The sequence below is a fragment of the Manacus candei genome, unplaced genomic scaffold (assembly GCF_025592945.1).
Source record: "Manacus candei isolate 608988 ecotype Guabito, Panama unplaced genomic scaffold, ASM2559294v1 h1tg000070l, whole genome shotgun sequence".
Taxonomy (NCBI): Eukaryota; Metazoa; Chordata; class Aves; order Passeriformes; family Pipridae; genus Manacus; species Manacus candei.
Window position 1 is genome coordinate 1,034,210 of NW_026138118.1, and position 140,346 is coordinate 1,174,555.

Below are 140,346 nucleotides of genomic sequence, written 5' to 3' on the forward strand. Positions count from 1 at the left end.
GCTTGCTGGGGAGAGTGTGGGTGGTGGGTGCGTGGCCTGGATGGCACTGGATGCCTGGAGCAAATCCTGAATCGCGGATTGTGGATCATGGAGTGGCTTGGCTTGAACTGAACGACCTTAAAGCTCATTCAGTTCCATCCCCTGCCATGAACAGGGACACCTTCCACTATCCCAGGTTGCTCCAAGCCCTGTCAAACCTGACCTTGAACACTTCCAGGGATGGGGCATCCACAGCTTCTCTGGGCAATGAGTTTTAAAGGATTTTAGTTTGAATTTTCAGAAGCCTTAAAAGAGTTTCCTTTTAAATTTCTAGACCTTTTAAAGGATGTTAGTTTAAATTTTTAGAAGCCTTAAAAGAGTTTCCTTTTAAATTTCTAGACCTTTTAAAGGATGTTAGTTTAAATTTTTAGAAGCCCTAAAAGAGTTTCCTTTTAAATTTTTAGAAGTCTTAAAGGGTTTTAGTTAAAATTTTTAGAAGACTTGAAGGAGTTTCCTTTTAAATTTTTAGGAGTTTTAAAGGGTTTTCGTTTGAATTTTTAGAGGTCTTGAAGGAGTTTCCTTTTCAATTTTTAGAACTTTTAAAGGATTGTAGTAGAAGTTTTAAAGGATTTTAGAAGAATTCCTTGGGTGAATCCCAGGACTGATTCCCAGGCCTGGCTGGCCCCTGACTGTTGGTTCTCTCCGCAGGTCTCCATCCCCGCCCCCTCGCAGGCGCTCTCCCTCTCCCCGGAGATACTCCCCCCCTATCCAGAGGCGATACTCTCCATCACCACCTCCCAAGAGAAGAACAGCCTCCCCTCCTCCCCCTCCCAAAAGAAGGGCCTCCCCTTCCCCGCAGTCCAAGCGCAGAGTCTCCCACTCGCCGCCGCCCAAACAGAGGAGCTCCCCGACGGCCAAGCGGCGTTCCCCTTCCGTGTCCTCCAAGCACAGGAAGGGATCTCCTCCCAGCAGGTCCAACCGGGAAACACGGTCCCCACCTCAAAACAAAAGGCATTCACCCTCGCCACGGCCTCGAGCTTCCCACCCCTCTGCCAGCCCGCCGCCGCCGCGGAGGGGAGCGTCGGCGTCGCCCCAGAGGAGACAGTCCCCATCTCCCAGCTCCAGACCCATCCGCAGGGTGTCCAGAACGCCTGAACCCAAGAAGACAAAGTAAAACAATCCATCTTTGCTGCTTTGGGTTTCACGAGGGGTTTTTGTTTTGTTGTGACGCAGTGGGAGTAGCCAGAGGGTCACGGGATCTCATATTGGTTTGGCCTGGAGGGGACCTTAAAAGATCATTCAGCATGCATGGTCCACTAGCCCAGGTTGCTCTAAGCCCTGTCCAACCTGGCCTTGGACACTTCCAGGGATGGGGCAGCCACAGCCTCCCTGGGCAACCTGTGCCAGGGCCCCACTCCCCTCTGAGTAAAGAATTTCTTCCCAGTATCCAATCTAAGCCTGCCCTCCGTCAGTTTAAAACCATTCCCCCTGTCCTGTCACTGCTTGCCTGCATAAAAAGTCCCTCTCCCTTTTTCTTATAAGCCCCCTTGAGGCACTGGAATGCTGCCATGGGTTCTCTCTGAGCCTTCTCTTCTAATTGCTGGCTTTAAAGAACAATGACCTTTATCTTTAAACCTAGCTGTGGAAGGGAACCAACACTTCTCATTAGCTCATAAATAATTTTGCAGGTGGTCATCTGAGAGAAACTACTAAAATTCAAAATCTTTTTGTCCTTAGTGTGGTGCTGTTCTTATGAGCACATAGTCAAAAACACGGTGTTGGCTTATTGTTTTGGGAAGATGTAGCTGAGTGGAAAGCCTTGCACTCTTCATTGGGTGATCCAATAGCATTGCTGTTCTCTTGACTTTTAATGAATTAGTGATATTAGGAAGGGAGCAGTCACTCCTGAGCAGCAGCAGGATTGTTTAACAGGCTCTCAGGCTGCATTATCCTCCTGCATCACAGACCCACAGTGCTATTGGATTGTTTGACCTTTTGTAATGTGCCAGCAAAGCAATTAATAATCTTCTAAGTGGCAGCTTGACCAAGTTACAAGCACACATATAATTTGGCTCTTTGGTTAGTTTTTACCTGTGTCTGTCTCTGACTGTGACTGTTCTGTTTTTCAGGGCTTCCACCCCCAGCCCCCGGCGCGTGTCCTCGTCTCGCTCGGCCTCGGGGTCCCCCGAGCCAGCACCCAAAAAGCACCAAGGACCTGCATCTCCTGCTCGCTCTCGTTCTCCCTCTGCCAACTGGTCACCTGCAAAAAAGGCCAAAAGCCCAACTCAGAGCCCCTCACCTGCCAGGGTATTTGTTTGCTCATAAAGCCATGCTGGGTCATAGGGCAAGTTGTGTTCCTGAAGGCTGAGCTGCTGAGCAGCTCTGAGGTTCTTCACACGGGGGGGGAAGAAAAATCCTTGGGGTGTTTTTCATAGTTAAAACCATAAATTTTTCAGATTTAACATCTCAGAGTGTGAATACAAGTGCTATTTATATAAAAATTCTGGAAGAAAAGTCCCATTTTATGAGTCTACATGAGTTTTGTGATGTCAAGTGGTGTGGGCTTATTTGTGCTTAGTAATCTTGCATGCAGACTTTAGGCTGTTCCTAGCAGGAAGAGAACAGATTGTTTGGCATCCTCACCTGAGGTGTTTCCCAGGGACACTTCCACTCTTTGCCAGAGAATTTGGAAGCCTTAGGGATGAGTTGTAATACGTTGCATTGTTCGTTACAGAATTCAGATCAAGAAGGGGGCGGCAAGAAGAAGAAGAAAAAGAAGGATAAGAAGCATAAAAAGGATAAAAAGCACAAGAAGCACAAAAAACACAAGAAGGAGAAGGCGGCCGCGGCCGCAGCAGCTGCTGCTGTGGCTGCAGCAGACACCACCTCCACACAGGAAGACCAGGAAGCAGAGACAGAACCCAAAAAGGTAGGAATTTGGTACCTGAGCTGCACTTTGTAAGGGTCCAGTGTAAGAAGGCAGGTGGGGGTGGACGGGCACTGCACTCCTGGGACTGACAGCCGGGATTCCAGGAGGAGCCTTGGTGTGGCACGGGTTCCCCTTCGGGATCTGTGCTGTTGGGAGGGCTCGGCCTGGCTCGGTTTGGGTGTTTGAATCAGGGCTTTGTCTTTGTTTGAAGGAGACAGAAAGTGAACCTGAAGACAACCTGGATGACCTAGAGAAGCACCTGCGAGAGAAGGCCCTGAGGTCCATGAGGAAGGCGCAAGTATCCCCACCATCCTAGGCCCGGCCCTTTGATATAATGTACATTTTATTTGGTTTGTACTCAGAATTCAATTTCAAATTGCTAAATGTGTTTGAGCTTTAGAATATAACATTTGTTGTAATAATTGCTAGGTTGAGGTTCACCATGTACAAAAGGGCATGGATTTACATTACAAAAGGTGTCCACAGTGTACTAGTGACATTCTTTCATTGACAGCATAATTTCATTTAGAGTGAGACTTCTTAGAAGCAGTAGGAATTTTGTTTTGAAGGTTTGAAACATGACCGTCAATTCCCTTGTTTCTTTGAACTCCAACAAAGCCTTGAGCATAATTTGTGAGGGTCTCATTTGACTTCTTTTGTATCCACTTACATGATGCTACTAACCTTTGTGGTTTGTAAGCTTGCCCAGGAGTAAAACCACTGCAGAATTCCAAGGAAGTACATCTATATTTTAATGCTTTCTACTGTTGCCTGTATAGTCTCCATTAAAGCCAATCAAGAATAGCAATTTAGAATGGTACATAAATGAAAGCATGTTGTTTACCAGGACACTGTGGGTTTATATTGATGTTAACATGTTGATTTGGAACACTGGAATTTCATTTGTATTTTTATGTTCTTTTTTTAAAGGGCAGTTTCCATGATCAGCAGTCCCAGAAAAACAAACAAAAAAAAATAATTCCTTCAGTTCCATAAATTTTATTTGTGAGCTGTCGTTGCCCCAATTCATAAATCTTGTCTCGTTACGGTTCTTCGGAATGGTCAGAGCAACTTTCAGAGATGTGGTCTTTGAAAGTTTGAGGAACCTGAACTTTGGATATTGTCATGTTTTCACTGTTCTTTGTTTTTGTTTTTTTAACTAAAGCTATATAAAGCTTGTGGATTAAACAAAATAAATTTCTAAATTTAAACAGATGTTGGCTATTTTTATATGGGCATTTACATTTGCTAATCGGCTTTCTTTTGTACGAGGTTCATGAATACTCAGAGATGAAAAAGTATTTGATCCAGTATGCTGGCTCTGGAAAAATTGGGGCTTTTAACTGTCCTGAGGGAGCAGGAAGAGCCCTTTAATTAGTGATGCTCCTGTTGTGTTCTTGCAAAGCAAGAGTCAAACAGCCTTATCTGGTCAGCTCTGATAGGATGGAGAAGCTTAAAGCAAACCAAACGTGTGCTGTGGAAATGGCTTGTCAGAGCAAGTAAAATGTTTCAAGGTCCTGCAAAAAATGAACAGCAGGTTTAATTAACTTAGTGAAGGAGTTGTAGTTGTGTGAGGAATCTGAGGAATCCTGGGGGCTCACTGCCTTTCCATAATCATGGAATCACAGCGTGGTTTGGGTTGGAAGGGACCTTAAAAGTTACCCAGTTCCAACCCCCATATCATCATACTGGAAACTTGCTGGATTACTGCTGTTGAATTCTTTTAAAAACTCAAGCTGTGCTTCTGAAATCAAATCAGCTCTGAAGTCTGGGGTTCCTCTGGAAGGAGGAATGGAACATATTTTGAATTTTTTTTGTCCTGCATCTGAAGTAGATGTGATGTGTACAATGAAGTGTAGATATTTGATGAGTCTTTTTACTTGCCATCGTGTAGGGTTTTGGACTAAAGCAGGGCTGCTGTAGATCTTGGGTGGAAGGGGAATATTTGAAAGTGGCTCCTGCACTTCCTTATGTGCTGCATCTTTGTTTCCTAGCATAAGTATCATTGTATGCTCAAGTGCTTGTAAACCTACTTCAGCAGCTTGAATGTTGAGTATCATCTGTTATTAAAATGTGTATAATAAATTCCAAGAAGCTTCTGGACAAAGACATTTTTAAAAGTACATTTGAGTGGATTTGGTGCTTATGAAGCCACAGACCTGGATATGGGATGTGCTCCTTCAGCTGGATTTTCCCTGGGATGTTCCTGGGCAGCACAAATGACTGGGAGGCTGCAGAGCCCTGGGCTGTGCAGCTCCCAAGGGTTAATGCCTCCTCCTTTATCATCCCAATCTTGCTTCCACATGGGTTTGGTGACCTCCCAGTGCCTTTTAATCTTAGCACTAATAGAAGTTCTTTAAATATGTTCAGTACCTGAGTCACTGCTTATCTTCCCTCACACCTATTTCCATCTCCTGCCTCCAGGACTCTGATTAAGGGCCTCACTGCTGGTTTTGGATGTTCCCCCACCTCTCTCCTTTGGAGCTTCTATTGTTGGTGCTCCCTCCTCTTATTTCATCTATCCATAAAGAATGGTTTAGGTTTAAAAAGAGCAATTAAATGTGCTCTTTAAGAGGAGTGTAACTTCTAAGTTGTGTTTAGCTGAATATTTTAATTCCTTCCTACTTAACCCATTCAAGTACTAACGTTGTATTTAAATACCAGTCAAGGGATAAACCAGCCTTCTCTGTCCTCTCCTGAGCTCTCACTGTTCTTGCTGCTCTTAGGGCTGTTGCTTAGATGTTTTTTAGCACAGAATCTCTTCTGGGCTGGTTTCCATTTGTGTCTGTACAGCAAAGCTTTGTCCTGGGAAGCTGTTGACTGACATCACTGAATTCACTCCTGATCCCCTGATTGAGATCCCATCATCCAAACCCAAACTTGTCTGATCCCTTCACTGCTCCAGCTTCTTGGTTAACCTCTTCTCTCTGTTTTTCATCCTTTTATTTGTAGCTGCTGTAGTTCAGAAAGTGACTGTGCAGGTGCCTGGTGCGACGGGGTGGAAGCTGCGTGGATCTCACTTGCTCTTTTTGTGGTGGATCTGCTAGTGCTGAACGTTGGGGTTTTGACCCAGGCCATCTTCCTGAAGTGACAGGTACAGGGTTTAGAGAAGGGACTTGCTGCAGTAATTATATCTAACTGCACAAAATGGCCCCACTCAAGTTTAGTTGGCTTAAATAATTTAATTGAAAATGAGTCTGCTGGAGTGAGGCTGGAGTGAGTCATGGACAGGCCAGTCTCTGTAGCTCACACAAAAGAAAGATGTATTTGTTGTGTCAACAGGTGGGACAATGGCAGGTGTATGTGTGTGTGTGTGTGTGTGCAAGGGTTCAAAGTTTATAGAAACTCAGTGCTGGATTATTAAATTTTTCCACTTGTGTGACTTTGGCAGTTTGCCTGGGAGTCACCATTGGGTTTACATTGAAACTAAGCAGTGAATTGCCTCAGGGGACAGAACTGTTCTGCTGCTGCTCTGGACAGGGCCTTGTGCTCCCTGCTGTGATCCCAGAGATAAATGAGGCAGAGTTCTGTGCTCAGAGCCATCACTAAACCTGGCTCATCAGAGCTCCCTCGTGCTCAGCTCTGCTGTGTCTGGCACAAATGAGGCTCCCGAGCTGAGTCTGGCCAGGGAGGGCTGGAGGGAGGGCCCTGGGCTGGGAGGAGCAGCTCAAACATCCCCGTGCAGTTTTGCACTCTGACTTCATTCCTCAAGCACCAAACCTCCGAATAGGTGAGTTTTGGTATGAAAAGCAGCTCTTGGAGGAGCAACTTTCAGCAGGGCATGGAACTGTATTTTGATTGAGTTTCATTTCAGCTGCTGTGTGTGGTAACTTATGATTTAGCACAGGATCATCCCATAAACCCTGGAACTGTCTGCCTAAAGTCTATTGTTGGTGTCACCAATGAATCCAGCAGTCACTACCCTGACAGTTCCAGTGGAATTCTGTTTCTCTGGATCAGGCCTTACTCATTCCAATGAATTACCTGGGTATTTCTTCGAGGACAATAAAAAGATTATTAAAGCTGAGCACAATGGAACAGAACATTGTGTATGTCCAGACTTTAATCAACAGTTTGACTTTTGAACGGGTGTTGTGTGGATCCTGCCTGTCTGCCAGGGAGGGAAGATCCTCTGGAATTCTTCCTTAGCTGGGAGTGTCGGATTTTGCAATGGGACCCGGCCAACTCCCGGGGCAGGTGAGTCAGTTTGACACCCCAGGCTGGGTGAAGCTGGATTAGAGGGCAGGTGACTCACAGGGATGGCAGCCACGCTGTGCCATCCGTGCCCTTTGTGCTGCAGCATTTGGCCACAGGTTTGGCTAATCCCAAAAATCAGCACTGCAGGATGCTGGCTCCCAAACCAGTGCTGGAAGCACAGCTCCCTCAGGTCAGGGTTGCCAGAGGGGGGGAGATGACTGAGCCTTCAGTGCAAGGTGTTTTCATCATCAAATAACTACCTGTAGAGTTCCTATTGTGGCAGATTCTGTAAGAACAGTGGGTTTGCTCATTTGGGATCAATCCCTTGGGAATTGTGTAGTGAACACCTGCCAGAGCCAGTGGTGCAGGACTTGACCTTCAGGCCACGAGCCAGGACTGGGGGAGGCCACCCAGCCCAGGACAGGGGGTCAGGAATCATTTTTAACTCCCCCATCTTTCCCCAGCCAGGCCGGGCTGTGTGTGGTGGGATGAGCCGAGCACAGGAGGGATGTGGGGTCCGGAGCCTCCATCCCCCCCCAAAGGCAGGATGAGGCCACCCCACGGGTCCCCAGCACTCACAGCATCAGTGTGGCCTTGGGATGGAGCTGGAGCTGCGTGTCCTGAGCAACGACCACGGCTGGAGAAGGGGCAGGAGATGGGAGCAGGGGCTGCTCCGACAGCGATACCGGCGCCTGACACAGCCCCCCGGAGCCAGCTCTGCTGCTGCACTAAGGTAATAAAGTCCAGGGAGCAGCAGGTGCTCATGGAGAAATGGAGAAGGACGTTGTCCACCAGATACTGGAGAGCTCAGGTTGCTCTTTCCAGCTGTGGGAGAGGAGGGGGGCTGGTCCCTGCGTGTGAGCCGCGGCCGCTGCTCGGGGCAGGGTGGGTGAGCTCTGAGTGCTCGGCGTGGGAAGCTCGGGATCCTTCTGTTTCACTTAAAGAAAACACGGAAAACGGCTGTCTTGGGAAAGCAGCTCTGGGGGGAAGGGAATTGCTGGTTCCTCCACACAAAGGCTTTGTGTTCGGTGCAGGGGCAGAGCTGCAGCTTGTGTAAATTGTTGTGGCTGTGCTGAAAGGAGCGGAGCTCTGCTGCCGACTCAGCTCGGGGATGGCCCCTGGAGAGAAGGGTCAGCCCGTGGGGCCGGGCTCTCCAAGCACGTGCATCACTTATCTGCTCAGCCAGAGCTTCCTTTTGGGATTTCTCCCCACCCTTGACCTGTGCAGATGCTGTGCCCTGCTCCAGGTTGTCCCCAAGCTCACAAACCTCGGCTGCCTCTGCGGTGCCCCTGCCCTGACCCAGCACGTGTGGTGGGAGAAGGGAATGTCCATGATGGGACAACCTGGGCCTGGGCTCCGGGTGCTGCCTGGGAAGCTCATGGAAGGGTATTTGCCCAGGAAGGAGATGGTTGTAATCCCTCACTCGGGTTTATGAAGAATTGCCTACAAACTTCACATGAAACCAAAGCCAGCGGAACGTTGGTGAGAAATGCCGATCCCTTTTATGAATAACCCCCACATGCTTCCCCTTTCCAGGAGGGAGGAAGCTCCCATTAAAAATTGATAGTCTCCCTGTCAGCTGGATTTTAATTCAGCAAGTGGATTTGACTACTGATGTGAAAAAACTACCTTTGTCACCGTGCTGATATTTTTTTAATGAGACAGAAATGGTTTGGCACCTTTCCAGCTTATTAAAATCTCTGTGAGTCCACAGGCACTGGCACAAGGGGATGAGAAGGGAAAATTACATTGAGTGCATGATTGGCAAAACAAAATCAAGCACTTTTTTATTTATTTATTTTTAATCTGTTACAAGCCTGTGAATGAATCCTTCTATTATTTATGGGGGAGGATAAAGGGAGCCGTCCCTGTGGCTGCAGGAGGAGGCAGACTCTGCTTTCAGTTCAACTCTTCTTTCCAGATGAGGAAAGTGAACACCTCACTGTTACCCAGGGCAGAGAGAAGTGAAGGTAGTTGTGTGAAAATGGAGTAATTCACATGTTTTGTGGGAGAACAGGGCATTACCAGGAGGGGAGGATCTCCACGGGGACAGGGCTCGTGTCTGTGGGTTCCCTGGGTTACCGCAGGGTAAATCCCTCTGCTGAAAAAAAGCCCTCCACCCTCCCCAGGGGCTGAGACTGTTTCAGCCCTGCACCCCAGCAGTTAAGTCACCCCAGGGTCTCCATCCTGCACTGGATCAGCTGAAGGAGCTGCTCTCCAGTGACAAGGCTTTGCTACATCCTCACCCGAAGGGCAGCATGTGCAGAGCACCTCGTCCCAAGGTCGGCCGCGTTGCCAGTGGGGATTTGGCCCTTCTCCAGCTGCTGCTTCCTTCCTCCCTGCCCTCAGCCCAGCACAGCAGCGTGGAGACACTGCAGCAAACGTTAATCTAATTTCCTGCTCGGTGTCCTTTCTGGGTGATCTTTGCTGGGGGAGGAGGGGGATGAGCTGGGTCTGCTGACACTGCTGTGTAAAGCCGGGCAGCTCGTGGGACCAGCCCCCTCCTGCCTCAGTGTCCCCAGCATTCCCCGGTGATGTCATGAAGATTCCTGTTGATAAAATGCTTGGTGAAACTCATGTGATTCACATTGTGTTCTTTTGGCAGTTTAGGAGGAGAGTTTTGCTGCAGAGAGGCTGAGGAGCAGGAACCTGCCAGTACCACTGGGCTGTGCCAGGGATACCCCAGGGCTCTGGGATGAGTTTCCTCCTGTAAAGCTTTTCCTAATGTTCCTCGAGGCACCCAATGCTGGGTCCCCCATGGGCAGATCCCAAAACTGGATGAAGTTCTGACTTGGGGAGGGAAACAGAGGAGAGAAATGAATCTTTGCAGCTGGAGGGGTAAGAGCAAGTGGCAGAAGAAATGCCCTACTGGCCAGGCCATTCACCCCCAAAAAAGTGTGGGACAGGCCATGCCCAGGTCCTTTGCAGCTCCCTTTGCCCCACTCGGCCTGGCTTTGGCACCAGCCCTGCTGGGACCTTCCCCAGGTCCCTGAATGCCACTGTTGTGAGCCCTGCAGGTGCCCAGCTCTGACAGGGAAGGGGCCCCAGCTCCCTGGATTTTTGGGTAAGCCAAAATGATGCTGCAGGTTTAAATTCCCATGATCAGGCAACAATGCCCAGTCCTGCATCCTCTGAGCCCCACACTCCCACCTGCCCTGAAGGTGAACATCTGCTCTCCAGGTTATAAAAGCTCTACTTCCCCCTGTTGTCACCCCTGGATGGAGCCAAACCTCACACAGGTTTGCTGTGCCAGAAACAGGGACTTGTCCTGCTGGGCTGAAGTTGTGCAGGTTGAATCTCCCCCTGGCTCGTGCCCATGGATGCAGAGCCTGGTGGATTCCGAGGTGCCAGGTGGGTGAGCAGCACGATGCCAAGGCAGATGGTGGGCACAGGGCTGCAGGGACCTTCCTGAACAAAGCAGGGGGGGTTGCCAGGATGCTCTGGGAGCCCCTGGGATGAGTCCCCTGAAACCAGCCCGATGTTCCTGAGCAGATCCCCCCATCCTCCTGGGAGAAGGGGATTTCTACCTTCTGCTGAGAGGATTTGGGTTTATCCTCTGGAACTGCACATCCTGCTATTAATGAGCAGCCAGGGTATCATTTGAATTTAAATGACATCACAGATGCAGCTCTTGCTAATTGCTCATTTGCTTATCCAGGGTAAGTGGTAAATCAGTAAAGGAAACCTGAATCACAGAAAGCTCTTGTGCAGCTCATTAGGATGGGTCTAGGAAAGTGTGTTAACCCCTTCCATGGCAATGCCTCCTTACTCCATTCATGGCTCCATTGCCATCCTGTTGCCCATCTTGCTGCAGGGATTAGCTGGGGAAATGATGCAGGTCACCTAGGAATTCTGGGATTCGTGGCTGGGACAGAAGTGAAGGATTTAAAAGGGGAAAATCTCGGCAGTGTTGGTGCTCAGAGAGTTGCTGTGCAGAGCCTGGGTGGGTTTGCACAGCCCTTGTCCTGGGCTGGGCTGTGGGGCAGAGGGATGGCTCCAGTCCTCTGTTATCTATTTGGTGTTGTGCCTAAACTTTTGGCTCTAAATGGCTCTTATCACCTGGTAGGAGCCTGGAGAGTGTCTCAGAGTGATCATTGCACAGAAACGCCACTGGGGTAAAGAGGTGATAATTAAAATTGCAAAATCAAATACCCAGTGATCTGAAATACCAGAATTTCAGCCTGAGCAGGTAGAGCTTGTGCTGCAGATAACCGGGAAGGTGGGAAGATTTGGGAAATCTTTGGTCCTGCCCTGCAGGATTGTTGTTCTCCCCATCTGCAGGGCACAAGTGGCTTCACTGAGGGCTGCAGCTGCTTTTTTAATGGGTGACTCAGGAGGTTTGGGCTCAGTTCTCCGTCCTGCTGTGGCCACACCAGGGCTTTGGGACGTCATTCCCTTGTCACTGCCGTGCTGCCTCAGGCTGTGAGGTTTGGAGAAGGTGGAGGAGTTTCTGTGCCCATGTTTGGAGGGCTGGAGCGCTGGACGTGCTGCTGCAATGCAAACAATTTTATCGAAGAGATTACTTCTAAATCCTGGTGGAACTGAGAAATCTTGGCTTCTTGTCCTGATCATGTTTCCTTTTCTTTCTCGGGTCCTTTGAAAAAAAAAAAAAAAAAAAAATCTGGCTCCTTCCCCTGTGACTCAGATAGGAGGAGATAAACCCCTCATTCATCATGGCCCTTACGCCACCAGTCCGGAGCAGGTTGGCTCAGGGAGGGGTGTTCACTTTGTTCCCTGTGATGAACATAATTCATCTTAGACGTGGACTTTGCCCAGAGAACCACCTGGAAAGCTCCAGGGAGCTGGGATGGCTCCTTGGTGGTGCACAGCTTGGGCACGAGGCCCCTCGGTGGAGGTGTGGGGCTGAGCTGGGGGAGCAGCAGCCTGGGAGGGACTCGTGTTTCTGCAGGAGTGATTCCACATTCCCACTCCAGGATCACACCTGGTGCTCCCTGAGCCCTCCTCCATGGGCTTTGCCTGGGATTTAAAGCCTCCCTTGCAGGGCTCCAATAATCCCACTGTCCTGAGGCGATAAAAAGACAGTTAAAAAGCCCCATCAGTGTCTTGCTGCCTGCCAGGCCTCGAGGGGCAAAGGCACCCAGGGAGGTAATTTGGGGCCTTCAGTGGTTCTCAGAGCTGCCTAATCTGCAGAGGGATTTAGTGGGTGCTTGTCTGATGTGGGAGGCTCAGTGCTGGGAGCAGCCAGAGCCCGGGGAAAAGACGGGAAAGGCTGGAACAGCATCACACCACAAAGGGCTCCTGTGCCCAGGGCAGGAGGGTGTTCACCTGGTGTTCAGCCTCACACTCAGGTCTGAGGCTCAGAGCAGGGGGAGGAGGAGGGCAGGGAGGTTTTCCTTACCTGGGGCAGGACACAAGTGACAGGGACCCATCTTCACCTGAGCTGTTGGCTTTGTTCTCTCCCTCCTCTTGCTGGTGTGAGGCAGCATCACACGCCCTCATCAGCTGCCCGTGTTTGGGAGCCCCTCAGGAGCAGAAAGCAGCCCCCTCCTCTCCTCAAAGGCTTCTGCCACGCTTGAAGCTTTGCTGTGGAGCCAAGAACGTGAGCAGTGAGAAGAAAACGTGGTTGGTATTTCTGAAGGTGAGAGTCTTGCCATAAATTGGGATGGATTATCAGGTACCTACACTGATAGAATCTGAGAATCATGGAACAGTTTGGGATGGAAGGGACCTTAAAGCCCATCTCGTTCTGCCCCCCTGCCATGGGCAGGGGCACCTTCCACCTGACCAGGTCACTCAGAGCCCCATCCTTGGACACTTCCAGGGATGGGGCAACCACAGTTTCTCTGGGCAACCTGTGCCAGGGCCTCCCCACCCTCACAGGGAAGAATTTTTTCTTAATATCCATGGGTTTGGACCGAGCCAGTCTGGGGATAAAGAGATTTGGGTGTTGGATTTGGGGTTTTGTGTTGGTTTTTTTTGTCTCTGATGTTGCCCTGCACCCCGCAGAGCTGATACACCGTCTTGGTGTCATTCCTGTCATTGGAGTGATCCCCTGCAGATCCATTTATGGGGGATGAAAGCTGGGAAGGAGCTGCTGCTTCCCCTGCCTGTGCACACACAAAGGAACCCCAGGACACAGAGGCTGAGCTGCCTTTGCACCCTGGGGTCGGACAGAACCTGCAAACCATCAAACCCCCCCATCAAACAGCGTCTCCTCCACTGAAGCTTCGTGACAGAAGCCAGTCCATGGTGTTGAAACCCAGCTGGGATCTAATGGACTGAGTTCATTAGGGCTCCCAGCAACTTCCAGGCTTTTCAGATGGTGGAAATTCAGCAGGAAACCTCGCTGGTGGCATCTGATTTCTGCACTTCAGGGTGGCGTGGCTGATTTAACCACTTAATGAACCAGAGCCAGGCAAGCCTGGCATTGTCATTTTGGGAGAAGCAGATTGTGTAGGGTTTTTTTTCTAAGCAAAACCACCTTATCAGTCCAGGTGTTTGAATCACCTGGAGACAAACCTTAAAAGAAAACAGCCAATACCTTAATTTATTTACTTTCAGGCAACTTCTATACATAAAGGTAGGGAAATGGAGATTTTAATCAGGCACGGGAAACTTTTTTTTTCTTTTTTTTTTTCCCCCCAAATAACTTTTCAAACCAGAACTGCACTGGATTTTGGGTTTTTCTTGAAGGAACTTCTTGTTCATGTGCATCTGCACAGTGATGCAGGGACACCTTCCACCTGACCAGGTCGCTCAGAGCCCCATCCTTGGACACTTCCAGGGATGGGGCAGCCACAGTTTCTCTGGGCAACCTGTGGCAGGGCCTCCCCACCCTCGCAGGGGAGAATGTTTTCCTATTTTGGGGATGTGTCCCAGGGAGGTTTCCCAGCACCCAGACTCAGCTCCCAGCTCCCTTCACAGCAGCTGAGGCTCCAACTCTGCCTCTTGGTTCTTTCCAGGTCGCTTTTTACAAAAGGGAGAAGCCAAACCCTTTGTTTGCTGGTGCTCACAGCGGAGAACAGGCCGGTGTCTGGGTTTGGAAAGTAGGGCAGTGAGAATCCCCGGCGAGGCGAGCAGAGCCTGGCAACAGCCTCCTGCTGAAAGGGCAGAGTGGGGCATTCAGTCCCTCCTGTTGTCTGGGTGGCCCTGAGAGCCAAGTTCCCTTTGCCCTTCCTTGGATGCCACCTCCAAACACAGGGAGGTGACGGGCAGTGAAACTTGCCCGGGGTTCCAGCTGCACTGAAGGGAGCGAGGGGAAAGCTCTGCCTGTGCCAGCGTTCCCACCAACCTGCCCCCACGGTGCCTCCGTGGAGAGGACCCAAGGCAGCAGACCCAAACCTACAGACAATGCCTGCTTTGTCCACCTCCCTTCTCCTCGGGCGCCGTGAGATGCTGAGTCCAAACATTTAACCACAAAATGCATTAATTACCATCCAGCTCCCCGGGGTAAGGCCCTGTCCTAGTTAGGACAGCTGAGATCAGTTCATCATGGTGGGTGTAACCCAAAACTGTATTCTATAGCCTTCCATGTCATTTCCCAGAAACTAGACTATTGTTGTCAATAGACTATTCGCACCCTCTGCCCATAGAGCATGGTGGGTGTAACCCAAAACTGTATTCTATAGCATTCCATGTCATTTCCCAGAAACTAGACTATTGTTGTCAATAGACTATTCGCACCCTCTACCCATAGAGCCTGACTCCTCAGGCTATAAACTAGGTGTTAAGAGGCCTGTGAGATAGAAGGATGTTTCTGTCCTCACACCCTTTGTGAACTCCCCGCCCTGAGGGGAGTACCAAGCATTCCTGCCTGAACTGGAGGATATATAATCTTGGAGTTTTGGAACATTTTTTCAACCCACTCGTGGGATCCAGAGGACGGCTGCATCTCATCGCTCTCAACCAGACTTAGACCACCACTGGACTGCGATCACCAGTTCTGGCCAGACTGCAGCAGCTCTCCCACCAGCAGGTTCTTCCCCTCTCCCTTTACTTTGGACTCAAACAGGGCCCAAGGAACACCACTTTGTTCAGGCCCCAGGGTACTGGGTTATACATTTGGGTTTTTGTGGGTTGAGACCAATTGTTTGTTTGTATTATTGTACTTACTGTATTATTTTAATAAATTGTTATTCTGACTTATAATCTCTCCTTTGAGTTGGGTTCATTCCCCCTGCTGGTTAACTTTTAAACCAGCACAGGCCCATATGCCAGTAACCAGGGAAGGGGAAAAAAAAAGGCATGGAAAGTACATTGATTGTTAAATGACTCCGACTGCAATTACTGCCACTAAAAGTTCTTGATGAACATTTCCTAGAAACATTCAGTTCTCCAGCCCCTGTGCTTGGAGCGGCGTTAACTTGGACCGTGCAAAAGAGGAGCAACCCAGAAACTGTGGGATGAAGGGAACTTCCCACATAACAGCATGGGATGTGTCCTCTGCTCCTGTAATTGTGCCTCAACCCACAGCAGAGAGCTGTTTTCCACGGGGTTTTTTCACCCGTGGCAGATGTCAGGTCCGATGGAACACGGTGTGTCCTCAGCTGCTCACTCCAGCTCCTGAGCCCGCAGCTAATGCTGGAGTTTGGCACCCGCCCCGGATGGAAATGAGCTACCCAGGGACAGCTGCTTGGGAATTACAGCAAACTGCAAACAGTCTGACACCAGCAGAAGTTTGATTTCCCCCACGCTGCCTGTAAATCTGGTGGGCTCACACCTCCCCAGCAGCTCCAAACCCAAACTCTGCTCAGAGCAGGGTAAGAAAACAGGAAGGAGCAATGACAGAGTGGCCAAGGTGGCAGGGGACGGATGGAGCCGAAATCCTGCTCAATGCCTGGATGGGGGAAGGAAATGGGAGCTCGGGGAGTTGCTCTGCTAAGGGGGCACCCCCTCAGCAGAGCCTCTGGGACACTGGGACATTGGGACACTGGGACACTGGGACACTGGGACACGCCGTCCCCGGGCCTGTGGTCGCTGCCCTTCCGCTGGAAGTCTCCAGGGAAGGACTTTGCAGCATCCCAGCCCAGGATCCCGAATTAGCATTGGAATGAGAGTGCTGGTATTTTTAAACCGGGGTGTGTCATTCCTGCCTTTCTCTTAATAGGTGTCCGTGGGCAGGTTCTTCTCAGAGCCTCATCCAGCCCTGCTTTAAGGAGCTCTGATGAACCCCAGAGTCAGGACAGGCTCTCACTTCCAGCTGGCACGGGATGGTCTGTGCCTTTCCAAACTTCCTCAGCACCTTTCTTCTCAAAGCTCTTCCATTATGCTTAAAAGCCAGGATGTTCATACTGTGTTCCCACTGACCTGTGTGCTGAGCTCCTCCAGTGCCTGAAAAATTCCCTCTAGAAATGAAATCCCATTTTTGAGCCCCCGGGGTCAATGTGGCAGCGAATTCCACCCCTGGAACAGCGAGGGCCAGGGCAGGAGAAGGCCTGCTTTGATATCTTTAACATCTGATGCCTCCACTTTCAAAAGCACTTGGAAAGTCTGAGATGGAAAATCGCTGCAGAAAGGCCAAAAGTGCTGGAGAAGTGAAACAATAATAACGTTGTTTTGCTGCTCTGCCAAATGGAAATGAACCTCCTCAATGCAGCATGAAATAATATCGAAGGAGTGACCCACTGAGCACAGGTAGGGGGCCAGAATTGCTTTGTTCTGACTCCCTGGCTTGGTGCAAATTTAGCTTTGAGTAAGTCACTCAACTTTCCTGACTCATTCCTCACCACTGTTAAGGTGGGTGATACTCATTCCCCTGTGGGTTGTTAGGACTGGTGGTTTGTTATGTAAAGCTTGGACAAATTAAGTCTAAGTATTATCAAAAGAAAAAAAAATAAACCTTCCAGAATAGTATAAGCAGTGATTACTGATCTGGGAAAGAATCGAGAGCTTTCAGTATTCAGAACTGTTCTGGGCATCATTAGGGGGTTCCTTTGAATGGGGACTGTGAGGGGTTTGATAGGTGGCAGCTAGAAACCAGGCAAATGTCATCTAAAAGTGAAATAATTGAAAAGATATTAAACAAGAGCCAAGGCTGGTGCAGCTGGGTATAAACGAAATAAGCTATTAGCTGCTCTGCAAGAGAACAGCATGGGAGCTCCTTTGTTAGAGGAGAAATGCAGCGGTGGTGAGGGAAAAACAGCCCTGGCAGCTCCTTTGTAGGGCTGGTGAAACATAAAAAGGCCCCGAGCGCCTCACAGACCTCAAATTTGTTGCTCTACACCCACCTTTATGGGGGCCGTGGGAGAGCTGTTCCTTTGTGCTGAACCGCTGCCTTTTCAGGGGAGGTGGGTCTGTTCTTCGGGGAGGCTTTGAAAGGGTTTAAACTTTTACAAAAGCCTGTGATTTTAAAACTTTTGGTGGAGGAGGAGGGCGAAGCAGAGAGGAAGGCTGTGGTGAGGAGTACCTGGCTCAGTGTTCCTTATCCTGGAAAAAGGACTCAGCTCCTGCCCTTCCCACCAGACAGAGGGTACAGCTTTCCCTGCCACGTGCTGCAGTGGCCTCGCAATAAAAGCCCCTCATTAAACCAGTTCCTGAGGCTACTGGGGGCATTTGGCCCAGCTGGTGCAAATTTCTTAGCCTGCCACGCAGCAACGTGAATGGAAAGCCCAAGATTGATGGATGAATGGATTGAATGTTTCTGTGACAATCCCATTTAAGGGAAATTTTTTTCCCTCCCTTCCATCCCACCCACGTTCCAAGGAAGGTGGGGGTGCCCTTTGCGGTACAGGCTGCAATTAATTAATGGGCAATTATGGAGGGAGGTTCCTGGCACGGTCCTGCCGTGCTCCCACATCGCTTTGGTTACAGTGACACGCCGATTTCCAGCTTAGGCTGTCCCACCCCGTGAATCAGCGAGATTCCTTGGACTCTGGAAAACAAACAGAAACGAATATTCCACTGGCTCCTGGGGAGCCGAGGCTGTACAGGAGCTGCAGGAACGGGAATGAAAAGGACTTTGTCACATCGGTGGCCCAGTCCTATCAGCTCCGGAGAGGGGCCGACAGCAGTTTTTCCTGCTCCAGATGAATTCAAGGGCATTCAAAGCTGATATTTGCGTAAAGACATCCGGTTATGCAGAACCGAGGGCAGAAAAACGCCCTGGAGAGGAGGAGGTTTTATTACCAGCGAATCCTCCGTTGGTAACCATTCCATCCGGAGCCATTCCTGGCTGCAGGGATGGATTTGGGTACAAATTACAGGGATGGTTCATCCCAGCGCTGCGTCTCCAAGTCACCGCGGGCCACCTCGGGGGATCCCACAGCCCCGTCCTGCCCTGGGAACGGCTCTGCCCAGACGTTCAGGTGCAGCTGAGCTCAGACTATTAAAAACAGAGTCTGGGCTCCCGGAAAAAAAAAAAAAAAAATAAAAAGGAAGGACTGGGAGCGAGGGTGGAGGTGCCGGGGAATAAAAGCCGCTCTGTTCCCGCGGCCCGGGCTCCGCGAGGCGCGAAGCCACATGGGGAAAATGTGATCCCAGGCCGTGCTATTTTGGTGAAAAGACTGGGGGAAAAGAAAAAAAAAAGCTCGGTTTCGTTTCATCCCGATGTTTTGCCCAGTTCTCCCGCACAGATTTTCTGTCCGGCTCCTCAGCCCCTGACCTTAATAGTGAGGGAAAAACCAGGCTGGAAACTCGGCTGCCTCTTGGAATGGATTTTCCCCGCAGCCAGGAAAGCAGCTGTTTGTGCCGCTCTGGCGTGGCGGGTCCATGAGTGGGGGAGTCTCTACATTTTACAGTTTTCCCTGAGGGGGAGGCGGGCTGAGGCGACGGTGGGGGGAAACACACACCCCGACCACCTCCCCGCCAGGGCCGCTCCCAGACGTGAGGTCATCGGGCACCGCCGGGGGCGTCCCGAGCCGACAGGGAGGTGTCCCCGCCGCTATGAGGGGGAACAGTGGGGACCCCACGTCCCAAAGGGGAACCCCCGGCCCTGAGGGCACTCTACGCCCGCCATGGCCGGCGACGCCCCCTCAGCGATGCCCCCTCGGTGGGGCCACGCCCCTTTCGTACAACCACGCCCCTTCACGAGGAGGTCACGCCCCTTTCAGGGAGGTCACGCCCCTTCAGCCCAGCCGGCCCAACTGCGCTCCCTTAGGGAGGCCCCGCCCCCTCGAGGAGGCCCCGCCCACCCTCGCGCGGCCCCGGCGGGCTCCGGGCGCGGGGCGGGGCCGCCCTCAGTCGCGCGCAGGGCGGGCGAGGGGAGCGGAGCGGTGTCGCTGTCCCGGCTGTGGCAGCAGCGGCGGCGGGCGAGGCTAAGGCGGGGCGGCGGCTGCAGGAGCGGCAGCGGCAGCGGCGGAGGAGATGGCGCTCTCCGTGCCGGTCAACGGGCTGAAGGAGAGCGACAAGGAGCCCGTCATCGAGCTCTTCGTCAAGGTACGGCCAAGGGAAGGGAAGGAGCGGAGCGGAGGATGGGAGGGGGGGGGGTCCCGTGCGGGCGCCGGGCGCGCGCGCGCTCCGACCGTTGGGCTCCGCCGCCCCCCCCTCCCCTCACCCCGCCGCTCTCCCGCCCGGGGCGCTCCGAGTCCCCTCACGGCTCTCTCGGGACCCTCCGCCCGGCACCCCTCTCTGGGCACCCCCTGAGGTGCGGGGCGGCCGCGCACAAAAGCGGGGAGCGAGCGAGGGGGAGAGAGAGAGAGGGAGGGAAGGAGGGAGGGCGTGTGCCCGGCGCCGGGAGCGGGGTGCGGGAGCCGCGGCTGAGTCAGTGCGCGCAGATGGAGCGGGCGATAGCGCGGACCCGGCGGAGGGGGGGGGGGGGGGGAAATAAAGTCACTCCGGGGAAAAAAAGTGTTGTGCGTTTTGCCGGAAGATTCTCTGCCCGGCCCGTGCGTGGCCGGACCGCGGGCAGCGGCGGAGGGCGAGCGACAACCTCAGCTCGCCACAAAAGCATCGCCCCCCGCGGGGTCGTCGCCCGGCTTTGTGTGCCCGGGACGCGGCGGAAAGGTGGCAAAAAACACCGAGTTACCGCTCGCTCCCCGCCTAAGAAAGTCTACTTTTTGTGTCGGAAACCGACCGCCAGTTTTTTTATCCGAACCAGAAGAATGAGCATGTGTTGTACTGCCCTTATCTGGCGGAGATACCATATGGTATCTCCACATGTTTTGCATTCATTTGTTGCTGTATGATGCAATATTTTGCATCCTCCGGGGCTCTGGTGATGCAGCATCTTACTTTTGACTTCATATCAAAAGTGCTCAGTGTAATTGGTGGTAATCTTCTCTTTTCTGTGCTTAAACGCCCTTTAATGAAAAGGCTCTGTGGAAAAGTATTTAAATTCTTCGGGTGAAGTTTCTTTCTGTTGCAGTGAGAAAATCGGAGATCTCTCCATCTGAGATCTTGGGAATTGCTTTGTATGAAAGCCACGATGACAAACATGGAAATTTCCAGCAGATTAGGTAGAGCTTTGAAAATAAATTATTCAATATAGGTTTTATTTATACTCTAAAAGCGTCGACTTTTTCCCCCTTTCATAGTTTTGAATCGTGTCAAGAGGCAGTAATGGGACCAAGGGAAAGCAGTGGAGGATTCTAGACCTGATTTTAGTCAGAATATTTAGGCTCTTAGTGTAGAGGTTAGAACTTACAACTCCATCAATTAAGTTACAGCTTACTTTGCATTATTTATAGCAGTGCTACTTTAATATAACATGCCAACTTATCTGTCCTAAAGTTTACTGGCTGATTTTTTTCTTATTTTTAAACAACTTAGAGCAGTGATTGATGGCAGAAGGATTTGGGGGCAGGGGAAATAACCTTTGTGGGTGTGTTTAAAGAGAATATTTCATGCATGAGGAGTGGCATGGAAGAAGTTGTAAAAATAGTTGTGAGAAAGACGTGTTCATTCTGATTTAATCTGGACCAATAAAGGTTGAGACTGTATGAAAGGGGATAATCAGTGACATTTTTCTGTCCCTCTCACTTCTTTATTGGCATGGGTTTAAGAAGGCTAAATTTGGGATTGTCAGTGAGTTGTTTCTCCCTCAAGGAAACCTTTTCCCGGTGACTGCTGCACACTGTCTGCCTTTAGGATGAAGTTCAGGTTAAAAAAAGAAGTTATTCTTGTCTGCCCTCATGATGTTCAGGTAAAGGTTATTTCCCTGTAAAATCCTTCAGAGGAAGAACAACCCCCCCCCCTGCCCCAGCAGACAGACCAAAATAGTTGTTTCACCTGGGTGTTGTTGCCTGTCCCACACCTTATTGAAGCTGTTAAGCATTATCAGGGTAGTGTTTTTGTAAAGCCTATAAGAGTCTTGTTTTCTGACTCATTTAGATGGTCACCTCAGCAAATGCAAGCAGAATATGGTTATTGAATGGAATGTCTATAGAGGGGAGCACTAGATTTTGATTTAGTCATTTTTTCCCCTGGTGTCTGCTGCAGTTTTTCACCTGGTTGTGGCTGCAATGTAGAAAAAAAAAAAAAACCAAATCTGAATTTACCGAGTGTTTCTCGACGTGGCCGATCACTTCTCAGGCAGTGTCTGGGCTCTTGGTTGGGCAGCAAAGCTCTTCAGGCAGGGGTAGTGGAAAGGCTCCTTGACCAAAATCCAGCTCTCTGCCAAACGCCCGCGGCCCAAGGGCGGGAACTGTATGACCTGAGCACAAAGGATTGTAGCAGCCCAGACTGAGATGAAACAAAGGTACGGATTAAAGCTTGAGAAACAAACCTGTGAAGCAGGAGAGAAAGGGTTTGGCTCCGAGCCCAAGACGTTGGGTTTGAACCTCATTAAATTGTGATCAGTAACAAAATAGGCCGGGCACAGCATGGGGAGGAGCACACACATGGCTGGGTTCAGTTATGAAGAACTACGTGGGGCTGTTTGTCACCAGCAAAGCGATTTTTTTTTCCTCCAAAGACACTGTATCAATCTGCTGTTATTTGTATTTTCGTTGCCTGTGATGGTAACTACCCTCAGAATTAGGGTGCTTAGGTAGGAAAATATGTTACAGCGCTGAAAGGGAGGTGATTGATCTGTTCCTTGGCCTCACAATGAGTAGTTTCAGCAGTTTTTCATTACAGAGCCAGTGGGCTGCCTGTGGTCTCTTTTAGACCAGCTGTAAATATTTTTCAAGTCTTTTCTCCTGAGAGCTGATTAGGAGAAACCAGTGATGTATCTGATTTCATTTAGTTTCCTTGTATGTCTCCATGTTTTATTCATGAGGGAGGCCCACTTCCATTGTCTAACAGGAATATTTTTCTCTGCCCTAGTGGCATTTGGGAGTAGTGAAGGCTGCATTGTGGTGAGTGTGCTCACAGAAACTTGAGCGCTGTGATCTGAGCACAGCTTGTGTAGGTCACTTGGAATAATAGCTGCAGCTTAGTTGATCATGTGTGGAATTTTATTGTAAATAAAAAGCGTGGTGGACTGACCTGGTCAAATAGAACAGGGAAGTCACAGGACAGAGTTACAAAACTCCTTGTGCAGCTCCTTCATGGGAGTGTGCAGAGGACACGGGGATGGAGCTGCTGAAAGCCCAGCCCTGGTGTTCTGGAGGGCAGTCAGGGACTGCACCCTCCTGTAACAGCGAGGTGAAGGCACGCAGGGTCAGCGAGTTCAGTGTCAAAGGCAAAAAACAAGACTCAACAAACAAGGATTTCACAGTCTACTGGCACGAGATGGGTCAGACTAGATGTAGGTAGCTGTTGAGGAAGATGCTCTCCTCTCCCCTGGGTGATGTGTGTATACTTGCAAATTAATTAGACCTCGGATTTCTGGCAGCTTTCAAAGATCATTGCGAAACTGGGCACCTGCTTTGAAAATCAGATAGTGTCTACTATTTGTTTACCTGTGAACTGTACTGTCAGGAGAAAAAACCCTGCTATTTCACATTTCAGAAATACCCCACTCTGAAACACTCCCGGTGACTGTAAGAGAAGCTTGTCTACATTTTTGTATATCTGAATTAAACAGAGATTTGGCAGGTGAACTGTTTGTCTTCCGGGCCCTGGGTCTGTTTTGTTCAGCTCAGGAAGGGGATGTGTGGATCCTGCATCTCCAGCAGCAGCTGGATGGGAGCTCAGGGCTGGGCTTTGCCTGGATTCAGGTCTGCCTTTGTCTCACTCTGCTCATTCCCTTACGTAAGCTCTGATGTGTCAGTCTGGAGCCCTATAGCTGCTGTATGGTGGTTTATAACAAACCACCCCATGGTCCTGTTTGTCAGCAGGTTTCTTTCCCTTTTTTCACCTTCAGTGTAGCTGTACAGTTTAAAGGCACGTTGATACAAGGAAATAACAGGACTGGAGACATGCAACATTGCTTCTCAGAGATAGCCTTGGCAGGGCTGTTGCTTGATAATCTTATTAGATAAGTCTCCTCCTTATGTAGCAGATCATCCTTTGGAGGGTTTGATGTAATAACCTCAGCACCTGAGAACCTCCTCAGCCTGCCTTTGATAAGTGTCTGGTATAGACAGCAAAGTGTCTCTTGTGAGCAAACACTGGGGTGTTGGAAAGGAGCCCTTTATAAACTGAGGAGTAACCATCTTGTATCCTGTGCTCAGTGGCCAGCAAACTGTATTCCTTTAAACTCTGCTTGGGGAAGTTCTCACAGCCACAAACATCCTTGGCTTTCTGATTGGAATCTGATTGCTCAGACAGAAACTGGTGCACTTGGTACAGCATTGTTAAAAGTACAGAGTTGGTATCAAGTGTAAATGTTAATTATTTTGCAAAACATTAAAGCCTGCTAGCAATCATTTCCAAAGGGATTACACAGATGAGTTAGCTTTCCTTCAGTCAGGAATTGCTTCTGAGCACACTGCAGCAGTAATGGTTGTATTCCCTGGGATCCATCCTCCCCTTTCCAATGATTAACATCTACACAGCTCTGATTGTCAAGAGAACTTGTGTTTTACTTTGCAGTTGAAATAAGTCTTAAACACTTAGTGCACTTTTCCTCCTTTTCCCCTCAAAGGAGTCTGAAAGCTGTCTGAGTTGCCAAATTCCAGCTCCTGGCCCTTGGCAGGCTGTGGATCATCCTGGGCTGTGCAGTCATGGGCAGTGGTGCTTGTGAGTCACTCACTCCGTGCTTCAGACAAGTGCTCTATGCCACAGATGCATTCCTCGAACACAGATACTGCTGTAAAAGACAAATCTGTCCTCAGTTTTCCCAGCTGGGATTTCTCAGGGTGTGTATGGAAGGCTCGAAGGGGAAGGAACAGCCTGTGTGTCAGAGCACTTGGTGTGGGACAAACTTCAGGGCCTGGGTGCTGTGGGGATTCTGAGCCCTGTCCTGATGCTTTTGTGTGTCAGTCACTGACTGGGGGTGTGAGCAGGGAGGACTCCACAAAGCAGGGGAGACCTCACTGAACACCAGCATTCTTGGGAGAATGTAGGAAGAGAAGGAGAATCCTCCTCAAGAGAACCTTGTCTGTAGGTAGAGATAGATGAGAAGTAACAGAGGGATATGAGGAACACTTACATAAACTGGGTTTCACTGGTAGGAAGTGGGTGGGAGGTCTGGGACAGTATTAGCATCCTAAGAAGTTAGTAATCATCACCCTCCCAGCCTGAAGTGACTCAGTGTCCCTGTCTACTCCTTCCCTGGTTAGCCTGCCCTCAGCTTGTGGATGGAAAGGCAGTTCCTGATGTGAGCACTAAGACTGTCTTCAGTTGGAACAGAGTGAGCAGAGAAGTGATTGGTTCTGCAGCTGCACTTGGGGATTTTTGAAGGCTGAGTTGTCCCTTACAGAAATCTGTGTTTGGAAGAATCTAATTTGGGAATTCCTTGAACTTCTAGCTAAACAGTAAGCTATGTACTCTGGGAAGTGACTTTTGAACTCTGAGGGTTGATTTTTAAAGGTGTTCATTAGCTGAAAGGGACAAGAAAAGCCCTGGACTGTTATTTTCTCACCAGTGTGTGTTCAGATTCTCTTTAAATGAGGCATTTATTGTGATGTGACAAACACAAGGCCTGCACACTTTTATAGCAGTGCCTACACCAATTCCAAGTTCTGGCTGGGCTGGACATGCCACTTAAAAATCCACAAGAACTGCTTTTAAGACTGGATAACTGTACTTGTCAGTAATTGGATTTGTTGCCTTTTCTTGGGAGTTGTTCTCTTTTCCCCTGTAACTGAGCAGTGGAATTCTCTAAAGCCTTAACTGGACAGCGTGGGAGAAAACAAGGTGGTTTTTGTTTGCCAGTGCAGACACTGAGTTTGTCTAAGACAACGAAATTTAATTAAGGTGGTGGTTGGTTGCAAATTGACGGTCCATGGAAAAATAATTTACATCTGTATTTGTCATCCATCTAATTTGATTTTTATCTTCAAAGTTCTTTGTAAATAACCCATAACAAACAGCTTATTGTCCTAATCAGGTCTGGGTTTTTATCCTCCATATTCTTCACTGTGGAATAATACAGTTTCACTCTTAAAAGAGGTGCTAGGTGTTCATTTGTGGTATTAAGTGTTTGTGCATATTTTAATAGTTAGAATGCCCAAACCCAGAATGATTGTCTTCATGGGAGTTTAAACAGAGGTTTATTTAGAATACTTTTCCCCTAGAAAAAGATAACACTTAATTTTTTTAAACTTGTTTTGAGTAGTTGGAGTTTTTTAATTCCAGTCAAACACATTTGTGGCACAATCTGATTTTTAGGGCTCTGAATGCTGTGTTTGTTTATGCTGCAGTGAAAAACAAGCTAAACTCTATTAATTACAAATGCCTTTGTGTGTGAGTTCTCTGAGGGTTCAAACTTATTCCTTGTATTGTTGGCCAGACAAAGGGCAAGGAACTTACAGGAGGAAAGGAAATGACTTCGTTCTGAACACTGAATGTCCATATTAGGTATAAACTAAATATAGGAGTGTAATCCAGGAGTGAAGTCATATCTGTGTATTTTCATGGGAAGAGCTAATGGGATCAGTCAGAGCTACTGGAGCAGCTTCAGGCTCTTTTGGCTCTGTTGAAACATTACTATTTTGGCTGGAGTTTGCTGCCCTGTACTTTGGGGAGCTGCTTTGCTGAAATAAAGGAAATAGTTTTTTACGTGGTTTTATCTAAAAATAAAATCAAAGCAAAGCATCAGTCCGTTTCTGTAGCCTTTCAGAGGGATGTATTAGCCACCCTGGTGAGCCAGGCTGTCCTGGAGCTTCAGGAGATAAGGCAGAATGTCCCAGAGGAGGGAGTTGTGCTCTGGAACAGCAGAGCTGGGATCCCATCTCCCAGGGGATGTGGAATTGGGGCAGGGAGGTGCCTTTCACTCACTGAGTTTCACGTTGCTTGTGCTGTAGAGAGATCAAGCCTTCCTCAAACCCTTCGTCCTGCAGCTGCTCTAAAGTAAAAATTCCAGCCCCAGTTTTGGTCTTTGAGAACGTTTTTCCTTCCAGAGCTCCAGAACGTGCTGTTAGCAGGGAACAGGCTCAAAACTGCACTGATTTTCGAGGCACTTTGGGGACTTTGGGCAAGTTCTTTGTTCCTTGGTGCACTCCTCTGTGGATGCTGCTGTTTGCAGTGGGATTTGGAGGCAGTTGTGGTTTCTGTATTCCTGATTTTTACCAGCACCTCGAAGCTCCCAGGTGGTGGCTTTTGGGCTGACATTTGGACTTGAAGCTCCTCTGGGCTCTCCTGCTCCTCTCTGCTCACCTTTGCTCTGTAAATTAGGTTATAAAGTACCACAAACACAGCTCTTTGTTTTTCTGACCTGCAGAAGTGACGCAGATTCAAAGGTTTATTTGAAAAATTCTTAAATGCCAAAGATGCAAATTTTAATTGTCTTCTGAGCCCCAGTGACAGTGTTTGCAGTTCTTTGCTATAATTTTGGTGCTTTGTTATTTGGTGGGGGGTAGATTTTGAAGTAGGTCTCTTGGGCTGTAGCCAAAGCACACACTGTGCTTCATTAACAAATTTAAGAAGTCTGGGGAGAGAGAGAGAGAGAGAGAGAGAGAGAGAGAGAGAGAGAGAGAACCATGGTCATATAAAATGCCCATTCCAGGGTTATATGCTGGATACCCAAAAACAAGTTTCAGGCATTATAAAAGAAACCCTTGGTGCTGTATAGTTAATTGTCTGTCTCCAGTTCCCTGCTAGAATATGGCAAGAATGTGTCAAGCTGTTACACAGCAAATTTTCGTCAGTGTAGCCCTGCTGATCATTTAGAGATTTGTTACAACGTGATCTCTCTGTTAAAGGGGCAGCAGAGTTGCCAGGCTTCTGCCACTGGGGAATAATTTAATTTTCCTGGGCCAGGTCAGGAAGTGTCCTGTGTGTGTCTGTCCTCAATAATCCCAGGGTTTTGTATTCATATCATTAAGCTCATTTCTCCACTGAAGAAAATGGGGGTTAGTATTTAATGCAGGTTTTGGTTCTGACTCTTTCTTCATCTGATTCTCCCAAAGGATGAACACAGGATAATTTCTGTTCTCCAAAGGACTAGAAGTGCTTAATTAATTAATTTCTGCTGAGTTGTGAACTTACTTTAATACATCATGGAGATCCCAGAGCTTTTCCCAAAAGCTTTTCAGTGAGAATTGGGTAGCAATGAACGAGAGTTGTAGGGAAGTGAGACAAGTCTGCTAATTATTTTGTCAGGAGCAGCATCACAGGGCTAAAAATATCATCATCCCAAAATGGGCAGTTGCTGTTCCAGTCAAATGTCTGACACAGTGGGGGCTTATCAGAAAGGTAATAACTTAAGAGGCTGCTTGAGTGGGCTGATGAACATTCCTTTCCCTGGTGTAATTGCCAGATCTCAAGTAAATGCAGGGACTTCAGTTAATTTTTTTTTAAGCTTGTTGAGTTTTAAGGAATTTCAGCTGATGTGGAACTTGGTGCACAAAGGTGATGGAGCTCCTGAGGGGACAGGGGTAACTCAGGTTGGTTTTCCCCAGGGTGGTGTTGATGTCAATCTGCTCATGGGAAATATAGACTAATTATCCTGGGCATTTTGTGTTTCAGGGAATTTCAGGTATAAGCACTGATCTTCTGCTTTTTTTCTCTATTTTTCCTGTTTTGTTTAAAGCCCTGGCTCTTTGAGGTAGCAGGGATGGCCTAAGCTGTTCAATATTGTAACTCTTTAAATTTGTGTGTGTGTGTGGAGGTTGTGATTTGAGAATTTAAGTCTAACTTGATACAGTATTCCCTTTTAAAAGTCAAATAAAGGGGTTACACTGCTCAGTGGAGTTCATGTGAAGATAAGACTGAGAGATACAGGTGCTGGAAGCTTAATTTGGAGCTCTCTGAGGGCAGCTGTGCAGTTTGGAAGGGAATGTTCCCTCTCTTCCTGAAAGACATTTTCATGGTTTTAGATGGCACATAACGAGGGATTTGCTCATTTTGTCACTTTTTTTTAATGAGAAAAGTTGCCTTTTTTCAGAAAGATATTGGGGAAACACATTGGAGTTCAGTTACAGTGGCAGTAAGAGAACAAGATCACACAGAAAAGACACAGGAGTGGTGCCAGGGGCTCACCCACTGACAACACACCAGGAGCAAAGGTGGTTTTGAAGTCACTGATATGAGGGGCCAAACTGCTGCCCTCTGAGGGGAGGGGAAAGGTGTTGGATGTTTTATTTAAAATCTTCTTAAGGTTGTGAAAGAATTACAGGAGTTAGCTTGCTTGTCAGAGACCTTAATAGTGTGAATAATCTTCTTAATGGGTGCTTAAATCTTATTTTGCTCTCAGACTGAATCTTTAGTGACTTTTTAACTTACTTTAGCAGTAAATGTGTAGAATAGGTCCCAAAGTGCTTAAGAAAAGCTGTGCTGTGGTATCAGCTGGAACATTGAGGGAAAAGCAGCCTGAAGCTGTCTGGAGACTTGCCTTTGCTCCTGTCTCTTTTGAAGAGGCTGACATGGAGCTTTCAATGTGCCACGGGTTTTTCTCTATTAAGAAAAATTTTTAGAGGAGAGTCAGTTCCTAAACATGACAAATGTCAGCTGTTAATGAGCACTGGGAACTGATGGAGTGTGTTAGATATTGAACAGCTCTGCCAGATGGGAATTCTAGTGGAAAGATGAGGTCAAGAAAAACAAACTCCAGGGGAAATACTTAAAATCTTCGTTATTCTGAGCTCTTCGTGTGTGGACTTTTTTCCCTTTCCCTTCACAAGGTGGTCCACACTCTTCAGCTGGGACCCACCCCACAGCTCTGGGACACCATCCTGTTGGGCAAGGGCTGTGTGGTGGGTGGTTTCCAGGCCTTTTTCATTCACCTTTCATGTGCATGTGCTGATAGCAGCTCCCACTGGCTAATTATTAAAGCAAGAGGATGTTTTCACCACGTTTATGGGATGTTTATTGCTGGAACACTCCTTGGTGTGTCTGGTGGCAGAAGGACAAACATGCTGGCGGGAGTTGTCCAAAGTTGCTCTTGGGTTTGTGCTGGCAGGGCTGCCCTGTTGAGGTGTTTGGATAGCACAGAGCCTGAGATTGTGTTTACTTCCATTAATTTATGCTTATGATACCTTTAAATTGTCTATATTAATGTGGTTTTTCAGTGCTCTGGTTTACACTTACCAGGACAATTGAGTTAGAAAGGAAAACCCCACAGCTCAGGTTTCTGCACAGAATCTTTGCAGGTTGAGGTTGGAATCAGTGTTCCTTGCTCTCCATCAGTGCTGTGAAGTCAATGAAAATGAGTGTTTTAAGTTCCTGTCTGTGCTGCTGCTACTGCCTGTGGGTTTCCAGTACCAGCAATGAAATGTTTGATCTGTGTTACACATGCCACAAAAGTCCTTCTGATACTCTGACTCTTTTGCAGGATGTGGTTTTGGGGTTCTGACCTTTCCTGGTTCTGTTTATTGGGCCAGGAAACTTCTTTGAGCTGTCAGCAGTGTCAGGCCTGTTTGCTGCACTGTGCCACTCCTGGGTGTGTGTTGAACTGTCCCTTCCATGCTTGATGTGCCTGGTGGCACAAGGAACCTCTCAGAGGGAAAGGCTTTCCCATGGGAGCTGTGGCACCAGCTGTGCCCTGTCCTGGAGGGCAGAGGGTGAGCTGAGAGGGAAGGTGAGTGACAGGCAGAAGTGTGGGCTTGTCATTCCTCAGGACAAAGCTGGTTGGACCAGATTTAGTGGCATCACCATTCAGGGCCTGAGTCTCCCTTGCTCCCTGACCTGTTCCTGCTGTGAAAACACAAAGCAGCTCCTTCCTCAAACCACAGACCTGAGAGGGTGAGCAGGGATTGAACACCATGTGCTGCAGACCCTCCTGTGCTCCTGCTCTCTCCCCTCACTGCCTTGTCACCTGGTTTATTCTTTGACTGATGCTTCATCAGTGTTTGGGACACTGGGACCCTCTGAGATGGTTTGGTTTGCAGGGGGAATGTTTGCCCAGAACATCCCAGAGCTCCTCCATCCCCAGCTGGAACAGCAGCTCCCTGGGGAGGTGTTTGGTTGCTGTGCCATCAAACACTGGCACATCCTTCTGTGGGTGTCACTCTTTACATCTTATCTGAAAACCCCTCAATGAGCAGCACACAATCCTGTTTATTCAGCTTGGCAGAGCCTGCAAGGATTTGGACAGACAGTACCAGCCCCTTTTCAGTATTTCATGTGTGGAACATCAAACCACTCCTTTCTGTATTCTCTAGTCCTTTATCTCAGGAGTTTTGAATTGCTGCAGGTTTTGCACTTGAATCACTTTGTTACCTTAAACCATTTCCTCTCAAAACAGTAATCCTTATAGGATTATTATTAATTACTCAGTTTTTGAATGAGCTTACTGCTCATTAAACATGCAAGGCTGATTGTTATCTGCTGGTTTGAGGCCATGGGTTTGCATCACTCTGGTTTGCTCATGCAGTTTTCTCAGCAGGTTTTTTTTTATTATTGTTAAAACTGAGGCATATTTCAAAATTTTTGAGTTCTAAATATGAATATCCCCTCTCATTTAGTTGTCTGTTCCCCAATCTGTTTATTAGTGGAACATTATTCTTCCAGACTTTGCAGAGGGCAGATTTCTTAGCTGGGGGAGTGGGGACTTCCTTGGTGGGGTAATCAAATGGCTCCAGTAGTTGTCTCTGGTGAAAAGCATTCTATGAGATACATCTAAAATGAGGAGTCAGGTTCATTTTTATGCAGCTGCAAAGACAAACATTTCACAATATAAAGGGATTTTTTTTTCCTTCACTTAGCTTGTTTAGCCACTTAAACGGATGTATTTTTACTTGTACTCTCTGGGGGTTTGTTTTTTGGGTTTTTTTTTTTTGGAAAAACAATCTCTTTTGAATGAAATCACTGCTCCAGGGGAAGAGAAAGGGAGGAGGTGACTTCCTGGGCTGGATCAGCTCAGCTCAGACTTCCAGACAGTGGGATAAGTAGATTTTTTTCTGTTTTTTTTCCCTTTCCCAGTCTCTGGCACTCTTCCCTGGGCTGAGCTGCCTGGCATTGGGAGTTGCCAGTAGTTTTACTGTGGCTGTGATAAACCAGGGGGACTTCTCAGTGAGCAGACTGGTTTGTTTTACTGCCTTGTAACTCTCTCCTTCTTATTGGAACTTACTTTCTTATTTAAGTTTCCTTTAAAAGCAGCTTTGTTTGTTTATCATGTGACACTGGGGGGTGAGTGCCCTGCTGTGGTTTTGCTCAGCTCCTTCTGTGCCACATCTTACAATTAACGAGGTCGGGTTTGCACCCTTTTTGGAAGTTTTTTAGTTACAGGCAGCTTGTCGAGGGTAACACACGAGGTAAAAGGCCCTGTTTGCTTCCTGTGGGATGTGTGGCACTTTCTTCTGCCTGATCCTAATCCCTGCTGGTGAAAACCTGGCAGAGAAACACAGATACACGATGAAGTTCTTGAGTGTATATCCTTCAGTGGGCAATGGCAGAACTGAAAAATTAGCCTAATTGTGGGCAGGTTGGCATGATTTAGTGATTGAGATTTTTAGACTGGTTTTGGAAGGAATTTGAAATAAAAACTCAAAGCTTCTCAGTATAGAATGAACATAACCTTGTTGAATTAACAATACTCTAGGCTGACATTAGTGTAAAGAAGTCAGTGTTTAATATTTACTGTGATGGTGATGAGGATTAGACACTGAAGATATCCTGGACTATTATGGCCTGGATTAAAAGACAAGGCCATGACAACTTTCTGCCTTCTAGTAGTGGGCTCAAGCACAACTGTTACGTGATTAACCCCCTGCACCACAGGTTGTGTGGAATTCCAGGATATTCCTGCAATACTGAAAGGTTTAGAGTTCACTGCCAGCACAGCTCTGTTCCAGTGGAGAAAATGAGAGTCTTGCAGGAACATCCCCCAGGCTGGTGAGCCTGTGAGAAGGTCCTGAGGGATCCCGAGGGTCCGAGTGCTGTCCCAGCACGGAGCTGCTCGGGCTGAGGGGCTGCAGCAAACAGGGACAGAAAACGGGCCTCTGCAAACAGTTACAGAGCAGAATTCCTCAGCTCAAGAGCACTGGAGCCAAAAGTTTCTTGGCATTCTGAGTGCATTCCTTTTCCAGTGTGTGCTCAGAATAACTTGGGACTTTTTGGAGCAGAAGTGGGACAAACGTTTGACTGGAGACAGAGGCTGTGCTCAGTTCTGCTGCTCAGCTGCAGCTCTGAAAGTGCAGCAGCTTTTGGTCGTGGCACTGGATGATATTGGGCTATAATCCTTTATTTCTGAGTCAAATCATCCAAAAAGCCTGTCCTGCCTAAACAAAAGCAGATGCTCTTTGTTGTTTGTTAATTTTGAATGTTAAACTTGCATTGGGAGAGAAGGAAAGTTTCGGGACAAGTTGGCTCTGCACCATAAATGCATTTGACCTTTTTTGGTCCTCACTGGCCACTTTGACTTTGGCTGAGGAGGATGGACCTGAATGAAAGCCACAGCTCAGTGCTGTGCCTGAATTTTTAAACACTTTTCCGTTCAGTTCAGTGATTTTAAAGCAGCTTTGCTTTGGGTTCCAGTGGGCCAAGTGAGGTAAAACTCAATGGGATGGGGGCACAGAGCATGTGCTGTTACTGGGGTGTAACCTCAGGGACTTTGCTCTGAGTACCTTGGTTGAAGTTCCCATAAAACTTGAAGATCGAGATAATTTCTCAGTCAAAGAATTGTTTCTGCTTCAAAATCTGAATTAGCTTGGCAGTACAAAATGTATATTCTCCTTAGATGGGATGAAGTGTTGTCTTTTTTTCAAAGGTAGATAAGATCTTACACGTGGCAAGAAAAAAAAAGGTAGATGAGTATAAATCTATAATGTCTGCTCAGTGTAAACACAGCAATGTGACTGTGGTGGGAATTGCTGAAATGCACCCTGCTATCTACAGGACAGCAGTGTGGTTAATTATTAACATCCATAAAACACAGCTGCTGGACAGGCAGTGCAGAGTGAAGTCATCCCTCGTGGAAGTGTCTGCTGAGGTGGGAACACACAAATCCACGGAGCTGGAACCTTTACAACAGCTACCCCTACCTGTTGTGAGGTGTGGGCTGAGCTTCTGTAGAGCAGAGTAACCAAAGGGACTCTGTTTTATCCTTTCTGAGATGCTTTTGGGATTTGTTCTCCTGAGCATGAGAAGTCTCATGGCAGCTTTTAAGACAATCATTAATCTGCTACAAGTTTTATGCTTTACTTTCCAAAGATAAAGGAGGCAATTAGTAATTTATGGCAGAAAGACAACCTCCTTTTTCTTTCAAGTCTTCATTAATGACACTGATAAAGGTTTGAAGGAAAACAGCTCTGTTTGTTGTCCACAACAAAGTTTAGGGAAGGAGAGTCAGAGCTGACAGGAGGGACACTTGTAGAAATGAGTCCATAAGCTGCAGGAACATAAGTGAGTTTGAATCCTCATGTCCTGGTATTTATTGACAACTATTAAAGTAGACTCAGCCTCATCTGCAAAGGCAACATGAGTTTTCAAAAATAAATAAATAAATAAAAACTTTCTGAATTTAAGACAGTTTCATTGAAAAACTTAATGTTTTCCTGGTCTTTGAAAATCCTGCTGTTGCTCTTAATTTACAAAGTCTTTCTTCATTCTCCCCCCTGTGATGATGAAAGAATTGGCCAGGTTTTGAGAGTTGTGCTCATTAAAATTACTCTTGGAAGGACTCTAATAACAATAAGCAAAATCCATTGAAACTCATCTGATATAAAGTACATGTTAAGATCTGACATATGTGGCTGCTTTAACTGCTGAGCCAGTTTTCAGAGCATTGAATTTTATAACAAGATTCAAGGTTTCCAGTGCCTGATCCCTGCCCACTGCACACTCAGATTTTCCAGCTCAGCAATACATCCATGTTGTCAGAGCAATCATGAGATCCATGCCATCACTGCCAGCCCTGGGGGGCTACTGCTGCTGTCTAATGGCCCTTTGTTGGGGCAGGACAAAGACTTATTGATGAATTGTCTATAAAAAAATGGGTTTGGGATATTACTTAATTGTCAGTGAAGTCTCTATGTACTCACAGTTATGTCTTTCCTCCCAACACCTGCAGTACAATAAAGGTTCTCAGTTCCTGGGTGCAGTTGGCTCCCTGGAGCACTGCACAGGGGCTGACAGGAGCAGGGAACTGGAAGAGGACTCCAGTGAATTAGCAGTGCCTTGGAGAAGAAGGAAAAAAGGATAATAAAGAGCAAAGAACAATATTGGTGTTGGGAAACTGCCATCAAAAGGTGTGGCTGCTCAGAGGAAGATGTTCAGCTGCCGGGGCAGTTGGATCATCTTCAGTGAGACAGAGCTTGTGTTGACTGAAATATTGTTTGGGCACATTTCATGAGGACATGGCAAGTAAATGGGTTACTTGGCTTCATAAAAGTGCAGATTTCAGTTGCTGTTTGGTTTGCCTTTAACTAAAACCCTTCAGTAACTGTGAGCACGTGGAGATGGCCCCGTCCTACCCCCTGATCCCTGTGTCCCCTACCCCCTGATCCCTGTGTCCCCTACCCCCTGATCCCTGTGTCCCCTACCCCCTGATCCCTGTGTGTCCTACCCCTGATCCCTGTGTGTCCTACCCCTGATCCCTGTGTGTCCTACCCCTGATCCCTGTGTCCCCTACCCCTGATCCCTGTGTGTCCTACCCCTGATCCCTGTGTGTCCTACCCCTGATCCCTGTGTCCCCTACCCCTGATCCCTGTGTCCCCTACCCCCTGATCCCTGTGTCCCCTACCCCCTGATCCCTGTGTCCCCTACCCCCTGATCCCTGTGTCCCCTACCCCCTGATCCCTGTGTCCCCTACCCCCTGATCCCTGTGTCCCCTACCCCCTGATCCCTGTGTGTCCTACCCCCTGATCCCTGCTGTGTCCTACCCCTGATCCAGGTGTGTTCTCCCCCTGACCCATGTGTGTTCTCTCCTGCAGGCTGGCAGTGATGGGGAAAGCATAGGAAACTGCCCTTTTTCCCAGAGGCTGTTCATGATCCTTTGGCTGAAGGGAGTGGTGTTCAGTGTCACAACAGTCGACTTGAAGAGGTAAGAAATACTGGATTTATGGGGCAGTGCAGTGCACTTGGTGTAACAAAGCTTTGAGGGGCTGATTCCCTGCAATTAAAAAGAAAAATCTGTCCTCAAATACTGATTTAAATGGTGCATCCATTGGTGGTTATTGATAAGTGTCTGTAGCCAAAAAGAAGGGGTCTGGTAATTCCTCTTGAATTTGTTCAGTGATGCTCCTGGAAAACTTAACATGAATATTATAACTTATATATAAATTTTATAACTGAATATTGAATCTTACTTTAGTAACTTCACATCAAGTGAAAACTGCTGTTTTGGTCAGATCTCCAGTGCTTATTAGATAACTGTCACAAATAATGTGCACCCTCCTCCTTTTCTTCAAGACTTTAAGATAATTTGGCTTATTTTGCAATAATAATAATAATGAAAACAATGGGAAAATATCTGCCCTGGTGGTAAATATGTGTGAAATGGGTAGGAATAAAATGTGGAACATTCTGCCTCTGTGCAGTGCTGTGTATCACTTAAAAAGCAGCTTCTCCACTTAAAAAACCAATCCTTTAGTGGGTAAGAAAGGTGAGAAGTGAATCCAGGAGTCTTAATTTCCTAAAGTTGGGTGTTCTTTTTTTTTTTTTTTTTTTAAAGTGGCAATGCTAAATTCAGCAGAGGCTTTTGTGTTTGCTTTTGGTGTGAAGTAATGTTTTCCCAGCACTAATGTAATACAATGTTGGTCACTGAGCTACAGACAGAGGGGGGAGGCTGCCAGTGCTTCCAACCCTGATTGTCAGGAATGAAGCCAGTGGAAATAACACCCTGGTCTCCTCTGAACCCAACATATAAGGCAGAAATCACCCTGCTGGACTTAACCTCTTAATTTTTATATTTTTTTTGAAGGAGGTGGTTTGTTTGGATTTAAAAAAAAAAATAAATCACTGGAGTTGCTGCTTCAGGGCTGGCAAGGGGTGTTAAAGACTTCCATGTGTGGTGGGGCTGAGGCAGGAGGAGAAAGCAGCTTTTGTGGGCTGTGTGAGCATCTGTAGCTGCTCAAAGACCTTTTCTGGCCTCTGCAAATCTTGTTGCTGCCAGGACCACAAAGCAACTGGAGCACATCTCCCAGCTGTGGCTGGGGGAACCTCAGGAGCAGAACTTGTGCTCCTGAACTGTCTGTAGCTTTGGGCTTCCTTTACTTTAATGATGGGGTTATTTAACTTACTGCAGTTATTGGGGTGGGGGGGGATGAGAGGAAGGTGGGAAGATATGTTTTAGGCTTGGAAGTGTTTTTACTGCTGAACCAGTCAGAGATATCATTAAAATGCCAAATATGCCTGATAAATTGGCTTTACTTGTGTCCCTTTGGCAACTTGGAGTTAATTGGATGGGGGAATGGGGTGTAAGAGTAACTTGTAGCATAGAAATTGGTTGCAGATGTTTCAAGTTGACCTTCCCTACACAAGGAGAGCTTTCTTTCAGGTTTGGGTTTGGGGGTTTTTAAATACTGGGGAGGAGAAAATGCAAAATAAGTGCAAAATTAAGGAAGTGCAGAGAGGAATAGGTCAAATAAACTACCTCTTTGTTGTGCATTGGGGGCATCTTCTGGTAAAGGAAACAAAGGACCACTGAAGCTAATTCACATTTTTTAATAGATGTTGATACAAACTTAATTCCTTTTAGACTTCAGTAAATACAACTTCAGCACTCTGGAGTGACCAATATCCAGTTGAAGATCAGCAGCATGTCAAATCCAGCTACCTGCTCAATAGGAAATGTTTGGTACCAGATGGGATTGCTTTCCCTTGTCATTACCAGAGTGATAACAGGTGTTAGATGTTGCCTTAATACTTCTAATATTGTCAAAAGAAACAGCTTTTCAAGCACATTATTAATTCAATTATCTTCTCTGCTTTTCGTTCCTGCTAAAAGCTCTTGTTGAAGAGCACAGTAGTAATTGTTTTAAGCATCTGAATTTATTTTCTTAGCAAAAAAAAAAAGGCTCTACTTGCAAACCACGTCTCTGCCTCATGACATCGTTTGTGCACAGCAGCAAGGCCAGCTCTGTCTGTTTGTGAGGCTTAAAAGGTCATGGTTGGGTACAAAAGTTCACCAGTGGGGAACTTGGGACACTGGAAAAACTGAGCCTGGCTTGGCTGACTCTGTGCTGGGTATTTTTCCCCTCCAGTAGCTGCACTGCCCATCACACTGTGCCAACAAAAGAACCTTTTGCAGTTCTTAGTTCTACTCTTGACACACCCCAAAATATGCACATGGGCAAATCAAGTGGCACATCCCACCCTTCCCAAGGAACTGTGCATCTCTTGCTTCTGTTTGGGCAGACAGAGCCTTTATTCTTCCCCTTCTCAGCAGCAGCAGCATGTCAGAGCTCTGACTTGTTCTGGTGGCCAGAGCAGAGCTGCAGCACAGAAACCATTTGTGGGGCCTGGACCAACACCCCAGGCCTTCAGCTGAGATCTGAAATCCCCTTTTAAACATCTCACTGGGGTGGTTTCACAGTTATATTGACAGACAAACTTTAAATAACAACATTAGGAAATATTAAAAGGTGAATCCACCTCAAGCAGTGTGAAAACTGCTGTGGAACTGGGCACAGGGGGATTATTGCTGATTTTTTCCTCCCCACTCCTTGCAGTACATGTGTCATTTATAAATCACTGCAGCACACACTACATTTGGGGGCTGGATTTTGTCTGATCTCCAAGAAATGATCTGCATGCTAACTGCCATTCTGGTTTGTGGCAAAGCCAGGAAATGTTTATACCTGGTGTTAAAGAACCTGCCCACTTAATGAGGCAGTGACAGCCAGATCCTTAATTATGTGGCCCTGCCTCCAAAAACCCTGGTAAAGTTTGGGGCAGGTACAAACCATCATGGAATTGTTTGGAATGGTTATTCAAGGTGGACTTTTTTTTTAATTTTAGTTTGGCTTTTTTCTTTTTAAGCTCTCCAGTTTTATCTCTGAAGTAAAACTTCACTGTAGTATTTTTAATTGCCTTCTTGTTTGGCTGCTAAGGGAATTTGTACTGTCAGCCTTTTAAGGATATTCCTGTGTACTGCTGCTCTAAAGGCTGTGGCTCCTCTGTGGTAAACCAGGGTTTGTTTGTGATCTCCTGGCAAGAGAAGCAAACTGGAAGTTAAACCCTGTGTGATGTTTGGGCCTTGGCTGGGGGATGTTAATCTCTGCTTTCTTTTTCTTCCAAGGTAGAGGTGGTCTGGCTGGATTAATAAATTGCTCTGGGGTCCCTGAGGTGCACTCTGGTTCTTTGGAACACTTTTTTGGTTAGTTCCTCAGACCAGTCTGCTTCTGAACTAAAGCCTTGCCTTTGATAGTATTGTTGCAAATCCGGTGGTCTTGCCTGTGTTTGTTTTTAAAATAACATTCCTTTTGAGGAATTTTATCTCTCTAACATGCAAAATTGGAAGTGAGCCACGAGGACTTCCTGTAATTGTTGGGAGTTACAAAGCTGTATTTAAATGAAGTGTTAAGCTACTTAAAGCATTAACCAATGACAGACTTTAAATCCTAAAAGTGAGAGAGTGATGGCAACTATTAGTGAGAAATAACTTCTCTGAAGGTTAAAAATTGAAAATAGTTGAATTCCTGTATTAATAAGACTTCTGTCACCTGGCTTAATGCAGTGTCTATAATATTCTGAAGTATGAAAATCAGTTTTCTCATTCAGTCCCACATGTAGTGCCAGGTAAGTACACTTTGGCACTGTGAGAGGATCAGCAGTGGGCAGGACATGAAATTCTGGCAGGGGATCTTCCTTTTGTGAGAAATGGAAAACCATGTTTATATACAGGATGGACTTGGAAACTGGGCTTAGTTTACAGAGTGCCCCTGAAAGCCCTGAAAGCTTTCTGGTGCTGCCCCCCATGGCTGTGTGTGGATGTTCCTGATGTGCCAGGAGGATTTCCTGAGCTGCACATCCAGTTCCTGGAAATCCAGTGCCTGGGGCTGGCTCGGAGACGTGGCCACGTCGTGCAGGGCACAGACCCAGTCCAAGGGTCATGGTCCAGTTTGCATTAGTTCAACCAGTAACCAAGGGGCAGCTTTACCTTGGCATCCTCTCTGCTGGGGCACTGGTGGCTGTTGGTGCTGGGGCAGCAGGAGGGGGTGGTCGGGCTGCTCTGCCCAGCCTGGCAAATGTCACTGCAGTGGTGGCTCAGCCTGGGAGTGTCAGGTTGGGTGTCAGCCACAGGGGTGGTGCAGGGACTGGGAACTGCAGCCTGTCCTCTGAAACGTGGACATGGAGAAGTCAGACTGTGTCCTCTGAGCAGTTGTCCTGGGGCTGCAGTCAGTGCCCTCACCAGGGGAGGTTCGAGTGGTGCTGCTGCACAAGTGCCAGGCAGTTCTTAATTCTGTTTCTGCTGCCACTGGTGTGGGACCAACTAATGCCCAGGTGATTTACTGGGGAAATCAGCTGCAGCTCCTTAGATGGTGCTTTGGATTTTATAGCTTGTGATGGATCCACATCTCATTATTGATTTCGGCTTTAAATCTGACTCTGCTGACAGGGCAGAGGGGAGAGCTTGGCATGAAGGGTAAGTTGGGTGTTTTGGGGTGACAGGGAGCTGGGGGTGTGCCCAGCTGGCACACAGGCTTTAAAGGAATGCCCGTGGAGCTGGGCCTTGTCACTGCAGCATCAAGGCACAGCCAGAGGAGAGAGAAGCCAATTGCTTATAAAATAGAGTGGCTTAGCTGGATAGGGATTACTGAGCACGGAGCTGGAGTGAGCAGTGAGATGTGCTGCCAAAACTGACATACAAGTTAGAAATGTGCATTTTATCTTGCTGCTGTTTCTCTTGTGTCTACTCACACTAATGTCCAGGATTCCTCTCCCAGGTGTGCTGCTCTTATTTGTAAACAGTTCTTTTACTGGATGAAACCTTCAGCATAATTTTAAACGTGATGTTTAAGCATCTGTCAGTTTGTCTAAACCAGATTCCCTGGGCACGTGATAAATGGTTTGTACACACTGCTCTGTATCAGAGTTGCTCATTTCCAGAGCAGGTCTGTGTGAAGGGGGGAGGATTATCACTGAGCACAGATTATGCTATATATAAACTGGTCTGCAGAGCTTGGGAAAGAGAGAGTGTGTTTGTGTGTGTGTGTGTATATATATCCCCCTGCTAGTCAACATTGTATTGATTTGAGAATAAACACAGCCAGAGGTAGGAGGAAGCAGTTGGCTTTAAGTGTTTTAAATTGTTATGAAGTATATTCAAAATGCTAATCAGGTTGTAAACTCACTTTTTAAAAAGAGAACTGGTGATATCTCTTTTTAAAGCCGTAAGGATGTGAAAAGCTCTGGCTTTTGTGGTTGTGGCAGTGGAATGGATGCCCCCTGCTCACTCTGGTATTGGTTTGTATTTCACCCTAGAAAACCAGCAGACCTTCAAAATTTGGCTCCAGGCACTCACCCCCCCTTCATCACATACAATGGGGAAGTGAGAACAGATGTGAATAAGATTGAAGAGTTCCTGGAAGATGTTTTGGCTCCACCCAAGTAAGTGTTAAAATGGTGATTTGTCCCCTTAGATAAACACTGTTCTCACAAGGGTTTCCTGCACCAACGAGGATGTTCTTCAGCGTCAATAAACTGAAGAGAAGACATGGAAAATAGTTTGGAGTTCTTGCTTGTCAGACCTTCTCCTCTCCAGCTCCCTCATCTTTATATTAAGAACTGTTTTTCTCTTAAAGATTATTTTTAAATTGTCCTCTGTGGAGTCCTGTCATCCTTCCTGCAGTTCCAAACTCAGTGACTCCCTTTTGGTGCCAGGCACAGGCTGTTCTGGTGGGGTGTCCAAACCATGCAGGTGAAGATGAGTCTGCTCTGCAAAACTTAGTCCTGACTTGTAATAAACTGCAGTGGGGAGCTGCTGTGATGTGTTCAGGCTTTCCCTAAACTGTTGGCTTTCTTCTCCTCAGCTGGCAGGCAAAGGCAAAATCCAGACACTGCCTTTAACAGACTGTTTTGTCTTTTTAGTGTGACTAGACTTCACTTTTTTGTTAAAAGATTTGGAATCCACAATATGCTGGAACAGCTGATATTAATTTAAATGGAAAAAGACTTTTTTTTTTTTTTTGGTGTGTACAGGGAACAATCAAGTGTATTTTATTATTTACCTGCTTGATCCCTGACTATGAACTGTTTGTTATCTGCTTGAAACAAATGCCTGATTCAGAAAGCAGGGATACACTTTGGTGATCTTCTGAAAAGTGATTTAAAAGTGGGTTCTAAAATCTTAACTTAAATGGAAGTGTGTGATATTACATTTCAAAAGCAAAATGGATAAACTGGTAAATCTACATTATGTAGATATTTTTAAAAAGGGCCATTTTGTACTAGTTAATATATATGATGATCATCATTATGCTAAATGTGCTGTAGATCTGCTCCTTTCTGCTTTCCAGATACCTAAAACTTTCACCAAAGCATCCAGAATCCAACACTGCTGGGATGGATATATTTGCCAAATTTTCTGCATTTATCAAAAACTCCAGACCAGAAGCTAATGAAGGTGGGTCACCTGGGGGGCAGTGCCTGGGCACACGTGGGTTCACTGGCTTGTGCTTTTCAGAGCAGCTTGGCTGTGAAGTGTCTCAATGACAAATTCAGCTGCGTGTTGATGGACCCTTGGGAGAGTCTCAGGAATTCAATCTGTGGTTTAATGTCAAAGATTTTAACACTTTGAGAGAGAACTTCAGTTAGTGTTCACTCAGAATATCAGCAGGGTGTGCAGGGTTTGTCAGTACCACTGGTATTGGATATTTACAGCCAGTCCAAATTCTGGAACCAAATTTCATGCAGTGTTTGTGTCATACCCCACTGCTTGAGTTTCTGTGCATCTGTTGCACTTGATTATTTGCCCTCTGTAGGACTGAGGGCTCTCATTCAGAGTTCTGAGCTAAGCTTAGTCCCTGTTGCTTTCTTTAAAGCATTAAGACCTTTGTGTGTGGAGGGAAAACAGTCGATGCAACACAGAGATCAATAAGTGATAAAGAGTTCACAGCTGGACCTTCAAATAGTTTAGTACAAATCTTTCATCCTCAGTGTGCTTTGAGGGAAAACCAAAGGAGGCCTTTGTGCTGCATTTCAAACAGGGAGATGCAAAGTATTTGTAAACAGCTGAGAAACAGTTGGGGATTTTGTGGGGTGTGCTGCCCTCTGCTGATGCATTCCCAAAACCTGCTGTATTCCAGAAACCTCCCGGGTGCTCTGTGTTTGGTCGTGGCTCTTTGCTGAGCACGTGATGTTAAACAGATTATGTTTAAATGTATACAAACCCCAACATAGCTTAATTCCAATTCTAATTCTTAATTCTAAGCCAGTTAGGCACGGTCTTAACAAACTGACATAAGCCACTTTTTAAACCAAAAATAAACCCTTGTGGACAGTCTTAGTGTGTTCTAAATTAGTGTAAACTCGTGTATTAACCAGCTTTTAAATAACCTGAGTGTGTGGGATATTTAAAGGGGTTCTGGTTCCACTCCAGTGTTACTGGTGACCATCAAGCCAGATCCAGCAGTGCTGCTGCCACAAAAACTGCTCAGGGGTTACAAATCCTTCAGAGTAGGGGCTGTTCTGGGGAGCACAGTGGTGAGGGGTTTATCAGATCTGTGGCTGGTATCAATATTGTAAATAAGGATTTGCTTTGTTCTTAAAAAAAAAACAACCTTAAAACTCCCTCTGCAGCCTTAGAACGTGGCCTCTTGAAAACCCTCCAGAAACTGGACGAGTACCTGAACTCGCCCCTGCCCGACGAGATCGACGAGAACAGCATGGAGGACGTGCCCGTGTCCACGCGCAAGTTCCTGGACGGCAACGAGATGACCCTGGCAGACTGCAACCTGCTGCCCAAACTGCACATCGTCAAGGTAGGGCCCTGGGGGGCTGGGAGGATGAAGGACAAAAGGCTGAGGGCCTGGGACATTGCAGAGCCCAGCTAATCCCAATTGTGGGACATTCTAGAGCCCAGCTAATCCCAATTGTGGGACATTCTAGAGCCCAGCTAATCCCAATTGTGGGACATTCTAGAGCCCAGCTAATCCTGACTGTGTGGGACATTCTAGAGCCCAGCTAATTCTGACTGTGTAGGACATTCCAGACCCCAACTAATTCCAGCTGTATGACATTCTAAAGACCAGCTAATTCCAACAGGGTGTGACATTCTAGAGCCCAGCTAATTCCAGTTGTGGGACATTCTAGAGCCCAGCTAATTCCAGTTGTGGGACATTCCAGAGCCCAGCTAATCCCAATTGTGGGACATTCTAGAGCTCAGCTAATTCCAGCTGGGTGTGACATTCCAGAGCCCAGCTAATCCCAATTGTGGGACATTCTAGAGCCCAGCTAATTCTGACTGTGTGGGACATTCCAGAGCCCAGCTAATTCTAATTCTGGGACCTTCTAGAGCCCAGCCAATTCCAATTGTGGGACCTTCTAGAGCCCAACCAATTCTAATTGTGGGACATTCTAGAGCCCAGCTAATTCCAGTTGTGGGACCTTCTAGAGCTGAGCCAATTCTGACTCTGTGTGACATTCTAGAGCCCAGCTAATCCCAATTCTGTGACATTCTAGAGCCCAGCTAATTCCAACTGTTTGTAGACTCCCATGTAAGTTTAACTACAGCATTAACAGTACCTGAAGCAGGATTTGGGTCTTGCACAAGGGCTTTGGGGCTGGAGCACTGGGTTCAGTGGGGGTGTGAACCTGTAGGCAGAGGATGAACTGGCAGAACCCAAACCCCTCTGACTGCCCTGACCCCCGTGGGCACAGTCAGTTGTAGTGCTCAGATCAGTGAGGTGGAAGAGGGAAGGTGGAGATCAGGTGAGCAGCTGATGGCTGAGGTGGATGTCTGCTCACTCCTGTAGGGAAAACTGCCCTGTGTGCAACCAAGGAAATGACCCAATGTGAAATAAAAGGATTGTATTAAAAAAAAAAAAGTTGGAAGTCCGGGAAGAGGTGGCCTGGGATAACCAGAGGAGTGCAGGTGTGTCTGTAGGACCGTGGTTTGGTTTCTCTCCCTGTCTCCAGGGATCTGTGTCAGTTCTGTACTGCAGATGGAGCCACAGATCCAGCTTCTGCCTGGGTGCAGGAGTGTTTCCTTGGCTGAGGACAAACCCAAAGGGAGCTGCCAGGGCCGGGTGTATCCCTGAGGAACAGCTTCTGCTGCCTTTAGGAATGACTCTGAGTGTCCTGCTTGGAAGGACAACCTCACAAGAGAGTGACCAGCAGTGGAAAAGTGCTTTAAAGTGGAAGGATGCAAATTCATAACCCGATTCTTTCGCTTTAGGTGGTGGCCAAAAAGTACCGCAACTTTGAGATTCCCAAGGAAATGACAGGGATCTGGAGATACCTGACGAATGCTTACAGCAGGGATGAGTTCACCAACACCTGTCCTGGAGACAAAGAAATCGAAATAGCTTACAGTGATGTAGCCAAGAGACTCACCAAGTAATCAGCACTTGCTGAAGGATGACTTCCTGCATATTCCATAACAATGCTTCTAACAGACTGCTCCTTCCACATAAGATATAGCAATTTTTTTTTGCATGAACTCGCAGTTATTCAAAGTTACGGTGGATAGACCAGGTACAGTAATTACCTAAAGTTTGCAGGGTTAATTATAGGCTTGTTTTTCCTTACCTCCTTTGAATATCATTAGTGCAGTCGTGTTGCACTGGGGGAACTCTGGATTCTTCAGTGTGAAGGATTGCCTTGCCCCTGTTGCTTTCCTCTGTAAACATTTGGTCCCTGTCCATGAATTGGTTTAGGACACTGTCTCGCTGTATGGTACAAGGAATATTTATGTATTTTGGAATTTATTGCTTTTCCAGAAGATCTGTACACAGTTGTCATACCTGTGACACGTTGAACTGTACCTGCTTGTCTATCCTATTTACATAGAGAAGGGAACTTATTATCCAAAAGAGCCATTTGCAAAATATTTGGAATTTATTTTTTTTTTTAATTAGAAAAAAAGAAATCTCTTGGATTTGAAGTCACAGTAGTGGTTGAGAATGGACTCGATGTGGAACTTGGATTTGAAGGACCTCAGCATCAGGGAAGTTTGAATTTAGGCTTGAGTGCTGTAGCAGGAAGTTCAAAGCTCAGAGGTGGTTTTTAGTTGTGTCTTCAGGAGCTTGATGAGATCCAAACACCTACTTCTGTCCCGAATTCTGAGTTGCAGCAGACAAATACTTGTCAGGATGCCCTTGGCCATCAGGAAACAGCAGAATTGGAAGCTGCCACCTGTTCACCTGAAAAATTGCAAGTGGTTTCTTTTTGGTAGTTAAGAGCCTTTGTTTTGTATAGGTCTTTTTGGTGATATTTACTTAAAAAAAAACAAACCCTGTTCTGTCATAAACCAAGTCCATGTAACCTGTAGTGTCCTAGTTGGTAACGTGTGAATAGCAGTGCAATGATTAGTGATGCAAAATGACCTGAGAGCCATGAAATGGGAACCTCTGGGGAACTTTTATATGCTCTTTCTTTCCTGAAGAAAGCTAAAGTGACCTTGAAAGAGAACATTTGCCTTAAATTTTAGTATGCAGGTTGGTTTGTTCTTTTTTTTTTTCCTGAAAGGAAATCTGTTGATGACTTTAGTGAAGAAGGGGGTGTGTGGAATCCAGTCCTTTCCATTGAATTTATCCCAATTTGCTTGTGTGTGCACCCAGACTGCAGTTTTGCATGATCATAATCATTGCACTACTATACATAACCTTTTTACAGCAACGCTGAGGAATAGCACTACAATTTTTTTAAAAGCAATTTTCAAATATTTCTAAACCAGGGAATAGTTTTCTTGTTTAAAATTAATGAGTTTGACGCATGAAGTGAACTGTTAGGTTATTTTTAAAAGACCATCATAAACAACTCCAAAGAATGCTAGACTTATATGCCTATTTTTTTGTAAAGATACTTTTATATTTAACTGATTTTAGAAGCTGGAAAGTGCTATTCCTGCTAGGTTGTTCTTGGAATATTTAACATTCTGCAATAACGTGGAAAATGCTCACATAAACACTTTTATACACTAATTTTTTTTGGTAAGCACTGGCTTTCTGAAAACCAGCCTGACTTTTACAGGCGTCCTGCTTTTGCTACTTTATATACCCATGGAGTTAGTTTGACATAGAAGAGGTAGAGAACCAGATCCATATTTGTATACATGGCTTGTGGTGCCTTGTCTTGCCTTCCTAGAGCTAGAATTCCAATATAAAGGCAGTTAGTAAATCCTGTTACTTGTCTTTCAAAGGCAACTGTGTTAGATACACTTAGTCCCTGTTCTGATTTATTGCAGAGGTGTTTAGGCACAGAAAGGAAATGCTGCAGAGTGACCTGGTTAGGAAAACCTAAACTGTAGCCTTTTAATAATCACTGTATTCTAATGTCACGTTCTCCTCCTGAATAAAGTTTCTCAGCCATAATAATCCTCTGTAGGGGCTCAGTCTTTGCTACAACGTGACATCTAGAAAAAAATCTTTTTTATTTAGATAACAACATTTTTAGTGACTATAGAGGGTAAAAAAAAAACTCCCCAGCCCTCACTGGTTTGGTGCTCTTTGCTCTCATAGCTCACCTTTAAAAACAAAACTGTAGGAAGCAACGTGACTGTGGGCATGTCCTTTAAAGTTCTGAACTCCCCTTTAAAAAAAGCAGATGAGGTGGCCCTTGGCAGCTGTAGGGATGGAGGTTTAGGAGCCCTTTTCCAAGCAGGTCAGCCCTGCTGTGGTGCACAGGCCCCGGGGGTGTGAGCACCAAACTCTGGGATGCAGTTTCTGGGGTGCAGCTGCTGCAAACAAATCCCCAGCTCCTTAAACACCACTTGATAATAAATCCTCTCTGCTTTTTAGGCAATCTCCAAACCATAGTAGCTCGTTCTCCTCAGTGTTTTAACGATTGTTGTCTGAGAGCTTGTAAACAAAGGCAGAGCTCTGGCTGTAACTAATGCATTTCTTATCTCCCAGCGAGGCCCGGGTTGTGATGGCTGGTAACTGTCCTGGGTGAGAGCACTCGCTGTCCCTCGGGCTTCCTGCTGCACACTTTTGTTGTGGCAGGAGCTGCCCAGCCCCTCCTGGCTTCGGGAGAGCCCAGGAATGTCCTGGAGAGGAGCTGCTCTCACCTCCGGAGGTGATCCCTGCAGAGCACTGGGGGAAGGCTCAGCGTCTGGTGTGGGCAGAGCACTTTCATCTGGCCCCAATCACCAGCTCCACATTAATTAAAAAAGCCCTTTCATAACTATGTAAATTCTTGACTTCTGTCAACTTGTTTACAATCTGATCTTTAAATGCATTTTTAATTTCATCAAACAGCAATTAATCTGCCCCCTGTTTAAATTTAAAATGCTGCTTCAAGCCCCTTCTACAATTTAAAAACAGCAGTTACCCTTTCAAGTTGGCATTCCAGTTTGCAAGTTGGTTGCATGTATTAGCATGCTGAATAACTTACTTTATTCTCAAGCTGAAATATGCTTAAATTCGCATTAAAACAGGTGACTTGTGTATTTCCTGAACACAAAGGGAAAATCCATCTTCTGCACCCTGTTTTTGTGTGGGAGAACAGATTATCCTATATATGCATGAGTAGGGTGTTGGTTTTTTTTCCCCTTAACAAAACTTTCCTTCTCCAAGAGATCCCTTCTGTGGAAGAGCTGCCTGTTGAACAAGAGGCATGTGAACTTCTGGAGCAATTCCATGCTCTCCAAAGCTTCCCTGTCCAGCTCTTCCCTGCTGCTCCCCGTGGATGTCCCACACACACAGTCCCTCCCTCGTAGCATTTCCCCCCCCCAATTTGCATTTTCCCATAAAATTGCTGTTTTTTTCCACAGTGGGCATGTCTGGACCAGATTGAGAGCTGCGTGCAGCTCCATGATAAGAAGAGAGATGTAATCAAATTTTTATGCTAAAGCAGCAAATTAGCATTTGGTATCAAAGGAGCACAGACATGAATAAGTGGAAGGTGCCGGAGCCAAACCCGCCGATGCCTATCTGGGCGCAGAACAAAACGTGGCGAAGCACAGTCAGCTTTGTTGTGCTCTTTGCCACTCAGAACTATCTGAGCACGTCCAATTAATATTTTCCAGGAGGAGGCTTTATCCCAAGTGGTAAAAAAAAACAAAAAAAAATATTTCATCTGCCTCAGAACCTGTGCCACCAACTCCTGACACTTCGCTTCTGGAGGAGGTGGGAGCAGAACTGGGATCCCGTCAAGGATTGGAACGTTGTTTGCAGAAATACTTGAAGAGTTGATACAATTTATTGTAGTTTGCTTGTGTCTTTCACTCTCTGGAACATCTTTTACAGATATACCAGTATACTGCTGGCAGCTATTGTTAAATAAAATTATATTTTCACTACCAAGCAGATCTTTCTCTCATTTCTGAAGACTCAGGTGTGTCATCTACGTCTGCAGTGTGGTACTGAACTGTACAACACAGCCTTGTGGTAATTATAATCTCCATTTTTGGCCTTCAGGGTTGTTGTTTTTTGGTGGTGGTGTGATTTCAGGCAGAATACATGTTATTTCTAACATAACTTGTTGTTGTGCCCCTTAAAGTCAGAACTTTCTTAAAACTAAGAATGAGTTGAGAAATAATGACTCCTAAGGAAATTATGAAAAGTGTGATTTTGTTCAGATTTTGAGTGGTAGCTCTTCAGAACAAATTCTGGTAGCCTGCTTACCTACAGAGTACAGGTTTTCAGAGTTAACCTGTGAAACTTGATTAAAAAACCACCAAAACTCTCATGTTTGGTTCAACTTGTTTCCACCCAGGTAACCCATTAAATGGCCATTCCATGAGTTGAGACTGGATTGATCCCACCTACAGAATCTGTGGATTTATTCTGAGGTTCAGACGTGTTTCTTTACTGTCTTTTCCTTTCAAATATCTCTCAACCAGCCCTGGAAAACCCCGGGGGTTTTTAAGCCTTGGTTTAATTGGGGGTGTCAATCAGGCCCTGGGTCTGCAGAGCAGAGACCACCAGCCACTAGTGGAAGTTTTCTCCCAAACTTCCCAAGCATTATCACATCAATCTCTTGTCTGATGAGTGTTTGAGGCATAGCTGGGCTCTGATTCTTGTTTTTGAAAGGAAATTTGTGGAATCCAGGAGACATTCCCAGGGCCTGTGATCTGGGATGCCATCACCTGACTTTGAGCTGGCACAGGAAGGTGTTGGTGGGAGCTGCAAATCCAGCAATCAAACCCTGAGTAGGATTATGTTCTTGGATCCCTGTGTGTGTCCCTGGGACTGGGTGATCCTGAAGGTCCATTCCAGGCTTTTACTGACTCAGGGTTGAGGTCAGAGGTGGTTTGCAGTGAGGTTTGCAGTCACCTGCTCTGAGTTTGGTCACACACATCCCTGAGAGGTGGACAGGGAATAGTGTTGAGCTGGGAAGAGGATGCTTGTCAGCAGTCTTGGGATATCTGATATGTGTTGTGTATAATCGTGATTTGCTGCAAGAGCTGCTTGTGACTCGTTAGTAACCTTTGCATTTTTTTCTAGATTTTGTTTTTATGACCCCCCCCAGGTGATTAAGGTTCCTCCTGGACATCCCAGCAAGAGACCAGCTGGATTTTGGCTCTGGAGAAAGCTGTGGAGCCCAGTGGCAGACAGTTGTGTGTAGCTGCTGATGTGAGCAATGGAAAGACTTTCAGAGGTCGAGAGGAGCTGCTGAGCCTGAACATTTCTGACCTGTGCCCAGGGACAGCTCTGATCCAAATAATCCTCAGCTTGGCTTGAATCCAGGTTTCAGAGCTCTGGCTTACCTCTCCCAAACATGTTGCCACATTCCCAGGGAAAACTAGTCTGGAGATTTGCCATGGACTCCAGTGGTTCAGGCTCTGGACCACCTGAGCCGGGATTAGTGGTAGTTGTTGGTTCACCTTGGTGTGAGACCTGCAGTGACTGAAATGTTGGGCCACCTCCCTCCTCCCAAAGGAGGAGGCTTCAGTTAGACCACAGGTGTATTTGTGATCCATTTGCCTCCTGTCTGTCCTGTCTCTGAGTCTAAGCCAGTCTGGAAGGTGCTGTCAGTCCCTGGTGCTAAACCAGGGCAGACCTGGTGGGGTTGAGCAGCTGGTTCACCTCGAGATCTTTCCTATGGCACCGTGTTTGGAGCTGTTATTTCAGATACTTCATCAACTTAATTTCGTGATGTTTCACTGAGAAGTTCCTAGAAATAAACCAGGACTTTGTACATAATTCCATGTTTTACAGGGATCATTCCAAGATGTGGGCAATGCCCTGATTTACCTTCACTCCTTCAGCAGTTAGCACACTTTATGGAGCTCCAGTTTTCTTATTGCAGAGGCACAGTGTTTGCTGAAAGCTTCAGTTGTGTTAACTGTGCTGTGAAAATTCCAGAAACAATTTTCTAATTGTTTTCCCAACTTTTTTTTTTTCTTTTTTTCTTATAAACAGCAGCAAAATGCAGCAGCTGAAAGGCTGAGGAGACCCTGGAAGTGACTCCGAGGGTGGCACTTCCTGGCATAGGAAGGAACCAATTTGTCAGAGGGTAGTGGAGATTTTTATGAAAGGAAGAAGAAACCTGGACAAACCTTTGTTTTCAGTGGGATGGAAAGGGAACTCATTCAAGGTGGTTGCCTGAGGGCTCTTGGACACTGGTTCCAATGAAAGCTGAGGATGGGCTGAGTGTCTGAAGGGTTTTCCTGCCTCTGAAAGTCTCCAGGAGAAAAGGTGGATGCAGTGACTCATTGATCAAGAACGTGTTTAACTGCAGTGGTTCCCAAACTCTTCTCAGTGGATCACAGGAGGCCAAGGAGAGCCTTTGCTGGACTTCCAGATCAGGGGATGGTGTTAACAGGGTCAGTGGTCCATGAGGAGCAACTGAGGTTTTAATCACAAACATTTAGGAGCTGCTGCTCGAGGCCTTTGCTTCACTGAATTCACTGCAAAGCAAGATTCCCTGCATCTGGTGACTGGTTCCCTCCCGAGTGCTTGGGTTTGGGGGGGGTCTCCTGAAGTCTGTAGGCAGAGTGGTGGGACTGAAAACAGTTTAATCTCCAGTGAAACAAAACACAGCAGCTCAGGCAGTAACAAAGTGTTTCAGTCCAGGTTTTTTTCCAAGACTCCCAAAGGTTGTGGTGGCTGAGCAACTCGGGGCTGTGATGGCTGTGTTCAAAATGAGGGGAATTAGTCAAGTGTTGTGAGGTAACTCCTGGGAAGTCTTAGTTCAAGGTGACAGCCAGAGCCTGGCTGGTACCTGTGAGAGATGAGCAGTGTGGAGCTGAGCAGCCCTGCAGAGCCTCCTGCACTTGGCCTGGCTAAATTTGGGATGAGCTCTCAAAGCTGATGCTGGATGGTTTCCAGAGCTGGGAGAAGAGAACTCATGATTCTTTGACTCAAGAGAAGAACTGCTGTGTTCTTACCACCGGCCAGAGAGATGAAAACAGTTGCTAAACGAAGATCAAACATGTGAACTTTATAAATAAACAAACAGAGTTGATGCTAAGGGACGTCTCAACTGCTTTGCCTACGGCAAAGGGCTTGGCAGGACCCAGGAGAATGACTTTGTCAGTTTGCACACGGAATTCTTATTTCAAGGAGCCTGATTGAAGTGATACTGCTGCTCTTAATGAGTCTCTGGTTAAAACACCCTCCCCTGTCCACGCGGTGGCCGGGGAGAGATCACTGACGGTGCTGAGCTCTGGGGGCAGAACGTGGCAACGTTTTAAACGATGTGTGATCAGAAAAGCTGATTGTGAGAAGCTTCTGTGAGCAGTCAAACACTCAAAGGCAGCAGGTTTGGGAGCGTGCCAAGCAGGGAGCTTAGTCAAGGGCGAGCGGCGCCTGCCCGGCCGAGCGCGGCAGCGCAGGGGTTCCTTTGATCTGGTGTGCCTCTCAAGCCTCCTGTTCCAGGCCTTCCCACTGGGAAGAAGGGACTGTGGGTCACGGGAGTGGGATTGCTTGGAGGGGGAGCAGAACCCAGAAAACAGCTAAAAATACTAGCTATCAGGTCTGCAGGGGGACGTGAGCTGGGAACAGGAAGCTTGTTGGTCAGACTGCCCAGGGCAGTGGTCGCAGCACCAAACCTGCCAGGGCTCAGCAAGAGTTTGGCCAACACTCTCAGGCACAGGGTGTGACCCTCGGGGATGTCCTGGGCAGAGTTAAGAGTTGGACTGGATGACTCCTGTGGGTCCCTTCTGTGACTCCTGCCCAGCTCTCAGGCTGGTCAGTCTTGACTCTGCATTCCCAGCTGGATCCCCCATCCTTGACAGCTTCTCCTGCTGTTTCTCCCTCGGTTCCACACCCCCCTGCTGCAGCCTTTGCTGTGTGATGCCTTTATCCAGCTGCGGAGCACAGCTGCAGCTGGTCCTGTTTTCCTGCAGAGCAGCTCCAGCCTCCTGCAGTCAGTGCCCGGTAGCGCCGAGCTGCCTTTTCCCAGCTGCTCTGGGAGGTCCTGCTGTGTGCACACAGCTCTCCTGGGAGAACCATGCTCCTGGATGCTCCTGCAGTTGTTGTGGGATGGTGGGAAAAAGACAGAGACCCTGGTTGTCTTCCTGAACAATTTACTGCCTGAGGCTCAAGCCTCATTAGAGACTTTGCTGCTTTTAGACACAAAGCTGGGCCCTGTGAACAGCCACGTTGTGCTACTGCTCTGGAGCTGCACAGTTGTTGGAGGTTGTTTTTTGGGGATGCAATTCTTGTTGGGAAGAGTCTAATGAGGAAGAAAGATGATCTGGGCAACAGTTCCCTGGAGTTGACTCTGGAGGCCTCCAATTCATTTCTTGTCTGTGTCAGGCAGTTTCCATTTGTAGCGAAAACGTAGAGTAAATTAAAATGTAGGGTATAAGATTCCCCCCCCCTTTTTTTCCATGTAAATAATTTCAAAAATTCAAAGGAATGATTTCCTTTGGAAGATTTTTGGTAGTACTTTCCATCCATAGATACCAACAAGGAGACGTAGAAGTATCAGGGGCGATCCTCTGAGATCTAAGCGAAGACCCTTTTTGGGGGCAGAGCTTGGCCAATGAACCTGCTGTGGCAGCAGAACTGGGGCCTAAACACACCCGTGTAGCTCCAGACAAGCCCCAGCACTGCTGCACCTCGGGAGCTCCTGGGGTGAAGGGGGGAGCTGAGGCTGCTGCCCTGGAGGGGGTTTGCTTGAGGACAAGGGCAGGTGCCCTGAGGAAATCGGCTTTTATTGGCCCTGCTGGTCCCGGGGACTCCAGTTTATCAGCTTTGTTGGCAACTGGGAGTGACGTTCCACGAGCGTCACAAGGCCCTGCGAGGGCTCAGCCCCGTCCTGTGGCTTCATAGCCGAGTTTTTTCGTTTGCCCTGGGTGGGTTGATCCATCCCTGGCTGGGTTGATCCATCCCTGGGTGGGTTGATCGTCCCCGTGGGCTCCTGCTCGTGGCTGGGTTTGAAACACAACTGAACGATGGAGCTTGTGCTGTTCTTTCTGTCCTTTGGGGCACTTGGACAACTCAAACTGCTCTTTGCCCTCCAGGTGCCATCCCCTGTGACACCAGGCAAGGACAGAGGGGAGGGAAATGCTGGCAGTTTTTGCAGCTCCTGCTCCTGTGTGTGGGCAAGGCATGTGCTGCTTCAGCTACTTCTGAGTTTTAATTTCCCCAGGCAGTGTTTCTTATAGGGACTGGGAGTTCCTGCAAGTCTGTGTTTTGCTGGGTTTTAAGGCAGTGGCTGGCTCTTCATCTCGCTGCACCCACTTGCCCAGCACTCAGGTCCACAACAGCACAGGAGCATTTACTGCAGGCCAGGGGGGTTTGAAGGTTCAGTGTGGGATTTCTTCAAGGGGCTTTAATTTCTGAGCTTTTTGTGGGCTTGGAGCCAGAATGAGCACACAAGGAGCGTGAAATAATGCTGCTCTGACCTTTGGGTGGATTGTTCTCTGTTAGATTCCTTGAGGAAGGAAATTTTGCACACCAGCAGGCAGCTCACAGGGTGGGGATTGTCTCTGGGTCCCTCCAGGCACCGGAGTGTGACAGACCAGCTCAGTTGGTCTGAGATCCTTTTGTCCCAGTGGGCAGTGAAAGATGCTCATGAGCAAACTTTCTCACAGTGTGACTTTGCCCACAGGGCAACGTGACACAAAGATCCGTGTCCAAATCCCTTCTCAGGCTCCCTCTGGCCTTTCCCTCCAGCCCAGACTTCCCTTATGGCCAGTTACTCCTTACAGCAGAGCTTGCTCAGCTTTCCCATGAAACTTCCTGCTCCAGACTGGATTTGTGGTGGCCACTGTGCTGGTCTGAGCCAGCTGGCACTTCCATTTTCTTTGGGAGTGAAGTATTTGGAGAGGGCTGGGGGCAGGAGGAAGGTGCTGCTGTGCAACGTGCTGTGGGTGAGGAGGAACTTGCTGGGGGCTCCTGAGGGCAGATCCTGCCCCTGGAGAGCTGAGCTGCAGGTGCTTCACTCCGGGTCCAAATGGTTAAGCCTGTGCTTAAGGAGGGAGAGGCTCCTGGAAGTGCTGGATGGCTGCAAGAGAAGGATCCCGGGTATCCTAACGCGACCAGAGCACCGGGAGCCTTTGAAGTGCTCTCCTGACATCCCTCCCCAGCAGCAGCTTTCATCCTCCGCCAGCGCTTCCCCAGCTGGGCCGATGAAAGGGAAACTACAGAAGCCATAAATCCTGGCTGGTAACGTCTCCAGTGGGGAGATTGCACAATGAGCCCGAGCTGCTGCACAAGATAAGAGAAGGCCTTGAAACCCAGGCAAGCCGTGACTGGTTCCCAGGAATAGCTGAGCTCCACAGCTTCGTTGGGGGTCCCTCCGGGTTACCCAGAGCAGGAGCTGCCTCTGGGTGCCCTCCTGTGAGTCACCCAGTGCGTGTCTGGGGCACAGATCCCCGGCCCTGACCCGGCCCAAGGGGTGAAGCTGTATTTTGGGTGCCCTGTGTGGGTGACACCGCCCTGCTCAGCCGTGCTGCTCCCAAGGGCTGATCTTATCACCCGAGCTGAGCTCACAAAGGCACCCACCCCAGTGCAGAGGGGACACATGTCAGGGCCCCCCTGGGCAGAAGGGCCAGGAAGGAATCCGGGAGTCCTGATTCTCCAGGGCTGGCCACGCTGTGTGGTTGGAACAGGCGATGAAAGGTGAGGGCTCTTTGTATCCTGACGCTGAGGGAGCAGCCGGAAGGCTCCCGCCTTTATCAGGAGTGTTGGTTCAACAGAGGGGAAAAACACAGCCTGGATTGCCAGACAGCAAATAGGAGCAATTCCTGGGAATGTTTCCTTGAGTGAATGGGAACGCTGTTAGTGGGCAAACTGGAATCAATGTTGGACTCCTAATTTTATTTACACCCTTGCTGTGGTGCTGATCCCTGCCCAGCCCGGGAGTGATTCTGTGCAGAGTTCACTTGGGAATAAACACTTGGCTCTGCAGACAGTGCATCAAATTGGCTGCCAGGCTTTTCATGGGACACTTTTCCTCGTGTCTCCACAGCACTAGTCCAGCAAGTCTCCCCTTGTAGCAGCAGAGCAGGAAGGAGTGCAGGGCGAGAAGTCCAGTGACCCAGGTGAGAGGGCTGGTGGCATCGTGGCACAGCACCCAGAGAAGGTCTTGAGGCTCCATGTCAGAGGCTCTGTTTTCCCACTGCTTGTTCCCGCACTTCCCACCTGCAGTGGCACTGGGAGAGAGAAAACCTGCCCCTTGGAGCACTGGATGTTGTGCCGTGGATGCAGCTGCTCCGAAGCCCTTCGAAGGGGGTTGTTACATCTTGGTGGAACAACCTTGGCTGGGCAGCTGTGGGGGAACCTGCCAGTGCTGGCACACAGGCTGGGCCCGAGGGAGAGCAGTGGGGTGGGTTCAGGACATGGAGCAGCTCCTGTCACATCTGGCCAGAGGCCTCAGACCTGCAAACCACTCGCTCAGCCCTGCCCGTGTCACTGACTTCACTCTCTCTCCCCCAGGCTCTGACCAACCCTCCTTTTGATTTCCTTGCTCTGGAGTCCCGCTGGCACCACCAGCTCCAACTGCCCTTCTGGGGGGGCCTTGCCCCTTCCCGTCACATGCTGGGCCGGCTCTGGGGAGGGCAAAGCGGATCCGCCGGGACGCCGGGGAGCTCTGGAATTTGGCACTGACACCCAGACAAACCCGAGGCTTTGAGGAGGCAGATGCTGTGTCTAGGAATTCAGATCAGCAGCTGTTAGTGGAAACCTCAGTCAGGCAGGAGGCTCCGGAGCTGCTGTTGCCCTCCAGGGATGACTTGGCTCCGGTGGGGCGTTCGCTCAGAATGCCTTGGAAAAGGAGCCTCAGTATCAGCTACACCCATGAGATGTTTTCCTCACTTTGAGCTGAAAACCAAATCCTCAGTGTTAACTGAGTGTTAACTGCCCTACTGTTAACGGGGTAGGGGATAAGCCTTTCCAGGCTCTGTGTCAGTGGAAAGGTGTGAACAGTCCTGTCTGAGCAGATGACATCAGGACTCCTGTGTCTGCTCCTGGCCATGAAGTTCTATCTTCTGTGCCCAAAGGGCTCCTCAGGGCATGGAAAGCCCTGTTAGACCAACAGCTTCATGCACTGTGAATCTTCCCCTCCTGTAGCATCCACGTCTCTTGCAACCTCCTAATTTCTGGAACAAGGGAAGGCAGCAGCAGGGAAGAAGCCCTGGATGTATCAGGAGAGGAGAAACAAGCCCAGGAGCTCCTGTGCCCCGAGCCGGTTGCTGGGACACGAGGGAGGCAGTCCCAGATCCCGCAGCTCCGGTGGCACCGGGGCAGTTTGGAGGGGAAAGGGCGCTATTCCTGCTTGCACTCTTTGGGAATATTTTCCAGGTGCTGCTGGTCCCGAGGAGCAGCGAGGGGCTGTCATGATCCAGGCGGCCTGTGGAGGTCAGGCTCGGCCCAGGGAATCTCCCGGCAGCTCCGGGGAGCAGCCGTGGGCTCCGGCTCCATCCCCGGCCGGGGCCACCCCGGGGGCTGCACCTTCCCCACGCCGGGGTTTGGTGGCTCCCGCGACATCCCACGGCTTCTTCTCGGTGGAGAAGGGAGAAAACAGACACCGGGGAACGCTTGAGAGCGAAGGGAGCCGAAATACTCTGTTCTGGCCCTATTTTAACAGTGTGAGTGTGTTTGGGCTTGGCTTAGAGAAACGTTTGTCCCCCTGTTCCAGGCTCTGCAGCACACCTCTGATGTGCTGGCCCGTGTCACACTCCGGGGGTGCAGGTCAGAGATGGCCATAGATGGACAGCAGGACATCTTTGGGTGCTTTTCTCTTCTTTTGTGTTGTTTTTTTTCCAGATCCCTCCTCATCCCACAAGAGCAGAATGCTGGGAATGGATGAGTGTTTGCTGCTGGAGGAGCCTCCATTCTCAAAATGCCCCAAAGCACTGAGGCAGCTCTGCAGCCTGCACAAAGCCTTCAATATAAGGTAGTTTTTAAGGACCCTGTGGAGCTGAAGGCTGGGTGATGCCTCTCTCCAAACCCTGCCAAGCAGTCAGTGGCACAAGCATGTCCTATGATGCCATTTAAGACCATCTCTGTCCCACAGATGGTCCCATCTCTGGCCCATCCTTAATGGATCCCCACGAGGATCCCAAGCATGGCTGGATCCCTGGGAGGTTCCTCCTGCTCTGTGCTGCCTGTGCAGTGCCCAGTGCTAATTAGAGCCGAGTTCAGGCTCCTGAAATGACCTTTGCTGCTGGATTCCCGTGTCCTGCCCATGGGATGTGGCTTTGGTGCCACCTCAGTTACCAGTGGCCATTGTGGGAAGCTGGGTCGCTGCAGCTCTGACACAAAGGTCCCCACTGCAGGTGGGGTTTGGGCTGAGCTGAGAAGAAAAGCCCCTCTCACTCCTTCATCTCTCCCACAAGACTTGTCAGCCCCTTCCAGGAACACTGTGACAGTGAGAGCTGAAGGCTTCATGTCCCTGTTTTCCTGTAGTAGGTGGGACACAGGCATCAAACCCAGCTTTCCCGAGTTCCTGGTGCTGCACCACAAGCCCTTCCTGCCTCCTTCCCCTTTCCAAGGGCCATGTGGGAGCCTCTTCCATGCTGAATTATGTATTTTTTTCCTAATACTGAATTAGCCCTGCCTAAGGCCATACAGGATTATCTGACAGAAGGAGTTTGGAAAAGCCAGGGACAAGGAGCCTGTTGGGCCTTCCTTGGAATGTGCCCAGCACTGGACACGGATGGTGCCCTCCAGGGCCATTTTGTGGGGGACACAAGCTCTGTTTAGGACAGTGGGAAGGTCCTTGCCTTGCTGTCCCCTCTGGCAGAGGTTGCTGCTGATCCCTTTGCTCTGGCCCCAGCAATGATTTGGGATACCAGGTTTTCCTCTCGGGCACGTAGGAAATTCCCGTGGTGAAGTTCAGGAGTTTCCCTGGAGCTGAGCACTTCAGGTGTTATCAAAGCAATAACCCTTCCCATTTCCCAGGGAGTCAAGCAGGGAGTGTGGATGCTGCTGGTGACACAGCAGATGCTCCTGGGCCCTGCTGCTCCCTGCCTGGGTAACTGTCCTCCCTGGTGCTCCCCACGCTCCATCCCAGCCGGGAGCACACGGGGAAGGTGGATTCCTGTTTTAGACGAGCTCATATTCTTTGCTATTAGCAGGTTTCTGTAGATGCCACAGAAAGCATGTTATTAAGCAGATGAAAGGCCAGGGAACGAGTTTGCTGTGCTTGTGCATGCCCACGGGCTGAGCTTTCTGCCCCTCCCCAGTTTTTTTGCTGTATCCATCCTGCATCAAAGTCCCTCCGAGGAGCCAGGGAGCTCCCCAGCAGGGCCTGTGATGGTGGGGATGGAGTGAAACCACAGAGTGTTTTGCTGCCTGGCAAGTGCCCAGCTGATGCCAGGCTGAGCCGAGTGACAGGTTCATGTTTTCCTTCCCTCAGCCTCTTGTTGTACCAAAAAAAAAGGGGCAGCTCCCTCCTTCTGGAGACCCCTCCACCTGCCCCGCTCCTTTGCTGACTTGTGCACTCTCCCTTCCATGTTTTATAAAGACTGATGGCCCCAGTTGGAGCTTGGTGGGACTGGGCAAGGAGTGACATTCCTGTGTTGATGTGGCTGCTTTGGGCTAAGGAATGAGGGGGTTTTGGGCTCACCCCCCCCCCCCCAGTCCATGTGAGGGCAAACTTCTGGAGCTCAGCTGCTCCTTGTCCTGGCACAAAGGGAAATGACCCCCTGGCAGGAGGGAGGGATTGCTCTTTGCAGGATCCACAGCTGCCTGCTGCTGCTGCAGATTCCCAAGGTTTTGCTCTGGGGAACAGAAGGGCAGCCTGAGCTGGGGAACAGGGGTTGGAGCAGGTTTGGAGATGAAGGTGACTCTGCTCCCTGCCTCGGGAATGGGGAGGTGTTGCTGTGCCGTGGGGCAGCACTGGCTGATTTTGGGTGGCAGATAAAGCAGCATCTCTGTAGGACAGTGGGGGGCCATGGTGGGACCACGCTCAAGGGTCTTGGGTCTCTGCTGTGCTGGGGGCTGGTTCTCTCTGCTGGTTTCCAGGGGCTCTGGAGGAGGCTCTGCCTCTGTGCTCACTCAGCATCACTCCTGGAGCTCTTGGGCACCTCAGATCCTGCAGAGCTTTTGGCTCCATGCCCTCTCTCCAGACCCAAACCAACCTTAGGATCACACTGGATCTTCCTCCAGCTCCATCCATTAGGATCTCCAGCCCCAAAGAGAGGAATGTGGCTCCTGCCTTGTCCAGCTCATGGGTAAGGGAGTCTCTTCCCGTGCCTTTCCCCAGTACAGGAAGAGGCTGGAGAGGCTTTGCCAGAGCTGCAGGAGGGCAGAGGTTTCCCCCAGGGTTTTCCTGTGTGTCTGCCCTGAGAGGGGCAGTCAGGGCTGGAGGCCACAAGGTCAAACCTCAGAGGTGAGTGACTACTGCTGGAATTTCCTAGGAGAGAGGAGAGACTGGGAGCCCGGAGCAGGACAAAGGAAAGGAGAGGGAGCATCATCTGGAGAAACAAGGCAAGGATCTCTGTGAGGGGAACTGCTGTCCAGGGAGAGGAAAACCAGAGGTGCAGATCCAGGCTGGATGTCAGGAAAAATCTCCAGCTGCCGGGGAACTGCCCCCAGGGGGGTGAGGGACGTGTCAGAGCTCTCAGACACCTCTGTCCTGTAAACACCAGCCTGCCTGGGGCGAGGGAACAGGTTTGGTGACTCCCTGGGCTCCAGCCCCAGCTCTCTGGGATCTGGGTGCTCATCCTGGCTGGTGAGAGCCCTGTCCCCCCATAAACACCCTCCTGGGACCTGGAACAGAGGGATTATACAAATGAAGCTGTTGTAGGACTGTAATTTCAGAGGGTTTGTTTTGTTTGGGTTTTTTTTCCCCTTACCATTGGATATTTTTTTTTCCTTTTCTTTCCCCTTTACTAAAAAAAATCCCCAAAACCCTTCTTTTGTGCACTTTGGACCGAGCTTGTCATATTTCTTAGAGTCTCCAGTGACTCCTTCATGCTACAGACTTTCTGGAGTCCTCCTTGTTAGACCCAGGACTACATGATTCATTGTGTGCTGGAGATTTAATACTGCACGTAAAACAGCCCCGGTTCAAATTTGTTTTCTTTCTTTCCCCCCCCCCTCCTTTTTTTTTAATTTTTTTTTTTTTTTTTTTTTTATTTCTTGGCTTCTCGCTTACATCCTGGAATTTCTTTTTTTTTTTTTTTTTTTTTTCACGAGATATAAAATAAATACATTCCCAAATATGTCCAGGAGGAAATGATCCGGTTAGATTTTTCAGCTGCTGGTTTTTAAGGCCTTTTAAAACAATTTGGTGCCGTTGAGCTTTCTCAAGGGATGGGTTTGTGTGTTGGGAAGACCCTCTCCCACCTCTCCTGGGCCTCTGAAGATCCACGTGGCTCCATGAACAGCTGCATTTGGAGATGTGTCTTCCTGACTGGAGACTTTTGGGATTGCTTTTCCAATGGTGAGATGCAGATTTTTAATGCCAAAAGGGACCTTTTTGGTTATTCAACCTGCTGAATGCCATCCTTTAAGGTCACCAGCCCTGTGGTGACTTGTCCCATCCTGGCATTGATCAGCAGGTGGTTCACTGGGCCTGGTGTCACCCATGTACTCAGCAGTCACTCAAGAGCAGTGGCTGGGATTGGCATTTTCCGAGGATAAAGTGCTCTGAGGGGCAGTGCAGTGATGACCTGAACCCAGGAAGAATTAGCTGAGCCCTTTAATTACAGGTTGCCCTTACTCCTGCCTGTGTGAGGTGCCTCTGTCCTGCTCATTAAACACATGGTAATGAACTCCAGTCCCTCTTAGCCATGGCCTGAGAATCAGTTTTTTGAAGGAGCCCAAGGCTGGGTTTCCTGGGATTTGGTCCCCGTAACGAGCTCTGAGAGCAGCTCTTGGCCTTTCCCAAAGCACTCCAGGAGTTTGATTTCTAAAAGCACCTCAGCACTGCAGCAGCAGGGTCAGCCTTGCTGCCCAAGGAGCCCATTCCCGGGATGCAGCATCCCTGGAGGAGGGTGGTGCTGCTCCCTGTGCTGCCCGAGGCCGTGCTGTGTCCCAGCAGCTGGGCAGGGTTGGCTCCTGCAGCACAGGGAGACACCCAGACTTCGTGCAGGCCGGGAAGTCTCCTTGTTCCCCAGTGTCTTGCACTGCAGCTGAACCTCAGGATGCAAATCCTGTGACTCCCCTTGTTCCCATGTGGATTTGGGCCCGTGGCAGAGCTGTTCTCTCTGTGCTCCATGACCTGAGCAGCTCCTGTGTGTGTGTGAGGATGTGCCAGGCAGTGTTCCTGCCCCCGTGCCCCGTGTAAACACCTCAGGGATCCAGTGCTGTTCCTGGCTGCCATAACTCCTCTGCTCTGCTCAGGTAACTGCTTGGAAAGGTGGTGGTGGTGGGGGGATAATGATATGGAGTTTGCTTTGGTGATGTGTGCTGGGCCAGGCTCAGCTTGGGAATGGGGGCTGTCCCAGCCAGCAGCTGGGTCATGGGAGATGCTGCTCTTTGTCCCACATCAGGCTCCATCCCTGGAGACTCCTCCAGCTGGCACCCAAAACCACCTTTGCAGACTGCATGTTTTTTGGGAGCTCTGCTCCTGGCTCTCCCTTTCCAGGTGGCCCCAAACAAGGCCTTTGCAGCACCTCTGCCTCAGAGAAGCAGGTTTTCCATCCCTCTCTGAAGGACTTTAAGCCACCCTGTGTGATCCCTGACCATCCTCATGCTGGGAGCCCCAGCTCCTGGTCCCACACCAGGCTATGGACAACCAGAGAAGGGGGTTCCTGCCCCCAGTGCCACCCAAACCTGCAAAAGCTGGGGAAGGGAAGGTGGCGAGTGGGGATGTGGTTTGTACCAGCCCAGTGCTGGCCCAGAGGTTGTGGGTGCAGCTCCATCTCTTTTCCCTCGAGCTTTGCACAAGGTCTCAGCTTCTTGGCCAAGGAAAAAGCACTGTCAAGGCTGTGAGTAGTCAAGAGGTCACCTCCAAGAGTGGTCCTTGTGCAGGTGCATCCACCACATCCCCCTCGGCCTCTCCCCTGCTCCTGCTCCTGCTCCCACCACCATCCCAATCATCCCAATCATCCCCAATCATCCCAATCATCCCCAATCATCCCAATCATCCAGCCATCGTGGCGGGGAGCCTGTGGATCCCGTGGCTGCCGGGCTGGCTGGGCACAGGCTCCCAGCCCTGCTTTCATTCTCCAGCCTGTAAACACGGCGCTGCTTCCATGTGGTTCAGCCATCGCCGCTGTGGGGGCTGCAGCTTCCCGGCCGGGGTGGGGCCGGCAGCTGGGGGCTGGAATTGCTTCAGCCACCCGGCTTTAATCCACCTCTGTGGGTGAGTCAGTGCCCCCGGGGGCTCAAGTTGAGAGCTTGGGCTCACTATATATAGTCGGTGGGGCTGCTCGGAGGCACCTCGGGAGCTGCCCCTCCCCGCCGGCTGCCCGGGTACCACAGGCAGGGAGAAGTACCCCGAGATGGGGAGTTAAGCAAACCTGTTTTACCTAATGCTGGGCCCAGACAAGGAGCCCACCTGTGGTTGCCTGGTGCAGTTCATCCGTGGCTGAGGCAACTTCTCAAACCACTTGAATTCCCTCCTAAGACGCGTCTGCCGGCGCCGTCTCGCGGTGCAGCCCTGGGAGCCAGAGTTCACCCTCCCACCCCACAGGGTCACCACACTCTGCTCCTAGTCTGGGGGGCTGCCTGTGTGTCCCCTGTGCCTGCAGCCAGGCGCTGCTTTGGGGGACCAGGTGTCCCCATCACCCCACAGCATCTCCCCCGGCGTCGCGGCTGCTTTTCGTGGACCCGCCGCTCCCGTTTGCAGAGGGCAAATATTTGAGCTGCCCTGGCAGTTGTGCCTCAGGCAGAGCCATCCCTGCATGGGATGCAGGTGCCCTTTAGGGCTGAAGCTCCTGAGCATCAGCAGAGAGGACCCAAACCTCCCTGCCAGCGAGGTGATGGAGAAGATGGCTTTAAATTTGGGCTCCCTTTGTGCCTGCTGAGCACACTTGGCTGGTGGCAGCGATGTAGCAACTCCCCAGCACACATGTTAGTGGTTTTGAGGGCTGAATTGGACCTTGAGAATTAGCAGCCTTGTAAGTCAATAACAACATGTCCTAATGAATGCAAGATGTCCCTAGGAAATGAAAGCTCCTCTGCTTGACTGGGAGCCTGTGACTGGGAGAGGACCAGTAAACAAGAAGGAATGTTTCGACTGGAGATGAGCAGGAGATACAAACTCGACGTCTAGAGATTACAAACACACCCCAATGTGGGTGGTGGCGGCGGGGGGGGGGGGGGGGGGGGGGGGGGAGCGCGAGCCATTTGCAGTTGTGAAATGCAGTGGTGTCTGTCTCCTGGCCATCCCCTGAGTCTCCTGGCCATCCCCTGGGTCTCCTGGCCATCCCCTGGGTCTCCCTCAGGTGGGCTGGGCTCTGGAACACGGCTGGGAAACCCAGGAATGTCACTCCTGCCCCTCACCATCACTGTGCAGGGTGGGATGACTGCAGCAGCCCCCTTCCGAGATCCCTGTGCCCACTGTCACCTGCAGCCTGGCTGCTTTCAGCCCCTTCCCACCCTCACTGCCAGTGCTGGTTTCACCATTTAACTTTTCCACATGGAAATTCCTCCCCTTCTCAGGCCTGCAGACATCCCAAGTATTAGCACTGCTCTGCATCCTGAGTTTTTATCCTCCCACTGCCTCAAAATGAGCAGTTTGATCATTCCCTAATTGCACCCTACAAGGACACAGGGCTCTGCTGTGTCAGGAGGCATCAGGAGTGTCTGCCCAGGGCTCTGGGCCTTGAAGCCTTCACTGGCTGCCACTGCCACCCCTCCTCTAATGCCCCCCAAAGTGTCCTGTGCCATCCTGGCAGCCCAGTGATTGCTCCCAGGCAGGCAGCTCGCTCAGGTTAAACCCTGCAAACTTGGGTGATGCTCAGGGGTGACTCTGTACCTCGAAGGAACGGGGCTCTTCACCCTCCCACAGGGCAGCAGCAGTGGGATTTTGGGATGGGGGTGGCCCTGAGCTGCTCAGCATCACTGGGAGCACTGGAGTTCATGGTCTGCACGTGCAGCCAGGGCTGTGCTGCCTCTTTGCACATCACCCCGGGTCAACCCCCCTGTCCTGCCCGGCCAGTTGGCGTGGTGGGGACGTGGGGCCCTGCTGGTAAAACCACTCCAGGACAAGATCTAGGAAAAGGCCAGCCTGGTTTCATGGCTGTCTCCTCCTCCTCGCTCTGAAGTCACTGCAGTTTCAGGTAAGTTTAACAGGTGATTTGTATTCACCACCATTAAGGGCAGTGCTCACCGCTCTGTCCTGCAGGCTGGCTGCACACCACAGGGAATTGCTCGTTGACCCCAAGCTTTCCTCTGCCCAATTATCCTGGTTAGCTTGCAGGCAGCCTCGGGAGCGGGGCAGGGAACAGGTCACACCGAGGGACTCGTCCTCCCGTGCCCCTGCCTGCCCTCAGGCTGGGGGCAGGTGCTGGGCAGGGGTGGCTCCTGGAGGGTGTCAGGTCACAGCAGCCTCAAAGCCAGTTGGGAAGAGGAAAGTTCCAGTCCTGGGACACCCCTTGAGCACCTGCACTGGTGTGTGGCACACCCTGACCGGGCTGGTGCTGACCCAGAGCAGCTGGCACAGGGCAAGCCCTGATGTGGCTCGTGGAGCATCACCAGTGTCCCCACAGGACGGGTGACATTCTCCTCACAGGACTTTCTCCTGTGGCCATTGGCACCCTGGGGTACCTGTGCTGAGTGGCCAGAGCAAGTGGCTGGACCTCAGGGTTGCCTCTGGCAGACGGGACCTCGTGGGTCTTGTCCCTCAACCCAACTGTTTGCCCCAAACCCGCAGGAGCCCAACGCCTGCGAGACCTCAAGGGCCGGAGCTGTTCCAGTGCTGTGATTCCCATCCAGAAGCCCCAAAAGTGGACGTGGGGGTGAAACTGGGAGACCTGAGACCCGCTGCCACCCACGAGCACGTGAGTCCTCGGCAGGAGCAGGGAGGGGGACACGGGAACGGCGGCGTTGCCCAATCCACGCGCATGGAAATGAACTGCTTTGTGCGCAGAAAAAGCCCTGGTCGTGCAGAGGCGCTGGGTGTGTGCTCGTGTGGGTGTTCAGACTCTGCAGGAGCGACCTGGGATGCCTGGAAAAAAAAAAAAAATCCCCTTTGTGCATTTAATTAGCGGTAAACGCCATTTACATGCGAGATGCCCCTCGGTCTGAATCTGCTTGGTTGATTAGCAAACTGCAGCCCGGTTGTGTCGTGCACTTTGTTTGCCTCAGCCCGAGCGCGGCAGAGCTCCCTGCCTTTGCATTTCAAAGCCGGGCAGGGGCCGGGGGTTGTTGCACAACCGGGACGGGACGGGTGCCCCGGGATTTTGGCCCCTGCTCCCTCTCATCCCCACTTTCTTTCCCTGTGAGTTGGGGGCGGTGCAGCCGCTCGGTGCGGGATCAGCTCCCTGCTCTGGCGGGAGGTGGGTCCGGCCAAGGGAAATGGGATTGTGCCAGGGCACGGACAGCGAGGGGACAGCTGGGGGACCGCGCTGCTCTCTGGCCGCTGTGCCAAGCAGACGTGGTGCTGCTCCAGCTCTCCCAGAACGCGCTGGTTTTGCTGCCAGACAAGGGGCTTCTCCAAGTGGAAAAAGTCCTGCAGAGTCTCGGTGAGGCAGAGAGGGAGGCAGAGAGGGGAGCGGGGGTGCTTCGTGGGCACCACTGGAACGGTGGTGCTGGGGTCGCTGCCTCCCTCCTGCCTTCCCACTGTGCATTTCCCTGGCAGTGCCACCCGTGCCACGTCCTCGGCCACGGCAGGGCTGTGACCCCACGGCTGCTCCATCCTGCCGGTGGCTGTGGCCCCACAGAGTGGCTGGGGCAGCTGCCCAGACCTATGTGTTGCTTCCTGTGGTCACTGCAAACCATTCCCAGGAAACCAGGAGCGTGTGGGTTTTGGTTCAGGTCCCTTTTCAGCTCCTCTCTCCCCTCTGGTGCCTGGCTTCTCCCCATCCATGAGGCATGGGTGGTGGGATGGGTCCTGGGAGATGGGAAGGGGCAAAGCACGGCTGGTGCAGAGCAGGGTGCGAGTCCACAGGGTTGGGGCCCTAAAGGGAACTGCTCCTGCCCCCAGCTCCTTGTCCTGCTCCCTGACATGGCCAGAGAGGCTCTTCAACTGCTTCTCCACCCCTCAGAGATGGAGCGAGGAGGGGGACTGATGGGGAGAAAAGGAGAAAAGGATCCCCCCTGTGTTGCCCAGATTTCCTCCCCCTGCTGCAGAGCCAGGGTTGAAATCAATTCTGCATTTCTACCCTCTTGGAGAGAAAACAGGGGCTTCGTGGGCATTCCCAGCGTGCAGAGAGTGGATGTGGAGTGTTGGGATGGTTGAGCCTGGAGGCTACTGTGTCAAGCTGGACTTGGAGCAGCTCAGCCTTGGCACAGGCCCCACGAGGCCCTGGGTGACAGCCTGTGCTCCCACTTGCCACCTAAACAAAGCAGGAGCCACGAGAGGAGCGTTTCACCCAGTTTTGCCAAGACACAATGAGATGAAAGCAGTTGCCCGAGGTCATTCCATAAATCCAGGGCAGAGCTCAGATCCGAGGGAGCACCCTCCCTGTCCTCAGCCCAGCCCCACACAGCCCATCTGGGGCAGGTTTCTGTCTGCTCATCCTCTCCCTTTGTCTTGTCCATCACTTCCAAACACTCTCAGGTGCTTTGATCTGCTCTCAGTGCCCAGGGCCAGCTTCTCCTCCGCTCCCAGGAGCTGGGCTGGCGGGCACCAGCCCTGCCCAGCCCCAAGGTCTCACCAGCTCCTTCCTAAGCTGAATCCCATGATGCTCTTTTGGCTTCTCCCACCCACTCCAAGTCCTTGTCCCCACAATTAAAGAGGTGCCTGAGGAGGGCAGGAGGCAGCCAAGGTCTTTTTGTTGAGCTGCAGAGGGACAGGGCTTGCTCTGGCCCCGATGCCCAGGTGCTTCAGGCCCTTTTTGAGGAAACAGGGGTGATCCAGGAGCCTTGTTTGGTTCCTGGCAATCACCTCTGCAGGGCTGGGGCAGGGCAAGGGTTCACTGGCAGCAGTGCCCCCTCTGCCCCAGCAGGGAGGGGATGGGTGGGCACTGACAGGGAGATGTTGGATTCCCTGCATCCAGGCTCCCCGGGAAAGACCTGGCTTGGGCTCCTGGATGTGGCAAACCCTCTCCCATCTCAGCAGAGCTCAGTTTGACAGCAGTGCTCTGCCAACTCCCTCTGCATCTCCCCCTGCCTGACTCAGCCAGGTCCCAGCTGGCCTCTGAGAGGAAAAAATCTGTCCCTGGAGCCACAAACCCTGTGGAGATGAGTAATCCCCTCCCTCTCCAGCTGTCCTGGGGCTCTGCTCTCTGGGAAAGGGATTCCTTGTGTGGCTGCTGGCCCTGGGGTCAAGGGGACCAGCAAAGCCACCGTGGTCCAGACAGGATCCCTGCTCCTGACCCTGCATCCCTGCCAGCTTCACTCACGCTCCTCTGGGAGGCCTGGATGCTCCTGCTCCCCTTGGAAGGCTGTTTGGAGCTCCATGACACGTCTGTCCCTCAGCAGTGTCCTGGCTGACAGATGCAGATGTCCAGGTCCTGTGGATGTTCCTGTCCCTGTGCTCAAGTGAGGCTGAGGCTCAGGGGAAAAAAAAAAAAAAAGGCAAAAAGGCTGGATGCAGCCCTGCCATCCCAGTGTGGATGTGTCCTTCCCACTCAGCCCAGCTTCTGCACAGCACATTTCTTAACCAGTGACTTTCTGGGCACCTTTCAGCATCCTTCTGTGGTGGCAACTGGCATGGAGGGAGTGGAATTTCCTCCTCCTGCTTGGTCCAGACCCAGAAGACCTCGCTGGAATTTTTAATTTGTTAATTTTTTTTTTTTTATTATGACTTTATTTGCATTCATTTGGCTTTCCAGACAAGCTTTGGCCAGCAGGGTCGCTGGCATTTGTGGGAAGTGAAGCTGGACTCCCCATGCCTGGGTTTTCCTGGCTGAACGTGGGCTCTGGCCAGCCCAGACTCACCCAGTGCCTCACCTGGGGCTTCGGGCTGGGGTTCCTTCCAGCCGCTCATTTTTCATCTCCAGGGCTGAACCTCTTAATACTTTTGTTGGCAAAAGCAGAAAAAAAAGAAAAAAAAAGAGGGAAAAAAACGAATCCAGTAAAAACAGCTGATTCAGATCCGCCGTATCTTGATGTGGCAGAAAGAAATTAGTCGTTGCACGTGGGCTGAGAGAGGTTGTTTGTCCAGGAGAACAGGGGAAGGGAACAGCTTCCTTTCCTTAATTCCTTTCTTTTTTTTTTTTTTAAATTTTATTTAAATGAAATCTCTTTGCTTGCTGCATTTAGCAGCCAGAAATGCACTGGGACAACCGTGCCAGTGGCTCCTGCTCCCCCAAAGCATCATCTGCCCTAATTCCCCCCTGCTCCATCCCCAGCAACCCTTGGGTGGGCTGGGGGGGGGTCCTCAACCCCTTCAGTCTGAGAGGGGACAGCAGCCAATAAAATCAACAGTTCCAGTGGTTTTGGAAGAGCTCTGGCAGCATCTGAGTCGAGGATGGAGAGGAAATAACTGGGAAATAATAGGATTATTTATAATATGTAAGATATTAATGCAGTGCAATGTAATATAATACAAATAACATAATATATACTACATACAGTACATATAATATAACACAATATAACATAATATAATGCATTATAATGTTTGAGCCTGACTTCCAGCTCTTTCCTTTAGGCCTAATTCCTATTTTCCTCCAAGCCCATCCCGAGCATCTCCCTGTGCTGCCAGAGCAGAGATTTGTTCTCCATCTGGGAATATTGGTGCCTTCTGGAGCAGCCCTGAACTCTCCATTAGACCAGTTGCTTTCTGATTTGGAGGGGAGCAAAGAGTTAAAATTTATTCCATCCACCTGTATATTTTCCCAAGCCTTCTGATAGCAATCAAGAATGCAGGAAATGGTGTATTTAAGGGGTGAATTTGCCAAAACTGTGCCACAAGTCAAACTTATAAAGCAAAGTTTATTTGTAAAGTTACAGAAGGCTGAAGTATCTCCTGTTGAAGGGGTAAGTCTCTTTAAACCTATCCCGGGATTTTTTTTTCCACCTCTGCCTTTTGAAATGATTGGGCTTGGGAAGAGGGAGAGGATTCATGAAGAGGGGCTTGGTTTTAATCTAATAAGTGTTTTTTTTCCCCTGTAGGCAAGTGCTGGAGCTCATCAAGGCACAGATCAGCCCTGCTGGGTTATAGAGGGACCTTTGACTGTTGACTGGGATCATTTCAGCTCGTTTGGAGCCCTGTGAGGGACCTGACAGGGCTCAGCACCACTGGAATTGGTGTCTATCTCTGCTGGATGGTGGGAGGCTGTGGTGGGGTGCTGGGATGTGCCCCCAGCCACACAAGGACCACGAGTTCTTGCCCATGAACCCAGCCTGCCCCTGTGTGCTGCTTTCCAGGGATCCTCAAATCCCTAAAGGCTCTGTGAGGATGTTTTATAAACCCTTCCCGTGCTGAAGTGGCAGCCACCTCGGTGGTCACTGCACCCCTAGTGCAAGGGTAGCACATCAAACTTCTTTAGAGGTTAAAAAATGAATTGTGTTTGCATTCCTTGCAGGAAGTGGGAGCTGGTGTTTGGCTCCTTGTTGCTTGGGAGTCTCGGGGGGCTGGGAAGGGGCTCTCAGGATTCATGGCTTGAACCAGCCACGTCTCCTGTTGGTGATGCCTTTGGCCCCTGGTCACTGCCCACCGTGCCAGGGGAATGTACCCCATCCTCTTCCACCCTGGAGAGGCAGCAGCACCTCCTGCCTACGTGAGCTCTGGCAGGCTCGTGCCAGAGCCTGCTCTTCCCAGCTCCTGCAGCTCTGGGACCTGGGGCAGGGAAATGGGATGGGCAGGGACTGTCACCTGCTGTGAGGGGCTGGGTGAGCCCAGGAACACCCTGGTGGGGGCAAGGCAAAGCCTTAACTCCATGTTGCTTCCCACCCCTTGGATACACTGCAGGTGGAATGGGCTCATCCCTGCCTGCGGAACAGTCAGCAAGTGCAGCCCTGTGGCCAAGCTCCCATGGAATGGAACCACATCCCACGGAACACCAGCCCCTTCAGGTCACTGCTGCTCGGACCCTGACACACACAGGGACACCAGCTCGGGGAGTAGCTCCAAAACCAGCCAGTGGCTGCTCTTCCAAAGGCGTTGGGTCAGCACGGCAGGGCTGGAGCGACGGCAGCCGTGGGGTTTGGCTCCCGTTGCCTCTGTGCACAGCTCCCTTGGGTTAATCCAGATCCCTCTGGGAGGAATCAGTGATAAACCCAGGCTGGGAGCACTGCAGGTGCTGCCTTGGCACGGGGCAGCGGGGCTGGGCACCCACGGTGGCACCGGGCCACCACGGGCTGGGTGGCCCTTTCTTGGGGGGTGGCTAATGACTTGTAATTGAGATGAGGCTTTAACACCCAGCAGCAGGTGAGCTGGCACACTGGGGAGGGGGAGGGAGCCGAGATAGGGGCGAGCACGGCGTGTCTGGGTGCCAGGGGCACCGCTGAGCCGGCCCGACCGGTCCAACCTGCCCCTGCCGGTGCCGGATCCCGGCCGGGCTGACACCTCCTCCTGCTGCCCGACACCCCACTGAGGCACACAGAAGGGGGCTGGGGTGGTTTCTTTCCTGCCAGGAAAAAGCACAAAGCCACCCAAAACACCAGCTGGGTTGGGGTTTGCACGGGGAAGAAGAGCTGGCCCTCGGCGAGGCCTGGAGGGTGACACTGGGGTGTGACAGGGGCTGGCTTGGCCTCAGCTGGAAAGGCAGGAGAAGGAGGGAATAAAACTCTTTGCAGAGAACAGTGTGGATGGTCGGGCCCCGGAGACACCAGGCACGATGGGGTGGGAGTGAACCCTGGCTCTGGAAGGGCCACAGGGCTGTCCCAGACCATCACTGGAGCTCCTCAAGGCTCCTTGGGCATTGCTGGCACCGAGCAGAGTGGGGTGCAATGGGAAGGGGCATTTCCCCCCAGTTCTCTCTGTGTGAGTCCAGCCCTTTAAACATCACCTTCAAAAATGCAAAGGCCAGAAACCTACTTTACACTCCCTAAAAAAATCAAATTAAAATACATTGAAAGGTGGATGCCATGTAAAAGGGGATTTAGAAAAGCACTCAGGAGCAGGGATGGAACACGGCAATAAAATCATTTCTTTGGGCAAAGACAATGATCTCCACGAAGCCAGTGATGACTTAGAGGGTTGGCAATGCCTCACAGCTCTCTGATAAAGGTGCTCAGGGAGGTACGTGGGTGCCTGCATGTGCTGGGTGACCTGGCTTCCTCTCCATGGAATAAAATAAATCATTAAAAACCCCCTTTAAAATCCTGCAGCATTTTCCACACATTTCTCCCCCCCCCCCCCCCCCCTTCCCCCGTGGGGTTATCTCCTCTGGTTCCAAAGCCACAAGAAAATATCATCATATTTTTAAACCCAAACCTCAAGGTAAATAAAGGCAAGGGTTTGGATCTGCATCCAGCCCTCACCACTTCTATCAGGGAAAAAAACACCAGCACAGTTCTCCGCCGATATAAGACAGAAAGGTGGAGAACATTTTTTAAATGTTCTGAAAACATTCCATCATCTATAGCAATCAAAGCCCCATTGAAAGCTACAGAACCCCTCACATTCGAGGGTTTTAATGAAAACCAAATTTTTATTTTTTTATTTTTTTTTTTCAGGGCCTGTGTTTTTCTTTGCGAGGATTTCCAGGGGAATACAACCGGAGCGGGGGGCGGACGTGGGGAGCTTGGCTGGAGTTCCTCCTGCCCCAGTAGGGCTTTCACTGTGGGGGTTTTTAAAATGGTTTAAAGATAACGTGGCCTTTTGGGGCTTGCCAAAGTGCTCTGTCTTGCCCCGGATCAGCGCTGGGTCACTTTTCGCTGGGAGATGAAGGATGGGGCAGGGGCAGGAGGGGAGAGGGGGGTCTTGGGTGCTTGCCATGAGGGGAGGGCTCCCAGGGTCGGGCTGCCAGGCTGCGGGCAGGAAGGCAAAAAGCAAATTCGGGGCTTAACTTTTAACGGTGTGGAGCTGGGCAAAGTGCCTGCCCTCTGTACCAGGGGGAACATCCCACGTGCCACCAGCTGCCCGGCCCTGGGAGCGGAAACCTCCACACACACCCTCCTCGGAAAGAAGCAGGGGTTATATCCCCCCCCCCCTAAAATACCCTGCATAAACCCCCCCAGTTTCTCTGGGTCAGCTGAAAGGCTGCTGTTAACAAACGTCTTTTAGATTTGGTTCTCTTTTTCCCGGTTGCCTTTAGTCTAACTCCACATGGAAGTGAGTTGTCGCCGTGATGAGGACGCTGCTGAGCAGGGGTCGGCAGAGCTGTCCAGTAGCCCCATCCCACAGCAAGGACCTTCCCTCGGGTCTCTCCCTCAGCCATCAGTGCCCGAAATCCCCGGGAGCCACTCTCTGCCCAGCGGGGTCCCCCGTGGGGCACAGGGGAAGGGAGTGGGTGAAGTGCTGTTGCCCACCCAGGCGGGGACGGTGGTGGCGTGGCCGGGGGCTGCGGGTGCTGGACCACACAGCTCCGAGGCAGCAGCAGGGAGGAGTTCAGGGAGCCCTAAAAGCACCCGGTGGCAGCAGGGGCAGCCTGGGGACCCCCGGGTTTCGCAGGAACATTTAATCCCCTCGTTAACGTCCCCCATTAGAACAATTCATTCTTTCACTCCGGCTTAAACACCCAACTTTACTTTACAGCTCATTTCATTTATGACTGAGAAATGAAATTACTGTATCGATTTCATGGCAGACAGTGAAAAAAACCTGGGTGTTCCTGGTCGTAATAAACCCACGGGCTGCAAAGACAAACAGCAAAACCTGCCAAGGAGGGGGGGAGGCCGGGCTGCAGCCACCGCAGGGACCCACTGGGAACAGCACCGGGAGCAGCACCGGGACTGGCACCTCCGGGTCCTGCCTCTGGAGCCAAACCCAGATCTGCTGTGGTTGCTTTCCTCTCCGTCTTAAAAAATTCTCTGTATATGTTTGGAGGGACCTGGGGGCTTTGCAAATCGCTCAGATGGAAAGGAAACACGCTGCCTGGTAGCACTGGTGTGAAATATCCCTCCTGGAGCGCGGCCAGAGCCCGGGCGGGGGCTGGAGAAGGGGTTCGCGGCATCACCGCAGGGGGATCAGCAGAGCGCTGTGCGGGGATGGAGAACCCGACCTGATCCTTGGCTGCCCACCCGATGGGCATGGCAGTGTGGGCAGAGCCGGGATTTGGGTGATCCAGCCCCAAAAGCTCGCTGGGGTTTCCTTGCCCTCCCGCTTTGCTGGCTGTTGGCAGCGCCGTGCCAGGGACAGTTCAGGGCAGCGCCCTGGTGCTCCCACCACTCTCCCGACCACTTTGCTGCCCCGGTGCCATCCCAGGGATGCTTTGGTTGCCCAAAGAGACCCGCGGGGTTTCCAGTGCAGTGTCGGGCTGGAGGTGCACGGTGCACGGCCTGCCAGGAGCCTGGATACCTCACCAAAAAAAGCAGCACCCCTATAAGCACCCTGCCTGACCCCCGGGGGCTGGAGCAGAGCAGGGGGGCGGGGGGGACACTCCCAAACCGCTCCCGAGGGCAGATCCCTCCCCGCCAGGGCTGAGCATCCCCGGGGGAGCAGCGTGTCCCTGCGGGGACCCGGGAGGTGCCCGAGTGGGGTTGGCAGGAGGCGGTGGGTGCTGCCGGGTGCCTCCGGGTGACCCCGGGGGCCGCGTCCCCCGCCACCCCGACGTGTCCCGTCACGCGTGAGCGCTGCCCACGCAGGCAGGTGCTCGCCCGGGGCGCTCACCTGGGGATGCGCCGAAACGGCACCGAGCGCGCACACACCACACACACACACGGGGGATGCACCCGCGTCTCCCCTGCCGCTCCTCCCGCCCTAATTAAAGCCCGTTATCGCCCCATCTCATGCAATTCCGAGGTTAATGAGGCCCCGCTCTCCGTCCTCCCCTGCCCCGGCCCTTTGAAGTGGAGCTGCTTTCATGGCCCGGTGTCTGCCAGCCCGGAGCGCGCCGGGATCCCGGCACCCTGTCGCTCGCATCATTTTTAGCCTCTGTGGGTTAGCCCAAGAATAAAGACTCACCTGAGCCTATTTTAATTTAAACTCTTCTGATCTCCCGGCCCAGCCCAACCTCTGTGCAAGAAAACACCTTCCCTGCATCCCAACCTGCTGCTGGCAGGAATGAACAGTTACACGGGGACACTTGGTTTGTGTGGATGAAGTAAAAATACTGCAAGTGATTAAACTGCAGAACGGCACCTGAGGTGTTTCAGGGGCATTTTGAGCTGGAGATCTCGGGGCAGCCATCACTGGGGGGGTAGGTTTGGGTGCCACTGGGATGTGTGCCCAGAGACGTGGCCCCACTTGGGGGGTGGAGAGGGATTCAAGGAGGCTGAAGAGGGAACTCTGTTTAAATCTGGCACTGGGAAAGATTCCTGAGCTGGGCAAAAGTATTTGGGTGCCTAATTCCCACCAGCTTTTTTTTGCCTGTTTTAGCCCTAATCCCAAACTGGCTTGAAGGAGAGATTTCCAAGGTGGGCAGCTGGGATGGCATTGTAGAAGAGCCCCAAGCCACTAAAAACTAACCCAAATTGATCCAACTGGACCGTTGCCCACCCAGGAGAGCCATGGTGCACCCCAAGGAAGGAATAAGCCCTTGGAGTCCTGGCTGCCCCTGCAGCCTTGGTTGTCCCCTCCTCCCCAAAATCTGGTGTCCAAAGCCCAGGACAGACATGCCTCAGTCGTATGCCTGGGAAGGGGGTTGGGCTGGTCCAGCTGGGAACAAGCAGGCACTGGGGATGAGCTGAGCAGCAAGGATTTGTTTGTTGTTGGAATCCTATTTATGGGCAAACATAGCCTGATTTTTTTAAAATTTTTGAATTGGAGACAGTCCTCTGCGATACATGGAAGGATTTGGGGTTGATTTGAGCTGAAGGAGCCATGGCACAGGGCTGGATGGTGGTGTTAGGGTGGGTTAAAGCTGGGGAGAAAACCCCAACATCCTGAACAAAACAGCTCCTGTGACCCTGGAATGATGTTTTTATTGGGTTGGTTTTGTATTGCACCAAACTTGAGAAATTCTGAGTGATCAGGAATGAAGGATTGGTGTTTTTTTTCTTGTTTTGTTTAACAGTTTGGGCACTGGACCAGCCCTCCACCCCTACTCCTCTCCCAGCTCCCATCCTCGCCAAGCCTTTTGCCAGCCAGCACTGCAGGAACAGCCAGACAGGGATCCTGGCCAGCAGGTCCTGGATTGGTGGTGGATTTGCCCTTCACAGGCCTTGGGTTAAGAGCTCCTACCTTTTCCAAAGGGTGGGAATGGCACTGGTGACCAGCATCAGGGCTGGCCCCGAGGGGTGGGAAGGGGACAGAGCCCAGCGAGACCAGGTGAAAGGGGACAACAAGATTTGAAAAGCCTGTGAGAAGAAGCAAAAGGTCTCCCTTTTGTTCCTGTCTGGGAATTAAATGGAGAGAAAAACCCCCCATGAAACTCCTATGTACAAAATATACATACAAATATATATAAATATCTATCTCCCCCAAGGCGTGAGGTCCCGCTGAGTGAGTGGATGTGAATGACGTGTAACCAAACACTTTCCCAGACACCCTAATGAATTTTCCATGTTTTCCATCATTTGGCTTCTAAATAGGCAGCATTCACAAAAACACCCACCCCAACCCCAACAAACCCCCCATCCTTTCCAGCAGGAGGCCCTGCAGAAGGGTTAACCCCCCACAAGTGCCCACGGAGGTGATGCCAAAGTGGGAATCTCACGCTGGACCAGGAGATGGGTGTCCCTCTTTGTAAGTTTAGGGGGTCTCTGGGAGTGCAGGATGGGTGTTCTCCACCTCTCTTTGGCCCTATTTCAGAGGAGCAGGATTGGGCCTTAGTGATGCTGATTGCTCATTTGTGCAAGGGTCGTTAAGGGCTTGATGAGGGCAAGGGATGGTGTGGCCAAGGAGAGCCAGGATCCTTGTCCTGTATTCTGTGTAGCCTTCGAATCTTTGCAAGCTAAAAGATTATTTACTGAGGTAGTTTGGACACAACAGAGTCATTAAAATAGAGGCTGGGGTTTAGAGCTTGGTCTGGAATGAGAATGTAATAAGATTTTTGCTGAGATTTTGTTAGTTCTGATCTCAAAGGAAATAGTCTTCATTTTTCCTAGGAGATTTTTTTAGCCCGAACTCCAAGCAATTTAATATCTGAATGCTCAAAAAATAGTCTTCCAAGCTCCAGTGATTTTTTTTCCCCCTCCTTTCAGTTTTCTGTTGCAAAAGAAAACCCAAAAATTCCTGCTCTGGCTGCCCCAAGCTGTTGCTTCCAGTCCTGTTTTCCAGCATCCCCCTGGAACAGCAGGAGCTCTTGTGTACTCAGGAGCCTTTGGGAGAGGCTGGTGCACCCCACATCCCCACATTGCCATGTTGGGGTCCAGCTTTCCTATTTAAATTCATTAAATTGGTGCAAAACTTGTGTATAAGCAAGATGCAGTGGCAGCACGCTGGATGCTGTGCATGGTAGGTGGCCCACATAAAAATATCACCTATATAAAAACATCACCCATATAAAAACATCACCCATATAAAAATATCACCCATATAATAATAATAATAATAATGCCCATATAAAAATAATGCCCATATAAAAATAATACCCATATAAAAATAACACCCATCTGGCCCTCAGGTGTTGGGTGTATTTAATACCATCACCTCCCTGGGCCTCCCAGCTGGATTTTAGCTGCTGCCACGTCCCCCCTACACTGCTTTGGTCCAACATCTCCTGCTCCAACCACATCCTCACCCCCTCTGCCATCACCCCATGGGTACCAGCACCAAAACCACTTGGCAGAGGGCTGGCACCCCCCGGATTCCATGGATCCCATGGACGATCCCAGTGCATATCAGTACAACAAAGCCCTTGTTATTAATCCTCTTTTTCTTTTCCCTTTCCTTCCCTTTGCAGCTTTAAACGAGGCTGCGAGAAAAGCACAGCCCAACTTGGAACAGAAAGTTCCTGTAAATAACAGCTACACCTCGGGGTGTTTCCTCTCCCAGTAGCTGTGAAGAAAAAGGCAGCTATGTCTTGGGTTTGCCTTGGAACACATTTCCGCTGGCCAGGGCTGTGGAGCCAGGGCCGAGCATTTATTGTGGTTTGGTTTGGGCTTTTCCTAATTTTTTTTCCCCCCTCTTTTTTTTTTTTTTCCTTTTCCCCCTCTTTCCATGCAAACCCTGCTGAGGGCTTTGCCTACAGAGATGCTGCAAAGAGGAGGCAGAGCACTGGCTCCAGCACGTCCTCCCTGCTCTGGGGCACGGCGCTGGCATGGCCCCGGCGTTCCTTCCCCGGGATCATGAATAACTCCGGCGCTGAGTGCCTCGGCTCCTCGGGAGCCCCAGCCTGCAGCGCCTTGGCATGGGATGCTATTGTAGGCTGGGATTCTTTCATTTCTGCCTTTTCAGTCATTTGGGTTCTGGAGGCGAGTGGTGAGTGCTAAAGGGTTTGGGCTTGGACCGCCTGGGAGTTTGGGTCCTGCCGAAGATTTGTGCTGGAGCTTTTGTGGCTCGGGAAGCGGCGCGGCGATGACAGGCGGAGGGCAGGGAGCGGGATGCTTGGCTGGGATGCAGGGATCACCTTGCCAGGTCTACCCCAGCGCAGGGTTAGTGGTCCAGACCCACCCTGGAGAAGCACAAAGGGGTTTTCTCAGAGCTTGGGTCCCCCCAGCCCATCACATCCCTGCCCGCCCTCCTCCCTGGGCACCCTTGTGATGCCTCCTTGGGCCAAACTGCGATTGAGACCAGCCATGAACCCCCCTCAAACACCACATCTGGGCACCGTGGTGCTCAAAGAGGTGCCAAAATTAGACCCTGGACAAAAAGCAGCGTGAGGAACCTTCCTCTGCGGCGGGGCACAGACCTGCTCCCCGCAGCGAGAAGTGAGCAGGCGGGAGGCACCGGGCAGACTTGTAACCATACGTTTATTATTCCACATGGAAAGTCATTAACATGATTACATGGAGGCCTGGCTCTATAATCACGTACATTGGATAAGAACATCGACACCGTTACCAGAGAAGCAGAACTGACCACTGTGCCATGGCTTCGACCCCACGCCATCCCCACCCGCTCCCGACAGAGCCCGACTGTTCTCAGGGAAGTCACAGCTTCTTCCAACGACTTCAACAGGAGCAGACCCTCCTCTTCCTCTCCCTCCCCGCCCCCCCCCTCCCCAGTGACAAGTGCTACAGGTTAAAAACTTTGGGCTACATATTAAATATAGGGCATTACCTTCAAGTAGGGCTGGTATATTACACAAATAACCACATTTTTTGGTATCGCTAGCATTTTTTTTTTTAATGTCCACTGTAAGACATCATTAAAAAAAAACCCAAAAACTTCAGCCTTTTTTATCTACAAAGATCTTTGTTCTCATCTCCTTAGTCTGGTGTTATTTTACCCTGCACGTACAAGTATTAGAAGCATTATTAAGAATCGTATCCTTCAACACACTTAAGAATTATATTATTATAACAAATAAGACCAAAAATTAGATTTTATAGTTAAATATTCTGTGAGCCAGACAAAGGGGTTTTACTGTACAAGCGATTGTGCATTTTTTAAAAAAGCAAATTATAGTGCAAAGCAAAAAACATTGGCCTGTCTCGTGACCATTTGCATACAACAGAGGTGCATCTATTTACACCTTCACATGACAATATGTCATAAAAACAACATCGTTGCCATTCCTATTATTTTCTCTTTTAAAATTCATTACGAACAGTCTTAAATTAACCTAGTACTACGAATGCCTTGTTTCCTTTGTGCTTTCAATCAGTGGATGACAAATGTAAAATGCATCAAACACAGGCTGCCGTGGTCCAGTTCCAGAGCCGGCGAGCGCCGGCGCGGTGCCTGCCGGCGCTAAGGCAAGTGAAGGTTGCAGTTTTGCTGGGGTAAGGCTTTTTATTTATTTTATTATTATTATTATTATTATCATTATTATTATTATTATTTAAAAGAGCTGTTCTTCTTGTTGCTTACGGAACTCGTGAGTGGTCATCGCAGCTTTCCAACCAAGCCAGGATGTCTTGCTCCAGTCTCGACGTGGTAGTGCAATTACAACGCTCTGTGCCTCGACCGAGGGCTGACAAGCTGCCAGCTGAGATTTGGGGACAGGTGACGTGGCTGTGATGGTGTGACTGAGGCAGAGGGGCCCAGGGGGGCAGCTGTGGGGTTTCAATTTTCTGGTGGTCACGGTAAAAAAATAAAAGGCAAAGGCTCGGCTACTGGTGGCACTGGGGCTGGGACTGTCTGTGTCCCCTCGCTGGGTACTGCAGTTACACATTCCCCAGGAACCCATCCACACACCCTCAGCCCTGCCAGGGTAGGGAATCATGAATCCAGTCCCAATTCCCATGCCAGCATAAAGCCCAGCTGGCTGGCAGGAGGTGACAAACCCTGCATTGTGCGTCAGAGCCAAACCACTGACCCTGGCTTGGAGGAGCCCAGACAGCCCCTCCAGCTGCCTACGACCTCCCATCATGGCCCTGTTTGGTTGCAATGTCTTTGGTATCAGCTACGAGGGTGCCTGGGAGAGCTGGTTCCTCCAAATGCCACAAGATGCAACCGGTCATTGATGGGCCAGTGGTACCTTTAGTGCCCCTTTTTCAGCTTATTCATCTACAGCAAGATACCCATGCTCTGGGTCACTTGAGGGGGAGGGAAGGAGGGTGAGGGGATGGAAAAGACTAGATAACATCACTTCACAATATTCCCAACCACCAAGTGTAAAAAGTGCTCCTTTCTCCAAATCTCAGTTAGAGCTTTCAGCATGAACTGACAAGTGTAAATCAAAATAAAAAGTCATCGTGTCAATCCACTCTGAGTGAAAACGTGGGAAAGAATCATAACAGAATAATGATGCTTTGCCACCAGCTGCATGTATTGCCACTCAGAGAGGAGGAAAGAAGACCCAGAGAGCAGTGGCAAGGTCATGCCAAAGGCCCCCGAGTCCCTTTTGCAGCTAACGCGCTTGGAAGTGCATCTCATCCGTCTTGGATTGTCCTGAATGCCACCTTCACTTCAGCCACCATCACTGAGATCTGCTAAGAGGAGCAAAGAACTGGGTGGTGAGGTCAGGACAGAAGAGCAAACAAAACAAAACAAAACACGTCGCGTGAAAAGTACATCTCGTGTGTAAACATAGAGAAAAGGGGCCGGTCAGGCAGGGGATCAGCCACGTTACTGTTTTAAAAGTGACGACAATGACAAAAAAAATGAACAATACAACCTCTGTCGCCAACAGCAAATAATAATAATAATAATAATAATAATAACAATAATAATAATAATAATAATAATAATAATAATAATAATAATAATAATAATAATAATCACATCACAGCTCCTGTTCACGTGGCTGACGCCGGCCCAGCCCCGCCGTGCCCGATCCCTGCGGTTGTGCTGTAAACCCGACGGCTCTGGCGTCGTTCCGGAGCTCTTTGGTGGTCAGGGACCCTACACCAGTGGGAAGGGAAGGGAGAAGAGACAATGGGATTTTTTTTTTTTCCTTTTTTTTTTTCCCCATCTCCTTTTTTTTTTTTAATCTCAGTTCAGTCCTCTTGCTCTGGCAGAGAGATGGTTTGGGCAACTCCCTGGTCTTTTCTCTTCTCTGAATCATTTTGCAGAGGAAGGGTGAAGCTTTTCTTCACTCTTTCTGAGGGGAAGAGGTGTGAGTGAGATGACTGAGAAGTGTTCTGCGAGTAACAAACATCTGATTCCACGTGTCCTTTTTTTTTTTCCCCCCCCTATGTACAATCCACATACTTAAGACACACAAAGGGAACCACATCAAGCCTCGTGGATGTTCATCTTGAAATGTAACGTAGGTCCCGGTCCGTCTTTGCTTGATGTTTGCCCGTGCTTGCATGCAGAGGATCCTGGCTTGCTTTTGGCTTGGGAGACTTTGGTTTAGGCATCACTTTGCTCTGGTCACTACCAAAAGGAGCAAAAGGTGGCTGATCGAGTTAAAAGACATTGGTGCACAGCTGAGTTCCTCCTAGTAGGGTCTCCAGACCGACTCATCCATCCTCCCAGTAGTCGTCATGGTCGTGGGTGAGTTACTGTGGCTCCCGTCCGCGTCCACCCCGTCGTTCTGACTGCCCAGGGTGGGATTCATTAGGTTGTTCCCTGCTGAGGCGCTTGTGCAGGACGAGAGCATCCGGGTGGGCGAGCGCTCGCCGCCCGCCACCATGGAGAACTGGTAGGAGCCCGAGGACGTGCCGTAGTACAAATGGTAGGGAGAGGGGTTGGCCTGGAAGGGTCCACTCTGGTTCTGCGTGGAGCCGGGGTAGGGGGGCGGCAGGTAGGTGTGGTGGAAGCGTGTGGTGGTGGGCATGCTGGTCATGCTGATGCCCCCGATGCCCGTGGCCGAGGGGGTGGCGGTGTAGGGGAAGGCAGCGGACATGGCGCCGGGATAATGCATCCGTGGGTCGGAGAACCTGGTCTCGGTGAGCGCCGGCAGCGTCGGGAAGGAGCGGTCGAACTGCCGGGGGTCAGAGAAGGGGCTCAGGTCTGACGTGCCTGTTGGGGCGGAGGAAGAAAGAGGGTGCTTAGAGCACTGTCCTTGAGAGTTTGTCCTACAGCCCCCCTGCCCTAGGAATTAAAGTCAGAAGGAAAAGCATCTCCTGGATCTGCCAGAGAAGAGAGCTGGGGGACTTAAATAAAAATAAAATTTAAAAAAAAAAAATAAAAAATCCCAAACCCGTTTGTTTAAGTTGTTCCCATTTCCTGTCCTCAGATTTGTTGTTTCCTATCCAAAAAGGGACACGACTAAGCTGAGCTTCTCTAAGGGGTCTATTCATCTCCGGCAGATTAAAAAAACACACCCCGTAAACACAGAAAAAAAATGTTTAGCCATTACATCAGCTGTGTAGTAAATAAATGGATGCAGGCCCCAGACGGCCGGTCCCTGGGATCCTCCGTGGTGTATATACACACACACAGAGACAGGGAGGAAAAGCTGGAGCCCAGACCAGCCTGCTAAGCCTTCTTGTGGGTGGCCTGTTCGTGCTGATACCATCAGGGGATGGAGCTGATAAACACACAGCTGAAAACTCCCAAGCTAGGAGCCACAATATCCCTCTGCTTGAGTTCTCTGTGTATTTTTCTCCTTCCAAGAGGATAAAGAGAGTGAGAAATTCAGGCTTTCTTCTGCTGGGGGAAGGGAGACTCGGGGCAGCACAGCGGGGACGTTACCCAGCTCCATTGGAGCCCCCCACACCTTTTTCTTGGGGGATCTATAAACACAGGGCATCACAGTCAGCTTGGAACTGGAGAGGGACCTTTGCTCAAGTGTTCTTGGATCCCATCCTCCTGTGGGGAGCCCAGGTTAGAGGTGGGAATCCAAACCAGCAGATCCTTTGAGGACCTCAAGGTGTTCCTGTGGTTCCCTCAGCTGTCCCAAGTCCGGTGCCATTCCTTTAAAAGTCCAGAAACCTCCAGCCTTGGTGCATCAAGACAGACAGAAATGAGTTTTGCTCTCCAAAGAGAGAAGCAAAACCTCTGTACTTGAGACCTCCACAGCCCAGGCCAAACTCCAGCACTGGATCTGCAGAGGGCACGTCTAGAAACACTGTGAATGCACCTTCCTCAGCCTTGTGACACTGCTTGTGAGATGAAAATCTCTTGAGAGAACAATTCTAACCCAAAGCTGATGCACTGAGCTCAAAGCCCTGCCCAGCTGGAGGTGGCTCTCCATCCTTTCTGATTACTCCCAAGACCCCTATTTTTCCCTTGTTAAAAGCAGGGCCTTTCTGCTTTGGTAGTGGAATCCAGCCCCAGTGACTTTTTTTGGTCATGTCAGCTGGATTTTGAATCACTCAGAGCAAGAGAAGGTGAGGTGAGTATGCTAAACATGCTTGTTGGGCTTGGATATGCATATACATACAAACTCACATTCACAGGGTTGGGTGTCTGCTCTGCATGCACAGGGATGTGTGTTTTATATATATATTTATTACAATGAAGCACTTTTAACTTCTCAGGGCTGGAGTTCCAGGCCCTGAAGCATTTCCCCAGGAAAAAAACACTTCAGTTAATCCCTTCCAGCTACCTGGTGACACGGGCACGCTCCGGAGGGGCAGGTAGGGAGGGGATTTGATCTGAACCCTCTTTCTAATCCCGGGTGAGTCCTTCAGCCACCGGCCGCTGGAAGGAGGAGGGGGGAGGAGGTTCCTCCCTCCCCTGCAGCCCTTTTGCGGGCGATCGGCAGCGCCTGCCTTCCCACGCAGGCTCCACGGAGGGGAAAGGCGGGGGAGCACCTGGTTTGTGAACGTGGCTGTGGCTTTGGTGCGAGATAAGAGAGGAGCAGCCCTGAGCTGTCACGAACCACACCGCTCTGCTGGAAAAGCCGACTGTGGAAGCGGCTGCCCGGCCACGGGGCTGTCCTTGCTCCACGCCGTGTGCAGGGGGAGAGTGCTCGGGCTGGCTGGAAAAGCACGACGCTGCGAAAAGTGCTCACAGCTGACCGAGCCGACCTGATTTCACATCCCAGCAGGACGCTCTGCCCCATCCCAAAGTCGGGCTGCTGCAACAGCAGCACCAAAATACTGTCAGGCACTGGGAGCCGAGGTTTGGAGACCAGCTCTGCAAGAAGCAGCTTGACCAGAGCCTGTAGCTTTAGCAATCCAGCAGCATCACAGCACAAGGTGGGACCACAGGACAAAAATCCTGGCTGAACGTGGACTGGAAAGAAAAAGTGCTATTTTCTGAACAAAATGCCTCTCCTTACATGCAGCAGCTCTGCCATTGCTGGTTTGCCATACACTGCAAAAAAAGCAGCCTCCAAACCCCCCCAGTCCCCAGAAAACCCAGACTGGCGCTTGCTGCCTTCCCAGATGACAATCTCCAGCGCTCAGACCGTGCTCCTTCGTTAGCTTTCACAGGCCCATAAATAATATTCCATAAAATGCAAATCGAAATCAAACCTAAGTGCTCAGGGCACATTTCCCTTTTCCTCTATAACACACTCAAAGGTTTGTGTTTGGTTTTTTTTTCTTTTTAGAGGCTACGTTTTATTGGCCTGAATTTGCACCGTTTGGCAACGGGTCCTTGCTACTAATTCAGACGGGAGTGTGTAAGAGTGTTCCTTACAGGCTGTGAGTGTGACAAGCACAGCACAGCGATGCCGTGGGGTCTGGAGGCGCTCAGCCATCGCCCGAAAAACACGGGTGGGCAGCGAGGGAGCTCTGCCAGGGTCTGATCCCGGACAGAGGGCACTCTGCAGGCTTGGGATCCTTGAATTTGGAGCGTGAATCCCTGAGAAAGCAAATCCCTCAGCGTAAACCCTCGGTGTGAATCCACATCCAGCAGAGCCACGGGGCATCCAGCCCGCCGTGACCAGCTCGCTTTCATCTCCGCCGGCCTTGGGCTCCAAAGTCTGGCCCAGAATAGAGCTCCAGCTCTCCCCGACCAGTCTGAGGCTAAAAATAAACCCCCAAAACCACCTCAAAAACAAAACCCCACTTGTGTATTTCGCCGCTGTGTTATCTGGGTGTGTATGGGGGGGGGTGGTGGTGGTTCAGCCTTGCAGACACCGGGCTGTGCCGCTGTATAACGCCGGTCTCTGTTCCACCACGGCCCCCCCGGTGGGGACGAGCTGCACGCCGCGGCACCCCGGCGGGAGAGCGGTTCCCCCGGGGGGCTCCTGGTCCTCCGTGTCGCCCATGGCCCGGCCCGTGTCGGCCCCGGTGCCCCTCAGGGGACGGGCGGGCTCGACGGTCCCGCCGCCAGCAGGGGGCGGCTGCGGGCGGGCGGGCGGGAGGGAGGGAGGGATGGCGGCGGCCGCTAGAGGGGGTTCCGCCATCGCTGTCACCGCGCTACCGCCCCTCCATCTCGGGCACTTCACCGCAGGGTTCCCCCTCCGTCCCGTCTCCTTCACCTCACGACAGCCCCCTTCCATCTTGAGGGTTTCACCCCTCCGTCCCGTCTCATTAGCCCCAGGGCTGCCCCTCCGTCTCGGCCGCTTCACCGCCAGCTCGGCGCTGTCGCTTCACAACTGCCGCTTCCGTCTTGGTCCTCACCTCAGGGCTGCCCCTCTACCTCTGACCTCACCTCAAGGTTTCCCCTTCGTCTTGGTCCTTGCTCAAGGTTTTGCCTCCATCCTATCTTCTTCATCTCGGAGCTGCCCTTCCATCTTGGCTCCCTCACTTTCAGGGCTGCCCCTCCATCTCAGTCCTCATCTCAGGGTTTCCCCTTCATCCCATCTCCTTCACTTCACAACTGCTCCTCCACCTCAGCACCGTCACCTCACAACTGTCCCTCCATCTTGGTCCTCACCACAGGGTTCCTCTTCCATCCCATCTCAGAGCTCCATCTCCGTCTTGGCTCTCTCATCTCAGGGCTGCCCCTCTAGCTCAACCCTTAGCTTAAGGTTTCCCCTCCATCCTGTCTTCTCCACCTCCTGCCTGCCCCTCCACCTCAGTGCCCTCACCTCAGAGCTGCCCCTATATCTTGGCCCTCGCCTCAGGGTTTCCCCTCCATCCCATCTCATTCATCTCACGACCTTCCCTCCATCGGGGTTCCCTCCCCTCAGGGCTGCCATGGATCCACACAGATTGCAACCACACAGCCCCGTTCCCACTGCCCTGGCCAGGGGCATCATCCCTCCTGCCCTGCTTCCGAGGAGATCTCCACTGAAACAGCCCCAGCAAGGTCCAAGTAAAACATCGCCATTAACACACCCCCATAGCCACCTAACTCAGCAGCGAGCAACCCTCTGGCACACTCAGCCAGAATCAAACAGCAACCTGGAGCGAGCAACATGCTGAGAAAATGTCGGAGAAGAAGGAGTGGGTGAAGCTGCACCCTTGGACTCCACATTCCCTTAGGAATCACAGCTGAAAATGGGCTTTAAAAGCCCCATCTCACTGTCCCCTTCCCCGCTGCATCTCACACACATCTGCTCCATAGTTCTGCCTCCGAGGATTTACTACAGTTTCCCTCTCTTACTCTCCGTCCAGCCCCCATTTGCTTTTTTGGACCCTGGCAATCTGAGCTTGAGTATTTCAGTTGTCCAGTTGCCAATCAAAATATTTGAAGGAAATGTTTATTTTCTTCTCGAAATCACACCAGCTGCTGCACTAACTGAATAAGCCCATTTAGCTGTAAGAATTTAACCATTGTAAGAGTGAATTGAGTCCCCCAACTACTCCAAAATCTGACCCAATCTATCAGCGGAAATGTCAATGTTTTGGATGGGAGTTTGGGGAAGTGTGGAATGTGTATTAAATAAAAGCCATGTAAAGGTCAAAGCCCTGATTAGTAATGCCACTGTGTCCTCCTTAGGGCTGAGCTGCCCAGGGGACCTCGGAGGCCAGGACACACCCTGTGATTTAATTGTGCAGCTGCAATTTGCACCTTTCAAGGACCCCCAAGTCCTCCCGCACGTGGAGCTGGATAGAAACAGGCTTTGAAAGCTGCTCAGCCCCTTTCCAGATAAAACAACAGTGCTCCAGTGACACAGCAGCTTTCTCTCCACCTCAGAGACAATACGGGTCTTTTCTTGGGTGGATGGCGAGGAGATAAATGTGAAGAGACGCCCCTGAGCCTGTGCGGCGATGGGGCCAAACCTCAGCTGGTTCATGGTGGTAAGGGCTGGTCACGAGCGTGGAGGTGGGGAAGCTGGTTCATGAGGCTGCCAACCACAGAGGTTTCTCTGGGTGTGTTCAGCCGCCTCCCTTAAGACCATGTTGGGTTTGGGAGCTGCTTTGGATGGAGTGGAACTGGTCCCTGTACCCCTGCTGGGTCAGGACTGGTGGATCTCCTCAGAGTTCCCTGGAGGCCTTTGAGGAGATGAGGCAATGGACCCTGCAAAAGGTTTTAGGGATGGATGTGCATCCTTCCCAGCAGAACAGTGGGTGCTTCCACGACCTCCTCCTCCAGGAAAACAGATGTTCTGTGCGGAGAGAGGAAAGGGCCCCAAAAGCAACATCAGGACCTCTTCAGTGCTACAGCCTGGAAAGGGCTTTGAGTGACACCCAAACAACCAGCTCACCCAGGGCATGTGTCAGAGCACAGCGCCGGGCCCGAGGTACAGGAGGAGATTATCAGATCATCTGGGGCTGGGCAGCAACGTGTGGAATCTGAGCAGCTGCACGGCACCCAAGATATCACTCTCTGGTCCCCATCTCAGAGATGTGGGGATATTCAGTGGCTGATGAATCCAGTCAGCAATAAACTTAACCCATTGTGTGTATATTACACAACACACACACACATACTCATAGTGTGCGATACACACAGAGAATAAAGGAAATGCAAAGGGAACTTGATAGTGTGGCTCTCTCCAAGTGCACAGAATATAAAATAACTTCAGCATGGTCATATATCACTGTTTCAATTCTAGGCATATATGTGCCTTGCAAAATTGTCATGAAAAATCAACCCTGGGGGGGGGAAAAAACCCTTCCTTTCCTGTCTTATGCCACGATGATTGACAACCATGTAAACACTAATGATACCTTATGCTTCTGTATATAATAGCCTTGCACGTGTGAGACAGAGCGGGGACAGACGTTCTTGCTCTGTGTATACCCTTGGCTGTCTTTTCTCTGCAGATTTCTGTGATATTTGGACCTCCGGGTCATCTTTTAGCATTTTTCTGCCCTCTCTTCCTCTCTGCTTCCTTCCCCTGGTCACAACGGCTCCATCTGGGAGCACGGAGAGGCAGGTGGCCAGAGAAGGAGACAATCTGTACGGGAAGGTGCACGGGAGGCATTTGATGTGTGAAGCCCCAGCTCATCTCTAGAGAAGGCGCCGCTCTCCTCCCCACCCACGCATGCAGGCGCGCTCTCACGCCTCTGTCACGTATGTTAACAAGTTCACTTGTTTCCAAGCCAGAGCCAACTAAAAAAGAAAACGGCCCCTTCCTCCCACCCCACGTAAAATAGAGCAAAATATATTTTGGGGGAGGAGGGGAGGTGTTGAAAAAAAATGAGGGTGTGAACGGCATCCGTTGTTACACGCCCATGGAGCACTGTTCTGTATCTGATAGAACCAGCTCACGAACCGGGTGCAAGGACTTCCTTTGCAGAGTTTGAAAAAAAAAAAAACCAACACAAAACCAAACCCCAAACCAAAACACAACAACACACACGGCCTTATCACAGCATCGCCAGGCACCACCTCAAGATTGCCAAGCACGTTTGCTGCTCAGTTCTCCTCAAATGCCATGTGCCGCCGTGCAGACACACATGTGGCCCCCAGACCTACCCCACGAGCAGCACAAAGCTCTGCTCCTCTGTCCTCTCCCAGCACTTTCAATCAGATCCCAAATATGTTGGGCAGCAGCCTCCTGGTCTATGCAGGCAGGGCAGGGAAATTCCCAGGTATTCCCAGCCCGGTGAATCATGCACTGCATCTCAACCTCCTCTGCAAACCCTTCCAGGCCCACTGGGATGCTCCCAGCCATTTGCTGGACCCATCCTGCCCTGCTGGGGAGGACCCTGCTTCTGACTTCCAGTCTGGATTTATCCAGGGCCAACTCAACCCCATCTCCTGTGCCAGCACTGTCCTCCATAGCTTACATTAGCTCCTCTCCCTCCCCGATGTTTACCCCCTCGATGTATTTACACAGAGCAATCAGCTCTGCTCCCAGCCTGCCCTTTGCTAGACTAAACAAGCCCAGCTCTCCGTGCTTCCTCTCCCACCACAGCCTCTCTGTTCCTCTCACCATCCCAGAGCCCTCTGCCCGCGTCCCCCTGTCCTGCACCAGGCTCAGTTCCCGCCTCTCCATCCCGCAGAGCTAATGAATAAGCTAACGGTGCTAATTGGAGCGGGTGGGTGGGCTGAACGGGAAACGCTCCCGTGATCGCAGCCACTCCCTCTGGCCTGCCTGCGCTTTGCTCTTTACCTGTATTCAAAGGGTATTAAAAAAAAATTAACAAGCCCTGACTACATAAAAGGAAGCTGCTGAATTTACAACCCAGCCTGCAGCTAGACCACCTTGCCTGCCGAGCAGGTTTAGACCAGGCCAAGTCTGCCATGGGAAACCCACTGACAGAGAGGCTGAGGGGTGTTGGGAGAGGGAGATCCAGCCCTGTTTGTGCTGGGCTGTGCTGCAGCAGCATCCCTGTAATGTGGGCACTGCCCTCCTGCAGCGGCACCCTGGGCTGGGGGCTCCCCTCCTGCGCTCTGCGGATCCCGGCAACCCGAAAATCCCGTGTCAGAGGCAGGATGGCACCCCTGGAGCCTGAGGCAAATGCAGCCGGGCTCCTTGTTAATCTCATCTGCTATTTTGTGGGAACTGCAGCACTTCAGCCCCCTGAGCTGTGGCTGGGAGACCGAGGCGGCTGCACGTCAGCGGCAAACGCGGCGGCCGCGGGTGCCTGAGCTCTCTCTGGGGGAAGCTCCCGTCCAGCACCGGTCTGTGGTTCATCTTTGACAGTTACACACCAAATTCGTATAAGGGACATCGCAAGCGTAAATGAAAGGAGCAGAAAAGCAGTTTAAAGATAGACACAGAAGCCTGAAAGCAAGCAGGAAACCCATCTTGAGCATGTTCCTTCCTTTGAGGCTGAAGCTGAATCCCACAATATGTTTTCTTCCCACTAATGCTTGCCTAGCTTCCTTTGGAAACAATTTAGTCTCTGCCCATGGTAGAATGTTTTTATCCATTAAGAAACGGATATTTTAAAGAAACCATAAGTCAATCTGGACAGGGATTAGGAAGCAGCAATTCAGTGTATTTGCTGGGCCCATAATTCAGGACTTAACCTCAGAGCAGCCACGTTGCATTTCGGAAACAATAGGGCACTCGCTGCCTATGCCAAGAGGCTTCTTAAAAGTAATGTAATACTTTAAAACTGTATATTTAAAAAGCAAAAGAGAGAGAGATATTTTACTTTAAATGCTTATGGTGAAGCATTCTGCTGATGACTGGCCCTAAGTAATGGACTGGGAGTGAAGCTGGTTAAAGTTGAGGAGTTTCCAGATCAGGAGAGCTGAAGCTCTTCACCAGCAAACACAATGTCTCCCGAAAACCATTGAGCAGACACTAAAGCTGGGAGAGGCAGGACGGAGCTTGCAGAAGGATCCAGAGTTTGCCAGGGGAGTTTGGTTTCGCTGGAGCAAGGGGACGTTAAGTGCGTTAATCAAAACAGCTCTGGTACCGAGTAGATCAAATTTAAAATCACTTTGCAATTGTCCTCGTGTACGCAAGGCCCCTACATGTTGCTGGACAATGCACACAATTGCTTTTGAGTGATTGAAGATGTTTCCACCACAGAGCGAGAACACAGGCCCGGCTGCGTGGGCGGTCCTGCTCTGCTGCGGTGGGAAGAAAATGGTTCAGCACGAACCGCTGCCGAAACACGGGCAAGGGCGAAGCACCGCGCGGAGAACTGGGGGCTTCTCCCCTGGAGGACGTGTGTCTGTCACCATCCCGCCTCCCCAGAGCAAGGGGAGAAGCAGCTGAAGGCAGGCAGAAGCAAGTTCCTGTAACATCTTGCTTCGCTTTTGGGAGCTACTTGATTTTTTTGAGCTAGAAGGTGAAACTCGGAATAAAGCAAGCACGCAAGGCTCTGGCTTCTCATGCCCCGTAATAAGGAACCATTTCCAGCCATCCTAATGACAGCTTGGTGTCTCGCCGAGGAGATGGCAGAGCTGGGATTTCAAAACCTCAGATTTTCCAGACCTCACTGGAGAAGCATTGGGCCAAATCCTCAGCAGAGGCAAACGGCTCTGCTCGGCTGAAGCCATGCTGGATGATGGTGAGGGCCAGACTGTCATCACAGCCACACTGGTCTGAACCCAGAATTACCCTACTTACCCACCAAAGCAGTGCAAGTGGGAATGAAATCTGGTGTGTGGAGGGTTGCAAATGTCAATCCTGTTGGGGACAAGCATGGGAAGGGATGGATTCTCTGCTCATCTGAGCGGGACAAGGCAAGGCTGAAGCCACTGAGATACCCTGACGTTGGGCATGGGGAACCAGCACAAGAGCAGGATGTGACCTGCTTGGCCACGGAGCTGCGCACGCTCTCCTCCCATGTTTCCTGGCATGTCCTTCAGAAACAATCGGTTTTCTCTTACCAGGAGGTTTTTGGTTTTGAGACCATTTAACCTCAGGACGATCACTTTACATGGGGGCTATTTATAACCTCCAGGGGCTGCTTTACTGAAAGCCTCTGCGAATGGCTGAGGGCCAGACTCTTCTCCCACTTACACCAGCGTCCTTGCCGTGATCTCCACTGGCCACGGCCCTCACTCGTGAGGAGGAAAGATTGGAAAGATTGGACCAGGCCAGAGCAAACACACCTCCAAAGAACCCCGGTTCCTCCCAAAGATAAACACTGTCTCCTACGTGCCTTTCTACCTCAAAACCCAAGCTCCACGTGCTCTATTTCAGGGATTTGAGGTGCCAGAATCCCCCCTCAGCGGCCAAGGCTGTTTCTGAGCATCTCAGCTCCCAGCCTGGTTTCGCCAGAAGCGGATTAGGAAGCATTTGTGCAAACTGCTTGGTCAGCAGAACCGGGAGGCCAACCACCTCCAGCACATGAGCAGAGGGCTGCTGGGCACCGGCGGAGGGAAAACCTGCTCCTCTGGCCCCCTTTCAGTCCCTGCACAGGGATGCTGAAAACATTATGGTTGGGAAGCACCCACAAAAAGGATAGTGGGGGCCGGATGAACTCCAGCCTGCCCCTCCTAACCGGTATCTCATTATGCTTTTCACTAATCGGCTTCTCATGTGTGTTACCCAAGAACGTGCCAAGTCGTGAGAATTACAGGCCTGTTAACTCCTGTGTTATTCTTGGCACGGGCCGGGCTCCACTTGCTCGGGTAAAAATTATGATCTCTGTGAATAAGCCGTGTGTGTGTGCGAGAGAAAGAGGGTTGTTTTTTGTTTTTTTTTTTTTTTAAATTATGATTATGATTGGTTATAGCCAGCGTTGTGTCAAAAGGACAGGGCTGAGGTTAAAAATACTGAGCTGATCCTGCTCCCAGCTACGCTGGTAAGAACCCACAGTCATTTTAAGACAGTTCCTCAACTTGGGAACGAGGGAGCCAAGAGCAGAGCGTGCACAAACCGCCTTTTGCAGCATTCCTGGTAGTTTGGATTCACTCCGCAGGAATGGTTTTAGATGGCTAATTTTGTGTGTCTCCACTCCTGCTGTCACTTGACATTTGGGAATTTGGCACGGACGGCAGCTTGTGGCCAATTTCATTTTTTTTCTCATTGGATTTGTGTCATCACCTGATCCCTTGCTCCAAACGACGCTCTTTGGGTTTCTGGCACTGCATGGGGCTGTGCTAATTTAAAATACAAATCTTTTTTTCTTCCCCAAGAATCTCTTTCTTTATGACGCAGCCAATGGGATGAGCCTAGAAAACTCTTTCTCTCTCTCTCTCTCTCTCTCTCTCTCTTTTTTTAAACAAAAATCAAATTATAATCCTACACAAAATGCCCGCGTTCTTCTCATAAATCATGCTAATATCAATGAAAATTCCAAGCATGGAGATTTGCATTTCAATGAGAAATAAATTAAATTTTCACTGCAATTTTGGGCTGGGAGGAGCGGGGCAGCTTTTACAGTTCAGGTAACGTTTTCAAACATGTTTTTGCACCCGAGACACCCTCTTTGCCAATGACACTGAGGTTTTCAAACATCTACGTCACTTCTGAAAATGCAACACAAAGGCTTCTGGAACTTTTTAGAGGAAACCTTCCAAGAAGGGCCACTTCTCATCAAAACTCAATACGCAGACAGCTTAAATACTATTCCTGAAATCCCTGTTAGTATCTCTGCTGCTTTCCAAAGGAAAACACCACCGAGACTAAAACTGCACGGAAAAGGAGCACGTCTCACATGCAGACAGGAGAATGGTCCCTCTTAATTCATTCTGGTGGCATCTGGCTGTGCTGAGACGTGCACAAAGACGGGAGCAGCAAGGCAGCTGGATAATTCCAACGGCAGCGCTTAAGTGGGGGCTGAAATTCGGGTGTATGGGGATTAACAGACTGACCTCTCCTGGGTAACTCCAGTGGCAGTTCCCACTGCTGTCCTGGCAGCAGTGTGGATTCCTGGGGAGCGCCCAAGGACTCGGGGTGCTCCTTGCTGATGGCAAATACGGGAAGAGCAAAGCCTCTGTGTGTGTGTGTGCACGCGTGCGCCCATGCAGGTGTGCATACGTGTGGGGAATTATGCTGCAGTTGGGTGATCACCAGGCTTGGCATAAACACAATGCAACAAGATAAGAAACCATTTGGATTAGCATGTAAAGTACAAAACACCCTTTCTAGTTGATGCATAACCATAACGTGGGTGCCTTCATGTCAAAGAAGCTGCTGGGTTCAAAGTGTGTTGCTCTGATCTCCCTCGCATTCCTGCTGAAGCTCCTCAGTTTTTCCTAAGAGCCCTGATCTGATGGTGCAAAGAGCGATTTCATGGGTGCAAAAAGGCTTCCAAGGCCAAGAAATCCAAGCAAACCTCCCCCTGGCATGTCCCCCTGCATGGCTCCTTACCCAGGGGAGAGCTGCACTCCAGTCCTACAAGGCCATCCAAAGGGAATCTCGTTCGGCCAGGGAGGCTCCGCTCCCTGCCCAGCTGTGTTGGGAGTGTGAGGCTTTGGGGTGTAACGCCGGGCTGGGGCACCCAGCCACTTACCTTGTATTGGAGTCTGAGCCTGGGACCCGAAGTGGCTCGGGGTGCTGAGGGATCCACGAGGGTTGGGGGTTGTCGGGGTGACTCTCATGGACTGGCGCAGCCGTTCCAGCTCCCCGTAGCGGTCGGTGAAGGGTTTGGCTTGGTCTTCTAGCTTTTGTCTGTGCCCTGGAACATGATAAAAGGGTCTGATATCTGATCAGTTCCCCTTTGGCTGCAGCACCTTGGTTACACACGGAGTCAGCGCAGCCTCTGTCTCTGTGGTTTGCTGATGTTCACATGGGGGTAACGGGGGGCAGCCCCGGCAGAAATCAGCTACCGGGGGGTGCACAGCACACACACAGGGGAAGACCTCATGGCTCAGGAAAATGAAGCCCACCAAAGATGGGACATGGACTGACCTCTGGATCATCCCGCAAATCATCCAGCAAGTCATCCTTTGATCAAGGAGCCTGGATCAGGATGCCCTGTGCCTGAGTGACCAGCCTCCACCAGCCCTCATTCTCTCTGAACACAGAGGGGAGACACGTGCAAGGCAGGAAAAACCCCATCTCCTGGCAAAGGGGTGAATGGGGAACCAGCAAAGGGAACATTGAATTTTAAGTATTTTCTGCAGCATTTGCTCAGCGCACAAAGAATAAACTCTCGTCTACTCCCCCTCCCAGCTCTGCTCACCCATTGGGGTCAGAGCCAAGGGGAGCTGGAGAAGGCACAGGAGGAGGGATGGGAGCAGCCGTGGCACCACACCTTGGCCACCTCACTTTGCTTCTTTCTGTTCCTCTTTTCCTACCCATAAAGCGGGGAGACTAATCACCCACCTCCCCCAGGCAGGGCAGCAGCTAATGAGCGTTTGTAAAGCACTCCCAGCTCCTTAGGTAGCAGCTGCTGGCACAGGGCAATAATTATTAAATTTATGCTAATTGTCCCGAGGCAAGAGGCGCATGAAATACACTTGATACATAACTTTCGCATTTTACTATATTAATCATCACCAAACGGCTTCACTCTCTCTGGGCCCGACTCCAGTCTCAGTTACACCCGCACAAAGCTGGAGGGGCTCCAGGGAAGCCGGAGCTGCCTCGGTTTTACATCAGTGCCGGGGTTCAGACCTTGGATTCTCCTTGCTCTCTCCCTGCCGCAGCCAGACAGCCCTGCAACACCCCCAGCTCTTTGCACCTGCCAGGAAAGGACCTTCCCAAGGTGGCAGCCGCCTCATCCCGGGGTAATCCGAGCGCAGGGCTCGGGGGCACTGGAGGTGTGCGGGCACGCCGGGGAGATGGGAGAGGAGCTGGGAAGAAACCTTCTGCAGGGCTTCAGAGAGCTGGGCCTTATCAGATCCTACGGACCAACATCCACTGAGTCAGTGGCTCAGGACCAACATCCACTGAGTCAGTGGCTCAGCTCTTGGTGGCTTTTAAGAAGTGACGCGTTTCAGAGGTGATAAACGCAGCCACCTCTTGCTCACACCCTCCTTCCCTCCCCCCTCACATCTGCGTGGCCTGAGCCCCACTGTCAGTTTGTAGCAAAGTCACAGAAAGTCCCCGGACTTCCCCCTCTTTAATAATGTCTTGCATCTCCTGATCTCCAGAGGGGTTCTCACACTCCCAGCTGAGCTGCCTGCCATGGCATTGCTCCATGGATGTCCCAACAGCAAACCACCCCTTGCCACAGTTTCTGAAGGCCTTTGACCCTCCTCTGTGAGCTCCACATCCAGGTGAGCCCCACCATCCCCCCCAAACTCCATGATCCCCAGGTTTCTGGGTGTGTAAAAGTCCAAACTGATGGAAAACAGGCTGACAACAGAGAGCAAAACTTGTTGAGGACAAACCCCAGCAGAAAGCAAAACCCAGCAGTGTTTTGAAAATATCTTTTCCCTGCTATGTGAAATAAACCAAGGAAACCTCACAGCAACACTGTAAATGATCTCTTCTAATCTCTGTGTGTCCCCAGACCTCAGGCACCTCTGCATTATCCGAGGCCTTTGGAGCCATGAGCAGCATCTGTCATGTGGCATTTGTGCTTTCCCCAGGGGAAAAGTGTGTGCAGTGAGGTGTCCTGTTTTGGTCCACACTGTATTACTTCAGTATACATTTAAGCACAGAAAAAGAAAAGTAGGGTTATGTTTCACCTTTAACTGCTTTCCTTGGGCAGAGCGTGGCAGAGGAGCCAAAAGGACTTCAAGTTCCCCAGAAATCTAATGGAAATCAAATTCCCTGCCTCTGTCTCAGCACAAACCCTATCCTGCCGTGGTATCTGGCATGTGACGGAGAAAATCCTGAAAAATATATCAAGTGATCTCCGTGCTGATAAATGTTTTTAAAGATTATTCAGCCGTACAGCTTGACTGAGGGCTTCATGTGGCTGTGTCATGCTGCACTGGGGTTTCTCTGGTCCCCACATGGTCTGAACGTGGACACAGCCCCGTGGGGGTTTTAAGCCTCAAGTAAACAGCAGCACTGTACTTACACCCTCGAGGAGGGGCTGGTTTGTGGGGAGACCCAGCAATTACCAGCGAAACCCCCAAAACCTTAAACCTATCCTAAAAAAAGAAAGTGGAAAACTTGATGCCAGTGTAAGTCGAGGCAAACACAGGGGCTCCCTTAGGATGAGCCCTCACCAGAGGATGCTGTGGTGGGATCAGGGCCATTCCCAGCTCTCCTAGGCCCTCTCTGGTCTGTATCCTGCCCTGTCTCCACGTGTGGCAGCACCAAACCATATGAAACAAGGCATTGAACGAGTTAAAAACCACCAGCTTGGGCTGCCAACCCTCTTTAGCTCAGGCTTTCTCCCCAGGACTTCCTGCCGCTTGTCACTTTAGAGCTGGGGACGTCAGACTTTGTCACGCAAGAGAGAATCGCTATTAATGGGTTTCTTTCATCAGAACAACCTGAGCTTTTTAATTTCTGCAGCGGTTGGCTCCATTAAAAGCCCTTCCCCATCTGCCCACAGCTGTCACGGAGAGGAAACCAGTGCCGTCAAGTGAACAATAGCTCATACCTTAGAGAAGGGGAAGGTGGTTTCTAGCTTAACCCAAGGACTGACTCAAAGCCTCCTGAAGCCAGTGGGCGGGTTTTCACTCAACTTCAAACAGCTCCAGACCTCATCCCAAGAAATCTGCCTGAGAAGTCTCCATCGCCCCGACCCGTGAATTTTGGGGCACGAAACCTGCTGTTTGGGGTTGGAGACTTAGCCCTGCACTTCCAGCTGGGCTAGCACTGGCTTGCAGGTCAATATTTATGGAAACAACAGAGCTTAGAACGATCAAATGATGGCAGCTACTGACCTCGGGCACTTCTTGTCAACAGCACAAGGGTTTTAACGCTGGATCGGGTTTCTGAGTCAGTTAACTCCGATATTGAACATGACATGATGTAAACATTGACAGATCACCTATGATCCTGATGTAATAACAAGATCTGTATCAGCATATCAAACAAACGATCCCATTGAACACTTCCCAGCTGGAAGAGCCGATGTGAATTTGACACTTTGGGCCAGTAATAAGAAGCACACTGGAAGTTTTGGGTGTTTCCTTGGAATGCAGACAGCGAAACAGTGTGTGCCACACTGCAACCCAGGCACTCAAAGCTATGATTTAAAGGCATGCCCTCTGCATTAAAACATTACAAAGACCAAACAGACCCTGTTCTTCCTTCTAGGAGTGTGCAACCTGATGTGGCTTCCCAAGCTGGGACCTGGATGGGGTTTCCAGGCAGTGCAGGAGGGAGTTCCACAGTTCACCAAAAGCAGTTTATATCCCCAGATTACTGAGATGCAGAATATAAAGTTGATCAAAGGTAGAAAGGGGCTTCAGGAACCTGAGTGGTGCCAAAATCTTAGAGAGAAATTTGATTTGAAAAAACACTCTCCAGGGTGCCTGAAGGTCATGGTACCCTGATTTATCTGTGGTTAGTTGTTCAGTCATGAGACACAAGGAGCTGCACATCCTCCTCTCCACCCCTGGTGGGTTCAGATTTGGGTGTCACATTTGTCCCCATCCCCTGGCACAGCCCTTTGCTACCAAAGGATGGGAGAGCAGATGGTGGGAAGTGGCTTGGCCCTCCCCAGGAGTCTTGCTGCGAAATGCTGGCGGCAAGATGGAGAGAAGGAAACACAGAGCTTTTCAGCTCTGGGGGATGTTCATTAACACACACATTTGCAGATAATTTCCTTAGCTCCAGTGAGGAAGAGACAAGAACCAGGAGATGGCAACGTGGGCTGGGACATCAGCTCGAGCCATCAGCAGCCACAGAAGCCCCCACTCATCCACCTCCAAAGCAAGGCTCCAGACATCCCACCAGCATGATCCCACCATCCTCCACCCAAGGCTCTGCTCAAATATTCACAGTCAAACTCCAGGGCTCAGCCAAGCAGGAGCTCACCAGGAGCAGTCCCTGCACACAACCCCGTGGCTTAGTCTCTACATGTCCGTGAGAATGGACCACAAGAAAGCAATCAGCAGTGGATAAAACTCCGTCTCAATGTGCAAAACACCTTTCAAATCCCTCTTATAGCCCTCAAAATAGGTACTTCAGAGAGACACGCCAATCCTCTACAGAGGGTTGAATTTTTTCCCAGTCTGAGTCTCGACTAGACTATCAAGTCCCAGCATGTGCTCCAGAAAGAAGCCACATGTGAAACGCCTGTGTTATGGGAACAGCAGGCCTGTCCCTTACTGCACATGTTGGGGTGGTTTCATCTTCGCACACCTATAACACAAGGCACGAACACCCCTCAGGTTTTCCCTGGAATCCCACCTCCTGCTCCAGACTCACCACGGGAAGTTCCCGGCCAAGAAGAATTTGGTGGAGCCCCACGGCCAGCGAAGGAGGGAGGGGAGGACGGTGTGGAGGTGGGAACCAGGCTGCCCGCAGTGCCAGGAGCTGGGAGGGACTCACACGTGACGTCTCCACGGAGGATGACGGAGATGCCCTCCGAGCCCCGGCGAGCGGCAGCAGCCTGGAGAGTGCCAACCCTGCTTCAGCCCGCTTCTAGAAGCCGAAGCCCTGGAGTTCACAGGAGGGAGCAGGGGGGAAATGTTAGAAGGAACCGTCTCTTCTGGTGCCGAACAAAGTCAGGCACAGATAACTCATTATTCACATGTTTGAAGTTGGCCTGCTTACGCCATTTGGAAAGAGAATCAGTCACGGCCGGGCTTTGCTTTGGTTTCCTCTGGCTTTCGTGAGACACTGCAGCTACTGTCTTTCTCCAGCTTGGAGAGAAAGGGGAGTGTGTCGCAATGCGCCTCGGCTCGCATGTCCTGGCAGAGGATTTACACCAACTTGAACAACGAAAGGAAAATAATATTTAAGGGGGCGGGAAGCGGGGGGGGGGGGGGTGAAGAGAATTAGGGGGGGGAAATAAAAAAAAAGGTGGCTCCTAATTTATAAAGCTTTTTTAGCTGGTGGTGGTCTGAGATGAATTGGCTGCTTCTAAAAGGATGAAAATAAATATCCCTCTTTTTGAAGGAAATAGGCTGGCTCCGGGCCAGCTGGCAGGAAGCACAGAGATATGTTGCATTTACAGTAGGTTTTTTAGTGTCTGAAGCTCCAGCAGTGGGAGAGATGTTCGTTCTAGGCAGGCTGGTATTGATTAGAGGCTTTGCGAGCCCCTGATCTCCTCTCACTCAAGGGTTAAGTCCCTCTGCCTCTCTGCCTGCCCACCCTGTGATGGGAGCCCTGGCAAGTGGGACAGTGCCTGATAAATCCTGTCGAGGCCACTTATTACACTGGGAGACTCCAAAACTAAGCCCTCTGGAAGGAAAAAAAAGCAGGGCATTAATTCAGATATTTAAACAGAAATCTAGGGTAGCACTTTTAAAAGTTCTGGGGATGTGGCCCGTGTTCAAATCAAAGGGAACATCACACCCAAATTTCCACGCAACTTTGGCTCAAATGCCTGAAGGACACTGGCTCCCCATTCCCAGGGTTTCAGTGTGGAGACAGAGTCTTTCTGGATTTGTAAAGGTTTTTAAAGCACTTCACAGCACAGGGCAAGCTGGGGGCATTCTCAGCAATCGGTAAAATTCATCAGGTTTAAGCATTTATCCCACTCGTGCCTTGCTGAAAATCCCCACCAGTGTTTTCCTGCGGTTTTCCATCCTTTAAGACCTCTGAAAAATCTCCCTCTGAGACTGCAGAGTGAACTAGGTGGGGCTTCAAAAGTTGTGATTTACAGATCTGAGACTTTCAGCCCGTGTGTCACAAAGCAGCAGGTGGGTGCACATCTGCGGGAACCCGGGCAGCTTTCACAGCAGGGTGCAAAAACCACCAGCCCCCCCCCAAATGGCTTCTCTGCAGTTGCTCCCACTTCCAGGAAGGCAGAATTCATTCCCGGGCTGTGATCTGGTTCTCATGGAACTAGGCAAAACCCCTGATTCAAAGATTTCCAGGCTGGGTGCTGGGGAGGAAGCAGACAGATCTCAAGGACATCCAGCTGGTGTTGCCTCAGCCACGTCTGAGATCAGATTTTCAGAAGATCAGTGGAGAGGTGCCAGTTGGAGCGAGTTAATGCTGCTATCTAACAACTTGGGCTGTGTGCTACCGGCAGAGCTGGTTTTTCCCAGTTCATAACCTGTTCCATTAGGGCAAGCACATCAAATTCCTTTGGGTGACACTGGTTGAGGATACTCTGCCCAGGATGGGGAGGACCAGCTGCTGGGTTCAGACCTGTGCAAGGAATGTGCCGTGGTTCAGCTGATGGAGATGAGATGAACCTGACGCTGCAGGGCCTCGCAGCAGCCGAGTGGAGGGAGCAGCGTTTTCCAGCCAGTCCTGCACCCTTGGTAACAGCACAACCCGGATCAGACCCAAACTTTCCCAAGGTTTGAGGATGCTGAGCGCTGCTTTTCCCCTTTGCCCTAGGACAGAGCTGGAGCCGAGCCCTGACATTTGAATACTAATATCCCCCGATCCCAGGATTGAGCTCCAAGCTCCATCTCCAGAGACTGGCTGGTATGCTGGATAATTACAGCTCCTGACGAGCTTTGCCAGCACGGGCAGCGCAAAGCTGTGAGGAGGAGCCCCAGAGCAACACTACCTGCACAGCACCTTCATCCCCCCTGCAGTGCTGCTCTTCAAAGCCAGAGGAGCAGAGTTCAGCACAGGCTAACCACTGGCGAGGGGGCTGCCTGCTCCCACATCTGGTTTTGGGATGGGGAGGTTCCCATCCCGCTGCCATCGTCCTCAGATGTTGAGAAGGGCACTGGGGATGTCTCTGCTCACTCGGTCCCTCTTCTTCCTCCCCTCCCTCCCCCTCTCCCGCTATGGATTGTAGAGTCACTGGAAAGAGTAAGAGAAAATAATGCAAAATCATGTCTAAGCACCTTCCGCTGCAGGATATGATTTATCTGTGGCTGACTGCAGAACAGGTGACTGGTCTCCGGCAGCGGAAGAGAAGGGTCTTAGGAACTAAATTTCATCTCACTCTGAGTCAAATCCTCTTCCTCCCTCTGCCACATCATTAAAGTGATTGGTTGCACTGATAAGCCCTTTCAGGAGGGAGGAACGAGATGTGTCCTGCCCTGACATCTGATGTGATCTTGTGGTTTTGTTTGATAGTTCTGGTCCTTTAGCTGTTATCTCCCCTGAAACGAAACTGGCCTTTTAGCACCGACTATTTTTTTTCCTCTCTCTTTTCCAATCCGTGATCTTTCATTCCGTCCTCCTGAGCTCCCAAGTCCTGCCTGAGGGAAGCAGGACCATGCTGTATTAATAACCCTGCAATGTGCAGTCCCTGCTCCTGCAGGACAAATCCTCACCAACAACCTCCTGTGCAGCACCTGCTGCCCACCAGGAATCAGATCTGCTTTATAAACTGAGGCACGGGGCAAAATGCTGCTCCTTTGTGAAGGAGCAACGCTTACCAGTGTCCTTGCTGCAACACTCACAAATATTCCTTTTTAGTGCCACTGTGTCCTGTCACCTGCATCCCATCCCAACCCACTCCCTTTGGACCCAGAGGGAATTTTTTTTTGCTGTTTATTTGAACAGCACCTGGCACAACCCGGCGCAGAACACACCAACACCCTCCTGGAAGAAACCCTCAACGAAACTTCATTCTCCAGATATCCCCCATCCACCAGACAATCCTTTTGCCCGATTTAATCTCTTCCAAACACATTATCAGTGCCCACTTCTCCGACTTTGGTTTATTTCCAAAGCCAGGACCAGGCATGGCTCTTCCACCCCGGCTGAGAATCGTGCCCTGGGGTTTTCCCGAAGCTTTCAAAAGCAGGAGGTGTTGCAACCAATCCCAACAAAGATTCCTTTGTAGAACGCAAGCAAAAATAATTTCCCTGTTCTGACTCCCAATATTGCTTCACTTAGAAAATATTGGTCATTTTTTAAGCAAAATTATTTTGAAGTTATTACGCACCAGGCGATTATAAAGGAGAGGAGGAATTTTACTATACGTGGCAAATACAATAATTAGGGGAGTGAATTTACCGGAGCCCATATAATTTTGGTTGCTCTGTTATTTCTTTTGGGGCAGGATTACAGCCCCGAGCTGTAGCACCAAAGGCACTGGCAATGCAAACCCATTGCTTGGAGGGCAGTCGGGCAACCTTTGTGCCTGCTCTGCTCTCCCCAGGGAATGCTCCACAGGTCCCTGGCACCTGGGTGTCCCTTGGGACATCCCCATGACCTGCTGAGGAACAAGTGCATCCCCCGGGGGGCTGAGGGTCTTGCACAGCCCGACCCACAGAACCCAGTGCCGGGCTGCTTTTCTCCCTTGAGGGATTTTTATCCGCCCTCCAGGAGCTGAGCCCCGATTCCCCCTCTCTATGTCCTGGCAGGATTGGCCCCTGAAGGGGTTAACTGGATAGCAGTGCCTATAAGGAATGAGAGGAGGAGGTGTTTTAACATAATTGCCTTCCATGCGTGTACCAACAGCGGCCGAACTGCCTCGGCAGAACGCGGTGCCCCGGACGGCCTCGGCAGATACCAAAGGGTGCAAATTTCCCCACTGGGATCAAAACACATTAGTGATGGGAATACAAACAGAGAAACCCTCCTGTGCAGCAAGTACCGATCTGCAAAGGCTCCTGCATGAGTTGGGGAGCCCCGAGCCTCGTCGGCGTCTCCTCGTCACTCCCACCCCAGGGCCGGCTGCTGCCCCACCGCCTTGGGCATCCTCCACACGCCAGGGGATGAGGGTTCTACCCCCTCCTTTGCCTCCTGCCTGCCCACTCACTGCAGAGGCCCCAGTTTCTGGGGTGTTTTGGGGGTTTTAAGGGATCTGGGAGATGAAGGATGAGATCAAGCGGTGTGTCGTGCCCCATGCGAGCTGCTCGGTGGAACCGGGCACCAATGCTGTGCCACCTCGATCCAGCCAGCATTTACTTTCCATTTGTCACCACCCAAAGAGCAAATGGGATCAGGGAAGGGTGGGATGGAGCTGAACAGTCTCTGTGCAGAAGGCACAGGGTGGCTTCAGCTCTCAGACACCATCCATGAAAGTTCCCCATCCCGGGCACCAACAGCGGTTGGAGGGACAGCAGAGAAAACACCACTAAAGCTAAAATATTACAATACCTGGCATTCCCACTGAGGATCTTCCATGCCTGCCTTGTTTCAGGACGTGCCAAAGAGCCTAGACTCATCCAAAGTTCTTTTTCTCCTTCAAGGAGGGCCCTTGGCAGGGCTGGATCAGCGCAGGGAGAACCAGAGACCCCTGAGAGCCAAACAGGCTCCCTCCGGCAAAATCTGGAGCACGGTTGGAATTAGCCTGATGTCTCCAAGAGCACCACCCCAAGGACCACCACGGGGAAGCACCAGGGCAGGGCCCTCAACAGCAGGAGCAATGCTGAAGCTCCCAGGAGGGCGTACAGAGCCCGTGGAGTCCCTTCAAATCTCCATCTCAAAGGGCCACAGCACATCCAGAGCAGAGTTAATAGGGAAGCGAGAAAGTGCCACTCAGGATTTCCTCCTCTTCCTCCCCAGGGAAGGGGACAGGTCTCGAGGAGTGGGAAATCAGCGTATTTCAAGCACCGAGTATTAAATTAGAAAAGATTATAGCAATTCTGCATCGACAAATAACTGTCCAGGAAGTGGGAGGTCATTTATTTATTTAAATGATCTTTGATTGATTTTGTTGCCTTTTTTTTTTCCCCCTTATTTTTTCCTTTTTCTTCGCCATTTCCCTTTTATTTTTTTTTCTAATTCCCGGACAATCTGGGAACTGTCTGTGTATTTATTTCTAGCTAAGGACAAGCAGGGGAATAAAACAAAAGACCAGAATAATACCCAAAACTATCACCCCACGGGAGCACTTCAGCACCGAGGCTGCTTTTAATTACAGAAACATCTCAAGCTCAAGTTTTACACAGCCCCACGAGGAGCCTTTTTGCCAAGATAAAGATCTGAAATTGTACAATACTGGCACAACACAGCCCCATCCCGAGTCTCCATTCGAGCTTCTGAGAAGCACAAGACCCTCCGATAATTTATTCTCTCTTCTCCAAGCACTTGCCAAAGCCATATCAAACCTCTGAGGGTGAAAGGCACAGAAAATACAGGGTGTCTCTGCCTCGAGGTCCCAAAATTGCCCGTAGGAACATAGGAACAGGGGATCATTTTGCCCTTGCTTCTCTGGTTCCTGTCCCATAATGCCACCACACTGCCCTACTCCCTCTTCCTCATTCTCCAGCTATTTTAGCCACTGGGTAGATTCCTATTTCCCTGTGTCCCAGGAATGGGAGAGCTGCAGATTTTGTTTCCCCCTCTCCAGATTCATGGAGCTGGTGTCCCAGAGGGCCACGGTGCATCATCCCAAGTGCTCCCGAGCCCTGCAGAGCTCTTCCAGCTCTCTGTCTCCTCTCAAAATTGCTTGAAATCAACAAAACCATGAGACAACCTTTTTTTCCCCCCCCCCCTTTGAGGAGAAAGCACAGTGTGGATTTAACACAAATCCTCCCCAGAGCACAGGTCCACGAGACAAAACATCCTGAAATGGGACAGCCACAATCCCCACTGGGCTGGGGAGCAGCTTTGCCAGGGGGTTCCCAGCCCTGCCAGAGCGTGGTGGGTGAATTCATGGATCAGCCACTTTTCTGAAAGGTAACAGGAATGTTTCTGTTTCATATTTTTCTCCTTTTTTCCCCTCAAAATGGTACAAATCAGGGAAGCCCTCAGCGTTACAAACAATTCCCAAGGAGTCAGAAATCCCTCCAGAGATCACCACTGCTTTTAGGACATCACAACCCAAAACTTAGCACAGAAATAACCAACTCTGTGAAACATTAAACACAGCATTTAGTAGTTTTGATGGCATTTAAGCCATTAAAGCATGAAAATGGGATGGTGCTAAAGGAACTGAGTTTGCCCAGGGCTGCTGTATCCCAGGAAAAACAAACAGGAGCCTGGAAGGCTGCACCACAGGGAAGCCCCTGCCACCAAAAACCCCAAATCTGAGCCCTGCTCCAGTGTGGAGGGGCTGACTCAGCTCTTTGACCTCAGCTCTGGGCAAAGCTGCTGTTGCCTGCAAATAAATATCCCCAGCATGCTGGGGCTGCAGGGAGTGGGTCTGGCAACAGGGTCCAGCCTGGCAACAAGCAGAGATGGTGGTGGCTCACAATGGGGGGACACACAGACCACCTCCATGCATGCAACCATCCCAAAATTAAAGCACTGAACCCTCCCAGAGCAGCCTGGAAAACCTGCCTGCTCAGCCTCACACCCTCTGCCCAAATCTGCAGGTCAGCTTGGAGGCCAGAATTAGGGAGCACCCTCTTGTAGGGGATGCCTGGGATGTCTAGTTGTTAGCATCACATTGGGGTCTCTGTGGAGCTGATTTGGATTAACAGGGTGCAATATTGCACCTCTTTTTCCTTCCCTGAATAAAGCAGGGTTTCAGTTTTGATATTTCTGGGTAGTAAATCTCAGACTCATCTACAGCCATGAGGGACAGGGAGGGTGCAGGGGGCTCACTTGCCATGCTAGCACGGTGCTGTCCTTCCTTTTTCTCTCTGGCCTCAGACTGGAGCATCCACTAAGAATAAATGGGAAAAAAAGACACCTTCTAGTTGAAGGTGTCCCTGCCCATGGCAGGGGGTTGGAACTACGTGATTTTTAGGGTGCCTTCCAACCCGAACCATCCTGTGATTCTACGACAAAACCTCGCGGCACAGAGTCCTCTGAACCAGAGAGAGACGGATTGAGATGAACCTCAAATAAATAAATAAATAAATAAATAAATAAATAAATAAATAAATAAATAAATAAATAAATAAATAAGTGAGAAAGGTGGTTTGCAGACACACCACGACTCGGGGAGCCGGGGCTGGTGCTGGGTGTGGGATGAGAACAGAGATGGAGGTGGTGAGATAGGGGGTGTGGGCAGCGGGGCCGAGGTGTGCCCGGGCTGGATGGGGCAGTTCGGGGCCCTGCTTTTGTCACCACGGCTTCCAGATGGGCAGAGGAGCCCCAGCCAGGTCTGTGTCATCCCATAAAGTGCTGATACAACCCTTTCTCCTCCCGGGCTCCCAGTCAGCCAACACTGCTGGAAGAGATGTCCCAGCACAGGGCTGGGGGCACCCAGGGCCACAGGCACCTTCCTCCCACAGTCACCCCAGCACACTGCCATTAACAGAGGCCAAGCCCTCTCCAGGCTGGATTTACAGACAAGAATTTTCCCTTTCCAGTCAATCTTTCTCCCAGTTTTTTGTTTTTGTTTTTTTCTTTTTACATGCTTGAGGCCAAGAGTGCACTGGGGTGCTTAAGGGAAACCAGCACCCAAGACACAGCCTTGTGCCCACCGACTGCCAGCACCCCGGGGACACAGATGCCACAAACACCTCACACAAGGGGGTTTCCACCCTCTGCATGTCCCAAACTCTTCATTTCCCAGCTCAGAGCGCAGGGCCAGGCTGGGGCTCGGGGCTGACGTCTGTCGTGGGAGGCAGGGAGGGAAACCCTCACCCAGCTGAGGCTCTCAAAAGCATGAAAGCAAAAAAAAAAAAAGGCTGTTCCTGGAAACAACTCATTGGTGTGGGAGGTGAGAATGGGAGGTGAGAAGCCTTTCCACCCCCTGGCTACGTGCCGTGCGAGGGGACAGCCGGAGCCTTTTGGGGCAAGAAGCCTTTGGGGAGGGAAAAGCGACCCCAGAGGGTCAGGATGGGGCCCAGCCAGAAAATCCCTGCAGGGACAACGTGGTGGGAGAGGGGATATGAAGTGCTCTCACCACAAGCTCCCTTCTCCTGGTCCAAGCCAGCAGATGCTGCAGGAGGGGGACACGTTCCTGTCGCTTTTTGTGGTGGCACCAAGCGGGGACGTGACTGAAAGCACCAAATCTCTGACGCACACACCAAAAATGAACAGGGCAGGAGACACCAAGAACCTGCTGCTGTGCTGCTGTGGCTGAGCAGGCAACAAGGAGGGACACAGGGATCCTGTGGGGGACCAAATCCTCTTGGTCTCCCTCTGCTCCTCAACACGGTGACCAGGACAGCAGGGATGGGGTGGAAACCAGAAAGAAGGGGTTAAGGGCAAAGGAGATTTAGGAAAGGGGGAGAGAGGTTAAAGAACACTGAATGGCAGCAGGAAAAAAAAAAAATCAAAGGGGGGAAAAAGCATTTAGAGGGGAAAAAAGACTTTGCACAAGAGTTCCCAGGAGATGGGCAGAAAAGGGGCTGGAGCTGCAAGGGATAGCTGGGAAGAGGAGAGGATAAGTGACAGCAGAGGAGGTGAGAGCAGTGGGAAGGAAAGCAAGGAAAAGGGAAGGGAAAGGGAAGGCAGCCAGCAGGTGGGTGTGATGGGGGAGGCCCTGGAGATGCTCCCATTTACCCAGGAACAGACTAAACATCCCTGTATAGCTTCCAGCTACTCATTTTCCCATGTTCTGCCTGTTGTGGGTTATTTTGCAGGCAGCTGTGGATGCGACAGGGCTTTGCACCAGGGCTGCAGCTCTCCAGAGCCGGGCTCTTGCTAAACACAGAGCTGCAGAGAGAGGGGGGGGGAAGAAGGAAATTCCACAGGAAGTTCAAATATTTTATTACTTCCTGTTTGTACAAAGTATGTCAACACTTGGCACCCGCTGTGCTATTTGTTTAGAGCTAAGGTGCCAACTTGACAGAATGTCCTTTTTTCCCCTCCAGATCTAACCCAGAAAGAGCCTGAGCACAGGGAAGAAAGATCTCAGAGCGAGCAGGGCACTCGGAAGGAGACTGTGGGAGACCTTGGAGGGGATGCTCAGCCAAAGCCACCACTGTTATCAGCTCCACACCGGCTGTGGACCCCTCAAAGGAGCATCTTCAACTCCAGGGTCCAGCTCTCCTGGTCCCTCCATCCCAGCTTCACCCCCGGCCCCGTGCTGGGCCCTGCCTGTCACCCGCTCCCCTGCTGTTTCTCACCCATCTCAACCCCATTCCAAACTCCTCAGAAGTTTTTCTGGGCACGGCTTGAGTTAAAAGACTCGCTCAAGGGCTGAGATGAAGCGATGGGACAGGGGTGGAAGATGAATGGGATGCTCGGAGCTGGGGCGTGGAGCTCAGCCGCGTTCCTGGCCCAGAAAACCCCACGAGAACGTTTGCTGGAGGAATTTCACTGCATCTGAGGAGATGATGCCCAGGGCTTTCCCAGGATACCAAGACAAATGGTCAATTCTTTCCACATTAAGGGTGCTTTTTTGCCTGCCCCACCAGCCCCACATCCAGCCTCCAGCCCCGGTCAGCGCTGATCCTGCACGACAGGAGCCAACACACACCACGTCCCACTTGCTTGCAGCCAAGAAAGGGAGAAAAACCCGACTTTTTTTTTGCACACACACGCATATAAAAATATATCTACGCACGTATGTATGTTACAAAGTGTATGTATAATATATATACACACATAAAGTTTGCAATTCCTTCTGCCAGCTCCCTCCTCGCAGAGACAAACAAGGGAGAGAGCGGCACAAGTCATGGTGTTTGGCCAAAGGTGGGGATCACCAGGGCTGTGCCAGCTCCAAATGCCACCTGGGGAGCCAGGTGGGTGCTGGCACACAGGGGTGCTGTGCCAGAGAGCCACCCAGTGGCAGGTGAACCAGGAAAACCACGCTGGTTTTCCAGGAGTGAGCCTGGATCATTTCACAGCTGGTAATTTCCACAACAAGGGCTCCTGCACAGGACTGCAGGGAGGGAAGGGCAAGGGGCATTATTTAAATATTTTGTTTTTTTAAATTTCATCAGAAACTGCAAACCGAAGGCTGGCCAAAAAAAATAAGGAGATTTTTATTATTATTTTTTATTCCAGTGCAAAGACACTGGATTTTCATCAATGATGAATTTTAAGCCCCAGGTCAAACTGGGAGTCAAAATATGACCTTTACTGGCAACAAATCTATGATCATCTGAAACAAATTCCAAAAAAACCACAGCTTGAGTCTAAACTTCTTCAATCAGCAATTTATGGGTTGGGAGGGTGGTGCAGGGATGGGGGAGAGATCAACCTTTGGGGTCCACACAAGGCAAGGGCATAAGCAGCAAATAAACACCACGCAGATCTCCTCAAGGAGCCGGCACTGCCAGCACGTTTTGAGGTCCACAAGTCATTTAAAAAAAAAAAAAATAAATAAAAAAAAGCAAAAAAACTGCTGACCTTGCACCCGGGCCGGGTCCCAGGGAAGGCATCCCTCGGGCACACCGAGCCAGAGCCAGGACAAGCTTTTGCCTAATTCTGCCAAACAAAGGCAGGGCCCCGGGACAAAGAAGCACAGGGTGAGTGTGACCTCGGCTCGGCCCCCCCCCAGCTCCCTGCCCGGCCACGGAGCCTCCCCCTCCATATCAGAAAATTTAAATTAAAGCTGGGGAGCTCTGGGGAGGGATGTTGAAATCCAGGAGGAGCGGGTGTGATTCACAGGGGTTTGGCGAGCGCTGGCTATCGGTGGAGTCAAACCAAACGCTAAGAGTAGTAACTATCTCACCTTGTATTATTATTTATGTATTCCTGATTATTATTATTATTATTATTATTAGAAAGGCGATCTGATGCAGCTGATAAGGGGCTGAGCCAGGAGTCAGGAGACCTGGTTTCTATTCCTGACCTGGAATAGTTGTGAAATTCCCTGCCCAGCCCCTGCCTGCTTTCCCCTCCCAGCCCCGGGCTGAGCCCAGGCTCAACCCACCACGACCCACGGGTGCTGATGGCTGCAAACCCACACCAGGGACCTGCCTTGTGTTTCTGGCTTAAAAAAAAAAAACACAACTAAATTCCAGCTTGGTAAATCCAGCCAGCAGCTCGACAGGCTCCCATAAAGCCACTCACGCTCCGAAATAAAACTGAAGGGGGAAGAAAACCCAACAAACCCTGATGCAAATCAAACCCCCTCGCCGAGGTAACAGCCTCCACCTGGCCTGACATCAAGGGGCACCGATGGCCCAACGACAGCATCAACAGAAAATATTTTCTGAGGCATATTTAGAAGGATCAAACCGTTTCCCTTCAATGTGGGCACTGACAGCTTCACACGCAAAGGGAACAAACTCAGCTTTATAGTCCCTGGGGTGGTGCTGAGCCAGCAGGAAGGCAAAGCCAGAGCCTGAAGCCAGAGATGAAGCCCCCAGGGACGAGATCCCACCACGCAGGGGGTCCCACAGAGCAAATAATACTCATGGCAAGAGGAAACTCCTCCGGCCAACAGCTCCAGAGCGTTTCCCCGCACTCCTGGGATCGCTGGAAAGGCCAAGGTGAGCTCAAACCAGCCCGACGCCGAAAACCAACCCAGCGAGGGCGACTCACAGAGCCTCCCTCAACCACGAGGCACCGTCCTGCACCCGGGAGAGCCTCCTCCACCAGAACACAGACGCTTCTGCGGTCGCCCCGTGCCTTTGGTTTTCTCCAGCAGCTCAGCCCCCGGCGCTGCCAGCCCCAGCCTTTGACGGCCCGAAAGCGAAACCACCACCAACCAAAGGGGAAGGTGCTCTCCCACAGACAGGCAAATACGAGCTCAGCACGGAGGGAACCTGCGACCATTTTCAGTTTAAAAAGCAGCAATCAGCCAATGAAGCCCAGCAAGGCACCTCTGGCTCCACAACCGCCCCCCAGCACACCCCGTGCGGCGCCAGGTCGGAGCCCTTTGTGTTTTTGGGAGCTCAGAGCATTTCCCCAGCATCCCAACCCGGGGCTGTAAAACTATCCCTCCGAATGGGTTGTGGAGCACAATGAGGAGCTGTAAAACCATCCCTCCCAGATGGGATATGGAGCACAGAGAGAGCAGGAGGCAGGGAAGGACACACACCACGCTCTGCGGTGCCGAGAAAGTCCAAGGAGCCAAGCTGTGCCCGCTGCTTTGGGCTCCCTTGGCCACACCAACCCTCTCCTTGGCTACATGTGCTGCCCCAGCTGGCTCTGTGTCCTGCATCCTTTGGCCACGGAGCGCTCGGCCCCCTGCATGCCCCCTCCCCACACTCCTCAGTGCTGCCAAACAAAACACATCACTTACTTCGTGGCTCCCGGGGTCCATCTACGGTCACTTTGATGGCTCGGTGATAGGTGGCGACTTGGGTGGGGTTGGTGAACACGGTGATGGTCAGGGTGAAGCTTTTTCCTAAGGAGGGTAGCGGGGAGGAAAGAAAAAACAAAACAAAACAACAGGAGAAATGAGGATATTCACATGGGTGGGTTCAGCTCAGGGGGGAAAGAAAGGCTCCTGCCAGAGCAGGCTCAGACACAAATATCCACATCCACGGAACTCCAACACACACATCATTTAATTTTATGAGACGTTATTGCCGAGGCACAAAGCTCGGTCGGCTCCCACTGGGGCTCAGCTGGCTGCAGCAGGGACAGGCTTGGACCCGGTTCAGAGCGGGAGCCAGGACCTTCCTGGATGGAAAAGTCACTTGTCCCCACCTCCCCTGCCCTGTCCCCATATCGACCCCTCCACCCACAGCAGCTTCCTGGTGCTTTCCCGCTCAGATGCTTCCCCTTTTCCTGTGGGAATCTGGCCCTGAAATGCAGCACTGGATGTAGGATCCCCTCCGTGAAGGGATCCTGGTATCCTTGGGGTGCTCCTGCCAGAACAAGCTGGTGAGGTGGCATCAGTCTGCAGGGGAATCCACGGCCTTGGCCCTGTGGATGTACCTCTGCAGGGAGGTTTGGAGGGGAGCTGAGCTAGACCTCGGCCATATGGACACCCGTGGCCCGAAAATGGCCCAAAAATAGGAAACTACAAAATGAGAACTGAATCTGGCCAGCTTTGGCCACCAGCTTTGGCCACCAGACAGGCAGCCCTGCTGGCTGTGGGGACTGTCCTCCTCTCCCAGCAGGAACCTGAGTGAAAAGCTCCTGGGAGCCAAGAAAACAAGTGCCCCCCTTGCCCCAGCAGAACAAGGTTCCATCCACAGCCTGAAAACAACTTTAGCATCAGGGAGGGTGTTATCACACCTGCACCCTGGGCCCACCCTGACCCCAAACCTTCATCTCCCACAGCTTTGGCATCCTCATCCCAGCCCCTCTGTCCTCTCCTTATCTGACTGTGGTGCTGTCTCCCACTCCATATCCAGCCCGTGGGGAGGCTGTGGGAGAGCAGAGTTCTCTGCAGGAAGGGCCTCTGCTCTCCTGCAACCTTCCCAGATTCAGGAATCACTGGGGTAAAAAAGGGAGGCTGCACAAACGACTCTAAACAACACCCCAAGAGCAATCCCTGTGGCATTTCAAAAGTATCAGGTATTTTAGAAGCCTAAACCCCAGCAGGGTATAAGACATAAACCTCCATGCAATGGATTTCTGCTCCTCCAGCCTTCATTCCACAAATAAATACAATAGGAAGCCATCTCCTTTCCCTCTTCCCCTAAAAGGATCAGGGGTTTTCAGATCCTGACCATCATCTACCTACAGAGCTGAACCCAAGAATACCCCTAACCAAACAAAACAGCATTTATACAGCTAGAAGGAAAAAAGGGAAAAAAAGGAGTAAACTGAAAAAATGCAGTTACCTCCCCTGGAGAACATCCTGCAATTCTCCCAGGTGGGAGAGTTCCTCTATGGGAGCATGGAAGTGGAGGGAATGCTGGTTTAAAACCGACAGCAAGCACGAATCCACACCTCACCTCGGCTTTCAAACCAGCACTAAACAACGCACAAACCTTCAGCTCATTTTCTGCACCAAAAGGAGCATTTGGGAGGGTTAAAAAAAAAATAAAAATTGAAAAAAAAAAATAGATATATAATGATATAATTTTAATCCCCAGGGTTACAGTCGTGCTGCCAACCTGCGCGGCCGAGCCGAGCCGCCGCAGCCTGCGGAGCTCGGAGCCTCCCGGCGCCTGCACGGCCACGGCAAAAACAACCAGCACAGGGGGATTTCTCGGCAAAGCATCTGCAGAACCAGAGTGCAGGATGGGGAGCACCAGGAGGAATCATTTGGGAAATTCTGCGGGAGGACAGGGAAGGGTTTGCAGGCAGCGTGTGGGCAAATCCAGCCGGTGAGACGCAAAACACCCCAGAGCTGAGCCCGGCAGCTCCGTGCCCAGCTCCCTGCCACAGCTGGCTTATTTTATTTATTATTATTATTATTATTATCATCATTTCAAATTTTTTTATTCTCCATGTGAAATAACCTCCCTGCTTTTCAGGGAGGACGGAGCCAGCCAGAGCCAGTCTCGCATCTCTTCACCAGCTCTCAAAAACCTGCCCGTGAATCGAAAATGACAATTATTACTTCGCATCATTTTTACTCATTTCCCGCCTTCTCAGGAAGCCGGGCTGAGGTTGCTCGTTCCCACCATGCCCCAGCTTTGTTGGCTAAGGCTGGATCCCAGCTCCTGGGTGGGTTTGGGAGCACCCACAGCTCCGTGGGATGCTCCAGGGGGGATATTCCAGCAGGGAGAGCAGGCGCAGGGTGCACAGGGCTCGCAGCACCACACCGGCCTCGGCTTTCATTTTATACAGTCTGAGCAGAAAAGGGCTGATTTACTTTTTTTAGAGCAAAGCATAAAATCTGGTAAACTGGTCATTCTCCCCACTTTGTCATGGAGATGGGAATTCGGGTTTTTCTGGAGGGGTTAGGACTGGCTCTTCCCAGCTCACAGCGTCGGGGAATAATCCCAGACACGTTAACACTAAAAACACCCAATTCTGAACCATTTCAAGCTATGTTTTCAAAACAAGAGCTTGGTTGCTGCTGGTTTTCCAGGCTCCTGCAGCTCAGGCACACGGACAGGCTGGATGGGGGGTGTTTATGGGTGCACACGTCCTCCCTTTGGATTTCCACAAACGTTTGTACACACACAGCCACGCCGCAGCAAAATATTCTGTGGTGAATCCAGATTTCTGCCAGAATAAAGGAAACCAGCACCGGGCTGTCAGAGGCTGAGCCGAGCAAGGGAAAGAGAGTGTGACACCCGAAATAAAAATTCAGTAGGAAGGATTTTTCACACTAAGTTGGTTTGAGAGAGCCCCGTGCCGGGAAAGCACGGCTGGACACGGGGAACTAAATCCACGCCCCACGCCGGGAGAAAACCCCACTGTGCCACCTTAACACCACCCCCAGGGAGCCCTGATGGGATTGTTCCTCTGTGAATATTACAAAGCCCCATCCCACAAGAATATGTAAAAACAAAACAAAACAAAATTAAAATAATAAGCACTTGAGTTCCACCCGTTAGAGGCAGCGGAGGTGTTTCCACTGCTGTAATGAGCGTTTGTCAGGACTCTGCCTGAGGAAGGAGATTATTCACCCAAGGGCTTTCTGAGACTAAACTACTGTTAATTCAGAGCTTGGGAGTGCAGAGGAAGCAAGTTAATAATGAATTCAAGAGTCAAGCTGAGATTGGGTTGCATTCAGTTTGGAAATTTGTGCAGGGATGAAAAAAAAAAAAAAAACAACCAGAAAAAAAAGAGCCTAAGAGAATAATTGATTACAGAAATGAAAGCTTAATTCATAAAAGAAAAACATTTTCCATCCATCAACCTGCAACCAGTTAAGTGGAGAGTTTTAAAGAAACTGCAACATGGAGAAGGAGCCAACAGGAAAAAGGAAATGTATGAAAGAATGTAAACTATTCAAGTTTCATAAAGAGGAACAAGTAAACAGCTATTACATGCAAATAATTCCTAACATCACTGCTTTTAATTAATGCAAAGAAGTCAAAATATATCTGACACTGTGTGTATATATTTGAAGCCTTTGAGAAAATGCTGCCATATGGCCATTAAAATATAGTGTTCTTATTTTGGTTTAAAGGAAGAATTAAGTGCCTCGGTCTGCAGCATTTATTGGTGATGAAATGCTGAAATTCTATTTACACCCTCTGAAATTCAGGTACAGGGAGGGATGCACGGAAGGAGGGCTCTGTGTTTAATATTTCCAGGGGATTTATTTCCCTCTGCTGCAGTGGCACAACCTGATTCGTTTTGAAAAACCCAGAAAGCTAAATTTCTCTCTCACTTTTCCACGCGACCAGCGTGGAGAAAATGCGCAAAAAAAACCCCCCCAGAGCAACCCCAGCTCCCCGCGGAGCAGAGCCTGCTGTACCCTCACCCGCTGCCAGCCCGGCAGGCCGAGTTCTGGGTTATTTTTAAACACTCGATTTTCACTATTTAAAAACGAGCCGCCAGGTGGGTTTTGCCCCTGAGCACATTTCGCTGTGGAGGGGAGGCACCGAGCACACAGCGCTGCCTCCTGCACCCTGCTGATGGGAGAAACCGGGGAGGATTCGGGCTCGGGCTGCCTCGGTTCTATTTATGTGTTTATTTACTAATATTTATGTATATTTAGATATGTATTTAAAATTTTTTTCGCCCTCGCATCGCCCATAGCCGACCCCGGGGAGGAGCGAGGCAGAACTGCCGGCGGGGCTGGGGCTGCTCCCGCATCCCTCCCTCATCCTTCCCGCATCCCTCCCATCGCTCGGGAACCACTTTGGGGCTGAGGGGATTCTCCTGCCTAGCCCGCGCCAACGAAACCACCGTTAAAACCAAAATAGAACACAGAATAAAATGAAATCGTAAAACAAACGTATAAAATAAAAACTTAAAATAAAATAAAAATAATAAAATAAAATAGCAAAAAAAAAAAAAAGGCAACATTTTTTCTTTTTTCTTTTTTTTTTTTCCCCTCTAAAAAGCCAAATAAAAAGGCCAACCATTTCCTGGCCGGTACCTACCCCTGCCGCTTCTCCCAACAAATCTGAGGTCGTTAAATCTTGCTACTTGGTTTTTCATCACGGCGGAGGCGTTGCGCAGCTCCGCCGAGTAATTTTCGTCGTTCCCCGCCATCACCGTGACCACGGTCCCATCGGGAACATCTCCGAGGGCTACGACCTAGGGCAGGGCCAGAGGATTTTAAGCTAAAATTAACCTAGATCGAACCCAACCTGCCCTACGCCCCCGCCCCCCCCAAATCCCCACAAAAAAAACCCCCAAAGCAAAACCAAAAGCAATCCGAGCCCCCGAGGAAGGCTGAAAAATCGGAGGGGGAAGGGGAAAATGAGCTAAAAAAAAGGGTTAAAAGCAGAAAGGGGTTCCGCGGGGAAGGGGCAAAGGGGGGGTCAGGCCCCGTCTGAGGGGTTCGTGGTTTTATTTTGTTGGATTCGGGGAAAAAAAAAAATAAAGCGCCGCCGAGCGCGGGGCTGCCCCGACCGAGGCCCCGGAGCTCCGCGCCCGGCCCGGGGAGGCGCCGGGAGCCGGCCCGGCTGGCGGAGAAGGGCCCCCCCTGCTCGGGGAGCAGCACTCGGAGCTCCCGGTGCCGGGATGGTCCGGGGGAAACCCGGTTTAGACCCCCCCTCACCGGTGCCGGGCACCCCGGGACTCCGCTGCCGTCCTGCCCGGCTCCCCTCGCCGCTCCTCCGGCAGGTTTTCGGCTCCCCCCGGCCAGCCCCGTTCCCCCGCGGGTGCAGCGGGGGATGCCCGGCCCGGGCGTGCCCCATCGGGTCGCCCCGTCCCGCGAACGGAGGAGCCCGGGCAGCGCAACCCGGTGCCGGGGCTTCGGCTCTTCGCTGTACTTTTATTTTTTTTTTTTTTGGCAGATTAGATCTCCCTTCCCTGCCTCGCTCTCCCTCTCCCAGGAAAGTAATTAACCTCCGTCTCATTAAACTTCAAAGTTGCCTGAGAGCTCCTAACTGTACGGAATATCTAAGATGCTGTGACCGCGGGGCAATGCGGAGACTTGATTAAAAATAATAAACCGGGCTATTTGATTAAAAATAATAACCCGCGCTCCCTCGGCGGTGATGTCAGGAGCGATTTTTAAGCGAAAAGGGAGCGGGAGGGAAAAGGGGCGAGCGGGTCGCGAGCCGTCGGAGCCCCCCGACTCACCTTGAAGGCGACGGGCAGCGTCTTGTTGCACCTCCAGTGGGACGGCAGGACGGAGCACAAGAAGTTGGGGCTGTCGGTGCGCACCAGTTCTCCGGCGTGGTCGGCCAGTACATCCACGACGGAGCGGACCTCGGGCCGAGCGCGGGCGCCCGGCGCGGGGGCCCCCAGCGCCCCGCTGTTCTCTCCCATCTTGCCGCAGGGGAAGGCCGTGGAGGGGGGTGTGAAGCGCCTGCTGGTGCTCGGGTCTACGGGAATACGCATCACAACGGCGGGCGTCAGGGAGCCGCCGCGGCCCGGGGGGGACGACGAGGAGGAGTCCGGCTGCGGCGGGGCAGCGGCGGGGGCAGCGGCGGCAGAGCCCCGCGCTGCCTCGCTCCGTGCCGGCACACCGCCGTCCTCGGCGGAGCGGGAGAGCGGAGCGGGCTCTGTCGGCTCCCGCGCGGCGCCGGGGCTCGTCCCCGGTGGGTTGGCTGCGGTGGGTCCCGCCCGGAGCCCCGGCACAGCCTCGTCCCGCACCCCGCTCCCAAGTTGCCGCCGCGCCGCCCGGTACCGTATTTACTGCCGGCGCCGCGGGGGGGCGGGACGCGCCCTGATTGACGGGGCGTCCCGCCAATGGGGAGCCGGCGGGAGACCCCTGGCCCCGCCCATCGCGAGGCTCCCGCGGGGATAGGGGCGTGGTCACCACGAAAGGGGAGTGGTTAATACTGAAAGGAGGCGTGGCCTCCACGAAAAGAGGCGTGGGCTCGGGGAGGACACGCCCCCGCACGTCGGGGCCCCGGTGGGGTCTGGCGGCCGCCGGGGCAGGTTTTGGGGTGCGGTGGGGCCGGTTTGGGGCCGCAGCCGCGGCAGCGCGGAGCGGCTGCAGATCGAGCACGTCCCCCGGCCCCCCAGCGCTCCCGCGGCCCCCGCGTGGGCTCGGCCGTGGCGGGACGGTGGGAGCCGCCGAGGACCGCCGGGGACCACCGCCGGAGGAGGTTCACCCCATGGCCTGCTCTGAAAACCGCGGCTGCCCGACCTCCGCCCGTCGTACTCCCCAAAATTGAGAGCCGCCTCGATCCCCGGCGGTCCCGCGGCGCCCGCAGCGCCCGCGGCGGCTCCCCCGGGGCTGCGGCTGCGGGCAGGGCCGGCGGCTCCGGCCGGAATCGTTGGCGAGAAAATTCGCGGCGAAGCCACCGGTGCTGCGGGAACACAACGAAGGCGGCTGCCCGAACCACCGGGGCGGAGGTGGAGGTTCCTCTGCCCGTCCTGCCCGGCTGTTCTCCGGGGTCGAGCTCAGCCTGATGCTGTTTGGGCACCGGGACGGCCCGTCGAGAGCGGAGCCGGCCGGGCCGCAGCGTTCCCGGCTCCGCGCTGCGCGGTGCAAAACGCAAATCTCCTTAAAAACAAACCAAAATAAACCCCAACACCAAAAAACACCCTCTTTTTCCAGAACTCCCTCCGCGAAGTAATGAACCGTTTTCCCCCGCAAGCCGCGGTGCCCGGAGGAGCGAGCCCGGGCCGGGCTGCGCAAGACCCAGAAAAAACAGGTGTTTCTCCGAAAGAAGAAGAAGGAAAAAAAATATAATATGTATATATATATTTTTTTTCATTATGAGGAGAGGCGGTTCCCGCGTCTCAGCGCCCCGTTACACCGGGGCACCCCCGCGATCCGCGCCGGGCGAACCGGGGCCGTCGAGCCGCCGCCGGGCACAGCCCCGAGCCCAGCCAGCCCCGCGTGTCGGGCCGTCCCCCGCCGTTACCGGCGCTCCAAGTCTGCCCTTTTTAGGTGAAAGTTTAGTTCTGTTTTTCGCCCCCCGTTCAGCAGCGCGGGGTGACCCGCAGAAACCCGGGAGCAGGGGGCAGAGCTGCGGGCGGGGCCGGGGTTTGCCGGGGCTCGGGCACGTCCCATCCCGGTGCCCCCTCTGTGCCCCCGATGTGGGGGGCACGGAGGGATGAGCGGGGCGGGGGGGCACAGGGAGCGTGCGGGGCAGCGCTGCAGTGCGGCGGCGGGGCCGCTGGTTGGCGCCGGGGCTCCGCGACGGGGCGGGACGGGGAGGGACGGGACGGGACGGGATGGGATGGGGCGGGATGCAGACAGCCCCCGGCCCGCTGACACCCCCACACCGGCCCGGAATGCTGACCCCTCCGGGGTGCTGACACCCTCCGCGATGCTGACACCCTCCGCGATGCTGACACTCTCCATCCCGCCCCACACAGCTCTGGGTTCTGACAGCCCCGCACCGGTGCCTCTCCTGCCCCTTCCCGCTGCTAAACAGACCCCACAGTTCCTTAACCTCTGCTCTGCACAGCCCTGGGGGTGTTACCTGTCACCACCCAGTCCCGGGAGCTGCGGAGGGTGGGTGTCACCTCACGGGCCCCGCAAGAGCCGTGGGGTGATTTTAGGCTGGGCCCCTGCAGGACTGGGCTGGGTCCCAGCAGGACTGAGCTGCCTCCCTGGAGCAGGATGCTCGTCATTCCCTGCCTTCACTGTTTTATCCAGTGGCTGTATCACAGCCCTGCCATCCAAAAATTTGTCTAATCCCTTTTTATACTGGGAGCAACCTGTTGGAGGGGCCACTGAATAAAACACCTTGATTCCTCAAAGCACTATCCAAATGACCCTGAGTCACTCACAGATGTAATCACAGGTGTGCTGAGTACCATGTCTTGCTCCTTCCCCAAAACCCACTTTCTCCACCAGCCTCTGACCTCCCACCCTGACTTGTTCTAGACTTCAGGGTGGTGGAATGCAGAGTCACCCCCATACCCCACAGCACAGCCCTGCACATAGGTACAAAGCCAGCTGCTGACTTGCAGCAATATAAGATGAGACCCAAACCACAGAGCAGTGACAACCCAGGTTCCCCACAACCCCAAAGTGCCTGGAGACCTCTGGAGATGCAGAGCCCAGCAAAGCAACCCAGTGGCTACTTCTGCAGGAGATGTTCATGCAAGAGAAGCCATCCCAGAGCTCCAGGGACCCACAGCACTGTGCCTGAACAGGAATGAGTTTTCATTTGAATTATCCTTTTCCAGCACAGCAGGACTCAGAGTCTCAAACAGGCAGCAAAACTCCCATTGCTCTGGCCCTCCACAAACCAGGAGGTGTCGACACATGGGGATTATTCCTCTGCCACCCTCCCTGCACTCCCGAGGAGGTTAACAGAGTATCAGACCGGGGATTTGCGCGGGCCTCTTTACAAATACTTAAAAGCTACTGTTCACATCGCAGGGAGGTCAGCGGCTCTTTAAATCATTACTCGCTGGGATTACTCCCCTTACAGGCTCCTCTGTAGTTTTTAATTCATTTGAGCTGCTCTTTAGCAGCAGAGCCACTCGTTTCCACAGCAGAGCAGCGAGTGCAGAGGCTTATAGGAAGCTTTCTATTAAAAATTCATCGCAAACTCTCAGGAGCTCGGCACTCAGTAGGGCCATGCGGGTGTCTGGATCTATTTTGTAGCTCAGGGAAGGGGATCTGAGAGCAGCATGCAGGGAGGGAGCGTGCTATTCATTCATAAATCAAACAACAGATGCTGGGGCCAATGGGGTGCACGATGGTGACAATTTTTAACCCCTGAGTGCCGCTGCCAAAATGGGCTCCCACGGGACAATTGTGGGCACTGGAGGCAGAGGTTTCTGTGGGAGGAAGCTGCGGGGCCCAGGGGAAGAAATTAGGGGAAACTGGGGGGGAGAAAAGGCAGTGGCTGCCCCAGACATAAATCAGGAGAAGCTTTTGCTTGGGCAAGGGACCAGCTGCCAGAGCAGCCCGATGACGACTCCAGCAGGGCTGCACTGGGCTCTGCTCGGAGGCTGCTGTGCCCCAGGGTCGGGCAATACCTGCAGTGGGGGGCCCTGCTCAGCACCCACTTCCAAGGGCACAGCTGCAGCTTGAGGCTGGATCCTGAGCTGGGACACCCATTAACCCCATGGGAGCTGGGGTTACCCACCTTACTGTCTGTGTATGCAGCCCTGGCGCCCAAACTTGCTTGGGGCAGCAAGAGGAGGAGGAAGAGGAGGAGGATGAGGAGGGCTTTAGCAAGAGTTTCAGATCCTGGCACGAAATGCTGTGAGCAGGGAAAATCAGTTGGAGATTCCCACCTGGTTGCCTGAGGCCAGGTTTTATTCATCATTTGAATGCCTAGAAAAGGCTATGGCTGCAGAAGTCACCGTTGGCACTCCATACAGCCTTGGGGCTCACCTGTCCTCCCAGTTCTCCCCATTCTATATATACCAGTACGTTTTGTTGCCACCTCTTATGCCAATCAGAATCCCCAGGGAGACACTCCACACGTGTGCACACCCACACCTGCATCCTTGGCCACTCACAGACCAGAGAGAGCCAAGTGCACACACCCCGTGGAGCATCAGGAGTGATGCTGCTGCCATTAGGGGGTTTATGGTTTCCCAGGGGGATCCAGGACCCCCCCATTCCCCAGCCCCAGCCCCTGTGCTCGGGGTGCAGCACCAATAACTGGAGCGCGCGTGGCAGCGGCGGGACCAGCCGGGGCTTTCAAAAGCTGCAAAGTGACTTGGAGGAGCACGAGTGCCACTGACGTGAATCCTGCGGTTGTGGAGTCACGAAAGTGCCGTTCTTCCTCGGCCGGGACTGCGATCCTCCTCTCCCCACAACAGCCCCGACAACGAGGAGCATGTTCAGGGCTCACATCCTCCCTGCTATTGATAGCACGGCCGCGCTTCTCGGAGCGTGGGTCCCATCTGCCACTTCCACTCCCTTTTAAAAGATCCTAATGACTGTCAGATCCTTTTAGTCCTTAATTAATTTCAGAGTTCAACTGCAAATAGGAAACAAGGCAGCTTTTGCCCTTACGCATATGAATATTACTGTTCCATTTAATGTGGTTATGGGTGGAATGCTGTTATTCATTCCTGCCTGCAATAAAAGCCACATGTTTTTAAAACTTTGCACTTGAAAAAACTTTTAGGAAAGAAATCAAGTATGTTTTGTATGCATGGCATGAGATAAAAACTAGTCATAAATATTCAAAGAACAGTTAGAGCTTTATGCTTGATTTAAACAAGTGAACAGAGAAGTCCGACGGTTGGAGTAAGTGGAGAATGAAAGCCCAACGCTCCTTTAAGAATGTGCTTATGCAGAGAAAAGGAACTATTCATGTAAAGGTTATGGAGCACCTAAGGACATCCCATCTCCTCCAAAAATGCCCAAAGGTGGATAGCACAACTGGAAACACTGGGCTTTGTTCAGAGCTGTTGGAGTTCATGGGAGTTTCTCTTCGGGGGTTTCAGAGGAGTTTTAGGGAGGTGTGATGCCGCCTGCCAGATCCTGCGGGGATCGAGGACTCTTTTAGCTGGAGACATCTCCCATGTGTCCATTCCCCACGATGGAAGGCAGGTGGGTGAAGTCGTGGCAGGTGTTTCATGGGGCTCCTGGGACCCCCTGGATGGCCCTTCCCTGGAGCCCAGCGCAGCCAAAACCACGCAGGGAGGGGTGGAGCGCCAGGGCCCTGGGTAGTGCCTGTCCCACGGCTGTGCCGCCGGATCCCGGGGCGGTGCCGAACCTCCAAACCCCAAAACGAGACAGGGGGAGAAATAAAAAAAAAAATTCCAAAGGAAAGAAAAAGGGGAAACGTCTGGATGGCGAAAAGAGGAACCGAAAGGCACATGACGACGAGAGAAGCACAACGGACGCAGAAAAACACGTTATGATTTCTACTTGCAAGGAGAGGCGCTCGGAGCGGTTCTGTCACGGAAGGGCTCCTGGGCAGAGCTCCAAGGCGCAGGGAAATCCTCCTGCACGTGCTGAGCAAAGCACTATTGCAACAGGCAAACGCTGCAGAAAGCGGTTTCTTGCCTTGGAAAATCGTCGCGCATCGGCAAAAACAGACCCATCACTTGTTGCCACCCCAATGGGATGGGAAACCCAATCTCCTGTCCTCATACATTGGCTGAACGTGCAGTGGTGTTTCCCAAAAAGCATTTTTCAGTGCAGGTCCCTGCAGCTAAAATGTTGGGATGACACTGGGTGTCGAGCAGACGCTCAGTGCTCCTGGGCTGCGCTGAGGTTTGTGGGGCAGCAGGAGCCTGCAGGACCCTCGGGAAGGGTCTTGCATCCACACAGGGAAACAGTGGCCAGGGCAAGTGCTTGAGCCCCAACGGGGTAGAGCGAGGCTGTGCTGGGCTCTGCTGCCGAGTGATCCCCTTGGGGAAGTCGAAATGTGAAGAGAGAAAGTGAACCTTGTGCTCACCCCCATCCCCACTGAGGGCAGCTCTTGGCAAACCTCGGCCAAAGGTTTCCCTGTTCCAGGGCTGCAGTGTCTGTCCCTCTCGGATGTGGGGACAGAAGTGGGTGCTCACCCCCCCCCCCCGGGAGGCAGGAGGGGACTGGCAGCTGCCTGCGACGGGCGCTGGCGTCAGACAGGGAACTCCAGTTTCCCTTTTGGCTCAGGTCTGACAGAGGTCACGTCTCGGCAAAAGCAGCTTCACAGGCAAGTGCAAACACACCATTTCTGTTTAACTTCTCGGTGGGGCATCATCAGCATCCCAAAGGGAACCCAGCCTGGTCACTCTGGGGGCACCCACTGATCCCAGAGCCCCCTGACACCCCTTTGGCCTGCACAGATGTGCAGTGGCCTTGAGCATCATTTGCATCCTACTCTGAAGGGGATAATGGGGTTGTGCTGTCTCACAGTGGCTGACCACAGGCCAGCAGAGATACCTCTTTGCTAAATATTCAAAGCCTTTCCTGAAATATCCTCTTGCTGGAGGTAGAGAGTTTCCCCCTCTCCCAAACCTCAGCCTGCAACTTCTCAGCAGGAAAGCTGCTGTCATGCTGAGGTGGCTGGTGGTGACACCAGCATGGGCATCTCCTCCCCTCCTGCCTCAACCCTCATGCTTTCCCCGTCGTCCCCCCGAGCTGGTCACCCCATTTCTCTTGCCTGGCTTGGGATGAGCCCTGACAGAGGCAGAGATAGGAGGGAGGCAGATCACAGGACCTGCTTTATAAGTGTGTGGGTTTACAAACGTGCCTCATCCAGCAGCTTTCATCCACACAAGGCTTTTCCCCACCTGTCTGCAGGCAGAGGAGCTTTGCAGAGCAGTGCCTGTGCGGGGTGGCTGAGAGTTGTTCTCCAGCAAGAGAACAGTTTGGAGAAAACCCTAAAACTGAGGTATTTAAAGGGAGGGGACAGGAATGGGAAGAGCAGGACTGATTGAAGCAACAGAGCCCAGTGAAACTGCGAGGTCTGCACGAAGCAGCATCTCATACTGCTGGAGAAAGGCAAACAGGAGGCTGGCAGACAGTTCCTCCAGCCCACTGTGATGGTGCTTGGTGTGGAGCATGATCCTGCAGGCAGATCCTGCATCTCCACATTCAGTCCTCTCCCCAGGGTCACCTGGGGTTGCTCCTCAGGCAGCTTGTCCATGAAATCACCGGCACATGCAGCTCCTTGGCTCTGCCTCAGAGCTCATGGCCAAAGGTACAGCCGAGCCCGGCCTGGTTGGGATCACACCCCAAACACTTCTGCCCATGCAACATATGGGCCCTTTTTCACAAAAAGCAAGGTCCTGGGCGAGGACCAGCTCTTCCCACGTGAGGTGTTTATCATCCCTACACATCAGTCCCTGATTTCTGTCATCTCCACCAGGACACCCACAGGGGAAACAGTGAAACTCCTCCAGCAGCAACACGGAGCCGCCTCAAACTCCGCTGTCAACTGCTCGCCTACAGCAAAGTAATTCTGAGAGCACCAACCTTTTGTTCCAGCTATGGATTGCCCCACAGGGCTGCACCACTTTTTCCAGGTTCATCTGCTTTTTGCCATTATTCACCACTTTCACTCTAAGAATAACCCCGGGCGACGTGACTTCGCCGTTGGGCTGCTCTGACTAGCTGGGCTCCGGGTTGTGTTGCTTCTGCAACCCTTGTTTTTTCCGGCACAAACATTTTCTCTCACATCTGCCCTTCTGTAAAGACTCTCATCGATGTGAGTTCACCCGACATCCCCCACTGGTAAGTCTGGGGGTTGTAGAGCAGCTCCAAAAACCGGCCCACCCGAGAGTTCCACATCCCTTCAGGCACAGAGCAGATCCCCAGCTCGGGGGAATTAGTCACAGGCTAAAAACGAGGCAGAAGGTACTTTTCTGGTTTCTGGCTACGAACTCAGACAACTCAAACGCGATGTTATTTAGGGACCGCTGTTAAGTCACTGTTTGCTCCTCATCCATCCCCGGCAGCTTGGAAAGGGAACTGTGCCCGCTCGCCTCCATGGAACCCCGGCCCCGTGTTCACCAGCATGAGCTCATTTTGTTCCTTTGCAGAAGTTTCCTATAGAAGTTCCTACGCAAGCAGGAGGTGCCCGTCTGCCGGGGTCAGCTGGCCCACACCACGAGCGGGCTCCTCACCCGGCCCAGACGGCGGCCAGGGAAGTTGGGGTGGCTCAGCAGCAGGTTGGGGCTGGAGAAGAGAGAAATGGAGAACTCGCCCAGACAAAGTGACAGCGGTTTTCTGTCTCACAGGAGCAGCCAGTTCTGTGGCGAGAGAGGGGATCTCTGATCCCCAGAATGCAACCTCGGTGTGTCCCGGGGGTCTGAGCCACCCCCTGACGCTCCAAAACTGGTGGTTTGGAGAGTGTTTGTGTGTTTTCTCCTCCAGCTGAGCACAGGCCCTTGCTGGCAGGAAGGCTGAGCTCAGAGAAGGCATTGGCAGGGCAGGCAAGATCACAGAATCATGGAATGGTTTGGGTTGGAAGGGACTTAAACCTTCATCTCATTCTACCCCCATGCCATGGGTAGGGACACCTTCCCCTGCACCAGGTAGCTCCAAGCCTTGTCCAACCCGGCCTTGAACACTTCCAGAAGATGTCTGGGTTCAATCCACAGCTCTGCCTCAGCTTCCCCCAGGACTCTGGATGTGCCACGTGGGGGTCGCCCAGCAAGTGCTTTGGTTCCCCCATCTCTCACCCCTTGGCAACCTTGCCCTGATCCTGTGGGAGGGGATGAGGGTATTTCACCTGCTCTGATAGGGGTTGGGATATTCATACCCCTACCCCCCTGGGAACAGGGTTGAGACACCAGTGGTGTCCCCCCAGACTGCTCAGGGACAAGGAGTCAGGACTGAGGCTGCTCCTCCCAGCCTGGCAGTCTTGCTGAGCTTTATGGAAAAAAAGTGGTGGGCTTGCTCAGCCGGCGAGGTTTTCCAAACTGACCCTGGGCTAATAAAAGAAAGGTGCTTAATTACAGGGTTCAAGGTAATTGGGCACAAAAGTGGCCAGTAAAATGCAGCGCGGTGCAATGGAGCTGCAGAACAAGGGCTGAATTTTGGAACAGCACATCTGATTTAGTCTTTGGCTTCCCTGGCTAGCACTTTCTCCCTCCTAATGAGGGGAAACAGCACAGCCTCTCCCAAATCCCCCCCTGAGTAGTTCACTCCTGACTCGAAGTCACTGAAATGATCATGCTCTGTCCTCAAATTATCCCCAAGCACATGCTTCCAGTTTAAAGGGAAATGGTGCAGCCCACGTCTGGCATTTAATCTCTGCCAGCCTGTGAAGAAACAACCTCCCTGGCTTTTCCATGCACCCATGGATGCACGGCCCAGCTCCCAGCTGGAGCATCTCCTTGCCTCTCGCCGAGCGTGGGATGCAGGGAGCAATGTTCCTTTAAGTGTTTCGTAAGAGACGCAGAGAGGGATGGAAACGGGCGATTTTCGCGGGAGTTTTTAGCGTTTGTGATTGAGTGCAGCTTCCTCCCCGGCTTTTTGGCTTCTCACTGGGAGAGAAACCGAGCCACAGCTGGGATGTTCCTGTAACAGCCCCGCCAGCGGCTGGACGGGAGGCGTGTGCCGGGTGGGGAACGTGCTGCTCCCGGGAATAACCCACGTGCTCGCTCCGGAGATCAGAAACCAACCGCTCCGGCTGCTGGCCGAGGTTTTCCTCCAGGAAAACTCCCCCCAGCTGCAGGAGAAGCACGATTTAACCCCCACCCCGACACGCACCCGGACCCTGAGCCGGCGGCTCCATCCCGGGATGCTGCTGCTGCTGCCCCCGGAGCCGCACAGGAAACATCCTGAAACTCCCCGAAAAAGGTTCATTAACACAATAAGTATTTTCAAGGACCAGCTCACCCCGTCAGTGACGCGCTCTCCATCGGCACACGGAGTGCTTGCGACACCCTTTGTCTGTCTGTCTGTCTGTCCCCGTGCCAGGCTGAGCCCTGGCCGGGACCCAGGAGACCCAGAGGGTGTGAGAAGCCAGGGCAGACTTTGGGCCAGGGTTGTGCCTCTAACACCATTCCTGCCATTTTGTTTGGATTTGTTTTTTTTTTTTCAGAAGTTATTTTAACAAAAACCACGCTGCCTCGTGAAGTCACATCCCAATATAGCTGCCATAAACACACACACACAGCGAGTGGGGCAAGAAAAGCAGCCCTGGAGCCCTAAATCCCATCATTACCAGGAGAAAAGAGCCTTAGAAGGTGTCTCCTCCCAGCTGGGGCGCAAATCCCTCAGGGGATGTGAAACCCTCGTGGGATGTGAGTCCCCTGTGGGATGTGAATCCTTTGTGGGATGCTCCTTGCTGGAATGATGGGACCCCCAGGGTGGCAGGAGGTCCTTCCCAGAGTCACAGGGAGCACCACACCTCCCCAGGTGGAAATACAAACCCTGGAGCCTCTTGTCCCTCCATTCAGAATTCCACAATCCCAGACGTCTTTACAGGACTCTCCTGCGCAACAGAGATTATTGAGAAAAAACCCATTTTTCAGTATCTTCCTTCCCAACTGTGGTGGTTTGGGCTTTTTTTTCTTTTTAATCTCTTCCTTCTCCTCCTATTTTGGTTGTTTTGATATTTTATTTTACAATAGCCTGAGTAATACGTTCCTCATGTTCCAAACGCACTCGCGGCTTCCAGTGGGAATGGAAAATTGTTTGGGTTTTTATTTTCCCTTTTCTTTTTCTTTTTGATATGTTTATGTTGTGGAAAATACCCCCAGACTGCAGACACGTTGGCTGTCCCACTCTCTTGAAAATACTAATAATAATAATAAAAAAAAAAAAAAGAAAAAAGAAGGCATCTTTAGCAAGAAAAGAGCCATGGAGGAGGAAGATAAGACTGTGGTGGAAGGTTGCCCCAGTGAGGTCAGGGCAGCAAAGGGAAGCAACTGAAGAGTCAGAAATGGGTGGAAATTTTCCAGGAAAAGGCATGGAGCAGCAACAGGTCTGAATGGAAAAGGAGGGTTTGTGTTTGCAGCCAAAAAGGGTGAAGTATCTGTGGTTTCAGCAGGCACTGGGAGTGCTTCCCTGTGTTGCAGCGACTCAGAATCACAGCATGGTTGGGGTTGAAAGGGATCTGAAAGATCATCTCATTCCTACTCCTTGCCCTGGGCAGGGACACCTTCCACTAGCCCAGGTTGCTCCAACCTGGCCTTGGACACTTCCAGGGATGGGGCAGCCACAGCTTCTCTGGGCAAGCTGTGCCAGGGCCTCCCCACCCTCCCAGGGAAGGATTCTTTCCTAACACCCACCCTCACCCTACTCTCAGCTGGTGCTGGGCCCTGAGTCCCCTCAGCAGTTCCACTGGAGACCTCCAGGCAGGTTTTTCCACGTCCTCCCCTCTCTGGGGGAGTGTTTTCCAGCCCGGCCCCGTGGCTCGGGCTCATCACTTCGGATGGGAAGTCACATTCCTGCCCCTAATGCCGACCATGTGTGGCTGGGAGCCCGCAAAACACACGGCTCATTGTTTGCTCCCCGAGCCGTGCACGGCCAAAACAGTGGACCACAACCACTGACGACGTATCGGGGGAGATCAAGCCTGAGAAATCATCAGGAATTAAAGTGCTCGGCGCAGGGGAACGCCACCGCCTCCCTGCCCCTGTTAGATCATAACAAGGTGATGAGAGACAATGGATTTATACTCGTTCCCACACGCAGAAGTACATTTAAAGGAGGGGGGGAAAACAAAAAATAAATTAAAAAAGACATGCCACCAGCCAGCGGGGTTCCCTTGGAAAAGGCAAAGCCACTGACAGTCAATCAGGAGCTCGGAGCGCACGAGGAGGGGAGGATGAGAGGAGGCAAACCAGATTTTGTGGCCATGTAGTTCTGTGTGCCAGGCTGCTGGCGTGTGGGGGAGTGTGTGTGTGTGCAGGGCTGGGACTCCCCCTGTCCCCCACCCTCGGGGGTGTGGGGTTTGTGCACGGGGAGGGGAGTGAGGAAACCCAGGGTGCTGGGTGAGAGCTGGCTCTGGCTGAGCTGTGACTGCAGGGATGCTCCTGTGTGCAAACACCCATGGGGAGTGCAGTGCTCATCCCTCCTCCCCCAGCCCACAGGCTCTGCCTTGCTTCTCTCACCTGGAGGCACAGGCATGGTCACAGAATCCCAGAACGGTTTGAGTTGGAAGGGATCTTAAAGCTCGTGTCATTCCAATGCCCTGCCATGGGCAGGAACACCTTCCACTAGCCCAGGTTGCTCCAAGCCCTGTCCAACCTGGCCTTGGACACTTCCAGGGATGGGGCAGCCACAGCTTCTCTGGGTAACCTGTGCCAGGGCCTTCCCACCCTCACAGAGAACAATTTCTCCCAAATACCTACTCAAACCCTGACCTCTGCCAGTTTAAATCCATATCCCTTGTCCTATCCATGTGTTCACATCTCCCACCCCAGCCCCCTGGTGCAATGCACTGCTGCTGTGCTGGTGGGGGCAGCTGAGCCACCCATATGCAAAAAAAAGGATAAAATAAAGATCAGTTTGGGTGGCAGAGGATGAAACACAACACCTGCCTTTAGGGAAACACAACAGCAAAGCTCAGTGACACCGTCACACGTGTCCCCCTGTGCCCTCTCAGAACAGCTTCCAGCAGAGGCACTGCCCAGGGCACGGCGTGGCAGGAGGAGGAAAGAACTGCTCTGAGTACTGTCAGGGTTATAGTTCTCTGTGGTCAGGAAGGAACACAGAAATCCATTAAAAGGCAGTTTGCCGAGCAGGAATCCTGCGGTGGCCGGTTACAGGAAGGGGGGGGGGAACCCTCCTCTTGGGGTGAGCTGGGGCTGTCACCTCCCCTCCAGGAGGAGAGGAAAGCTGCTGGTGATTTGGGGTGCTCTGACCCCCCTGCCTTCCCTGGGTGCAGAGCAGCCCCCCAGCTCCCCAATTTAAATAGAATCCTGCCTATTCATTAGGCTAATGAAGGGCCAGGAGGGGTCTTCAGGTTCCCTGCACCCTTTAGCAAAGGACCTCCTGCTCCCTTTAGCAAAGCAGAGCAGGAGGTGAAGAGACAGGAGGAAATTTGTCACCATCAACTGGAGACAAAGACCAGGAGAGTCCTGGGGAAGCAGCAAAGCAGGGGCTGAACCCCAGGATGAGTCCCAGTTCCTTCAGAGCAGCAGTGACCACCATGGTCCTACAGGGCTGAGAGCAAACAAACAGCAAAATCCCCTCCTGGGATGCCAGGACCGAGGCTGGTGCCCTTGGCCTCCCATGCAAGGGCATGGGAAAGGTGATGGGGTCAGGGCAGCTGCCCACAGACACCAACCTGACGGAGAAAGAGGCCAACAAAGAGGGATGTGGCACCGTTTCATTTTCACAGGGGAGTGCGGGCGGACAGCGACAGCTCACGAGCTGTTCCCCTGTGCTTCAGATTTGTGAAAACCAAGGGAAAATGTTAAACACTGGCAACCTGAGCTAGGAAAAGCTGGACAGCGTGGCCACCCCAAGCAGAGGAGCCAGGCTGTGCCACCAGCACCCCTCCACAGGGCTCACCCACCCCAGGGCAAAATAACTCCCAAAATACCTCCCAAGGTCAGGGAGCATCCAAGCCACCAGCACCCCGCTCCTCCCCCGGTGGATCCACGGAGCCATCCCACCCCATGGGTGTCCCTGCAGGTTCCCACTGAAGACACAGCCATGGCTGCTGAGAAACAGCCCCTTTGCTGAGGCCTCCCTGTCCCGATAGCCATCGGCAACCGAGATCTGACTCATGGATGTGACATTTGTGGTTTGGTGACTTAGAGACAACTGCCTGCCCCTGGAACAGCATCTCTGCAGCTCCCAGGAGAGCACAGCCGGCCCTTGGGCACAAGCCATAGGGTGCTCAGATGAAGCAGAAAAAGACACTGGCCCCAAAACTGGCATTATATCCCCAAAATCGTGGACCAGAGGCAAATTTATTTGTCTCCACCAAATATTCTACTCAGCTGTGAATCCCGTATGTGCAACCACGGATTGGTGCTACTCCCCCACCCAGTCCTATTGAAAAGCCAAAAAATCCCTTTTCTATATTCAAAAAATTCACTTTTCCAGACTAACTAGGGAATGCCTTTGGGATTTTTAGTTTCATTCCTTAAATATTTGCACAAACAAACACTTATTTTCATGGATGTGCCCAGGAAAGCAAAGTAAAACTATGAAAGCGGTTGTATCCCCCAAAGCCATGAGGAATTTAAATGAACATCCGTGAATGTTTTGCAGTACTCACCCAAATCCAGCCGGGCAGGAGAAGACACACTGAGCTCCTTAAAGAAAACAAGGATTTCTTGTCCTAACACTAAACAAATGTTTCACCATTTGGCCATATTCCATCCTTGGTGCAATCATTTAATTCTCCCCCATTTAATAAAAAATTATGTCTGAAACAAAGATGTTTATTGCTTTTATGAGTTCCTATTTGTATGGAAATTGCACACCAGACGTGATATTTCTGTTGCTCGCTCGCTCTTTATTTTTAAACAAGCGAGTTAAACCCCGACATTTCTTCATCTGGCTTGGGGAGGGAGAAGTATAGATTAAAAAGAACCATGCAAATGTTTTTTATAAACTTCTCTTCTTTCCTTGCCATGGGACTGCCTTTAATTAGCTGCATGGAGTACAAAGGACACATTTGTAACGCCACCATCTCCGAGCCGAGGGCAGGAAGACGAACGTGGTTATTCTGCCTCTGCTCTGGTGTGGGGTATCCAGGATGGGGCTGGGAAAGTCAATCTGTGTTTACTCCCCCCCATCTCATGTCCATCTCATCCACATCCCTGCTCCCCATCCCTGGAAGTGCTCAAGGTGAGGTTGGACGGGGCTTGGAGCAACCTGGGACAGTGGAAGGTGTCCCTGCCCTTGGCAGGGGATTGGAATTAGATGACCTTTAAGGTCCCTTCCAACCCAAACCATTCCCTGGTTCTATGATCTCACTGCATCCCTGTCTCCTTCTGCTGCCTCTCCAAAACCTGCTCAGAAGAACACTCAAGGGAAGTGTCGTGATGCTGGTTGACACCACAGAGCCACCTCGAAAGGACACGTAACCTCTCGCATTCTCAAAAATAGGCCAAAGTCTGGTCTGCAGTGACCAGTTTCTGGATGATCTGCTGCACTTTGCTCTTTGGGGGGTTTATTACCTCCCTCCCCTGATCTGCTGGGGCTCAGTGTGACATTCCAAGCTGCCACCCAGCCCCTGGGTCCTCATGACCACGATCAGCTCAAGCTTTTGCTCCTGAACTTCATCAGGAAGGGAAAAGGCAGAGGTTTGAAGAGCTCTTCCCAACGGCTTGGCAAGTGCCCAGTTCCTTCCCAAAGAGGTCTCGGCACACGCCGTGGTCCCGGCAGCTCAGCCCACACCAGCCCACCCGGTTCCCCCTGAGCCACCCGGCTGCAGAGCAGTTCCACAAGAGGACGGTGGTTGTGAAACGAAGAGACAGGCTCAGTTTTGGGGATGTGAGATCCTGCTGGGAGCTGGGGCCGAGAGGTGAGAAATTCGGGGAGAAGCGACCTGCCCTGACAGGCAGTTTGCCCGTCCCGAGGCAGCCGTGAGGGATGTGCAGAGACCCCAGGAACAGCAGGGTGAACAGACTCATCACCCAGTGCAGTTATAAATTTAGCAAAAATACACAGCTGTGTGTTGTCATATTTAGGATGTTGTATATAAATAAATATATTAAATAGTAAGCTCGACGGCCGCCCTGATCTCCCCCAGCTCTCCTCCCCTTCCAAACCAGTTTTCCCCAGCGCGCTGCACCCACCAGCATCCAACCAACAACCTGGGCAAACACACCAAACCCATCCCAGCACAGCTCAGCCCCGACCCTTCCCAGCACTGCCATTGCAAGGGAAAAGGGAAGGATTAAACGGGAGCAAACCACACCAACCCTGGTGTCAGACCACGTCACCTGGACGAACGCGGCGGCAGCGCGGAGCCGGCAGGAACCCCGGCAGGCAGCGGCAGGGAGAGAGGTGCCAGCAAAGCCGCATCAGAGCCGCTGCTGGTTTGGTGCTTCACCCCCCCAAAAATAAATAAATAACACAAATACAAACCCCGCCGGCGCATCCTGCTGCCGAGGAACGAAAGAGCCCGTCTGTACTCACCGCGCAGGAAAGCGGAGGAGTAGGTGGCGAGGGAGTCGAAGATGCTGTTGGATCCCATCCTCCTCGCCCCTGGAGGAAGAAGAGGAAGGATGGGAGAGGCGGTGGTGAGGAGGAGGAAGAGGAAAACCCTGCCGGCGGCACAGGTAGCCTCTGGCTGGCTGGTGGTTCTGTGGTCGGCACGGCAGAGCCGCCGGCTCGGCATCCGCCGGGTGGGAGAGCGGCGTCACCTGACCCGTGGCGTCAAGGGGGCCGGTGACATTGCTGTGGCTTTGGGGTGCTGGGGTTCGGGGTTCTTTTTCCTATATATGCCTTTTTTTTGTGTGTGTTTTTTTTGTTTTTTAAACTAATAATTTTATGGTTTGTAGTTGGTGGCTCGTGGGAGGCTCGCTCGGACTCGCGGCTGAGTGACAGACGGGAGCGGAGGAGACATTCCTCTTCAATTAATTATATTGTTGCCTTAGAACGAAGGAAGAAGAGGGCCCATAGATCCCTAATTGGGTGATTGAAGTAATAACCCATTTACATGCCGTGGTTTTCTCCTTTTAACTGCTTTTTCTCCCACATTCACCACTTGTCTGGATCCCAATTTTGAGCTGTACGCGGCTTTCCGCCTCCCAGCCGGGTATGGGGACTGTGCTGAGACTGCTTCCATATGTGTGGATGGGTGGTTCTTCACAAGGATTTTATGTGAATTAGTACTAAGCAAAAATATGAAGCACATGGAGCAGAATAAACAGCTCTGGCTGCGGAGAGGGGACCGGGGAAGGTGGAGAGGGCTGGAGAGGAGGAGGAGAAGGAGGAAGGCAATGGGTACAGCTGATCTCCTGCTCTGCCCAAATGACAGAAGATAACTCATATATATATATATATTTTAAGTAGGAAAGCCATTCTGTAATAAAGTGATAAAGCCATGGCACAGCAAATTTCCAGGAGCACCTAAAAACGCTCTTTCTGCTGGCACCCAGTGGGTGCTCACACCAGGAAAAGGAGCTGCCACCAGACACTGCCTTGCCTGGGGCTGGTGGGTTTTCTCATAGCAAATTCCTGTTATCACCCTTGGAGATGAATTTCCCCTAAATAGGAAGAAATGTAGAATTGAAACATGAGCCGATATTTGTCCTTTTCTTTTTTTTCCTCCTTGTAAGAAAGAGCAAAGGGAGCTCTCTGATGGAACAAAACACGCATAAACTAAGCTTGAGCAACTCAAATCCACAGTAAAATTGGGCCCAAGGCAGAAGACACTGGACATTGGGGCACACAAATATGATTACGAGGTATTTGGAGAGTTTGGTGTTCACAACTGTCATTCTCCATGGAGTTTTTCATCTGATGGATGATGGTGCTTGGATGCACCAAGATGTTATTGGCCAAGACATTACAGATTCCTGCACAGTCATTGGAGACTGGGTTAAAAAAATAGCTGCTCACATTTACTGCAGCTGAAAACTCCTCGTTTGCTGCCTTCGAGCGAAGAAGGGGAGGAAAAGTGGTTTCAGAGCAATGAAGGGGGCAGAGGTTGTGCAAATGCTGGCACAAAAGGAAAGGGAAAAGCAACCCAGCCTGGAAAACACCCGGAGCTGCACAGAGCGGGGTCTGTGGCACCAAACAGCATTGCCTTGTCTCGCCTGCCAGACACTCACCACAGCCTCAGCCCCAGCCTGGGAGGCTACAGGCAGCAAAATTATTTCTACCACAGGGGTGGCATTGCTCCCCTCCTGCTCCACCCCAGGGGGGATCCATTCCTCTGTCCCCATCACAGTCCAGAGGGAAGCAGGGAAGGTCATCCCAGGAGCACCCCAATGGCCACCCCTGCTTGCTTCAGCATTCCAAACCCCCTGGGCAATAGTCAGGTTTTTCAGGCTAGTTTTTGGATTTCATGGCTCCTTCCCTGCCATGAAAAAAAGGGTGGGAATTTTAGCCCTCACCTGGTTTAGGTCCCATGGGGTCTGATGAGGACAAAAGTCAGGATGGAGAAGAGAGGGAAGAGTAAGGGAAGGTCCTTTTATAAGGTGCTTTTAAAGTATCTTTCCACTCCTCACATCATTAGGTGCCAGGTGGGAACTCTGATTCAGCTGTGCTGGTTTACACACTGGCCAAAAATCCTTCATCAGCACCAGCTGGGAAGGCTCTGGATGGGGCTTTTCTTCTCCATCAGTCTCCCACCATCCCTTTTCTTGGCTGTACCACCCCATGGACATGGTCCTGAGCACAGCCAGGGCTTCTGGTCCTGGTCATCATCCTCATGTGAGCCACAAAATCAACCTTTATCATAAAATTTCTCCTTCTGCCCGTTCATATAGTGGGGCTTTAAATCAAAATGCTCCCAGTCACTCCTGCATCAGGTGTAAGGGGTGTTGTATACCCAACCTGCTGGGTATTCCATACATTTTCTGGGCACAGTACGTGTGTGGCACCGTCAGCACGTCAGGGAGGTCGATGTAATCAGGCAATGTGCTCATTACACAGATTTAATTGCAGCTTGGTGAGAGTCACGGACACCCCCAGCATTCCCAAGATCCAAAATTCCTGCTCAGAGCCCCAAGAGGCTCCGGAGCAATCCGAGGCCCAGAGCCACGCTGGCAGCCCAGGGCAGGACTCTCTTCCCACAACAGCTCAACTCTGCCCCACCACCAACCCCGGCACCCGTCCCCGCGCCAGCTCTGCCCCAAGCCATGGGAAAGGAGGCATGTGATCCGCTCCATAAAAACGGGCATGACCCAGGAACAACTCATGGCTGTGTCCAAGCCTCTCTCCTGCCCTTCCCGGCCGGCGCCAGGCGCTCTGGGAATGCCGGTGGCCGGTGGCCGGTGCCCGGCCCTGCGGAGCCGCCCGGGGACGGCGGCACAAAGCCGGCCTTGTGACCCCTGGAGCGGGGACTGGCCACGGGATCGCTCCCATCGCGGCCGCCTCGCTGTCCCCGGGCACCCTGGGGAAGGGGGAGCACCCCAGGCTGGCAGCTGAGGGTGCCTCTGTGGGGATCCGGGGCCCGGTGGTGCCGGGGCTGGGGAGAGGTGGGAGCTGGTGCGATGGAACTGGAGTTCTGCTGGAGTTGCCATCCAGTGCCTGCAGGAGTGGCTGGGGAGCTACTGGCAGAGAGACTCTGCAGTGGGTCTGGGGCATTGTCCACAGGGGTGACCACGGCCCTGGGACAAGGGGGTAAAAAAGGTATAAATGAAAAAAAAACAAGTTTAGGAAAGGCAAAGCATTTGAGGCAAATTGGTGATGCTTTTGTGCACAGACTCAGCACCTGCCTGGACATCTCCAGAGCCTGGACAGAGGTGCTGGCAGAGCAAGAGGGACAGGATGGGCTGGCCATGCTCCTTCTTGCTCCCGTGGGACCCCAAAACTGCCAGGGAGGGGGTGTGATGCCACAGACCTGTGGGATGCTGAGCAGCTCCCTGGAGCAGTTTGCGACACCCATCCAAGTGCCCTGTGGGCATCTGGAAGGTCCCAGGTGTGTGGTGGGGTGAGGGCCATGCAGCCCCTGGAGGTAACAGCCAAGTAGGGACATTTCATCCGGGAGCACCCAAAGGAAGAACCCCCCCGGGCTGGGGTTGCACCATCGCCGGGTCACGCCACAGTCACACGCTGGCCCAGTGTGGTCACACTCCTGCCCTTTGCCTGAACCCAGGGTCACAGGCAGGAGCAAGGAGGGCTGGCAGTGACCTGGGGCATGACCCACACCATCCCCTCTGCCCTGACCATCCCTTCTACCACCAGCATTAAGGGCGTTTGTTGCATTTCCGAGCGGGATGAGCGTAACAGCAGTGGGGCCAGCAGGTCCCCACGGGGCCAAAACCACTTCACCCCCAGCCCCACAGAGGGAGAGAAAGTCTAAAAATCCCTCAAACCTCAATTCATCCACAGAGCACGAGGAAACCTGCTTCCCTTTTTGGGTTTAAGTACATCTGCCCGTCCTGAAATACCCCGGGGACCATTCAGCCATCGCTCACCCATCTCAACCACCCCTCCTGCAAACAGAGAGGCAAAAACAAACAACAATTTATGGCCAAGAATGCGAATTTTTGTGTCTAGTCTGTCCTCCTGGAATGCAAGTTCTCCAAGAGGTTCCTGCAGAAGCCAAGGAAGTCGAGACTGCCACGAGGGGATGCAAATCCAAGGGGCACCTGCCAAGCAGGGGGGACAGGGCTGGGAGCAGGTAGGGAGGGTGGGGTTCAGCCAGGGCGTATTTTGGGGCAATGATGAAGTTGTGGGATCTCAGGAGGGCCAGGATCCCAACTTTCCCCCCCATAAAGGACCTGCTGGGGCTGGTAGGACACTGGGTTTGCCGTGCTGGAGAGCAGCAGCACACGAGAGCACGTGTGGGCTGCAGCTCCTTATCAGAAACGTGAGCATTATCCCCACAGCCTGTGGGCAGAGGTGGATTTGGGAGACATTTTCCACCCTGAAGAAATTGAATAAAATAAATTAAAAGAAAAGAAGAAGCAAATCAAGATGTGGAGACGTCACCACCCACGGGGGAGCTCAGCAGAGTGGGTGGGTACCGAGCATCCATCCACGGGTGACAGAAATCCTCCCTCACACCCTGCACTGCTTGGAGAGAGGAGCATTTGTGTCAAACACAGTCTGAATTTCAGAGACAAGGTGGAAATTGCAGCTCCTGAACACGAGCATTTCACCCGAGTGCCCTCCATGCTCCTGCTTTAAGGGTCTGATCTCTTTGGGTCGTTGTTCTTTTCAATTTTAAAAACTATCACCCCATCAAAAGGCAGAGAGACGCTGGGAAAACTTTTGAGGTATGGCCACAAGGTGGTAGAAAATATTGGTATATTCATATAGTCATGGAATTGTGGAAGAGAGACCTTCAGGAGTCAGCCAATCCCTTCTTATAGTTTATGTATATATATATATATACACCAGCATGAACATATGTATACATATATTTGTATTTCCACAGAATCTGCAACTGATCCAGTTCAATAATCACCTGCACTTTATAGAACATTTAACATTTCACAGTGGAGGTGTCTCCATCAAGAAAATTCACATCTCTTTTCATTAAAAACTTTGGCTCATTTTTTAAAAAAAAACCCAAGTTGTAGCTTGGTTGAGATTTGGTTTTTTTCCACAAAAACCTCATTTTTCCCACCCATTTCTTTCACTTTTAAATAGAAAGTTTCACCTTTGCTTTTAAACTGAAAACTGAAGTTGTTTTTGTCTTCAAGACACCAATCACAATGGATTTGGTGCTGTCTTAGGTTAACTTGTCTCAGGGTTTCTCTTCTAAGACCAGTAAAACCAGTACAGGTTCTGCCAGATCTGGGAGAAGGACCCTGATTCCTCCTGGGTGGGGGTAAGAGCTGCTGTAATGCCAATAATACACACAATTTATTACCATCTGGTCACTGATTCTCTCCTGCCATCCATATTGCAAGTTTTATATTTTATTTCAGAGACAGAAATCTTTATTAGGATTACTACCGAGCTACTTCTTCCCTCCAGAGGGAAGAGATCCAAACCAGAAGAACTAATGGCTTAAACACCAGGGATGAATTTTAAAGGATTCAACCAGTGGTGTTCTGTTCCCATTCACACAAAAACACCCCTTTTGCTAAACTAAATAACATTGCCCCCGTTCCTTCCTTTTTTTCCTTTTTCTCATCCTTTTTTCCCCTTTTCTTGTTCTTTCCCCCCCCTCACAGGCAGCTGTTTCTCTTGATCACATCTGCAGCAAATCTGCACTTAATCCCTCACTGACAGTGCAGAAGGGATGGAAAAATGGAAGGGCTGATCCCAGATCCCGGGATGTGGCAGGGAGGGAGGGGAGGGTTGTGAGGGGAGCAGGAGCTGCAGCGGGTGAAGCCACTGGTGGATGCTGGAGCCCTGGGAATTTGCCCGGCTCCTTCCAGCCCCAGGGATGTGCCCAGAGCCAGGAGCATCCCCCCCAGGGAGGAGCCGGGACACGGCAGTGTCAGGAGCAGAGACCTGTTCACAGCAGGACGGGGGCACTTTGCCACTGCCTGCCAAATTCTGCCAAATTTCACCCTCTGTGAGTGCACCTGAATTACTTGATGGTTCAAATTGTGATGATGATGATGATGATGATGATGATGATGATGATGATGATGATGATGATGATGATTGTTGTTGTTGTTGTCAGCATCTCGCTGTAGCCAGTGCCAGGAGGGTTTAGCACTTAAACTGCACGTGGCACTTGGGGACATGGTTTGGTGATGGCCCTGTAGTTCTGGGTTGATGGCTGGACTCTCTCAGAGGGCTTTTCCAACCTTAACGATTCCCTGATCCCACTCCAAAAAGTGAGCAGAGGTGACAAGGCCCCAGTCCTTCCCTGTGTCAGCCTGGCCCCACAGGACACAGGCCTTTGCACCCACGCCA

General features: G+C 51.2%; 3 protein-coding genes and 1 long non-coding RNA gene across 22 annotated transcripts in view; 3 read left to right on the plus strand and 1 right to left on the minus strand.

The window, feature by feature from the left end:
- The window catches only part of SRRM1 (serine and arginine repetitive matrix 1), an 18,079-nt gene extending 13,960 nt beyond the window's left edge, over positions 1–4,119 (plus strand). For 16 of the 18 annotated variants that reach the window (XM_051807265.1, XM_051807270.1, XM_051807275.1 and 13 more), the window contains 4 exons: positions 688–1,149; positions 2,109–2,286; positions 2,714–2,908; positions 3,120–4,119. In XM_051807265.1, coding sequence (XP_051663225.1) covers positions 688–1,149; positions 2,109–2,286; positions 2,714–2,908; positions 3,120–3,224 — 940 coding nt within the window. In that variant the 3' untranslated portion in view covers positions 3,225–4,119. The remainder of the gene's footprint in view (positions 1–687; positions 1,150–2,108; positions 2,287–2,713; positions 2,909–3,119) is intronic. The other 2 variants (XM_051807267.1, XM_051807268.1) reach the window with 2 other exon arrangements.
- Positions 4,120–19,258: 15,139 nt separating this feature from the next.
- CLIC4 (chloride intracellular channel 4) lies at positions 19,259–48,778 on the plus strand. Its single transcript, XM_051807318.1, has 6 exons — positions 19,259–19,438; positions 35,302–35,411; positions 40,796–40,921; positions 41,830–41,936; positions 43,112–43,293; positions 44,709–48,778. The coding sequence occupies exons 1-6, from the start codon at positions 19,367–19,369 to the stop codon at positions 44,871–44,873; spliced, it is 762 nt and encodes a 253-aa protein (XP_051663278.1). The 5' UTR covers positions 19,259–19,366; the 3' UTR covers positions 44,874–48,778.
- Positions 48,779–65,056: 16,278 nt separating this feature from the next.
- On the plus strand, positions 65,057–70,304 carry LOC127479861 (uncharacterized). 2 transcript variants are annotated; one of them, XR_007907687.1, is made up of 4 exons: positions 65,057–65,379; positions 65,642–65,768; positions 69,527–69,855; positions 69,991–70,304. It is a non-coding gene; the product is annotated as an uncharacterized LOC127479861 (long non-coding RNA). The 2 variants fall into 2 exon arrangements; XR_007907686.1 differs by lacking the exon at positions 69,527–69,855 and having other exon boundaries at positions 65,064–65,379.
- Positions 70,305–81,154: 10,850 nt separating this feature from the next.
- Positions 81,155–118,519, minus strand: RUNX3 (RUNX family transcription factor 3). The gene is made up of 5 exons (XM_051807299.1): positions 117,699–118,519; positions 116,549–116,705; positions 111,883–111,987; positions 94,465–94,629; positions 81,155–82,381 (listed from the first exon to the last, which is right to left on the minus strand). The coding sequence occupies exons 1-5, from the start codon at positions 117,957–117,959 to the stop codon at positions 81,858–81,860; spliced, it is 1,212 nt and encodes a 403-aa protein (XP_051663259.1). The 5' UTR covers positions 117,960–118,519; the 3' UTR covers positions 81,155–81,857.
- Positions 118,520–140,346: the final 21,827 nt, after the last annotated feature.

What these genes read in the sequence shown, in the direction of transcription:
- RUNX3 (XM_051807299.1), bottom strand. Translation starts at nt 117,959, where the DNA reads ATGCGTATTCCCGTAGACCCGAGCACCAGCAGGCGCTTCACACCCCCC. An exon ending in TGTTGGGAGAAGCGGCAGGG is followed by an intron (nt 111,988 to 116,548) that starts GTAGGTACCGGC and finishes TACCCTCCTTAG; the next exon opens with GAAAAAGCTTCACCCTGACC. An exon ending in GGCTCAGACTCCAATACAAG is followed by an intron (nt 82,382 to 94,464) that starts GTAAGTGGCTGG and finishes CCGCCCCAACAG; the next exon opens with GCACGTCAGACCTGAGCCCC.
- CLIC4 (XM_051807318.1), top strand. Translation starts at nt 19,367, where the DNA reads ATGGCGCTCTCCGTGCCGGTCAACGGGCTGAAGGAGAGCGACAAGGAG. An exon ending in TCATCGAGCTCTTCGTCAAG is followed by an intron (nt 19,439 to 35,301) that starts GTACGGCCAAGG and finishes TCTCTCCTGCAG; the next exon opens with GCTGGCAGTGATGGGGAAAG. An exon ending in GATGTTTTGGCTCCACCCAA is followed by an intron (nt 40,922 to 41,829) that starts GTAAGTGTTAAA and finishes TCTGCTTTCCAG; the next exon opens with ATACCTAAAACTTTCACCAA.